This window comes from Solanum verrucosum, unplaced genomic scaffold, assembly GCF_900185275.1.
Source record: "Solanum verrucosum unplaced genomic scaffold, falcon-dt-bn FXZP01000051.1, whole genome shotgun sequence".
Classification (NCBI taxonomy): Eukaryota; Viridiplantae; Streptophyta; class Magnoliopsida; order Solanales; family Solanaceae; genus Solanum; species Solanum verrucosum.
In genome coordinates, this window is record NW_026020110.1 from 3006535 (window position 1) to 3150713 (window position 144179).

General features: G+C 36.3%; 1 protein-coding gene across 1 annotated transcript; it reads left to right on the plus strand.

Annotated features, from left to right (window-relative positions):
* Positions 1–139392: 139392 nt before the first annotated feature.
* Positions 139393–139752, plus strand: LOC125825394 (mini zinc finger protein 1-like). Its single transcript, XM_049504739.1, has one exon. It carries the CDS (start codon positions 139393–139395, stop codon positions 139750–139752), a length of 360 nt encoding a protein of 119 aa, XP_049360696.1.
* The last annotated feature ends 4427 nt before the right edge of the window (positions 139753–144179 follow it).

The window sequence follows — 144179 nt, forward strand, 5'->3', positions numbered from 1 at the left end:
TCACCCATTCTTGGGGTGTGATTTAGCAAATATGTGTTGATATTATTGTTTGGCCATGCTTGCTGATAGGTTAGATGTAGTTTAATGGTGATTTCACCTAGTGGTTGTGGTTTAATCTAAAGGGTTTGTAGTTTTAAATACAAAGCCACCCATGTGTTTTCGGCTTGCTTGAGAGGGAGGTCACGAAACCAAGACTACTAGACTGATGGCCTAAGGAGTGGGTCGACATGAGGTTCAACCCGAGAGGGTGTGCCCTAGTCTTATATCCTAACACTCAGCTCGAGAGAGTGAGTGGCGTAAGGCGTAGACTGGTCTTCATGCAACAAATGGGTGTCTGAGAGGAACGCATTTGAGATGGGGTAAGTTGCCCGAGAGGGAACTTATTTCCATTTAAAGCTTAGCCTAGTCACTATTATCTTACAAATTTCCTTTCAAAAACATGTACCCAACTACTTATCTCAATTTGTATTGCAGTCAAACCCAAGAACATTTCCCCATACTTGATTTTCTTGTTAATTTTTGCTATTTTTACTAATTGTGACAAAACCCTCAATTGATAGTTGACACTTTTGTGTCACCCCCTTTAATTTACCATTTTTTATTCGTTAATGTCTTTAGCTACGACTAGTTAGAGCTTAATTTTATTTTTTCTATCAATTCTCAAAACCACTACCTTGGGACATGACCCCAACCTTTAGTTGGGTTACTATACTATCGACGATCGTAGACACTCATAGCGTGGGTTAGTGTCGTTGGTCACGATAAGCATCAAAATGGTGCCGCTGCCGGGGTGTGGTGTTATTTGAAAATTTTTAGATTAGTAGAATTTTTGTTCTTCTTAGTTGTAATCTACTTACCTAATACTTAGTTTTGTCTAGCTGTTTGTTTGTTGAGACAGGATAATGAGTATACATGATGGGGATGGTGGACCAACGGAGCACCTCCCAGAAGAAGTGATGAGATTCAGGGATCACATCTTGAACTTTTGGAAGCAAGTCCACGACGCGGAGATGCATTTAATTAATTGGTTGCGAAATAACTTTTGAGGCAGAACGGTTCGTGACCGCTCCGCGATGCGAGGAAGATTTTTCCAATTCTGAGGAACATGTCTGCGACGTGGACCTGGTACCCAGATTTTGCCTACTTTTTCCTTCTTCGTTTTCTAACCCCAATTCCCCTAAACTCGGTTCTTTTTATCAAATTCTCTTTAGATTCAGATACCCAACAAATGTACCCAAGAACCTAACTTAAAACAACTCTAAAATCTACCTTAAACTCTCAAGAACTCCTCAATCTCATCCCAAATTCAAGAACGAAAGCAATTCAAAAATACAACTCAAGAATATCAAAGTCTCAATCTTTTAGGATGAAAATCATACTGAAATAAACATGTTTGGTGCATGGGTGAACAAACCCAACACTATGTGAACTCACATACCACCTAGGGATTACCCCTTGACGAAATCCATGATCAAACTTGAACGATCTTGATGAATCTTGCTTCTTCTCCTCTTTTCTCCTCTTCTTTTCTCTTCTCTCAAAATCTTAACTTTTTTTTGGAAAAGTGTAAACTGACCAAGTTCAGTTTAGACCCCAATTAAACTCCTAAAAATGAATTAAAATAATTTGGAAAGGAAAAGACTAAAATATCTTTCCAAAATTTGGATTAGATTTTCCTTATTTGGACAACTCAACTTCCAATGGGTATATCTTACTAATACGAACTTAGAATAGAGTAAACATGGTGGTGTTGGAAAGATTGTTTCAAGATATTTCCTACGATATCTGGAAACACACCTAACTCATCTTGATCTAGGAGTTATGGTCGTTTGAAGTTGACCAAAAATCCAACTTAACATACTTAAACAAATTTTCCAGTTTTTTATATTCTTTCCAAAAATGACTATTTCCATTTTTTAACTTCTTTCTAGTTACGGGGTGTTACAATATCTCCCCCTTGGGAACATTCGTCCTATAATGAGCTTACTCTTAGTAGGCTAATGGTGTAATAACTAACATTTAGTTCAAACACCCAACAAGCAATGCAATTACAACATGCTAACTTATACATATAATGCTAAGAAAAAGGATTTGTACCTTAATTTGGAACTTCTCCAGATTCGAATAGATGTGGATATCTCTTCTTCATATCCTCCTCAGCTTCCCAAGTGGCTTCCTCAACAAACTGATTCCTCCAAAGAACTTTGATTGATGCTACCTCCTTTGTTCTCAACTTGTGAACTTGGCGATCTAGAATCTGGACCGGAATCTCTTCATAAGATAAATTATCTTTGATCCCAATATCTTCGGTTGATATGATCAATGAAGGATAGCCCATGCACTTCTTCAACATGGAGATGTAAAAAAAAAACCTCGGATGAACCGCTGATAACTCTTGTGGTAGCTCTAACTCATAAGCTACACTGCCAATCCTCTTGGATATTCTGTAAGAACCAATATACTGGGGTCTAATCTTTCCATTCTCATAACACCCTTCATGGGTGAAACTATTAAGTAACCCAATCATCTACTTCGAACTCTAACTCCATTCTCCTAGCATTGAGTAGGATTTCTAACGACTCTGCGCTGTTTTCAACCTTTCTTGAATCACTTTCACTTTCTCCATAGCTTGATGAACTAAGTATGGTCCTATCAACCCAGCTTCACCAGCTTCAAACCATCCAATAGGAGATTTGTTTCTTCTCCTATAAAGAACTTCATAAGGAGCCATCTAGATGCTAGAGTGGTAACTATTGTTGTAAGCAAACTCAATGAGAGGTAGGTGATCATCCCATTTACCCTTGAAATCAATAACACAATATACCTTCATACCTCAAAACACCATCTCCCCCTTGTTCAAAAGCCATCACTTTTTGCTGATGAACACTTGCCTTTAATTCAAGCAATAAAGTATGTTGGTCTTACTTATCTTTTACTTCTGACACTAATGATGATTTAGACCCATTCATCACCACTACTCCTCCTTCTGTGGAATCCATTAGTCGAACTCCTAGTCGTGCAAGTCTATGAACCTCTTTTGCTAACTCTTTCTTTTCTTCCTCAACATGGGCGGTACTACCCATAGACAACCTGCTTAAAGTATTAGCAACAACATTAGCTTTACCTAGGTGATAAAGAATACTCATGTCATAATCCTTGAGTAATTTTAACCACCTCCTTTGTCTGAGATTAAACTCTTTTTGAGTAAACACATACTGAAGACTCTTGTGATCAGTGAATACATCCGCATGAACACCATAAAGATAAGGGCGCCATATTTTCAAAGCAAATACTATGAAAGCCAACTCTAGATCAAGGGTTGGGTAATTCTTCTCATGAACTTTCAATTGTCTCGAGGCATAAGCTATAACTTTGCCATTCTGCATTAACACACAACCCAAACAAACTCTAGACACATCACAATACACAACAAAGCCTTACATACCTTCTAGTAAGTTCAATACTGGGCAGTGGTCAACCTACTTTTCAATTCCTGAAAGCGTTTCTCACAAGCTTCAGATCATTGAAACTTCACTCTTTTCTGAGTCAACTTGGTCAAAGGGGATGAAATAGATGAGAACCTCTCTACGCACATTCTATAATATCCAGCCAAACCCAAGAAACTCCTAATATTAGTTGGAGATGTGGGTCTATGCCAATTCTGCACTGCCTCTATTTCCAGGGTATCAACTTTAATTCTCTCTCCAGACACAATGTGGCCTAAGAATGCCACAGACTCAAGCCAAAACTCACACTTAGAGAACTTGGCATACAACTTTCTATCTCTTAGAGTCTGGAGAACTATCCTGAGATGACTAGCGTGATCTTCTACATTCCTTGAATAGATTAGTATGTCATCAATGAAGACGATAACAAACATATCTTAATAAGGTTTGAATACTCTATTCATAAGGTCCATGAATGTTGCAGGCGCATTCGTCAAACCAAAGGACATAACCAGTAACTCATAATGACCATAACGGTTTTTGAAAGCTGTCTTTGGAATATCACATTACCTTACTCTTAACTGATGGTAGCCAGATCTGAGGTCTATCTTAGTGAAACAGGTGGCACCCTAAAGCTGATTGAAAAAATCATCAATTCTTGGAAGAGGATACTTATTCTTGATGGTAATCTTGTTCAACTAACGGTAATCTATACACTTCCGAAGGGAACCATCCTTCTTCCTCACAAACAAGACATGAGCGCCCCAAGGTGAGACACTTGGTCGAATAAAGCCCTTATGAAGGAGGTTTTTCAACTGTTCTTTAAGCTCTTTCAATTCTGCTGCAACCATTCTATATGGCGGAATAGATATAGGAAGAGTATCTGGAAGAAGGTCTATACCGAAGTCTATCTATCTCTTAGGAGGGACTCCGAGAAGATCATCTGATAAGACTTCTAGAAACTCTTTTACTACTGTAACTGACTGAATAAGAGGTATCTCAACACTAGAGTCATTAGTTCGGACTAAGTGATAGACACACCCCTTTGAAACTTACTTCCTTGCCTTAAGGTATGAAATGAAATGACCCTTAGGCACTGCTGAACTACTTTTCCACTCTAAGACTGACTCATTTGGAAACTGGAACTTGACAACTCGAGTTCTACAATCAACTGAGGAATAACATGCATGAAGCCAGTTCATACCAAGAATGATATCAAAATCTACCATGTCTAACTCAACTAAATCAGCCATGGTACTCTTGTGATTGACGAAAACAAGACAATCGCGATAGGCTCTCTCTTCTAGAATAGACTAACCAACAGGTGAAGAAACACTGAATGGTTCGCTAAGTTGCTCAGGAATAACATTAAAATTCATTGCAACATACGGAGTTACAAAGGATAAATTGACTCCTGGGTCTAGCAAAGCATAAACATTAAAGTTAAAGACTTGGATCATACCAGTAACAACATCTGGCGAATCCTCTTGCTCTTGGTGACTTGTGACAGCATATAGGCGGTTTGATCCTCCGCTAGTACCGGAAGTTGCCCCTCTAGGTGCTGCTTTGTCTGGTGGAGCAACTAAAGAAGACTGAGCTCTATTGCCCCCATTACCACTACCGTGCTTGTTCTTTGGACATTCTCGCATGAAATGACTATTCCGTCCATACTTGAAGCAACCAGTGGAGCCATCACGACACATCCCTGAGTTGTTCCTACCACACTCAGCATATGCAGGATTCTTAGTACCCCTTTGTGCCATACTACTTTGCGACTGTGCAGGTCTAGCTCTGAAATTCTAGGAATTTTGACTATTGTACTTGCATTTGTTTCTTGTTGCAGGAGCACCAACAAAATGATGGAGAGGGTCCTTTCTGCTTATGTTGGTTAGAAGACCGGTTTGCAATTCTCTTTTGCTGCCTAGATTCATCCCCCGATGCCTTAGCCCTCTTATTCTTAAAACCTTATCTATCCTTTATTTTGTCCTCCTCAACTTGTTGCACATGGATCAACAACCTTGCTATGCCCATGTCACCTATTAGCATGGCTGCTTTACTTTCCTTACCTGACAGACGAGGAAACCAAACAACGAATAAACTCATCCTGCTCGTCATGTCGGCAACCATCTCTTTGCTTCTCTTAGCTCACGGGGAAAGAAACTCCCCATGAAAGCACTCTCAAAATAGTCCAACTCATAATCGGTAACGTGAAAGAACGATTTAGAAAGAAACTTTTTTAGAGATAAAACTCTAATGCACGAAATGAGTCTGAAAGAAGTGAAGGAATTTCCTAAATATTGCAGCCTCCTAATTATAGATGTGGCATGCTTCACACTGATAACTAGGACACTACAGACACGACTTCATAGACTCACCAGGACTCTTGAATTTTGAGCTCTGATACCAAGTTTGTCAAGCCTTGAGCCTACACCCTGGGTGGGACTGGCACTCGAGAACCATTGCTGTCCCCAAGCGGATTCTTGGCTTAGCTTACTTACTTAACGGAAGACTTTAAACATTAAGAAAAGAACTCAAATGCGTGATAACTCAACTTTCTCAAACTAAACTCATAATGTTTTAGAAATCAACATTTAACTTAGCCAAAGTGGCAACTCAAATATGAACATAAGCCAATAACAAGGTAAAAACAAATGAACTAACTGATAGTCTATCTATGAAGCCTCTAAAAACTGAGATAGATGTTAAGACAAGACCCCCGATCATCCTAACAATTGAAAACTACTAAAGCAATATAAATAGGGATCGTTCGGAAAGCAATGAGGCTCACCACAAGACTATGAATGCTCAACTGGATCAATGATGCGCTGGATGCTGATCCTGGTTACCTATATCTGCATCATTAGAAGATGCTGGCCAAATGGGATCGGTACATTGAATGTACAAGTTTGCGAGGGGAATTCTAAAATAAGACATAAGCTTGAAAGGAACTGAAAAACTTACCTGGCTCAACTCAACTCAACATAACTGAACTCATTATAATATAAAGCAGTTTAAAACAAGTGCAATATAAAGAAAAGCTGTTTAAAACATGAAATCAACTCTATGTGTATTCAAAGATACATATAACTCTGAAATGTATGTAAAAATACAATAAACTGTGTATATAAGAATACAATTACTTCTGTGGGAGTTTCTCTAACCGACAGTAGTCACTTAAGAGCTATTGTGATGATACATCATTTTCCCTCACGCTGCCAGGGCAGTCCTATACCTTGCCGAGGGTATAGAACCTGAACTACTAGGTGGATCCACTAGTCTATGCTAAAAAGCACTAAGAAATCATCTAAAAAGTATGACCCTTTTCTACCCATGGTGGCTATATGGTTTGTGGGGGTTGTGAGTTGTCTGAACTCTCCCCCATATCGGTGCTCAATACTACTCCCAAAATATGTTACTAGCTCTTATGTTTAAAAACATACTTCTTTCTGTGATTTGAGATAATTGCTCAAAAACTTAGCTCAAAGGCTATCTTAGAAATCAAAGTTTCCTTTCTTGCTTAATCGTGAAAGCATTTACTCTTTAACTGAAAACTAACTCAAAGTCTCTTTGGAAATCTCAGTTTCCTTTCTTGTTTAAATGTGAAAACAATTAATCTTTACTGAAAAACTAGCTCAAATGCTCTTTTGGAAATCAAAGTTTCTTTTCTTCTTTAAGAGTGAAAACATTTTACTCTTTGGGAATACATAGTCCCGATATACTCTTTTGAAGAAGTGAACTTCAAACTTTACTCTTTACTCAACTCAAAACTCAAGTCTTAAAACAAAGTTAAAACATTTGTAAAAGACTTTTGGAAGACTCTATGAACTTCTCTTGACTTAACTCTTAACGTCTCTTGACTTGACTCTTAACTTTCCTTGAATTGAATTATGGATTCAAGGATTGTGATTTGTGATAGGAAAGATCTCATGATGTTTAGGAGTGTTTTTAGATAGTTAAACATGAGAAAAGATAAAAAAATCACTGTCCGAAAGCAAGTCCGCGACGCGGATATTCATTTAATTATTTGGTCGCAAAATAACTTTTGAGGCAGAACGGTCCTTGACCACTACGCGACGCGAGGAAGATTTTTCTAATCCTGAGGAACAGGTCCGCGACATGGACCTGGTACCCAGATTCTACCGACTTTTTCCTTCTTCGTTTTCTGACCCTAATTCATCTAAACTCAGTTTTTTTTTCTTAAATTTTCTTTAGATTCAGCTACCCAGCAAATGTACCCAAGAACCTAACTCAAAACAACTCTAAAAGTGACCTTAAACTCTCAAGAACTCCTCAATCTCATCCCAAATTCATGAACGAAATCAATTCAAGAATACAACCCAAGAACATCAAAGTCTCAATCTTTTAGGACAAAAATCATACTGAAATAAACATGTTTGGCACGTGGGTGAACAAACCCAACACTATGTGAACTCACATACCTCGTAGGGATCACCCCTTGACGAAATCCACGATCAAACTTTAACGATCTTGACGAATCTTGCTTCTTCTCCTCTTTTCTCCTCTTTTTTTCTCTTCTCTCAAAACCCTAACTTCTTTTTTGGAAAAGTGTAAACTGATCAAGTTCAGTTTAGACCCCAATTAAACTCCTAAAAATGAATTAAAATAATTGGGAAAGGAAAAGACTAAAATATCTTTCCAAAATCCGGATTAGATTTTCCTTATTTGAACAACCCAACTTCTAATGGGCATATCCTACTCATACAAACTCAGAATAGTGCAAACTTGGCGGCGTTGGAAATATTATTCCAAGATCTTTCCTACGATATCTGGAAACAGATCTACTTATCCTGAGCTAGGAGTACTGGTCGTTTGAAGTTGACCAAAAATCCAACTTAACATACGTAACAATTTTTCCAGATTTTTATACTGTCCAAAAATGACTATTTCCACTTTTTAACTTCTTTCTAGTTTCGGGGTGTTACATATGGTGGAAAACAGAAGGTAACCCTTGGTGTAAAGTAGTTTATCAAGTTGTTCCTATGATCATGATGTGGTCCATCTGGAAAAGGAGGAACACTATTTTGTATGGGGGCAAAGTGTCAATAAATAAGATTATAAGGGATATAGATGATTTGTTAAAGAAATTTATATGGAGTAGATTAAAACTAATTGCTAGGAATAGGGGGTGATATGATATCATTCAATTACTAGAAAACTGTCACTGCAAAATTAGCTACAAGATTGTAAGGTGGAGTGCCCCTCCCCCTAAATGTCTGAAGTCTAATACTGATGGGGCATCTAGGGGTAATACTGGACCCAACTCTGCTACATTTTGCATCAGAGATTCAGGAGGTAAAATTATAGTTGCTAAAGGATTTCTTTTACCTAACACAAATAGTATGGTGGCTGAAGCAATAGCCATAAAAGAAAGTCTGATGTATTGTAGAGATAACAAACTCATTTATATTGTTATAAAGACAAATTCACTAGCAATGGTCAAGATTCTAGAAGGCAAATGGGAAGCTCCATGGAATGTGTCAGTAGAGATAAACCTGATTAAGGGGTTGTTGACCTTAATTACAACAAGTGTACAACACTTTTTTAGAGAGAGAAATACACTAGCTGATTATTTCACTAACCTAGTTTTTGATTTTGCAGGTAACTATCAATTTAACGGTTTCAGGAGGTTCCAAATCAAGGAAAAAGATTAATAAACCTTGATAAACACAACATCCAAAATTTTAGAAGGTCATCAAAATAATTAAGCTAGCAACATTGAAATAAAGCAAACTGTGGATTGAAGTCAGTACGAAATAGGGCCATGTAAGAAGCTATTTCATTGGATTTAATGTTAGCACCTGGTGAGAGCTTGTAGGTTTCCAAATGACTTTAAATCACTACATGGTTGGTTGGTATTGAAGTCAATATCCATGAGTTTACTATTCTTGTTAAGCTAGATCAACAACATACAAATGCAACAATATGACAGATCATGTGCTTTCAGTGTCTTAGCTACTGGTGTTTCGCTGGATATTATGATACATCGAATGAGTAGAAGAATGGTAATGGAGGTTATCTTTTCTCAAGCTATGATCTTGAAGGCATGGATGGAGTTTTCAATGTCTCTGAATTTGATAGCTGCAGCAGCGTAGACACATCCTTCGCTACCTGCATAAAAAAGATGAGAAGCTTTCAACAACTAATAGCTTGGTTTACATAGATTTGATGGTGGTATCATCCTCAATCGAGGGTCAACCCATCAATCTATGGAAATGGGCTAGAGGTTGTTGAATTATCTACAGATGGGTCGGTGGGTATCAAAGACAGAGGACGAGATGAAGAAACGATAATGAAGGTTACTTATTATCATCAACTATCAAGATATGATCTTGAAGGCATGGTTGAAGATTTTTCTGTTTTGCTGATTTGTTTTGTTAGGGTAGTTTCCTATTCTGTAATTAGAAAGAATGATTTAGGGCTTTAGGCTCTGTTGTCCTTTATCAGACATGGGCTGATCTGGGCGTTTTTTTACCCCTTTTGTTTAATAAAATGGGCCTGGCCTATCTCTAACTTAATTTTTTTTTTACAATGGTTCAATATTATCTCGATAAGCAACTTAAGAAACTTAAGAACTGTTTGTTTCCTTTTTCCAGAGAATAATGAGCGTACAGTACTTCATACCCAATTATATATGAATATATGTAGATTGTAAGAACCTTTTTTCTCGAATCTTTGTTTCAAATTCATCAAAGGTAAATTTCATTTAATGATCTTGCTAGCGTATTGAAATCCATCGCTATGTGTTTGAGGTATTCTTGTTATTCATCACTGTATCATATCAATGTGCATTCATCTTATCAATTAGTCCTTGTCTACACTAAAAATCAAAAGCATCACCTAAGAACATTCATTTTCTTCATCTTAGTGTTTCTATTTTTAATCATTGTGTGTGTGACTCTTTTTTTTCCTAACTTTTAAATTACTACTGATTTGTCCCACTATTTGTGATTGATTGAATTTTGTCTCTGATAGGCCTCATTCAGATCTTGATTAATTTAGTCATCTTAGTTTGCTTATCTCAGTCTATGTCTAATTCTCTGTCTTTTCAAATATTTTTTTCAAGAAATCCCTCATCTTTGTTCTTCTCAATTTTTTATAGGTATTTATTGATTGCTATTTTCTGTTGGCTTCCATTTTCCTTTTCCATTTATCTTTTCTTCATTCTGGATTTGTACCAATTCCTATTAGTGCATGTATTCTTGTAATAACCAAAGAGGAAAAATAAGATAGAAAAATCATTTTGTTCAGTTATCAAGCTACGATGCCAACATTTCCTTTCTTCCCGTGATAGTATTTACACTTTAAACTTTACATCAAAATAATAATTTATATAAATAGTTCAAAATGATATTCATATTTATTTTTAGGTCTTGAGAAACAATGAAAATTTGATTATACAACAAATTCTAAAACCAATAAAGACAAGGAATGGAATAAATAGGGATTTGAGGATTTTGCTTATGAGAAGTTTTCTTAAGTTGATATAACCAGATGCATATGAGTATTTCTTAACCATTTTATTTTTCCTTTTTCATCTTCTTGGTAAAAACTTCTACATGTAGTTGGTCAACCACTGCCGATAACATAGTTTTATACTGTTGAATGAAGCTAGCATCTCACTATTTAGATTGCTTTGAATTAGGATATAGTATGATACTTTAGGCACATGGTACTTGCCTGTGTTTCTATTTTGCTTTTTGCCAGTTTTAGCTTCCGTTGTAGACGGTGACAATCACAAATATATATATATATATCTCATCATCATATCATATCATCATATCATATATTACTAAAAGCGAGAAACTCCAAAGATGAAAAGTTAGATTACCATTTATCCCTAGGCTAAATTAAACATCTAATTAATTAACTATTAAATAATAATATTTTAATTATTTTTTGAATTGTAAGCTATTTATTAGAAAGACAATGAAAAAATCATTAATAAATTGTAAGTTACAATGAATTGTTTGATATACTTATCATTTTACCCCTACACTAAATTAAAATTTTAATTAATTAATTAAATATTAAATAATAATATAATATATATACACTCCTAGGATAAACTAAATGTCAAATTAATTAATTATTAAATAATAATACTTTAACTATATTTTGAATTGTAGGTTATTTATTAGAAAGACAATGCAAGAATCATTAATTAAATTTTAAGTTACAATGATTTTTTTAATATACTTATCATTTTACTCATATATATATATATATATATATTGTTGGTCCCCAAGCGAACTCTCATCCTGGCTGACTACAAGCGGAAGACTAACTCAAACATACATAAGCATCAAACTGAAAGAAACGTTTAAAAACAGCTTACTAAATCTCAAAACTTTGCTGAATATACTGAGTATGAATCATAAGTTTTAAATAAAATATCTAAAACTGAAAAAACTTTCCAAAACAGTCTATCTATGAATTCTCTACTATACAAAGATAAGTGTCGGGACAAGACACACAACTCTTCAAGGGAACTACTACTAAAAACTAATAAAATTGGAGTCCTTCAAACGCAAGGAGGTATTACTCAAAAGCTGACGAACAGATGAAGTGATCTCAATAGACTCTTGTTGAGAATCCTAAGAACCTATATCAACATCATTAAAAGATGCAGGTCGAATGACATCAGTACATTGAATGTACGAGTATGTAATATAGCTGAATAACAAATAACTGAATTAAAGGACTACAATAGATATAGATATATATTCAACTGGATGTACAAAAATAAATGAGTGAAATCATTAAAACACTATAAAAATACTCACTCATCTGTAAACTCAACCTATTAAGTGATATAATAAAAATACACTTTTAACTCTATTTGGGAGATTCTCTAACTGACAATCATCACTATGAGCTATGTGATGATACAACGTCTAACCCACGCTGCCAGAACTGTCCTATACCTTGCCGGGGTAGAGATGTCACGACCCAAGGGCACACCCTAGATGGAACATGGCATATAGGACCCCAAGAGGCCCCATACAATCCACTTAGCATTCATAACATAATAAATAGAACATAGAGGGAAAGAACTACATTTCAAGTCTAAAGTTTTATAAAAGCAAAGCGGAAGTCTAAACACTTGTCTTATTAGTCATCTAGTACAATAGAATGAAATTGGGCGTATCCCATTCACCATGTCCAAAACTGAAAATAAGAAATAAAACTGAAACAATGAACATCCTTCCTCGAAGCATGAGGACTCACCAAAGCTCGGAAATCTCACAAATTAACCTCTAGCGACGAAATTGAGAATGTAGGCAAGAGTATACGTTAGTACAAAATATGTACCAAGTACGATAGCCATGCATAAACATTTAAATCATGCTAAAATAGGATATTTTAATGACATGCAATGACCAAGCTAAACATGATATAAAAGGGTTAGAAAGCATAAGTCATAAAACATGGTCAATGCAAGCTAACCTCTTTTAAACCTTTGAACACATATGAGATAGTTCTTGAAGTCACCTTAGTTCATTACTACTGTGGGAAGTAGCCTTAACCGATATAGAGACCATGTGAACTATAATATGATCCCCTAGTGTCTCCCACACCGAAAAGGGTTGTCCTACTTGTCAAGATAAGGACCATGAAATTCTACCTTAAGTGGATCCACTAGCTAATGTCTATCTAGAAAATCATCCTATGGGGGCACATAGGTAAAGGATAAGTAGATTTCTTCTAGAAACCTGACCTCTACTAACGGGAGAGCTTCCATCTCAATATCCTCTCGGTGCTAAGCATAAATCCTACAGAATAGTCATTTTCTTACTTGTTCTTATTATCCATGGAAGGGCACGTCATATTGCCAATCCAATCTAAGTCATAAGTCATCCATGGAAATGTATCATTCAATAACCAATCCAAGCTAGGTTTCATTAGGATAGCTCTTTATCTTTGATTCAATTAAGTGAGAAGAACTTTCAACCTTAGAATCCTTACTATGTGAGAAAACCTTTCACAATCATACTTTCATGTGTATATGAGAAATCCTTTCAACAACACAACAACAACATCATCATGGATACTTCACTCTCAAAGCATCCTTAAAACATTTACATAGTTTTCATAAGAACATGCATAATTCCATAATTCACCTTTCAAGGTTCAAAACCCATTTTCAATCATCAAAATTTATAAAACATGGGTTAGGCATGTGTTTCATCATAAATTCATGTAGTTCAATCAATTCATGCTTGATTTCATAAGACTCTTCCTTCATAATGCAGGACCCACATTAAATGCTCATAACTTGAAAATAACATGGGGATTTCTTGGGTTTATAGGGGAAACATCATAGAATCATAGTAGTTCATCAATTCATGCATAAGGGATCATAATTCAATCATTTAAATCAATAATCAAGAGAACCCATGGAAATTGAAGAAAACCCTAACTCAATTGGGGATTTCTAACTTTGAAAGTAGGAGAATTTGGGAACTCCATGAATGGAAGGAATCCATGGATGAAAACTATCATACCTTAATATCAAAACTCACAAGCAATTGAATAATGAAGGCTTGATCATGAACTCTAGCTTGAATCTTCTTCTTCAACCTTCTAGAGAGAGAAATATCTTTGCGAGAGAAAGACTCAACCTTTTGGTGAATTTGAAGAGAATGAAGTGAATGAATTTATTTGGGGTTAAAATAACTTATATATGGGTTTCAGTGAAGGATAAAATGACATAGTATTAGGCTAGAATAATTAGGAAAAGAATCAAGTGCCCATAGGAAATAATTGCCGACCCCACACAATACCTCAGACTGACGGACTGTGGTTTGACCGACGGTACGTCCTGCACGTCCGTCGTTGGGCGTTAGAAAGTGAAATTGAGGCCATGACCTACAGACCTCAATCCACGGACCGTGGACCCAACGACGGTCCATTGGTCCAGGCCATGGTTCATGGTCCTCTGGGCCTTTTTGGGTGGCCAATCCACGGACCAGACCCACGGTCCGTGGCTCAGTCCACGAACCATGGCTGGCCTCCGTCAGATGGCACCAGAAAATACTGAAAACTTGCTATTTAGCCCTTTTTTTAGTCCGAGGTGTTACAAGAGAACACCTCAACTAAGTGGATCCACTAAGCCCTGCCCGAAGGCATTTAGGATTCATCCAAAAAGTATCATCCTGTACTTATGTTGGTATTCATGGTTTATGAGGAATGTGAGTTGTCTGAACTCATCCCCATATCAGTGCTCAATACTACTCCCAATAATATATACTCATGCTAAATGTTTAAAAAACACACTCTTCCTCTAGTTTGAGATAATTTCTCAAACTATTCTCTTAAAAGAGGTGGCTGCTCTTGATATATCTTTGAACTCATAACTCATTTAGAAATCAAAGTTTCTCTTTTATCAATGTAAAAACTCATACCTTTGGGAATACTTAGTTCTCTTGTACTCTTACTCAATTCATATTTGAAAACTCTTTCTCAAAAATATATCAAAATCATATCATTATATGATTATTGATGACATGGGAAATCATACTACATAAACATTGATGGCATAACAATATACCACACTGCTTAAACATTGATGACATACTCGATTATCATACTAATCTTGTTTTAGAAACTCTTTCTCAAAATTCATCTTTACTTCCACAAAACTCAATTTAAAACTCAAGTGTTGGCTTTAAAAAGCTTCTCAAAATTTATAACTCAATTCATAGGGTTCATGTGGAATTATGGACTTGAACGACTCAACCAATGGATTTTAATAGCAATATGGAAACTTAGTACTCAAAACTCAGAACTCAGAACTCAACAACATTACTCACCTAAAAAATACTCAATTCATAGGGTTCATGCTGAAATATAAATATGAACGAATCAACTCAAGAATCTTAATGCATAACACATTGCAATTCAATAATCAGGAATAGAATTTAAAAAAGAATCTGAAACTCAAGAACTCAAAATCAACTCATCTCAAGAATACTCAAATCTAGGGATAAAATCCTAGATTACTCTTTTACTCATTTGAAAGTAGATGTAGGGCATGAGGACGAACTAGTCCAACACTATGATAGCCTTACATACCTAGAAGATCAAGGTTCTTGAAGAGTCTTGAATAAGAACTTGATTAGAAGCCTTAAAACCCTAGCTTTAAGGTAAACAATCAAGAAAACCTTTCTTGGGATTCTTGAATTAGTTTCTTGAAATCTCTATGGCCAAGAAAAATGATTTTCATTAGTGATTCATAATTGTATGGAGGAATTTCATTTGGAAAGAATATAATTCTTGGAGAAAAACTTACCTTGAAGAAGAATCTTGAAAAAGATTGAAATAATCTTGAATGGAGTCTTCTACTTTGATTTTTTCTTAGGGTTTTGCCTTAGTGTTTTGAGAGAGAAGAGAATGGGGATTTAGAGATGAAAATCTGATTGTTTTGAGCCTTTAATTAGTCAAAAAATTCATCTAGTGTTTTCTTAGAGGTAAAAAGATAAAAACGACCCTTTTTAATGTTTTCCCGTATGCTAATTCATCACTACACTGTATCATGTTACTAAAATGGTCATAACTTTTTACTCAAAACTCGGATTGACGCGAAATTGGTGGCGTTGGAAAGAAGGTTCAAATACCTTTAGTTTATAGTTGATGGGCAACATAAATTTATATATTCTAAGAGATATGGCCGTTTGAAGGTGACCTAAAGAGAATCTTACATCAAAACTTAATCGGTAAGGGAACTTTTAACTCTACTTTGTGCTAGGAGTTTCTAGTGACCTTCATTGATATCCAAAATCATTCTCACACTAAATAATTTACCTTTACACATATGAGCAATTTAATAATCACCCAACCCAACAAGTAAATGAAGAATGGTTCGAGTCTTAACTTATAATTTTTTGGGGTGTTACAAAGCTATCCAACCCTGAATCGTCCAACCCTAAAATTCAACCCTCCAACACTAAACTCCAACCCTAAATTGTCCAACCTTAAGCCTCTAACACTAAATCGTCCAAACTTAAACCACCAAACCCTAAAAATTCCAACCCTAAACTATCCAACCCTAAATCGTCTAACCTAAACCCTAAATTATCCAACCCTAAACCCTACAACCTTAAATTATCCAATCCTTGTAACACCTCGAACTTGGAGAAAGGGCTAAAAAAGGTAATAGGCAAGTCCACGAACCCAAAATGGACCATGGACCCTTCACAGCACCCTAGACGGGATGTGTATGGGTTCACCACCTGTTGAGGGCATCGTGAGACCATCTAGGACTGCCCCTAGGCATGAGTCACCTCGAAACTGACTTAAAAAGCCCGTGGTGACTTGGACAGCCTGTCTAGTGGTCCGTACAAGTCACCCAGACAGTGAGGTTGCACCCAGGTCACAGTGAAGTACCACAGACGCCTAGATGATCTGTGAAGCTTCACACGGATTGTGAAGTCGTCTATGAAAGAGACTTAGTAGAATTTGAATTTTGGGTCAACTTCAAATGATCATATATCTCATCACAAAATGAATTAAGTTGTCCATGACCTATCAAATTATAGGTCTTTGAGTCCTCTTTCCAACTACACCAAGTTTTCCTAATTCTGAGCCTGAAGTAAAAATTTATGCCCATTTTAGTGAAGCGTTAGATGCTTCGTGAAGCCTCTCTTGTGTTGCACCTCGTCAGTTTTTAAGTTAGGGTCATTGTGATCTTTTCCCAAAGTGTTTGGTACCTAAACTACGTTGTTTTAAACCATATTTCAAGACCTATATAAGTGAATTAAGCCCTAAAACTACCAATTTCAATTCATTCTCCTAAATTCCCTAAACTTGACCAAATTCATCCTCTCCAAAAATCTTCTCTCTAGATTAAAGAAGAAAAATAAGCTAGGGTTCTTCAAGTTCAAGTCTCATTTCTTCATCATTGTTTTGGGCTTAAATCAAGGTATGTAGGGAGTTAATCAATGGGTTCAATTCACCCATTGAGCCCATAAAGTTTCCTCAATTCTCCAATTCAATTACCCAAGATTTGATTAGATGTTCACTCAATTCCTCATGAGTTCTATTTGTATGGATTCAATTGATTTATTATGATCTTATTTTGATGATTTTTACTTAATTTCATGCTATTAAACCAATTCCATCTGAACCCATGCATTGATCTATGAACTTCGACTATGAACCCTAATTTACATGAACCTATGAAGAAGCTTGAATCTATGAATGCATTTGTATGAAATCATGCCTATTTTCATGAAATCACTATTTATGACTCAAGTAAAGATTATAGATGAATGCATCTATATGTTCTATGAAACTTGTCCACATGACATGAATGACATCTAGATTTTCCCTCAATATTTTTCAAGCTATTTTCCTAAATTAGGTCTTGATTAATATGGTATCCGGATATGCCATCAATGATTTAGATCATGCTTTCAAAACTATTTCCATTAGTAGTAAGGCATTTCTAGCATAAAGTGAATGACCATGGTCCTTAAAAGCTATTATGAAAAGATCATGGATGGTGAAAGTTTTTCTCACGCATGGTCTAAGGAGCTACTCTATGATGTTTCTAGATTGGATTGGTTGTTTAATTGTGCCTTTCCATCGATGATGAAAATAATATGATTAAAGACTATTCCATGGGGTTTTTGCTTAGCACCGAGTGGACAAGTGGAGATTACCCATGTTCCCATAAACTATGTGCCACCATAGGATGATTTTCTTAGATAGACATTAATTAGTGGATCCACTTTAGCTTAGATTTATGCTCCTTACCTTGGCAAGTAAGATACCCCTTTTCAGTGTAGGGCAAACACTAGATTCCATGTTATAGCTTGCATGGTCTATATTTCGGTTAATGATAAACTTCCCACAAAAATAACTAAGTTATTTACTAATGTTTTATGAATCTTCCTTTATGATTTGAAGATGCATGACCATGTTCATGATATATGAATCTTCTGAAATAATTTTACTATGTTTTAACTTGGTCATGTATTTGATGTTTTCAGTTATGTCCCTTATGATCATGTCTCGTGTTTTAGTGCATTACCCTCATACTTGGTACATTCTTTGTACTAATGCATACTCTTTTTTACATCGTTTCACTAATGTAGGGTCCGATGCTCCTATTCCGCATCCCTGTGGCTAGTGATCACATTAGTAGCTTTTGAAGACGGGTGAGTCCTCATGTTTCGAGGACCGAACCCTTTATTGCTTATTGTATTTACTTTTCCATATTGTATGTGATGTATGGGTTACGTCCCAATCACTCTTGATGTAATAGATAGATTTGAGATAAACTGTCTTCTGAACTCTTTAATTCTATCATCTTGTATGATGTATGCAAAGTGGCTTGTGTAGGGCCTCTCAGGGTCTTATACGCCTTGTCACGTCTAGGGTCTACTTGGGTCGTGAAAATCCTAGACCTCCAACCCTAAACCACCCAATTCCAAATCCTTCAACCCTAAACCTCCAACCCTAAATTATTCAATCCAAAATCCTCCAATCCTAAATCCCTAACCTTAAACTATTCAACCCTAAACCTCCAACCTTAAATCCCTTGTAAGATTGATAACACTCAACTACACTTCATCAGATTCTAAGTGTAGTCCGTCGCTAACAAGTATAAACCTAACTAAGAGTTGGGGTAGATCCCACAGGGAGTGATACGGTAAAGAATTAAATTACGAAGTAAATTGGTGTTCTAATCATTTTTATATGTAGACATTTTCGAAACAATAAAGTAAATGACTAGGTGTTGAATGTTAAATGGAGGAATTTGAGTGATTACAAGTAGAGGGGATTTCTTGGGAGTGTAATCAACTGAATGCCAATTTCGCAAAATGGGTGATTATTATTTACTAAAATTCGCTGAATCTTAGTGGGTAGGCTAGGTTTTAGGTGCAATAGCCATTTCTCAATCAACTATCACGAAACAAGCGAGTTCTTTCGAACATTGACAAGCACAACAAATATAAATAACCCAATACCTCAATCAATCTACTTTTTCAAGCTAGTTGGTTATCACACCCCTTTCGATCTTTTACCTCAAAAACAAACTCTTGGAATAACAACACCCACCGTATCAATCTTGATTTTGTATCTTTTTTGGCCATCAAATATCAAATTGCAGCATGATTTGTGCGCACCACCACTTTAGTTCCCAACAAATATTCTCTAAATTTCTCAAACGCATACACCACCGCTAGCAATTCTTGCTCCGTGATGGTATAATTCTTTTGAGATACCTTCAAGGTCTTACTTGCATAATAAACCGGATGAAATAGCTTGACTTTTCGTTAACCAAGCACAACTCCCAAAGAAACACCACTAGCATCACACATGAGTTCGAGCGGAATACTCCAATCGGGAGCAATAATAATTGGATCTGACACTAGTTTCTCTTTCAAGCACAAAAATGCTTTTAGGCAAGCTTCATCAAAGTTGAAGGTAGATTCCTTTTCTAGTAGATTACAAAGAGGGTGAGCTATTTTTAAAAAAAAATCCTTTATAAACTGCTTGTAGAAACCCGCATGGCCTAAAAAACTTCGGACACCTTTTACCGAAATAGGAGGAAGGAGTTTAGCAATGACTTCGACTTTAGCTTGATCCACTTGCATTCGTTCTCCTGTGATTTTATGCCCCAAAGCAATACCTTCTTTCACCATGAGATGACACTTCTCCCAATTTAGAACTATATTGGTTTCCACGCACCTTTGTAGGACCTGCCCAACGTGTTCAAGACATGCTTCAAATGAATCACCCACAAGTGAAAATCATCCATAAAGACCTCCATTGAATCTTCAACCATATCTGTGAATATAGAAAGCATACATCATTGGAATGTTGCCAGAGCATTGCACAACCCAAAAGGCATTCTCTTGAAAGCAAATGTTCCATAGGGACATGTAAAAATAGTTTTATCTTGATCTTCTGGTGCTATAGAAATCTGGTTGTATCAGGAATAACCATCTAAAAAGCAATACCATCCAGGCCCCTCAAGCCTATCAACCATTTGGTCCTTAAATAGCATAGAAAAATGGTCTTTCTCAGTCCATACATTCAATTTACGGTAGTTCATGCATACACGCCACCCTGTAATCGGTCTCATAGGCACACGTTCTCATTTCTCATTCGGGACTACCATAATTCCTCCTTTATTTGGTACACAATGCACAAGATCACCTATTTGCTATCCGCAATAGGGTATACAACACCCGCATCAAGCCACTTGATGGTTTCTTTCTTCACCACTTCTTGCATCGGTGGGTTTAGTCTTCTTTGATGCTCAACACATGGTTTACATTCACTATCCAATTGGATCTTGTGAGTGCAAATTCCCGAGGAATCCCCACAATATCAGCAATTGTCCAACCGATGTCTTTGATGTAATGCTTCAACACATCGAAAAGTAATCTCACTTTCTATTCAAGCAGGTCTGCAACAATAATGAGAGTCCCGTGCGTTGAAAGAACTTTCAATTCAAGCTTTGGTGGTTCTTCGATGGTTGGTTTAGCGAGGGGACTTTCTCGATTTTTAAAATCAATTTCGAGCTTCAATGGGCTCTTAGAGTAAGAATCTAAACCCGATAGAGCAACCACAAATTCATCATAACCTTGAACTTCCTCCTAATCATAATTTGAAAGGACGAAAGCTAGAGGTTCCCCACACAAAAAACCTCACTTACACTAGCCATTGCCTCATCAATTACATCAATGGATGAAACTACATGAATGTCACTCGGTTGCTTCATCGATTTGCACACATTGAAAGTAACCTCCTCATTATTTACCCAAAATTTCAATTCACCACTTTCAACATCCACAAGTGCTCTTTCGGTAGCCAAAAACGGCCTACCTAATATAATAGGTACCTCAGCCTCAATCTCACAATCCAAAATAACAAAGTCGGCTGGAAAAATGAATCTATACACTTTCACCAAGATATCATAAAGTATGCCAATAGGATGCTTAATAGATTGATCATCCATGAGAAGACATATTGTTGTGGATTTAGGTTCACCCAACCCAAGTTGTTTGAAAATGGCTACGACATCAAGTTAATACTTGCCCCCAAATCACACAACGCTTCGGCAAATTGCATCATCTAAATAGTGCATGGAATAGTAAATGTACCCAGATCAGTTTTCTTAATAACCACATTGCTTGTCATAATGACACTACAACTATGAGATACCTCAATCATCTCAAAATCCATACTCCTCTTCTGGGTGACTAATTCTTTCATGAATTTTGCATAGCCTAGCATTTCCAACAACGCTTCCACTAAAGGAAGATTGATACATAAAGTCTTAAACACAAATAGAAATTTTTGGAATTTTGAATCTTCATCCCGTTATTTGAGTCTTTGAGTATATAATGGGTTGACTTTTGGCAATGGTTTTGTAGGCTTTGAAGAAGAAGCAACCCCCTTATTAGATGTTTGCAATTTATCGGTAATGAGTTGTCTTGGAATTTCCTTAACCTCTTGGGATGTGTTATTTTCTGGTTCTTGGTCAGATCTCTCTACACCAATGGCAACATTTTCTTCTTCACTAATGTTTGCTTCACCATTCACTTTTACATCACCACCTACTGCTCTCCCACTCTGATTCAACACCGCCAAGCATTTATAATGATTAATCTTTGAAGTCACCATCATATCATTTGCAAACCTCTCATGTGGCTTGGACTCTAACTGGGCTGAAAGTTGACTCATTCGACATTCAAGTTTCTTGATAGAATCTGAGTGAGAGTTTACCTTATTATTCAAGGATGAGAAGTCAACCTTCATTTCTTTAAGCATTTCATTGGATCCTTCCACCTTATTTAGAATGCAGGACAACAAATCATCTACCTGAAAGCTTCTAGAATTGTCCCTAGATCTTGGGCTATCACCTATGTGCATATAACAAGCATCATAATTATCTTCTCTCCTCCAAAAGTTATCTTGGTCAGACCAATCTCAATTGTAACTTCTCCGTCCATCCTCACTAAATATGTTCCAACCTTGATTCGTGCTCTACTTAAAAAATCCCGAGCAAGAACCCTCCACTAGTTTAGACACCTTTAGGACCTCATTGTTTTCATAAATACCCCATATTATCTATTTTGTTAGTAATTCCATATGGGACATCATCTTGGCCATGTTGTCATCTCGCTCTTGTTTCTTCTCCACTTGTTCCATTATCATCCCAAAGTTTAAAGGAGACACTTCATCTTCTCTAGTGTACCAAGAACGGTTGATTTTCGTCATCTCATTAAGAATAGTAGATGCTATGTCAAACGGTTGTTGCATGATTCTCCCTCAAATGAGCTGGTCTACCACACCCTTGTTGATTGAATCTAGGCTCCGGTAGAAATATTGTAGCAACACATTGTTCGGGAGTCCATGAGTTGGACATTGGAGCAGCAGTTTCTAAAACCTCAACCATGTCTCATGAATAGGTTCACCATCCACTCGCTTAAAGTTCTGAATATTATCCCTCAACCTCGCCATCTTCGAGGGAGGGAAAAACCTTACATAAAATGCATCAGTGAGCTCCTCCCAAGAAGTAATTGATTCCCTTTGGTAAATCGGCCAACCATTTTATTGCCTCCCGCGTTAGAGAAAAGGGAAAGAAATGAAGTCAAACCGACTCCTGAGTGATGTTCTTGAAAGAACATGGCCCACACACATCCACAAAGTTTAGGATATGGTCACGAGGATCCTCATAAGCAAGACCTCAAAAGAGACCTTTCGTTTTCAATTTCTGCAACATAGTGCTAGTCACATGAAACACCGCATTGCCCACAGTTGGAGACAATCTAATAGAACCCGCACTTCCCAACTGATCTTCATTGACATTGTGCAAGTTACCAATGTCATCATTGTGGCCAAGTTGGATAGCATTGCTCTCGTTAACACTCATCTCTTCACCTGCTTAAGAGCAGCCAACAAAGAACAAAAAGAAGTTGATTCAACTACAACAAAATCAGTTCACAACTAAACTTTACTAAAAGAATTCTAAACACCACTCCCCGGCAGCAGCACCATTTTTTATAATGCTTAAGGACACTTCATCAAATTCTAAGTGTAGGCGGTCGATAACAAGTATAAACCCAACTAAAAGTTGGGGTTGATCCCACAAGGAGTGATATGGTAAAATTTCAATTACGAAGTAAAATGGTGTTCTAATCGTTTGTAGATATAGATATTTTTGAAACAATAAAGTAACTAACTAGGTGTTGACAATCAATGTGAAATGGAAAGATTTGAGTGAACACTTAACAACTACAAACAATCGGGAGTAAACAAGTAGAGAGGATTTCTTGGGAGTGTGATAAATTGAATGCCAATTTCTCAAAATAGGTGATTATCAATTACTAAAAGTCGTTGAATCTTAGTGGGTAGGCTAGGCTTTAGGTACAATAGTCATTTCTCAAAACACTATCACGGATCAAGCGAGTTCTTTTGAACCTCGATAAGCACAACACATATAAACAACCCAATACCTCAATCAATCTACTTTTTCAAGCTAGATTAGTAGGATTTCATTTAGACCCATTTTTTCAAGCTAATTCTACAATAACCCAATCACTACAATCATCAACTAATAGTTTTAACTCTAATACTTCTTTCTCAAGCAAGCTTAGAATAATAAACTGGAATTGCATGTGCAACTACAATTCATCAATTAAAACTCAAACTATTTATTGAACCACTTCAAATCAACAATAAAATCAGTAAATATTAACACCCATAAGCTAAGTGAAACATTCAATGGCATAATCATACCCCCAAGAATGGGGACTTTAGCCAAACATAATATAGAGACAAAAAATCGTTACCAACTATATTTTGCATCAGGTTGGGCAACAATCAACAAGTCTCCAAATGCTCAAATTTAAGTTCAAAATCAAGCAAACCCTAAATCTCTACTCAAAAAGTGCATAATCAATATTTAGAATGTTGTGGATAAAAAATCCAGAACTGGACAATGTGGGAACTCCTTTTATTCTTTTTAAAATTGCATTTATACGTTCCTAAAATTTTAGTTTCTAGGTCAACTCAATGAAATAAGTCAAGCTTCGACGACCTGGTCGGCGATGCGCTGATTGCCCCTTCCATCGCCTTCTTGGCTTGGATTTTTACCTTTCTTTGTAACTTTAGGAGATCAAGGTCGGGCTTGCCGACCTAGTATGCGACGCGCCAAGTATTCTTCTTTTCACCTGTTTGGCTTGCCCTTTTTTTAACCCATTCCTCTGTAACTTTTGGCAGGCTAAACTGTCATCACCGAACACTTCGACGATACGCCAAATATCCTTCCTATTGCCAAGTTGATCTTGTTTATGGGCTGGCCTGCTGGAACTTTTGGCGAGTTGAAGGTCCATTTGGTGACTAGCCGAGTGGCTTTGGTAAGTACAAGTCTTGCTTTTCTTCAGCTTTTTCACTCCTTTTTACCCCGTAATGTCCTTGTCTTGCTTTTTGCCGTAATCTCTATAAGTTAACATTTTAAAATTAGTTTAGAGCATAAAATAGGCATTGAAGACGCTAAAAATTTTAATATTAAGCCCTAAAAGAGTCGAAATCCCTGACTCATCAAAGATCCTGTAATTTTTTCTCAATTCTTGCATAATATATGTAGCGTACTATGGCGTGGTTATATGAGGTGTATATGAATTTGTATAGTACATTAGAAATTAAGATTGCAAATGGGTGGGAATATCAAGGAACTAAACTAAAGTTTAAGGTCAAAGGGGCCCTTCAAACAAAGTTCAAGATTAAAGAAATGGTTCGGGTAGCACTTCGCCCGTTTGAAAGATTTAAATCATCCCATACCTTAGGGATAATCCTATGAGTGTTTAACATGCTAAGAATACTGTGTTATGAGGTATTATAATAGAACAAGAGTCATATATTAAGTTTTGAAGTAAAGAAATTTAGCGAAACTAAGGTCGGCAAAAGTTATCGAAGTTTCTCTAATAATATATTCTTAACTTTGGGTCAAATGTCTTGGATGGTTTCTCCCAGTAGGCGTCATAGGCCGACTTAGAAAGAAAAGCAAAAGTAATATGAGATGCGAGAATCTAAAACACTACCAAAATAGGAACAAGAAATCTAATAGTTATGCACACGAGTGTACTAACACCCAAACAAAAGGAGAATAAATAACTAAATCTGATCGGGCTCCCGTAAACCTGATGTGGTACACTCATGCGCAAGCTTAAAGTAAAACACGAGCGGGTACAAGGAAAAGTTTAGAATGGAATAAGAGGATCCGATGAAGTTTCCAAGATTTCCACAACTTTCTGCGGACTCAAACTAAACCAATCCATATGCCTGAAGCTCATCCAGAATTGATAGGGGTTAAGGAATTGAACCAAATTGAAGATGGCGGATCAAGGACTTTAACCGAGATTTGGAGTAACCGAGGACTTGAACCAAGGCTAAGGATAATCTTGGACTTGACCCACGTATAAATATGACCAAGGACATGAAATGAGGTGAGAGTAGATATGGACTTGAGCCAAATTGTAAGGGGCGGTGGACTTGAACTATGACTGCAAATGGTGGTGGACTTGAACTACGACTGCAAATGGCGGTGGACTTGAAGCATGGCTGAACAAAGCCATGACCTAAACCAAGGCTATAATACCAAGGTGAGGACTTGAACAACGAATAGAGGCGAATCGACTAGAAATAAATAGGATCAGCGACCAACCGAGCAACACAGGGAGTACCCTAAATCTGAGTGCCATCAATAAATCACTCCAGCTGATACACTCAAATTACACCTCCCTAAAGAAGTATAAGCGATCGTTACCTAGTAAAGAACCCAACTTATAAGTTGGGTTTGATCCCACGAGGAATATGGTTTTGACTTAAACTTAACTTACGATTATATTCATTTAGTCAACGTATTTCCGAGACAAATAAGTAAAGGGGGGGGGGGATTTGTGAAACAAATGTTTGATTGTAGTTAAGTAACAAGTGAGCAGGATTCAAACTTTGTTGTTATTAATGAGAGAAAATAACTAGGGTGTACGTGTTCCCCATAAGCTCATAACACGGTAATCCTAGTAATATTAATCTTTTCCTGGTGTATTACATGCAAAGTGATAAGTTAGGTATCTCTAATTCCTTGGTCTGGCAACTAAAAAATTTCACCCTGCACCTTGGTCCGGCTACATGTGTACCCTTACCTCATATTAGACATCACATCAATGTATGGCTTAGTTTTCACCCTCACACCAATTGACATTAGACTATTAGATAGTATCATACTCAATCTATTTTGATAATCCTTTTCTTATTAACTACCTCCTTGGTCCAACAAGTAGCAACAAGGCGAGTTCTAATGTTGGCCACCGTTAAAAAGACTTCTAAGCAAAAGAATTATCAATGCATGTAATAACACTATTCAAGAATTACTTAGTTACTATTCATACGTTGTTAATCGCTCATGGTTCTCACTACCCTAGTATTGGATTTAGTTACTCATAGTAGAAAAAACACAATTCATATTTTTAGATGAAGAAATCATTAACTTACGTAATGGGAAGAAGAAACCCAAACTCTGAACTTGAATTTCAAAGTCGAAATCTTCAAAATGAACTTAGGAAACCAAGAATTGCTAAAATTGCAAGTTAATCTTCAAAGCCAAAAACTAGAACAAAAGTAATAAGGTCTAACCCCTAAAAACGAGGTTTGCATGCCATATATATAGGAAAACAAGTCCCAACTAAAAAGGAAATGAAATAAGGAAATAAAGTTTCAGGACGCGGTTTCGATAAATGACACTGACCTATGGACCGTGGATTGACCTACGGTTCGTAGGTCCCTTCCGTGGTTTAGGACTTGGGCAATTTTCTAACTTCAAAATCTTCAACTCTCAGTCACAATCGACGGATCAACAAGATGGACCGTGGTTCGATCCACGGTCCATGGATCCTCCTCCGTAGCTCCATACTTAGACTTTTCATAATCAGGTACTGGAACCCCCTCTCTGAATCATTCGACGGAACTGTAGGACGACCCGTAGGTCGACCTACGATCCGTCGTTTGTAACCTTGGTTGCACACTTAGTCAAGAATTCCCTGATCTTCCTTCAAGCTTTGCCCATCCATCTACGAACTGTGCCTGGACCTACGGTCCGTAGGTCACGTCCGTAGATGCCTTTTTCTGCACATTCTTCAGCTGTGTCTCTCAACTTCCAGGTTTGAACTTATATCCTGCAAACATGATAAAAACACATTAATACCACTACAAAATGGCCCTAGACACACACAACTCTTAAGTGAAATGTATTAAAAACACCGTAAACACGGTATATCAACACCCTCAACTTAAATTCATTGTTTGTCCTCAAGTGACGCACTAAGACTCTAAACGACACTTGCATAGAAGCAAACATTCAAGCACAAGCAATCACATGGCTTTCTATCCCGACTCCCTTTTCGAGTGCAAATCTCTTCTCTTAGACTCAACAAGCTAACTCATGTGGATCAAGATATGACAAAGATCGACCAATAGACACAACATACACCGTTTCAATATCACCAAGGTACCAACTCTCCGACAATGTAACTAGTTCCCTTATTTCAAACGAAATCCCTTTTTTACACAATGAATATGATTTTAACTACAAGGATTCATTCAACACTCACGCTCAGAAGTAACTTCAAGTACAATTAGTGCTTAATGCGAAAGACTTGCCCTTATTTTCACTGCTTAGACTCTCCAAACTAGTTGCTAGGATCACTATAGGACTTTCTTAGCTTGTAACGTAGGCTCAGGGTCAAGTGTGGTACATTTGGGTACTTTTTAGTGACTTTCTGCCCCCCTTGACATTACATTGGCAATTTACCTCTTCCTTGACCTATTTTTGGCAACTTTTCATCTCAATTTCTTTCCCTTAATTCTCTTCAACCAAGGATGTGACTTTTGACTTTTTACTCTTATTTATCACTTTATTCTTTTTCTTTCACTTTCTTTTTCTTTTATTTCTTTCAACACTTTTCTTTTGCTTCTTTTGCACAAAGTCACATCCTCTTTCATACCCTTTCTATTTTCAACACTAAACTCTTTTCATACCCTTTTTCCATTTGGTTTCCTTTTTCATAACCACCCTCAACTTATGTATTTTGCATTGTTGAGGTGAACAATGTCTGATGTCGAACTAGGGCCAAGATCAAGGTAACTTTTGGGCTTAGCCACCCTCAACTTAGCCTTTTGGCCTAAGTCAAGGTGCACATGTCCAAGGAGGGACCGAGGCCAAGACAATGTTTTTAAGGGAAAGTGAGTTAGGTGAATCAAAAGAATTGGTCAATTTTAGGCTCCAATAGTTGGATCAAAAGGGAATACTACTACCATTTGGTTAGATCATTTTAGGCTTAAGTGGACTAATTTGAACAATGGCCTATGATCACTTCCTAACTTCTAGCCTAAATTATCCTAGCAAGACCAACGGGGCAAGTTCTAGATTGGCTCAAAACTGTCTGAACAATCAACTGTTCTCACACACTCTTGGCACATTGTTTCATTATTAGATTATCATATACCCAGTTCAAGTTTTAGCATAAGTCATGTGGTCAAAATGGTTCATTATCATGTCATTTTAAGAGCCAACACATTCAAATCATTCTAGCCAACAAATTTTAGCATATATCACAATTTATTTTTTTGGATGGGTATCATTTTTCATTCATGACTATGCCATCATGCTTCATTCTTTCTCATTCTTCTACACATACAATCCTAACACATGCCGGTTCAATAAAAATTAAAACAGTCTCTTGGGGAAAAAGAACACAAGCAAGAAAACCCCAAGAGAGGATTATGAGTTGGGTTACATAGACTTCACCCTATCACTCACAATTCATTTACCCTACCTGTAAAGACCTGTAAAATGAATAAGTGAAACTAGAGCCTAACTAGTGATGTGTGAGTTTGTCATGAGGTTGGAGATGGTTTGATGTTGTCCCGAGCTTTGGGTGAGGGGTTTAGGGGTTAAACGTCAAGGTACAACTCCCCAAGGACCACCCTAGGGGTCCTTGAGGAGGACCCTTAGCCTATCTCCAAGGCTTCCCTAAGTGAAGAAGAGTTGCCAAAATGTGGTGACCTACGGAAGGGGTCCACCCCCGTAGGTCCATCCATGCATCGTGGATGGCCTCCGTAGGTCAAGGGCCCTTGAACCAAGCTGCAACCCCAGACCACGGACCAACAACATGGTTTGTGAATGGACTCACGATCCGTGGGTCTAGGGCGTGAGTCACTGCCTACAATCTACAGATTTGGTTCAGCCAAGTGATGGGTTATTTGGTAATTAGCTAATTAATTATTTTAAGTGGAGGGATGGTCATTTTAAGTTAATTAAGATATTTTAAGAGTATTAAACTCTATTTTAGACTTCATTAGTTTCAAAACCCCAAGTCAAACCTCCACTCCCCTCCAAAAGTTCTCTCTCTAGAAACCTCCATAGGAGGTGAAGATTTCAAGCTTCCAAGGTCAAATCTTCAAGTTTATCAAGGGATTTTCGTGGGATTCTTCTTACAAAGGTATGGTGGTCTTCATCCTTGACTTAGTTTCTTTCAAGGAGCCAATATCAAAAGTGATTTGAAGTCACTAATGTTTTCTCTAAAACCCTACTTTTCAATCTATGCATGGGTTCGATTCTAAATAATTTCTAAAGGCTTTATTGCATTGAATTATGAATGAATTATGGATTCAAAGATGAATTAAGATGATTTCTTCCTAAAACCCATGTTTTCCCCTAATTTCCTAAATTGTGATTTGTAATTGGGAGTTGATTGATTATGGAAGTATGTTGAATTATTGATGCTTATATTGAATTAAGTGATTAAATCATGTCAATTTCATTATCTATTGTAGTATCTTGGATTTATGGATTGATGTTGGTTCTTAGTCTTGAAAGGCAAGTTATGATCAAATTACATATTGAAGTAGACTTGTGCTTGATCTATTGATCCAGTTGAAAGGTGGAGGTGTTTACTTACTAGGTATATTGTGCTATTGAATTGATGTATACCTTCCATGTACCTCTATATATGAAGGATATATGTGTGATCATGATGTAAAGTATGTGTGTGTGATTTCAATGGATGTATAATGATCATGCTTAGAATGAAAGTTTGTTATGATAGAATGTTATTTCTCAATTAACACTTACGAATGATGAAGTTATATGTGAAAGGTTATTATCACATACACACACACTCATGAATGAATAATGAATGAAGTTTCAATGATAATGTTAATAATGATAGGTTGATTGAAAGGCTATTCTCAATTGTACTCTAATGAATGATAATGACTTGTTGTGAAAGGACTTTCTCACAATAAGGAGATTCTTAGGTGAAAGTTTATTCTCATCTTTGAATATATGAGCTTTCTAATGAATGAATGTTGGGATGGGATGGATGCTCATCCGGGAATTGAGGCGGAGTATATATTAACAATCCTTATATCCCATTTTAATGAATGTTGGGTTTGAGATGGATACTCATCCTTGACTTGACGCGGAGTGTATAGTAACAATCTCTTATCCCATAATGAACTAATATAATGAATGTCAAATACTCTGTGGGGAATAATATTAAGCACCGAGTGGATATAAATTGAGATGGATTCTCACCCAGGAGTTGAGGCCGGGTATCTAATAACAATCTCTTGAGATGGATGCTCATCCATGTGTTGAGGCGGGGTATGTAGTAACAATCTCCCTATCCCATAACTATGTGCCCACATAGGTCTAGCTAGTTGATCCACTTAAGGCTAAACAAACGATGGTCCTACCTTAGGCAAGTAGGTATACCTTATCTGATGAGGGTGACAACGGGATTCCATGAATTGCTCACATGGTCTATGTCGGTTAAGTCTTACCCCCATAATAATATTAATGAACTATGGCTTCTTAAGAATGCACTACTTAGTGTGGGTGGTGGTATTGGACGCCATCTATGCATTGCACAAGTAGGCTTTGAGAGAGGTTGTGGTGTTTTCCTTTATAATGTTAAGTGTAATAAATGTGCTCTTATGATGATGTTATGAGAATGTTTATCTAATGTCTAATGAATGAAGGTGCTCTTAATTTAATGAAGCTAATGGAGAATGTTGACTCTTATATGCTTAAATGTAAAGATGCATGCTTTACTTGGATTGTATTATGAGTTACTTCCTTGTCATGACATAATGAATATGAATGTGCCTTGTCTATGGTGGCTTCAAGGAGTAATTATTGTGAGTAGTAGTATGGGATGCTAATTGCGCATTGCACAAGTATGACTTAGAGTTGTCTTAGGTGATGGTCCATGTGTGTTGATATGACTTGTGTAATGTTTATGTCTCTTGTGTATTAGTATTGTGTAAGGATGGAAACGTTGAATTGTATGTTCACATTTGGTGACCTTGGGTTGGTACTTTGGTGTGGATGGTGATATGGTACGCTATCCATACATTGCACAAAGTATATTTTAAGGGTTAATTAAGGTGAAGGCTTAATGTGAAGGTGATGGTTTATATGTGATTATGTTCTAATGTGGTTAAAAGACTTGTATGTTGATTATGTCTTGTATTATGCCTCTTATGCTTATGTTCATGAAGTTTTATCAAAATGGCATATATCATGACTTTCATACAAAATGTCTGTTTTAAGCATGTTATTGCATGTCTATCATACTTAGTACTTAATTGTGTTAACCTCATTCCTCTTCATGTTTTTACTACAAATGTAGGGTCCGGTAAATGTTTCGTTTCCATCTAGATTGAAGTGCTTGGATTGCTATTCTTCCAAGATCAAGTGGTATGTTCTCATAAATCGTGACAAGTGTTTAGTAGTTTTTTTTATTTCATGTAATAGACAATGTTAGTCTTTCTGCTTGTAAATGGTTGTGACCCTATTTTGTTTCAAGTATTATTTAGATGGCCATGTGAGACGATAGATTTTCGCTTGCATTTAAATGTTTTTGATTGCGGGATTTATTAAGAAAAGTTTTAAATTCTGCACTATTTCTAAGTATCTTATGCAATGAATATACTATGAGGATTGTATAAGACCCCTTCAGGGTCGAGTATGCCGTGTCACTTCCGAGGTATAGACTCGGGTCGTGACAAACATGGTATCAGAGAACAAGGTTTTGGGAATGGTTTTTAGGGTTGATATCTCACAAGCCACGTCTAGTAGAGTCTTGTTCATCAGTGTGAGTCGCAACACATCTATGAGCAAGAGGCTATAGGACGTTAGGGAGTTACACTTCTTTGATATTCTTGAAGTCGTGCCTTAGAGTTTAGCTCTATAAGTGTTCCTTTTCCTAATCCTTCTCTTGTGTTTATAGGATATGAATACAAGAAGGACGTCTGCAAGGAGAGTGGAAGAGGAAGTTGTGAATAAGGTAGTTCTTCCCCAATATCCTCAAGGTGACCAAGTTCCTCAAGAGAATTAAGTTTCGTTTGATGCTTTGGCCATGACTAATGATGAAATTAAGTCGGTTTTTCTAACCTTAGCCCAAGCCATGACGACCCAAGTGACTAGAGATGTGGGTCTTATAGTGAATGCTATTGAAATTACTATGGCTTCTAGGTTCAGAGACTTTGTGAGGATGAATCCTCCGGTTTTCCTTGGTTCTAAAGTGGGAGAGGATCTCCAAGAATTCTTGGATGAAATGTATATGATAGTGAATGCTATGGGAGTAACTTCAAGGGAGAAAGCGGAGTTGGCTTCCTATTAATTGAAAGATGTGGCCCAAGGGTGGTTCATTCAATGGAAAAACAATAGGCCTATATAAGCGGGTCCTATAGAATGGGAGTAGTTTAAGAGAGCTTTCCTTGGTAGGCACTTTCCCCGTGAGAAGATGGAGGTTAAGGTGGAGGAGTTTATAAACCTTAGGCAAGGTAGCATGAGTGTGGAGGAGTATTCCTTGAAGTTTACCCTATTGTCTAAGTATGCTCCATCTTTGGTGTCCAACCCTAGAGATGAGATGAGCTGCTTTGTGACTGGTGTATCCGATCTAGTTAAGGAAGAGTGTCGTACGACGATGCTTCATGATGATATGAACATTTCTAGACTCATTGTGTATGCTCAATCTATTAAGGAGTCCAAACTTGAGAGGAAGAGTAGAGGGATGCAGAGGGGTAGATCCAATGAGCAAGGTCAACCTAGATCCAAAAAGGTTCTACAACCAAGATTCATCAATGGTGAACAAGGATAGGGTGTCTAACCCTAAATCTCAAGGAGAGAAAGGAAATAGGTCTTCTTTTGAGAGGCCTAGATGTGCCAAGTGTTAGAAGCAACATTTGGGTGAGTGCCTTGGCGGCACGGATGGATGCTTTGGGTGTGGAAAGACGAGTTATAAGATGAGAGATTTTCCAACACTCTTGGCAAAAGGGAGAGAGACCAAACAAGTTTCTCTTGATGGCCCGAATCCTAATGCTCCAAAGAGAAACCGTTTCTATGTGCTCCAAGCTAACAAGGACAAATGAGCTAATCCGGATGAAGGTACTGGTAAGTGATAGTTCCTTTTGGTTGTGAGTGTTGTATTGAGGTTCCTATGTTGTTTTCATGTTAGCCTTAGATGGATTTTCTCCTAAGTGGGGGATAGTATGTTGAATAGTAAGGTTGTTGAGAGTTTTGATAGCCTTATCTCTTTCCTTCTATTCTTATTCAAGCTTGAGACCAAGAGTTCCTTGTAGCTTGTTTCATGTTTTGGAGTCATGTGTGATTATGAGTTTCTATGGTCTCCTTATGTTGTGCATGTTCTAGTTGAATCCTTGTTTAAAGGAGAAATTGAGTTTCTATGAATTGTGTTCCTCATGTTAATGTGCATTTAGTATGAATTGTCTATATTCTTCATGAGGTTGCTTGTTCAACATGCCTAAATGTGTTTTTTTAAAGGTTGCATAATGTGCATAATGATGTTATGATGAGCATGATACGAGTTGGAGAAGGAAATTCCTCCAATGTAATGAGAAATGATGAAGTTTTGTTGCATAATAAGTTTGTAGAAGTTGTTCCCACTTTCTTGTTTTGCTTTGAGCTTTTTTATGTGGAGTTGATGTTTCCTCCTAGTTTTGTGCATTGTTTATAATGTTGCATGCATGATGGGCTTCTATTCTTAAGTCATTAACCCCTTAATGTGTTTTAAGTGTCATTCGAGGATGAATGTTTCTAAGTGGGGGATAATGTAACGACCCGTAAAACGAATAAGTGAAACTAGAGACTAACTAGTGAGTGTGTGAGTTTGTCATGAGGTTTGAGGTGGTTTGATGTTATCCCAAGCTTTGGGTGAGGGGTTAAACGTCAAGGTACGACTCCTCAAGGACCACCCTAGGGGTCCTTGAGGAGGACCCTTAGCCTAACCCCAAGGCTGCCCCAAATAAAGAAGAGTTGCCAAAATGTGGTGACCTACGGAAGGGCTCCACGCCCCGTAGGCCCATCTACGCCCCTTGGATGGCCTCCGTAGGTCAGGGGACCTTGAACCAAGCTGCAGCCCTAGACCACGGACCAACAACACGGTCTGTGAATGGACTCACGGTCCATGGGTCTAGGGCGTGAGTCACTGCCTGCAATCTGCAGATTTGGTTCGGCCAAGTGAGGGGTTATTTGGTAATTAGCTAATTAATTATTTTAAGTGGAGGGACGGTTATTTTAAGTTAATTAAGGTATTTTAGGAGTATTAAAAGTATTAAACTCGATTTTAGACTTCATAAGTTTCAAAACCCCAAATCAAACCTCCCCTCCCCTCCAAAAGTTCTCTCTCTAGAAACCTCTATTGGAGGTGAAGATTTCAAGCTTCCAAGGTCACATCTTCAAGTTTTTCAAGGGATTATCATGGGATACTTCTTGAAAAGGTATGGTGGTCTTCATCCTTGACTAGTTTCTTTCAAGGAGCCAATCTCAAAAGTGATTTCATGTCTCCCATGTTTTCTCTAAAACCTTAGTTTTCAGTCTATGCATGGGTTCGATTCTAAATGATTTATAAAGGCTTTATTAGATTGAATTATGAATGAATTGTGGATTTAAATATGAATTAAGATGATTTCTTCCTAGAACCCATGTTTTCCCCTAATTTCCTAAATTATAATTTATGATTGGGAGTTGATTGATTATGCAAGTATGTTGAATTGTTGATGCTTATATTGAATTAAGTGATTGAATCATGTCAATTTCATTATCTATTGTAGTATCTTGGATTTATGGATTGATGTTGGTTATTAGTCTTGAAAGGCAAGTTATAATCAAATTACAAATTGAAGTAGAATTGTGCTTGATCAATTGATCCACTTGAAAGGTGGACGTGTTTACTTACAAGGTATATTGTGGCATTGAATTGATGTATACCTTCCTTGTACGTCTATATATGAAGGATCTATGTGTGATCATGATGTAAAGTATGTGTGTGTTATTTCAATGAATGTATAATGATCATGTTTAGAATGGAACTGTGTTATGATAGAATGTTATTTCTCAACTAACACCTATGAATGATGAGGATAGATGTGAAAGGTTATTCTCACATACACACACTCATGAATGACTAATGAATGAAGTTTCTATGATAATGTTAATGATGATGGGTTGATTGAAAGGTAATTCTCAATTGTACTCTAATGAATGATAATGACTTGTTGTGAAAGGAATTTCTCACAATAAGGGGATTATTAGGTGAAAGACTATCCTAATCTTTGAATCTATGAGCTTTCAAATGAATGAATGTTGGGATGGGAAGGATGCTCATCCGGGAGTTGAGGCGGAGTATCTAGTAACAGTCCCTATATCCCGTTTTAATGAATGTTGGGTTTGAGAAGGATACTCATCCATATGTTGAGGCAGAGTGTCTATTAATAATCTCTTATCCCATAATGAACTAATGTAATGAATGTCAAAAACTCTATGGGGAATAATGCTAAGCACCGAGTGGATATGAATTGAGATGGATGCTCACTCGGGAGTTGAGGCGGGGTATCTAATAACAATCTCTTGAGATGGATGCTCATCTGTGAGTTGAGGAGGGGTATCTAGTAGCAATCTACCTATCCCATAACTATGTGCCCACATAGGTCTAGCTAGTGGATCTACTTAAGGCTAAACAAACGATGGTCCTACCTTAGGCAGGTAGAAATCCCTTACCCAGTGAGGGTGACACCGGGATTCCATGAATTGCTCACATGGTCTATGTCGGTTAAGTCTTTCTCCCACAATAATGTTAATGAACTATGGCTTCTTAAGAATTCACTACTTAATGTGGGTGGTGGTATGGAACGTCATCTATGCATTGCACAAGTAGGCTTTGAGAGAGGTTGTGGTGTGTTCCTTTATAATGTTAAGTGTAATGAATGTGCTCTTATGATTATGTTGTAAGAATGTTGATCTAATGTCTAATGAATTAAGGTGCACTTAATTTAATGAAGTTAATGGAGAATGTTGACTCTTATATGCTTAAATGTAAAGATGCATGCTATACTTGGATTGTATTATGAGTTACTTCCTTGTCATGATTTAATGAATATGAATGCGCCTTATCTATGGTGGCTTCAAGGAATACTTAGTGTGAGTAGTAATATGGGATGCTACTTGCACAAGTATAACTTAGAGTTGTCTTAGGTGATGGTCCATATGTGTTGATATGACTTGTTTAATGTTTATATCTCTTGTGTTTTAGTATTGTGTAAGGATGGAAATGTTGAATGATAAGTTCACTTTTGGTGACTTTGGGGTGGTACTTTGGTGTGGATGGTGGTATGATACGCTATCCATACATTGCACAAAGTATACCTTGAGGGTTACTTGAGGTGTAGGCTTAATGTGTAGGTAATGGTTTATATGTGATTATGTTCTAATGTGGTTAAAAGACTTGTATGTTGATTATGTCTTGTATTATGCCTCTTATGTTTATGTTCATGAAGTTTATCAAAATGGCATATATTATGACTTTCATACAAAATGTCCATTTTAAGCATGTTTTTGCATGGCTATCATACTTAGTACTTAATTGTGCTAACCCGTTTCTTCTACATGTTTTTACTACAAGTGTAGGTTCTATCAAGTGATTGCTTCCATCTAGATTGAAGTGTTTGGATTGATATTCTTCCAAGATCAAGTGGTATCACCTCATAGATCGAGGAAAAGTGTTTAGAAGTTTCTTTTATTTCATGTAATAGACAATGTTAGTCTTTCCGATTGTAAAGGGCCGTGACATTATTTTGTTTCAAGTATTGTTTAGATGGCCATGTGTGACAATAGACTTCTGCTTGCTTTTATATGTTTTTGATTGTGCGATTTATAAAGAAAAGTTTTAAATTCAGCACTATTTATAAGTATCTTATGCAATGAATATATTAAGAGGCTTGTATAAGACCCCTTCGGGGTCGAGTACACCGTGTCCCTTCCGGGGTGTAGACTCGGGTCGTGACAAACATGGTATCAGAGCATAAAGTTTTGGGAATGGATCTTAGGGTTGATGTCTCACAAGCCACGCCTAGTAGAGTCTTGTTCATCGGTGTGATTCGCGACACATCTACGAGCGAGAGGCTATAGGATGATAGGGAGTTACACTTCTTTGATATTCTTGAAGTCGTGCCTTAGAGTTTAGCTCTATAAATGTTCCTTTTCCTAATCCTTCTCTTGTGTTTATAGGATATGAATAGAAGAAGGACGCCCGCAAGGAAAGTGGAAAAGAAAGTTGTGAATGAGGGAGTTCTTCCCCAAGATCCTCAAGGTCCTCAAGGTGACCAAGTTCCTCAAGAGAATGAAGTTCCGGTTGATACTCCGGCCATGACTAATGATGAAATTAGATCGGTTTTTCTAACCTTAGCCCAAACCATGATGGCCTAAGTGACTAGAGATGTGGGGCCTAGAGTGAATGCTATTGAAAGTACTATGGCTTCTAGGTTGAGGGACTTTGTGAGGATGAATCCTCCGGTTTTCCTAGCTTCTAAACTGGTAGAGGATCCCCAAGAATTCTTGGATGAAGTGTATAAGATAGTCAATGCTATGGGAGTAACTTCTAGGGAGAAAGCGGAGTTGGCTTTCTATCAATTGAAAGATGTATAAGATAGTCAATGCTATGGGAGTAACTTCGAGTACGCCGTGTCGTTTTTGGGGTGTAGACTCTGGTCGTGACACTACCCCCAACAAAATAGAGTTCAATTACCCCCAAGGCAACAAAAGGTAAGAGTAAAAGATCGGGTGAAGCAAATTTGTGGCGCATAGCGCGAAAGACCTATCAACAAGTGGGTGGGTACGTTTTCCAGGGGCCCGCTGGATCAACACTTGGGTCACCCTCAGTAGTGCCCATATCGTCTAACACAACACCCTCAGTAGTGCTATCAATCACTCTCAATGCACCATCAGTGGTGCTCACACTGCTCGAGGCGCCAGTACCAATCTCTCTAAGCCTCTACTGTCTCAACTCCTTATCAACGATCGATTCTCGCCAAGCCACCTCACTCTCTTGGTGCTCCCTCTTGTTAGCCCTCTCGGACTCACAACCATTAGAAGCTCGACTGGAATGGGGGAGCTTCCCAGCATGATGGGAAGAAGTAGGTGGAGGCGGCATCTCATCCCCAAATAGAGCATCAAACACTATATCATCAGCCGATGCAGTGGGGGCTGACTCGGGCTCAGTCTCAGGAGGGTGTCAATATCAGCCCGGAAACTAGCCAACTCAATCCGAAAGGCAGAGACATTGGTGGTGGGGTCTGGTCGATCTAAAACCCGTAGCTCGAAAGAATCAAGACGTTGGTGTACCACCTGAACCTTTCGGTCCATCATCTGCTCTATCCGCTGCTCCACCCTAGTCGTGGACTCCTCTATCACGCGCCGCATCCAACGCCTAATGTGCCCAAGCCGGGTGGCCATCAGGGCCTCCAATTTCTAAACTCGAGCTAGAGGGAGGACCACAGACCCTGAAGAGGGGGTGGATCTGGAGGAGCTAGGGGCCTGACTGGCGGCCGGCGAATAGGAAGTCAGAGCATCCTCAGTGGGGGCTGGAGGTGCAAGTTCATCAACATGTATCTACTCCACATCAATCACTAAGTTCTCTCCCAGTGGAGGCACCTCAGCCTGCAACTCTCTGCGTTGTGCAGCCACATTGGCCTCATCTCTAATCAAGCCGATGTCCACGGTCTTGGTCTCCTGGATCAACTTATCATAGTTCCAGAACGGAACGCCAGAATTCTTGCACAACTGAAATATGAGGCAAAGAAATAGGTAAGTGGTGGAGGCCTTGAAGGGCCTCTCGTGAATCTCCACAATGAGCATGCGGGTAAAATTGATCTCGAACCCGGCCACTAAGGCTACCACCATGACTACTCGGTCCCAAGTGAGTGCATTATCTGCCTGCGTGGGCGAAACCTGATTCCGTACCAACAGCTAGAAGAACTTGGCCACAAAATTTAGAGTAACCTTCTTGATTCTCAATCTCGGGGTGGTGACCCATTCGGGGCGCTCTCCGTCTATAGCAATGTAACGGGCTAACCAGCGCAACACGTACTCCCTCTGCTCAGCATCCCTTTGAAATGCCCCGCACCTCATGATATCCCATCTGTAGTCAAACTCAACCGTGTTGAGTGCCCAAGTGCGGCCTGGACCGTATAGGAACCGGTGGATGGTGTTGTCCGATATATCCACGGAGAATCCACGTACTAGTGTAGAAGTGATTAGAGGCTCGGTGGTGGGCTTGACGCATCTATCAATAGACCCTTAGAGGGTGGCTGTATAGGAAACGTACAACTCCCTCACAATCTTCTCACTATAAGACCTCGGCCTCTGGGCCATCCACTCACATCGGTATTTCTTGAAAAGCTCCTGAATAGCAGGCACAATGTGCAAGCTTCTCGTAAAAACCCGGCGCTCCTCAGAGACTGGACGAGCTGGCATCTATTTCTCAGTAATCATCCTGGCATCTCGGTATAACTGCCACTAATAGGAGACGCGCCACCTGTTTGGCTCATTTGTAACTGGAGTCAGATCTGTGCTTGGCGGCACTGGAAAGCTCCCCTCCCTAGTGGCCTCATCAAAAGAGGCCGCCCTACCATGTGAACTCGACCCAGATGCGGAGCCTAAAGAAGACCCAAAAGCAAAACTGGAGGCCGAGGCACACTCCGAATCGGAAGCAGAACCAGCCGGTGATGTGATCAGTGTATCTTCCTTATCAGACTGGGAGGCAATGAGTTCATCGGAAACAACTTTCTTGGACTGATTTCGAGTAGTGCGGGGTGTTGTAGGGGATGTCTTGGTGGCAGGCGGGATATAGGTGGGATCCTTCTCCGCATGAATATCTTCGTTGATTAGCTGAAACATCGGCGCCACAGATTTGGTCTTACCCCTTTTAGTGTAGGTCAGTTGTTTCTTAGGAGCCATAGTACCTGTGGAGGCTTAATTAGTACCAAAATAACCCAATAACACACTCGAAATTTTTTTAGAACAAAGAACGAACCAAACAGAAAACCAAAATATATTATGTACAGTAGCATCAGTGGTCATCTACTCTGGGTACCTACGGTTTGTGGGTCCCCTCCGTAGGTCAGAAGTCCCAAATAATTGGGCTCTAATGGGAACCACGGATGTGCAGAATGATCTGTAGATCGAACTACGGACTGTAGTCCACCTCTGTGGTTCCACATTTAGCGTGGTTTGGTTTTGTGCAGACTTACGGCCCCGACCTACGGTGTGTAGGTTGACCTACGATCCGTGGACGGGGTCTTGTAGTTCGGATTTGTGCCAGGTTTAGGACCTTTTTACAATTGTAACATCAAGTTCATTCATCAATTCATTTCAATCCTAGGTCTATTCATGCATTTCAACATAAAACAAGATAGTTCATCATCCCTAGGGTTTCGAATACATCCAGTTTAACTCATTATTCAACTGACACAGGAAACCCTAAGTCAAAGCATTTACGTTAGACCAATTAACATGCTTTGTTCATCAATTAACATTAACACACATTCACAACCTATCAACCGACACAGGAAACCCTAAGTCAGAACATTTACTTTAGACTAATTAACATGCTTTGCTTATCAATTAACATTCACAACCTATCGTCCCAAGGGTGTTTTTAACATACAATTCATGAGAAACACATACAATATCACACGCAAGGTCAAGATCCACTTCCTGACTTTCAACAACAATGAACAGAAATTCAAGGTGAAAGGGAAATCAATTACCTAATAAGCAAAGGAAGTGGGTGATGGTGTGATGACTTTAGACTTCCAACAACTTCTTACTAGCCTTTTCACCAAACCCAGACACCGAAAACTTTGGAAAATGGGGAATGAGGGAACTTGGGAGAGAGAAAAGTGAATTGGGAATATGAGGAAATGTAAGGGGAGTGGTTTATAGGATATGGGAGTAATTTGGAGGGATTTTAGGAGAGGAAACGTTTAAAAATGGTTTGGGGGGATTTTAGTATTAGGGGAGATGTTTTAAAAATGAGTGGTTTTATTAAAAGGGGTCCGGGTCGGGTCAGGCAGAAACTAGGGTTTGGACCCACGAGACCCCGTCTATGGTATGTGGGTCAACCTACGGACCATAGATGAGGTCGATAGGTCACTTTCTCACTTAGAAAATTAGAGATCCTACCTGGGCTCTACGGACACCATTCACGACCCGTAGTTTGACCTACGGCCCGTCGATGGGGTCCGTAGACCTCTGCAACAGATATTTTTTGCACATTTTGTTTTTCGTCCCTGCATATGTAGCAACCATTAGGCCTTTCTTTTTACATTTTCTGGACAATTTTTAGACACGGACCCTATGCTATATCTAGCCAACACTAAAACAAAAATAAAACACCTATCTGAAGGAATACATAAAAGAAAATAAGCACAAGGAACTACTAGACCGAAAAGAAAAAGCTATAGTTGGCTAGATTGTACATCTTGGGTTACCTCTCAAGCAACACTTGATTTAACATCGCAGCACGATGCAGGCCTCTTGATTACTCATACTTTATCAAGATAGTAGGCCTCAACAACTTATTGCACTCTTTCCGCATTTCTCAGATAGACCTTGATCCTTTACCCGTTTACTTTTAACCTTGTTCCTTCTCTGTTTTCGATCTCGACCGCTCCATGTGGGAGCACTTGCGTGACTAAGAATGGCCCGGTCCACTTGGACTTCACCTTGCTTGGAAACAAGCGCAACCTAGAGTTGAATAGAAGCACAAGGTCACCAAACAACAAATTCTCGCTTTTCAATCCTTCGATCATGATACTTCTTCATCTTCTCCTTGTACAAGGCTGAACTTTCATAAGCTCTTAGGCAAAACTCATCAAGAACATTCAAGTCACTCATTCTCTGATTCGATGCGGCACCCCAATCCAAATTTAGCTTCTTTAGCGCCCACATAGCCCTATGCTCTAGCTCTACCGACAAATGGCAAGGCTTCCCATAAACAAGTTGGTAGGGGGACATAATTATGGGAGTCTTGAATGCGGTGCGATAGGCCCATAGAGCATCATCAAGCTTCCTTGACCAATCAGTTTTATTAGCATTCATAGTCTTAGCCAAAATCTACTTGATCTCTCTGTTGGACACTTCAACTTGCCCACTAGACTGCAGATGGTAAGTAGTGGCCAGATTGTGGTGGACGCCATACTTCTCAAGTAGCACCTTGAACAACTTATTGCAAAAGTGGGAACCTCCATCGCTGATAATCGCCCTAGGTATACCAAATATGGAGAAGATATTTTTTTTTAGGAATGCGGTGACACTTTTACCTTTAATGTTGGAAAGCGCAATTACTTCCATCCATTTCGACACATATTCAACCGCAACAAGAATATACTTCATCCCATGTGAACTCACAAATGGACCCATAAAATCAATGCCCCATACATCAAGCAACTCTATCACCAATATCGGATTCATAGGAAGCTCTTGCCTCTTTGAATTCCTCCTTCTCTTTGGCAACGGTCACACGACTTGGAAAAATCATGAGCATCTTGGTAGATGGTAGGCCAATAATACCCACACTGCAAAATTTTATACGCAGTCCGAATACCACTATGATGCCCACCAACAGGTGATGAGTGACACGCCTCTAGTATACTCAACATCTCGACCTCGAGCACACAGCGACGAATAATCCCATCAGCACAACTACGATACAAGTAAGGCTCATTCCAAAAGAACTTCTCCACATCATGCATAAACTTTTTCCTTTGGTGAAAAGACAAATCCAATGGCACCATATCACTTGCCAAGTAGTTAGCAAAGTCTGTGAACTAAGGAACCAGATCATGAGAAGCAGCCAATACCTTTTTATTGGTATCCGAGCCATGTTGGCAGTATACGTACTTAGCATAAGCATCTAAGCACATATACTGTCTAAGGCATGGCAAAATTATTTTAAAAAGTATTTCTATAATTTTCTTTAAGATGTTCGTATGTATAAGATTATTATTTCATCTATCTTTTTCCTATATTCTGTTTCTATACTAGGTGTGAGGTGTTCATTCTTTCCTAAGTGTGTGAGGTAACCGAATAATACCCGGCGCATACGTTGGCTAGCTCGATTGTAAGGTCGGTGACTGATGTAAAACCAACAGACCCTCCCTTAGAAACAGTATTTTGGTTCTTTGATATATGTTTTAATACTCCGTACATGGTTACATACTTATTGTATTATTATTGTTATACTTGTTGAAATATTTTTGCACTGTAAGCCCTTAAGACAGTATTCTCATTTTATGGAAAATAATCAACATATTTTAAATAGTGTTAATTTATCTTCTCAAGCAACTAAGATTGATAAACTTGAAAATGATCTTCAAAAATGAAATATACCAGAAGAACCTTTTTAAAAAGATTTACCATTTAGGTAATTTCAGTTTAATTACTAGACATAATATTAAGACCTATTAAGCTACCATTGCTATTAATAATTCTTTAGAAATTATTCGTCTGCTTAAAGATAGTGATATTAATCATTATAGGACTGATTTTAACTATCTGCATATTGATTTGGTGGAAGTGGCTATTAAGCCCCTTTTTTGTAAAGGCCTTGATATTCCTGTTTGTGTCCTCCTTCGAGATGACCGTTTTCTTAATTTTGATGATTCTTTGTTAGGAGTCCTCCAAAGTAACCTCGATGATGGTCCGATATACTTCAATTGTTATCCTAACTTTTCAGTTGACATTAATGATCCTAATGTCATAGACTCCTTGACATGCAATGTCAAAACTAAGAACTTGAATAGTAAAGCCAATACTCGAGTGTAGCGATTATCTATCGAGTGTATTATAGGCTTTTAAAAACCACTCTTGCACCAAAGGCTCGTACTGAGAGCCAGAAATGTGTAACTACGCTTATGGAAGCCAACCATGAACATAGTACTATCTTTGTCCCTCGACTTCTCAATTGGAAGGATGTTCTTTCCAGCAATGATTGGCATTTTGAATCCATAACCCAACCTTTCTCATCTCACTCTGAGAGATCTCAAATTGAAAGAGTCATTCAGTTCCCAGATGATCTTCTTCAAAAACCCGGAGGAAGCGGAAACTGAAGCTACTGAAGCTATTTCTATTGATAACAACAAAGGAAAAGTTACCCGAGTAGACTTTTCGGGAGATATCCCTAAAGTCTTTTATGAAGATCTCCTACCAACCCGACTACAAGTGAGATGGACCCACTCAGGTGAAAAAACCATGATGGATCACGATGCTCAAGACAGGTAATCTATTCAGTCCTGATCAAGGTATCCTTCACACACTTTGGACTCATCCAGATAACCAAACAAAGAGAAAATGGTATGTTGCTACCTATACTCTTCAACAAAGAGAAGCCTTCAGAGATTTATGGATGGCTGACATGAGAAAATCATCTATGAGATCGAATTCTTCAAATAGTTTGAGATGACAGGGAAGATCGAAAATCAAATCAAATCCCTTCAAATGATCATCAACAAATGGTATACGAGGTCTAACAAGGTTGTTGAATCTATCACTCATCCCCTTGAAGGAATCAATATCCCTGTAGCAGGAACCATCATCAAAGCTTCTCCTTTCAAAGAAAAGTGTGATAAGCCTTCATTTTTCGTCATCCCAGCTGACATAGATCGAGTAGTAGAACAAAACAACTACTCTAACCAAATTCTTCATGTCATTTCCAGACAAATAGAAGATCCTAAACCATTCATTAGTAGGAGACCTACTCCATCTTCTACTTCATCCAATTAGAATATTGAACCAAACCCTGGATTCAAACTTACTGAGTTCTCCAGGGAAAAATTCCCTAAATTCTAGGATACATTTGAAATCTCTGGAAATGTCATTGACAAGATCAATGAACAACTTTCAAACTTCAATAATTCCACCAAAGATGGGAAAAACCAGAAGATTGTCTCTACCTTTCAGGAAAAAGACTCTCATTCATAAACTCTCAAATGATAGTTTTCATAACATGAAAAAAAAATTAACCGTCCTTCTTTCCCAAACCTTTAGTATGACAAAAATTCTTTTCTATCCACTTCTTCTCACGAAGGAAGAGGAATCACTGAATGGAATATGGATGGCCTAGTTGAGCATCAAATCTATAACAAGCTCCATGAAATAGGAGTTGCTATTACAACATACATGATTAGGAGCTCTACTGACAAAGAAGTTGCTATCATGATTGCTGCAGGTTTCACTGGCATGTTAAAACATTGGTGGAATAACTACTGCAAAGATGAAACCAAGCACCTCATTTACAATACTACTGCGACAGAGACCGTAGTCAAAACTGAAGGAACCACAGAGACCACTTCTCAAGTTACTAGAGAAGATGCTTGTGCCACACTTCTCTATCATATCGCTAAGCATTTTATTGGCGAGCCCAAACTCTTTCACGATAGGAGTCTCCAAATCCTTAACAACCTTAGTTGTCCTTCCCTAGACAACTTCATTAGATACAAACATGCTTTCCTCAGTAAGGTTATGATCCGTCCAAACTGTCATTTGGATTTCTGGAAAGAATGTTTCATAAAGCAGTCTTCCCTCTCTTTTTGCTGAACAAAGTCAGAACCAAAATCTAGGATCGCAACGATGGTCGTATCCCTTACCGTCAATTGACCTATAGAGACCTCGTCAGCACCATCAACATTGTAGGGCTTGAACTATGCACAGATATCAAACTCAAGCATCAGCTTAAGAAAGAACAATCTTCTTCTAGAAGAGAATTGTGAAGTTTTTGTCAAGACTTCGTCTTTATTACTCCTCCTGATCGAGTAAAAAAAAGACAAGAAGCCTCACCGATCCAGTTCTCAAAGAAGAGACTCTACAAAACCTAGGAAAAAGAAATCCAGGTCCAAGAGGCCCAGAGATTCCAAGCAAGATGTTTGTTGGACATGCAGCAAGACAGGCCACAAATCTAGCGAATGTCGATCCAATACTAAGAAGAAGAAGATCAGCCTCATTGGAATTGATGAAGACACCAAGGATAAACTCATTTCTATTCTTGATGAACCTTTTTCTGACTCTTCACACTCTTCTGGTGAATACAGTGATGATGAAGATATCAACCTTGATTATGAATCAAATAACAACCAATCCGGTAGAGATTGCAATTTCACTGAAGCTTTTTGTACCTACGATAGTACTCCACAAAAAATCAGAGTCCTCTCTATTGACTCTAAAGAAGCCCTCTTCGATGTCATCTAACACATCAATGATGAAGAAACCAATAAACGTTTTCTTCTTGAACTTAAACATCTTATTCTCAACATTGACAAGCCTAAACCCCGGCAAGTTGTTGAACCTTTCAGCATGAGGCAAATCATGAATCACGTAGACAATCAGTCTAAACCTTTTATTTCAGATCTCTGACATGAGCTTTCTAGTCTCGAGGAAGAAATTTGAAATATCAAATCTCGACTCGTAAAGGTCAAAACTGATATCTTCACTAACCAGGTCCTCAAAAAGTTTTCGTTACAGGAACCTGATTTTGATCATGAATCCTCTCAAGATAATGAAGATGAGTCTATTAACAACGATCATTTGGCTGAACCTTTCTTCACCAAGACTGGTAATAACCCCTCTACTTCTGATGCTCCAGGAGTAATTGTTGTTTCTTCAGTCAGACCTCAGGGTCACCTTATTCCTGTTAGAATTGTAGTTAATAAACATTTTGTTATTAACAAAATTGCTTTGCTTGACAGTGGTGCAGATAGTAACTACATAATTAAAGGTATCATTCCTACTCAATATTTGCAAAAAAGTACTTCAAAATTATATTCCGCTACAGGAGAACTTTTGAAAATTAATTATAAGCTTTCTAAAGCTCATACTTGCAATAATGGTATTTGCTTGACAAATGACTTTGTGATTACTGAAGATATCAATGAAGATATCATACTTGGCATTCCTTTTATCACGCAGATAAAACCTTATATTACTGATTTGAATGGTATTAAAACCATTATTCTTGGAAAAGATTTACATTTTCCTTTCGTCAAAATACTTTCACAAGATTAAAGTAATTTTATCAGGGAAAATACAGTTTTCTGAATCAATAACCTTTATCAACATATCACCTTTTTAAAGGATGAAATTAGAGTAAAGAAAATTGAGCAGATTTTAAAAACCCCGGAGATGGTTACTAAGATAGCCAATCTTCAATAATAATTTGAACAAGAAATATGCTCGAAATTTTCAAATGCTTTTTGGGAAAGAAAAAGACATATTGTTGAACTCCCATACATTGAAGGATTCAATGAACATTCCATTACTACTAAAGCAAGGCCCATTCAAATGAATCACGAAATGATGGAATTTTTTAAAAAAGATATTAACATTCTTTTGCAAAACAAAATCATTAGAGTTTCTAAATCTCCTTGGAGTTGCTCTGCTTTTATGTTAATGAAAATGTTGAGAAAGAAAGAGGACCACCCATGTTAGTTATAAACTACAAACCCCTTACTTCTGTTTTAAAATGGATTAGGCACCCAATACCTAACAAAAGAGATCTTTCAAAAAGAACTTTCAAAGCTAATATTTATAGCAAATTTGATATGAAATCAGGTTTTTGGCAAATCCAAATTTCTGAACAAGATAAACATAAAAATCCTTTCAATGTCCCTTTTGGACAATATGAATGGAATGTTATGCCATTTGGGCTCAAGAATGCTCCTTCAGAATTCCAAAATATCATGAATTCAATATTCAATGATTATTCTTATATGACTATTGTTTATATAGATGATGTGTTGATTTTCTCTAAAAACATTGATTCTCATTTTAAACATCTCAATACTTTTTTTAAGATTGTTAAGAATAATGGGTTAGTTGTTAGCGCTAAGAAAATTATGCTCTTTCAAACTACCATCAGATTTTTGGGTCATAACCTCTACCAATGAGCTTACAAACCTATTTGCAGAGCCATAGAGTTCTCTTCCAAATTTCCCAATGAAATTACTGATAAAACAGAACTTCAGAGATTCTTAAGAAGTCTCAATTATGTGGCTGATTTTATTCCCAAGGTCAGGTAGGTTTGTGAACCTTTGTACAAAAGGCTTAGAAAAACCCCTGTCTCTTGGAGTTCTGAACAAACCCAATCTGTCATTTGTGTCAAAACTTTAGTCCAAAGTATCCCTTGTTTAGGAATCCCTAACCCCGATGCTTTTATGATTGTAGAAATCGATGCTTCTGATTTCGGTTATGGAGGAATTTTAAAACAACTAGTAGATCCTAAATCTACTGAACAGCTTGTTCATTTTACTTTCGGAATCTGGAATTCCGCCCAAAAGAATTATTCTACTGTCAAAAAAGAAGTCTTATCTATAGTGCTATGTATCACTAAATTTCAAGATGATCTTGTAAACAAAGAATTTTTACTTGGAGTAGATTGTAAATCTGCTAAAGAGATTTTACAAAAGGATGCAAAAAACCTCGTTTCAAAATAGATTTTTGCTAGATGGCAAACTCTACTATATAGCTTTGATTTTGAAATTAATTTTATTAAAGAAGAAAACAATTCCCTCCCAAATTTCTTGACAAGAGAATTTTTACAGGGAAACAATGAGGCCCAGCATGAGGCCCCTGAAACCAGATTCACCCCAGAAGACCCAACAAATGGCTAGACCATTTGAAATTCCTGCCACAGGATTGTTTCCACAAAGACCAACTACTCCACAAAGGACAAAGGGTTCCAGAACAAGTACACTGCTTTGGCAAATTACCCAAAGTTACAGGTAAATACCCCTACCAAATTGATCAGTCAGAAAATAGAACAAGGATCAACATCCTCTTCAGTTCAAACCAAAGAGAGTTATACTATGAAGGCCCCTGAGACCTTTGCACAGGCGGGAAAACCTTTGACAGGGAAGAACCTTATACATCTCCAGCAAAAGAAGAATTTGAATTCTTAACTAAGCAAGCTTTGCCAATCATGGCTATAGACAAACAATACGAGAGAGCTCATATTGCTAGTCTTATCAAGCCAGTTTTTTTACAAAACAATTTCGTGGATACAAATAATCCACTTAAGACTCAAAGATACTTTGAAGCTATTCTAGTAGACACATAGTCTACTATTATTGAGCACACTATGAGTGACAAGAATCTGGAATATATCAACTATTCCAGATTTACCATCAAGAGGGTCTTGTCTCCAACAGAATGGTATGCAGATCACCTCCTTACTCCCATTGCACTATCAATGCCTCATAAGCCTCAGACTTATAATTGGTATGATTATAAAAATGCATGGTTCAATTTGATGTATATTAGACCAGGACGCACCTGGTTCATCAAATATTGTCCAGACATGGCCAAGACAGTTATTCACAGATGGTTCTACGAATGGTGGAGCTATTTTGGAGGAAATAGGAGAATCCTTCCCCAGCTATTTCTCAACAGATTTGAAGATTTTCAAATCAAGGAAGAATTCTCTACATTACCAGAACACATTAAAATATGTAAATACTTTATTAAGAAGAGAATTTCTTATATTTTATCTTGGAACTTTGCTAAGACAGAGAAATAGAATCAAGTATCTCTCCAAAGAGATCAAAATTTGAGGATGGACCCCCAAGTTATTGTCCAAACCTCCAGTCAAGGTATCGCCCAGAGCAGCCTCAACATCACCATCAAAGAATGCACTCAAAAAGAGATTAAAGAAAGCTCTCAAAGAAATGGGTGATGATCAGTCCAATGAAGAAGATATTATGCTTCCCCTAGAAGAAGTCACATCTGAAAACGACAATGGAGACATGCTAGACCCCACAGGGATAGCTGCAGCTTATCTCGAATCCTATTAAGAACATGAGAATGACCTTTGAGAAAAGCAGAGGTTCAAAGAACTGGAATTGCTTTTCCCACGAGGCAACTTACTGTTCCAAAAACGAATCTTGAAAAGAAGTCTCTTATCGAAAGAAGACAAAAGCCACAAACCTTATTTTAAAAAGAAGACCACTATTTCACCCACTAATCTACTTTATTAAAGGAAAGCCTCCCCACTATCAATGTCGGGAAAATCTTAGCCATACACTTGTATGCCTAAGATATAAAGGCATTCTCTTCGTCTTCTATATAAGAAGACATCCTCATAACGTTTAAGGCATCATAAAATATCCCAGATATTCTGAAAAACCTTTTGTAACCTCTTTCCCTCTTTTCAAGTTATGGAATAAATCTTGATTTTGTAAGAAACTTCCTTTTATTATCCGCATTATTTTATGTTTTAAATATAAAACCTTCGATCCTTTTTATTGGTATCAGGAATAACTTCAATACCCTTAATACTTGACAACTTTTGGGATCTTTGGCTGGCCAACCACGGAGCTAAACTGCGATTCGTGTGTTAGTCCACATGCCATAGGTGGCTTCGTCGAAAAATTACACCAGATTTTCAAAAACTAAATTTTTCTCAACTTTTTGAATCCGGGGTGTTACACCTAAATATCCAAAATATATGCAAAAATGGTGAGGCTTCATGTAATGCTCCACCAACTTTCAACTGAGGGTTCCGTAAAGGTTTTGAAAAATTTGCTTTCAAGCCATGTCACCAAAATAAGCATGCGCTAACACACAACAAAAACTAAGAAAACAATTCCTATAAAATGGTTCCTAAATGCCTAAAATATGTGTAAAAACTGGTGAGACTTCACGTACTTCTCCCCCAGCTTTCTATGGAGGATTCCATAAAAGTTTTACAAAAAAATAATCTAGAAGCCATATCACTAAAAAATTCATAAGACAACAGACAAAAAAACTAGAAAATCGCCTAATTCTTGTAAAAGGGGCTTCTAAATTCCCAAATGTGTGTAAAAATGGTGAGATTTCATGTACTGCTCCCCCAACTCCCTACGGAGGATGCCTTATTGCAAAAAACTCATGGGCTAATACACAAAACACTGAGAAAATTTCCTAATTCTAGTAAAATGGCTTCTTTATGTAAAAAATATGTACAAAAATGGTGAAGCTTAGTAACTAGCCAAACCCAAGGAACTCCTCATATCAGTTGGGGATGTGGGATTGGGCCAATTCTGCACTGTGTCAATAATCTGAGTATCAACTCGAATTCCTTCGCCAAACATGATGTGGCCTAAGAATGTCACAAATTCAAGACAGAACTCACACTTATACAACTTGGCATATAACTCTCGATCTTTGAGAGTTTGGAGAACTATTCTGAGATGATTGGCATGATCCTTCTCATTCCTCGAGTAGATCAGGATGTCATTGATGAACACAATAACAAATATTTTCAAATACTACTTAAATACTCTATTCATGAGATCCATGAATGATGTAGGAGTGTTAGTCAAACTAAAGGATAGAACAAGGAACTGATAATGACCATAGCGGGTCTTGAATGTTGTCTTCGAGATGTCACTTTCTCTCACTTTCAACTGATGATAGCCAGATTTGAGGTCTATCTTAGAGAAGCAAGTGGCACCGTGAAGTTGGTCGAAATGGTCATCAATTCTCGAAAGGGGATACTTATTATTAATAGTGACCTTTTTTAATTGGTGGTAATCAATACACATCCTAAGGAAACCATATTTCTTTCTCACGAATAAGACCGGAGCACCCCAAGGGGAGACACTTGGTCGGATAAAACCTTTATCAGGAAGATCTCCCAATTGCTCTTTTAACTCAGTTGGAGTCATTTTGTGTGGTAGAATAGAAATGGGTTGAGTATCGAGAATAATATCTATTCTGAAGTCTATTTCTCTCTCGGGGGGACTTCAAGAAGATTGTATGGAAAGACCTCTGGAAAACTCACTTACAACTGGAACTGACTGAATAGTCAGTGTCTCAATACTAGAGTCATTAACTAGGACTAAGTGATAGATGCATCCCTTAAAAACTAACTTTTTGTCCTTAAGGTATGAAATGTAACGACCCTTAGGCATCGCTGAACTTCTCTTCCAGTCTAAAACTGACTCATTAGTAAACTGAAACTTGACTACTCGAGTTGTACAATCAACTGAGGCATAATAAGCATAAAGTCGGTCCATACCTAGAATAACATCAATATTTACATGTCTAGCTCAAATAAGTCAGTCATGGTGTCTTTGTGATAGACAGAGATGCTACAATCACGATAGACTCTTTCTGCTAGAATAAAGCTCAAGAAGTTGTTCGGGGTAAATAAGCACAAAATTGAACACCAAAGCACATCACTTTGTAAGTTAAAAATGTTCCAACATCTATCACTTATGATTAATGAAGCCACTACACAATAAATTTAGCATGTGTGCTAATGCCATCAGTGCATAGATTTAATTAACTAAAATACATGTTACATTATATGTGAATTTAAGCAGCAACTGAACATAGAAAATTTCAATAGTCTTGTATTTAAAATCGATTAATTTCGAATGGATATCAAAATAAGTGAAGAAAACCAAATAAATCATTAAAAAATTTAAATCAAAGGACATTTTTTAGAAAATTATTATTGTAACACTAACAGGGCCCAATCTGCAGCTTCGGAAACACTAGCAGGTCGCCCAAATCAGTAGGGTACTTTATCTGGTACAGGTGGCGATCAGTGCCAGAACAGGTTGTATGCTCTCCAGGCTCGCCAAGATCAGAAAGATTCTCCTAATATGGTCACTGGTACATTGCGAGTCTTTAATTTAGATGTTTATGCCTTGTTAGATCCAGGGTCCACTCTCTCCTTTGTAACTCTATATATAGCGGTAAACTTTGGTGTCAGTCCAGAAACTCTCTCAGAACCCTTTTTAGTCTCTACTCTAGTCGGTGACCCAGTTATAGCTAGACGGGTATACAAAAATTACCCTGTCACAGTCTCCCAGAAAGTCACCTTAGCAAATCTTGTAGAGTTAGATATGGTAGACTTTGATATCATTCTAGGAATGGATTTGTTACATTCATGTTATGCCTCAGTCGATTGTAGAACCAGGATCGTTCGATTTCAGTTTCCAGACGAGCCAGTCTTAGAATGGAATGGTAGTAGCTCAATGCCTATGGGTCGATTTATCTCTTACCTTAAGGCCAAAAATATGATCTCTAAGGGGTATCTCTATCATCTAATTCAGGTTAAGGATTCTAGCTCCGAAACCCCAAATCTTGAGTCAATTCTAGTAGTAAATGAGTCCCCAGATGTGTTTCTAGGAGATCTTCTTGGAGTTCCTCCCGAAAGGGAAATCGACTTCCAAATAGATCTCCTTCCAGATACCCATCCTATCTTTATTCCTCCTTACAGAATGGCTCCAACTGAGCTTAAGGAATTGAAAGAGCAGTTGAAATACCTTCTTGATAAGGGCTTCATCAGACCTAGTATTTCCCCATGGGATGCACCAGTGTTGTTCGTGAAAAAGAAAGATGGTTCTCTCAGGAGGTGCATTGACTATCGGCAGTTGAACAAAGTCACAATCAAGAATAAGTACCTTATCCCCAGGATTGATGACTTGTTAGATCAACTTCAGGGTGCTAGTCATTTTTTGAAGATAGTCTGGTTATCATCAGCTTAGAGTTAAAGATAGTGACATCCTGAAAACAACCTTCAGAACTCAGTATGGTCATTATGAATTTTTAGTTATGTCATTTGAACTAACCAATGCTCCTGCAGCTTTCAAGGATTTGATGAACAAGGCGTTCAAGCAGTATTTGGACTTGTTCGTTATCGTCTTTATTAATGATATCCTCATTTACTCTAGGTGTGAGGAAGAACATGCGACTCATTTGAGGTTTGTCCTGCAAACTCTCAAAGATCGCCAGTTATTCACTAAGTTCAGCAAATGTGAGTTTTGGTTACAATCAGTTGCTTTCATTGGCCATGTAGTGTCTAGCGGAGGAATCCGAGCGGATTCTCAGAAAATAGAGGCAGTGAAACAATGGCCCAGACCCATTTCTCCAACAGATATTAGAAGTTTCTTGGATTTAGCCGATTATTACAGAAGGTTCATGGAAGTATTTTCATCCATAGCTCTTCCATTGACTAAGTTGACTCAGAAAAAGGTCAAGTTTCAGTGGTTAGATGAGCATAAGGAGAGCTTCTCAGAACTGAATACTAGGTTGACTACAACTCCTACTTTAACTCTACCAGAGGGTTCAGACGGTTATGTGATATATTGTGATGCATCCAGAGTCGGCCTAGGTTGTGTGTTGATGCAACGAGGTAAGGTTATAGCTTATGCTTCTAGACAACTTAAGGTGCATGAGAAGAACTATTCGACTCATGAACTCGACCTTGCAGCATTAATATTTTCCCGAAGGATTTGGAGACATTACTTGTATGGTGTTCACGTAGATGTGTTCACAGACCATAAGAGCCTCCACTATCTATTTACCTAGAAAGAGTTGAATCTTCGCCAGAGGATATGGCTTGAATTCCTCAAGGACTATGATATGAATGTGCTTTACCATCTTTGTAAGGCCAATGTAGTAGTTGATTCTCTTAGCAGACTATCTATGGGTAGTGTAGCGCATGTTGAGGAACAAAGGAAGGAATTAGCAAAAGATGTTCACCGGCTTTCTCGCTTAAAAGATTGCCTTATGAACATATAATATGATGGTATGATAGTTCAAAATGGGTCAGAATCTTCATTGGTAGCGAAGGTTAAGGAAAAACAAGACAGTGATCCTATATTGCTTCAACTGAAGGGTGTAGTCCATCAGTAGAAAGTTGAGGTTTTCTCCCAAGGGGAAAATAATGTGCTTCGCTACCAAGGTCGTCTATGTATTTGTAAGGTGGGTGAGTTAAGACAACAGATCGTTACAGAAGCCCAAAACTCTAGGTATTCTATTCATCCAGGCGCTACTAAGATGTACCGTGATCTGTGGGAAGTCTTTTGGTGGAATGGCATGAAAAAGGATATAGCAGATTTTGTGGTTAAGTGCCCTAATTGTCAGCAGCTGAAGGTAGAACATCAGAAACCAGGAGGTATGACTCAAGAGATCAACATTCCTACATGGAAGTGGGAAGTGATAAACATGGACTTGATTACAGGCTTACCTCGTACTCGCAGACAGCATGACTCCATTTTGGTGATAGTGGACAGAGTTACTAAGTCCGCTCACTTTTGGCTGTTAAGACTACAGATTCGGCGGAAGACTACGTCTAGCTTTACATTAATAAGATAGTCAGGTTGCATGGGGTTCCTCTGTCTATAATATCAAATAGAGGTCCTTGGTTTACCTCTCATTTTTGGAAGTCATTTCAAAAAGGTCTTAGTACTCAGGTTAATCTCCGCACAACATTTCACCAACAGAGGGATGGTCAGGCAGAGCGTACCATTCAGACCTTAGAGGACATGTTAAGAGTTTGTGTGATCGACTTCAAGGGCAGTTGGGATGATCACCTTCCTCTTATAGAGTTCGCCTACAATAATAGCTATCATTCCAGCATTGAGATGGTTCTTATGAGGCATTATATGGACATAGATGCAGATCTCCAGTTGATTGATTTGAAATAGGTGAAGCAGCTTTGATTGGGACAGATTCGGTTCATGATGCTATGGAAAAGGTTCAGCTCATCAGGGATAGACTTAATACAGCCTAGAGTCGTCAGAAGTCCTATGCAGATGTAAGGTTAAGGGACTTGGAGTTCCAAATTGATGATTGCATTTTCCTAAAGGTGTCATCTATGAAGGAGGTGATGAGATTTGGCAAGAAAGGGAAGCTCAGACCCAAATATGTAGGTCCTTACAGAATCTTGAAGAGGGTTGGTAAAGTGGCTTATGAGTTAAAGTTACCAGCAGAACTAGCAGCGGTACATCCAATCTTTCACATTTTGTTGTTGAAGAAGTGTGTAGGTGATCCAACATCCATAGTACTATTGGAAAGTGTAGCTTTCAAGGATAGCCTCACTTATGAAGATATGCCAATTGAAATCCTTGATCGTCAGGTTCATAGGTTTAGAAACAAAGAAGTCGTTTCAGTTAAGGTTTTGTGGAGGAGTCAATCTGTAGAAGGAACTACTTGGGAAGCAGAAGCAGCCATGAGGGCAGAGTGTCCGCATCTCTTTCCTTCCGATTCCATTCCAGCTTAAGTTAATAGTTCCTCTCCAGTCTTTTAGTTACTCTTGTGTAAATTCAGTTTTAGTATCATGTTACTTCTGTTATACTTGCATTTTCAGCGTATTTGCATGTTCTTGGAATATAGTTCAATCATATTTTAGTTTCCAGTACTTAGTGGTAGGGTTTGCAGCTCTTTCCCTCCATACCCAACTAGTTAGTCTTTATTCGAGGATGAATGTTACCAAGGAGGAGATAATGTAACACCCCGTATGCTAGGAAGACCAAAATACAGAATTCTAGAAGTTGTAGGTGACACCAATTGGGCCACCTACGGACCGTAGGTTGACCCACGGACCGTAGGTGGGTTCCGTGGTTGGTCACTTGCATCCCCCTCCGTAGAAACCTAGAAAATCCAGCTAAGTCTGGACCTACGCTAGGACCTACAGACCGTAGGTCAGACCACGGTCTGTGGTCTAGGTCCGTGGTTCAGACCCCTCAAGAACCATTTGTGAAGTCGAACGACGGTTGACCAGGACGGACCATAGGTCCATCCACGGTCCATCGGTCAGGCACATCTGTGGCTTTGACAGATTGTTAGTCAAAGGTCTTTTGGTTTTTCCACTCTGTGTTGGACACCTAAACTACGTCGTTTAACCCCCAAACAACGTTGTTTGGATCAGTCTTAGCCTAATAACTTAATCAGACTTTACCCTAAGCGACTCATTCACTTAATTTCATCAAAACTAGAGCAAAAAGAAGAGAATTCAGGCGTTAGCTTCCTCAAGAATAGTAGTAAGGTTTTCTTCAGTTCCAGCCTTAAAATCGAAAGATTTCTCCATGAAATTCGTCACCAGGTATATGGGATTCCACTAGTGGGTTCCTTTCACCCATTAGCTCCCTAGAATTCAGTCAAATACTTGATTCCCTTCATACTATTTAGACTTAGGGTTTCTAGAACATCAGATAATTTTTGTGATTTAGCTGTTAGAGAAATCCTAATTAGAATATTATGTTTACGCAACCATCTTGCTTAATTCTTGCATGAAATTCATAACCCTAGTTGTGTAGATTCATTTAGTTCATGAATTACACTTGCTAGGTCAGTTTATATAGATATACATGCATCAATTGTCAAATGTTTCATTATCAGTACTTAATGTTGCATTTTTAGTTAGCATGTCAGAATCTTGAGCTATCCAGTTTATTTCAGTTGTGTTGTATTGTACACATTCTAGTTGGGAGTAGGCTTAATATCGGGTTGGAATAGGTTCAGTCACCCTCATAGTCCCAGAACTACGTGCCCCCGTAGGTTAAGTCCTCTCTGTGGGCATCATATTTGGTTATCATACCAGTGATGCCTTTATACCCCTGGCAAGGTATATTGGGTCCTCTCGATGAGGCGTATACATCGGACTTCACGTTTAGGTAACGTGGTTTTATGTCGGTTATTAGTAGCTCCCACTGTCAGATTCTAGTGCATTGACCAGATTACCAATTATATTTCAGTATTCACTTTCAACATGTTATGTCCTTAGTCATTGCATTCACTTTAGTTCATTTTCAGTATCTTTATCATGTTCATATTGTATCATTGCTCAATATGTTTTGTTCAGTTATGTATGTTTGTTCAGCATTATCCTATCATGTATGCTCAGTACCTTTCATGTACTGACGCATACTCTACGCTACATCTTCTCGTGATGTAGTTTCAGGTCCCATCATTCAGATCACGTGTAGATCGGTTCCCGATCCATAATTTGTAGCATCAATGGTGAGTCCTCATTCTTCGAGGATTATTGACATATTTTCTATTCAGTCTTTCCTTTTTAGTTTCAGTTTTGCTAGAGTTAGCTGAGGGCATGTCCCAGCATCTTTAGTCAATTAGAGGCTTATTTCAGACATAGTTAGAATTAGTTCTAGTATTTTGAGTTATAATCCAGTATTTTAAACTCTTATTCAGTATGTTATTTAGACCAGTATTGGGTATTTCCCCATCTCAGTTTATCTTATTATTTAAGCTTCATCATAGTATCCCTTAATTCAGTAATTTGTTTTTATGCTTATGATATGCCAGTTGAGGATTTGCTTGGGGTCACTCGTGATCCTAAGTCCCGTGTGTACATCAAGGGGGTAGCCTCTGACAATCTAGAGCTATGATTGTTAAGGAAAAAAAGTTTAGAGTATGAGTAAATAGAGGAAGAGGGGATATCAACATGATAGTGGGAATTTCTTTTTGGGATCGTCGAAGAAAATGAAGCAGTCTCAGAAAACCTCCTTCCGGCCACCGTTGTTGTCAGTGAATCTTCAAGAATATTTGGAACATAAAGACACATATTTAAATTCAATGCAAGCTTTTGTTTCCTCCATTTATTCTTAATTTTGAATCTTTATTTTCTTCAAAAATCAGAAAGAAGAAGAAGAAGAAATCTAGCTAAAATTAATTAAGAATTGAACTTTAATTCAATGGGCTTGATGAGAAAATCAAGATTCTTATGTAAACAATAATATTCTAGTGCTTTGTATTTGGGTTTTAAGTTGATTTATTTTTTTATTGTAGCATTTTTTTATCTTTAAACACGATAACCAATTCAATATGATATAACTTTTTACAATTTGGACAAAATTGTTTTGACTTTTGAAAAATTGTTAAAGGAATTTTGATAGTTGATTAATTTTTGTGTTTGAAGGTGTTGGAAACTTTATGGATTTTGTGGTGTTGGGTGATGGGTAAAAGAGAAAATTGTAGGTGGTAAAGAAGAAAATATTGATATTGATAATGGTGGATTGGTGATGTATGTGTTTTGTACAAATGCAATCAACTTTTCTAGTTGAAAGTGTCACGGCAGAACAAAATGTGCACGAGAAAACCAATGTGTTTAGTCACATTAATTTCATTATTTATTTAACACATGTGTGCTTCTATGTATATAAGATGTGACTTTGGACTTTTTTTTTGTTCCTAATTTTGTGCGGCTAGTGCATCAATTGACGACATCTCTCCAATTTCTCTCTCAATCGCTCTAATCCACTCTTGTTAGGTTAGTCAATCTTTAGTCTTTCTCGTTAAATTTCCAAAAGGGAAAATTGTTAAAGTTTGGATGGTCTTTGAACATTTTTTTGATAAAAAACAATTAGATTTCCTTTTGAAGTGCAAAATATACATCCCTAGCTTCAATATTCAATTTTGAAAAAAATAAGTTTTGAATGTTGTGGGATTAAATTAAAGATGTTTTTATTAATTTAATTTCTTGAGGTCTTAGATTTGTTATGTAGAATTTCATAATTGAAAAATTTTTACTAAATGTAAAAAGAGACATTCTTGGACAGACCAAAAAAGAAAAAGTAAGACCACTTAAATTGGGATGGATACAGAGTATTGATTTAAATTTTTGAGGTCTAATTATCTCACACAAAGTTTTTGTAAAATGATGCTAGTTTTGTAAAGGTTGAGTCTTTTTATGTTAGACCATCATATACAACTACAATATTAAGTGCAATTCTACCAGTGAGGTTTGGAGAGGATAGATTGTATGCAAATGTTATCTTTATCTTAAGAGGTAGAGAGGTTTTTTAACAAACCATTGGAAGAAGAAGAAGAGGAGGAGGAGGAGGAGGAGGAGGAGAAGAAGAAGTAGTGAGACGAATAAGTGTGAAGAAGTCGTAGAAGAATACTATAGAGAGAATGACAAAGCATATTGAAAAATAAAGATAATTATAACAAATATAATATGATAATTGAAGTGCAATAAAATAATAGACATCGAAGGACAAGAAACTCCCTTAGTAATACTATGATTACTAGTATGAAAAAATAAGTGAGAGAAAGCTCTACTATCTACTCATCTTCCACCCTAATCTGTGTCGGTGTGTCCTCCACAACATCCTATCTAATGGCATGTCCTCGGTAAGCTAAAATTGTGTCATATTTTGTCTAATCATGTCTCCACATACCCGAACCACATGTCTTGTTTCCTCTATCTCCTCCACCGAGACCACTCTCAAATTCTCCCAAATATCTTCGTTTCTAATACTAGCATTCCTAGTATGGCCACACATTCAACGGGACATCCTCATCTTCACAACTTTCATCTTCGGAATATGATATAATTCCTTGACTGACCAACACTCTACCTCATACATTATAGTAGTTCTAACCACCACTTTGTAGAACTTGTCTTTAAGTTTAGGTTGCACCATCCTATCACACAAGACTCTATATGCAAGCTTCGATCTCATCCAACTAGCACCAATATAATGTGTAACATTGTTGTCAATCTCCCCATCTTCTTGAATAATAGATCTAAGATATATACTTGAAAATTTCCCTATCTATGGTTGCTTGTGTATTAAGATATACTTCCACACTAGTCTCATGTGCTATGTTATTGAACTTGTGATTGGTTCTGTTCAACTTGAAGCCTTTAGATTCTAAGGTCTGTCTCCACATCTCTGTAGCTTAACGTTAACTCTTACCCAAGTCACATCATTGAGAACTATATTATCCACAAATAGTATATTCATTGCCACCTTAGCATGAACTCCTATAAAGATACCTTTAGATGTGTTGCTCCCAATTGCACACGCAAGTGTACGCGGTCGCGCAAGTAATATAGTGGCTCTTAAAAGAACCAGATTATCGAACCCAAAGGACTTGTCAATTAACTATTTTTACTAAATTATACTTATCTAATTATTTATTTAAGAGAGCTAAAAGAGAAGAATGCAAGAACAAAATAATAAAATTACTTACAATAATTGGAAAATTCCAGGGTTGCAACATGTATTGGATTTCATGTATCATATTTTTGGCTTAGAACTAATTTCAGTTGTCAAGTTATTGGTTTATAAGGTTAATTGTATGAGTCGGGCTACACACCTCTAGTCACCTACTCTAGTTAGCTATCTAACTACATCGTTGAGCGAGGATAAATAGACTAACTAGCGAGCATTTATATTTCATCCTATTTCGTAACCAAGCAAGTTGTTCGTCCGGGAGTCACTACTAAACACAAATCACCTCAATCAAATGGGTCGATCGAGCTCTCTATATTCTTTGGTCTATCTAATCCCTCCTCTCTGGATTTCAAGATTAGACAATATATTTATCTCATGGTGATCAAGCACAAAATACTAAAACAAGAATATAGAACTAACTTATAATGACAACCAAGAATTAATTCAAAAACCTTAAATAATCAACATTGAATCCGTAGCTATAGACCCAGAACAAGAGTTTTAGCTACTAATGTCTAAGAAAACAAGAAGAAGAAAAGAACCCTAAAAAGTATTGATGACTTTCGCTTCAAAAGTGCCTCCTCCTTATTCTATATTGGTTGATCTCAAATAATTATTTCTATGGACTAATTATAGTTATAGAAAACCCTAAATAAAATAATTGAGTCCAAAACAAATTAGGAATTCAAAACCATAAAGGAGTTGAATTCCTTTTTATTTTCGGCGTGAACCAGTGCTCCACCGCCTTCAACATGCTGTTGCGGCTCTTCAGTGACTGTCACGTGGAATTGGAAAATTCCAATTCCAATTATACTTCAACCTAACATATATATTATTTTATAAAGTTTAATCAATTAAGTTGCTTGCTTGATTTTCTTCTTCAACTTTCCATATTTAATTCGTTTTAGCTTCAAACTTTTTTAACTTTACACCAATTTACTCCTACAAATAAAATACACTATTTAGCACAATTCATAAAATCCATGCTCAAAAAGAACAAATATAAATAATAACTGTGAGGCAAATAATGATTAAAAATATGTATTTTGGCCTCACATCAAGATGCATACTACAATAGATTGTACTCATAGCAAGGGGTTTTGGATTTCGAAATTAGGGGTGCTTAGTTATTTTTAATGAGGAGAATTTTTATGGATACTAAGTGCTTAGTTAATATATTTGTATGACTGACTAAATTTTTTATATAAGTAAAACAGTGTCTGAATTCAAAATTAATGTGTGATTGACTTCTAAAAAGCACATGTGTCATTTCTTGTTCTTAGCCTAAAATCCCAATTACAATTGTGTGCTATTGCACTAAGTGCTTAGTTTACAATGAGATTGTGTTAATGAAGGCACACCTTATGTATTCTTGTATAATTCCCTCTCAGAAGTTGAGTTAGGCTCAAATGTCATATCGTCATAATTATAATTGTGTGTTTGACTTCGAAAAAGAACATGCGTCCTTTTTCATCTTAAGAAAATTGGTTTACGATGATCAACAAACATGAACATAAATGATTACTTGATTACCATTTATTAGAGACGACTATTTAAGGTACCTTGGCAAGATTTGAAAAGATAGAATATTAGTGGAAAAATTGTAGCATCAAATAACCAGCTCTTTTCCATCAGCTCGTTCTTTCTTAGGCATCTAGGCAAACTCGCCGAGTTAATTAACTCAACACAAAGAAGGCTTATTAAGTCAAAACTAGGGGATCTGAAAAAATAAAGTGGCTTTACTCATTATTCTAAATTATAGAAGTAAATTTGGAAATTAGTGATGAAATATGACATTGGAATGGAAAAAATGTTTTATTGCTTGTAACTCAAGAGTAAGGTCACTAAAACATCTACTTTAAGCCCCCAAAAGTTAAAGATCCCCAAAAATTTTGAGTTTATTATATATATGACTAGTCATTCGTGAGTACGTGTTTATAGTTTATAACTCTCAGTACAATACAATACATTGGGTTTTAATATTAAAGATCTTATATATAATAATTGCTAAATAGTTTAATTCAAGATAAACTCTACTTTTAATAACCATGAAAAAAATAAGAGCTAAAGAGAATTATATTTTATATGACCATCATAGATGGTACTACATACGAGGATGCTTAAGTAATGCAAATTTATAAAGCAAAAGAAGAAAGTTGAGCAATCAACCTCAAACTTCCTTGTACAAATGAATGAACTAAAAAAGATAGATTGTTTTTTAAAGTAACACCTGTGGTATTTTTTTTTAATCTTCTTCTTCAAATCTGTCCAATAGCTCTTGATAGTTCATCACTTTTGCTTTCGCTAATTGGATCTTGTTGAAATTGTTGACATTGTCATGTGATTTTTTTTTTTGCCAAACACATCGATTATTCCTCAGTCGTCTTACCATTACAACTAGCCTTTGTTTCATGTTTTTTTTGTTATTGCGTTGTTGCCTAAGAAAAATATCTGCATTCCTCTCTGTATTTGCAAAACAATGATCCAATACATCCTCTTCTTCACCTTCCTCAAAGATGTTCTCATCCTCATTTCCACAACTTTCATCTTCTGAACGTGAGATTTCTTGACTAGCCATCATTCTGCCCCATTCATCATAGTAGGTCTAACCACTACTCTGTAGAATTTGTCGTTTAAGTTTAGGTGGCACCTTCTTATCACACAAGACTCCATTCCATATGCAAGCCTCCATCTCATTCAACTAGCACCAATATAATGTTTAACATATCATTGTCAATCTCCCTATCTTCTTGGATAAAAAATCTAAGATATATACTTGAAACTTTCCCTCTTTGGGGTTGTTTGTGTATTAAGTTATACTTCCACTAGTATCGGGTGTTATGTAATTGAAGTTGCGATTGGTTTTGTTTAACATGGACCCTTTAGATTCTAAGGTTTGTCTCCACATCTCTAGCTTAGGGTTAACTCTTGCGCAAGTCACTTAGAATTATATCATCTGAAAATACATATTCCTTGACACCTTATCTCCTATATATAGACCTTTAGATGCATATACTACAACAGATTGCACTCATAGCAAAGAGTATTGAAATTCGAAATAGTGGGCGCTTAGTTATTTTTAATCTTGAAAAAATTTATGGAGACTAAGTGCTTAGTTAATATATTTGTATGAATTACTAGTTTTTCTATATAAGTAAAAAATAAAAATGTCTTTGAATTCAAAATTAATGTATGGTGACTTCAAAAAAGCACATGTATGATTTCTTGCTCTTAGCCTAAAACCCCAATTACAATTGTGTGCTATTGCAACTAAGTGCTTAGTTAACAATGAGATTGTGTTAATGAAGGCACACCTTATGTATTCTTGGATAATATCCTCTCAAAAGTTGAGTTACGCTCAAATATCATATCGTCATAATTATAATTGTGTTTGACTTGATTGCCTCATTTATTAGAGACGACTATTTAAGGTATCTTGGCAAGATATGAAAAGATGGAATATTAGTGAAAAAATTGTGGCATCAAATTAGATGAAAAAATAAAGTAGCTTTACTTAATAGTCTAAATTATAGAAGTAAAATTGGAAATTAGTGATGGAATATAAGGACATTGGAATTGAAAAAATGTTTTATTGCTTGTAACTCAAGAGTAAGGTCACTAAAGCTTATACTTTATGCCCACAAAAATTAAAACACCTCTAAAAAATTTGTGTTTATTATATAACTTGCTATTCGTGAGTACATGTTTATAGTTTATAACCCGGAATACAATACATTGGGTTTTATTATAAAAATTCTTATTAGTATATATAGATAATAACTGCTAAATATTTTAATTTACAGTTCTAAAATATCAAACAAAGTTTTGCTAATTAACTAAAAACTTATAAATATGGAAAAAAATTTACTACATTTCTAGTGTCGTGTCTTTATTAGGAAACAATTAATATATTTAATTATTAATTGTATTATACATATAGTGATAATTTTCTAGTGATTATAAGAAGACTTTCGCTGAAAATTGTAATTAGGTTAGGCTAGCAACATCTACTTTTAATAACGAGGAAGAAACTAAGAGCTAGAAAGAATTAGATATTCTATGACCATCATAGATAAACTCTACGATGACACTATATATAAGGATGCTTAAGTAATGCAAAGTTATAAAGTTAAAGAAGAAAGTTGAGTTATCAACCTCAAACCTCCTTGTACAAATGGATGAAATAAAAAAATTGAATTGCTCTTCTAAAGTAACCTGGAGTTTATCACTTTTGCTTGCGTTTATTGGATCTTGTTGAAGTTGTTGACACTGTCATGTGATTCTGTTTTGTCAGTCGCATTGATAGGTGAATTGGAAAAAATTCCTCAGTCATCTTACCATTAGAACTAGTCTGCATTTTTAGCTACATTTGCAAAGCAATGATGTTCTCATCTTGTAGGTTATCAAATCTATCAATGGGTAGATTGTTCATTGGAATGGAATTAACAATAGTAGCAAATTGATTTTCCTTTAATGTGTTAATTATTTCTTGATTAGCGATAACCATTTTAGAAGTAGTTAGATTGATCTCATACAAAATATTATCCAAAAGAGCATCAAAAGTGTTAAGACATGGAACATCCTTTGGAACAATTGCTCGAGCACTTGAGTTTGTAGTTTGACTGCATATAATTTGCTGCATTGTGTTAAGAATTCGTGAACCAAATCACACTATCTAGTTGTTGTTGAGGATTTTTTTATTGCATTCTTTATCAATAGAAATCGACATTCACTTTTTGTTATGGCCTTGGTGCTTACAAAAGGCACAATAACATGGAAGACTATACTTCGCCACTCAAGTTGTCTTAGTAACAGAGAAGGGGGCAGGGATTTATTTTGTCAAACCAATTAGTGAAAGAGCCTTTAAAGGATAACTTATAGCTTTGAGTCTAAAAAACTTAAAAGAGTAAATTGTACTAAAACTATTTATGATTCCTTACTAAGCTTTTCGCTTTAAGCCACTGATTGTATTGAGTCCCCTGCTGGTAACATTGTGTTTGTTTAGCTTATGAAGCTAACGTAGTAGCAGCTGTTGCATTGATCTTTTTTATCTTGCTTTTAATTTAAATCATTTACGCTGATGCAGGTTTCCACCTTTGCTTCTCACCACCACTATGGAGAAAATAATAAAGGAGTTTGATAGTGACATTCTAGTTCCTGAGGTTTTTGTTCCGTAGTCTAAAAGTTCTTTGAAGTTTATGCTAGGCTCGTGCTTCAAGGATGGATTTCCTTTGGAGATTGAGCCATTTTATCCCCTAGCAGAAGGGGAGAAGCTACTTTTACACACATTGCAACCTCGTTGGCACAAAAATAACACGTGGAGGTCATGGCCAACTGCAATGGAAGGTTGGACCGCTTGGGTTGATCGGATGGAGAAGGTAAAATGGGAGACATGGAGCACTGCAGATATATATGATGCCATTACAGCTATCTAAAGTCAACATACCAGGTGACCCCCATTTGTTGTATGCTGCATTGTTCTTTTGGTCTACCTCAGGTAACTCATTCCACTTCAACTTTGGGATGATGAGTCCAACGGTGTTCGACATATCTTCTTTGACAGGAATTAGACCTCATGGTGAGGCAATTAGTTTAGTCCTTGACATCCAGAATTCGACCTTCTCTATGCCAAAGAGTGAGAAGAATAAGAAAATATACTATGAGGATTTCATCAAAGTGAACATGCAAAGAGAGGATATAACTGAGGAGGAACATTTTGCGTTCCTCAATATGTTGCTCTACAAATTGGTATTTTGCAATGGTTCATCAAGGGTAACGATGGAGTATAATAAACTAGCCATAGTTCTTGCTTCGGGCAGAAAGGTTGCTTTGGCTCCTTTTATACTATCTCATCTATACCGAGGCTGTAGAAGCTTAGTTACCCAAGGATTTGGTACTGCAGGGGGTCCTTTCTGGCAGTGGCGTAGCCACATGGTGGTTAGGGTGTCCAATTGGATACCCTTCGTCCGAAAAAAATGTCGTATATACAAATAAAATGATACACGAAATGATTAAATAACATATTTTGGGCATCCTTAACACAACAAACTATTGTAGCCTAGTGGTTTCACAGCCTTTTTAGAATGAGGTAGTGCTCGCCTTACGATTCACCGAACTGTACGACTTTTGGGATTTCCTTGGATCAAGGGAAGTTAAAATAGAACAACTTTCGAGAATGTTTTAAGTTCTTCTACTCATGCTCCTCCATATCTCCTAGTCAGTTCACTCCATATTTGCCTGGATAGCTGAGATTGGCGGTGCATATTCCATCTAGTAAGCAAGCTCTAGACGATATCTGTTCCAGCTTCCTTATTCCTCGAGGCCTCTAATATGGCCTTGCATTAGGCAAATCAAGTGTTGGAAAAGCTTGAGTGGAGTATTACTCTCCAAATCAGTTTGCACGAAAGTCCGGCTTGACATAGACAGTCCGTTTACCTCCTCATCAATGAGTCAATGCTTCACCACTCGAAAGGATAATTTTCGATTCAGAAAGTGGCATTAGAGAAATGGATTCAAGGTTTGATCAACTGAAGAGAGATTTTTCAGTTGTCGAATTTCATCCTAATCCAAAATGTACACCATCATTTGAGTCGTGGTGGTCTACTTACATATGTAAAACACGGACTGAATCAGCTGAGGAGATCCTAGATACGATTATCGCTGGAGAAGCAATCAAGAAGAGAAGGAACAAAGGTATTGTATATGAAACTTTTCCCCTTCATGTATAATACAGTCAAAGCTCGTTATAGTGCATAAAATTTACTATGTAACATGACACTTACTCATCAATCAATCTTTTTTGTACTCTATTTCACAACAAGAAAAAGATGGTAGGTTTACGAAAAGTGCAAAGAGGGAACTGGTCCTTCTTGTAAGTTAAATCCTTGAAGCCAAATTGTTGGTTTAGAAATACAATTTTTGCCGATTAATATTAATCTCCTCTCTTTCTTGTTTCAAGATATCGAACATTCTCCTTATGTTCTTGGCTCAAGTCACTCGTCTGTTAATCGTCATGATAAGTTTGTCGCTTATGAAGTAAGTACATATTCTTATGAAAATACATTCTTGTAGAGGATATCTTTGTTTATTCATAGAAATGACCTTATGTTTTAAATCTTTTGCTAGAATGTTGCACCTTTATCGTCCGATGTCAAGTCACCTATAGCACAATACTCAGCAGAAGTACTTGACAAAGATAAAGCTGAAGTTCAGAAGCTACTAATGATGCCTTTTCAACAAGTTCTTCTCTCGGAAAACTACTCATATTTAGAGGTTGCTCTTCCTATATATGCTGAATCACCTGATCTCTCGGTTGAAATATCCCGTGATTTGGAGGAACTCAGAAAATATCTTCCATCTCTACTTGCAAATTTTCAGGAGGCAAAGAAGCAGAAGGACGAGTATTACAAAGAGACTGCCAAGAAGGTAATGTTGGTCAATAATCTTATTAAAAAACAGGAGCTTCACCATGAACTCAAAGACCTTCTCGTTGGAATCGATGCTTCCATCTCAAATTTGAAGGAGATGAAGCACAAGAAATGAATTTAACAATGGAGATTTCTCACTTGGAGGCTACATTAGAAGAACTAATGAGAGATGAATTTCCAGCATCAAAGAAAGACGCGGCTGATTCTCTCGCGACACAAGCAGAGCTAAGTTGGGCAGACTACAAACAAAAAATATGTCTTTATTAATCCATGTAAATGTGTTTTTTTATCTACTCAAACTTTCTATTATGGATGCTTTGAACATGAATTTGTTGCATTGGCAACTATTGAGACATCACAATTGGTTCTTCGACATCTGCAACTGCTATATTCACTATAACAAAAATAACTTTTAGAGGCAATAAGTATGCGTATTAACAAAGAGTTATGAAGTCTTTATTGGCATTAGTTAATTATCATTAGATCGAATGTTGGTATAGGTTTTAGTTGCATTCATAAAGAGTGTTAAAATGTATTTGTAACTAGTAATTGTCTTTATATATTCAGCGGTAATTAAGCTATTATAATTATTAATTGCTGCTAAAAATCAATTTTGATGTAGTGATTCAATGTACGTCAGGGTGTATCTGATAATATATCATAGGAGCCCATTTGAAAATAACTAGGTTGGGCTCAGACAATCAATTGAATTTGAGCCCATTAAGTCCTTTGGTGCCAAATGCTAATGACTTATTTTATTTTATTTTGTCCAAAAGATATACTATAATATTAATAGTAAAAGTTAAGCATACAGGAAGAATTGCGGCTTAAAGTAGCCGCTAAGAACTAACTTTCAAAAGCATCTGAACTAAAGGGACGCCCTCCAAAGAAGACGTTACAAAAGGTGAAAACATTTAGGGAACTAGAAGATTAGAACTACTAACTAGTAAATTAACGTCGGTTTGATGAACAAAACGAACAATTTGCTCGCCAATAATGACAAACCATACAAATAAACTACAGTAGTTTTATTTATAACACAGATAATCTCTAATTTAGATATATTGTAATTAGTGGACAAAGATGGCCATTCATGAACTCAAGGGTCAAATTTATTTATTTTCATTTTGGTTGATGTAAAATTGACTAGTTATGATGTTTAATATAAGAAACTAGTGAAATTATCCGCGCTTCGTGCGGCTATATGAATTATTTATAAGATAATAATATGCAATATTTATATTTAGGTTAGTATTTAATATATAAGATAATATTGATATTTCTCTTCATCTGCGATAGCATACGTTTTTTCATTTTTTTTAAACATATAAAATAGAATTATTATTTTTTTGCATTTTTTAAAGTGAAAACTATTCATATATATATAGTAGAACAAAATATTCACCGTGGTTGAATAAATGGAATAAGAGGTAATATGTTGAAATAAAAATATATTGTATTACGTTGAAAATATTTTATATGTTTTAATTTCATCTATCTTTTGTAGGAGTACTAATTTTCTATAAAAACTCTTTAATTTTGTAATTTTTTTTATTATGTGTTTATATTACATTTGTTTATTATAATTTTTAAACATTAATTAAATATTTATAAGAATTATGAAAATTGAAACATACAAAAGTTATGAATAATATTTAATATTAGAAGTTACAAGTAAGATGAAGAGACATGAGTTGTAAATAATTCAAATGTATAATTTTATTGGGCCTTAAATGCATTAAAAATTATGCATTGATTTTATTTGTAAAATAAATAAATGAAAATAATGGGTAAAAATACAAAAAATGAACAAAATAATAATAATAATAATAATAATAATAATAATTGGTGACTGCATATAAATTATAAATACATTTCGAACAAAAAAGAACGGTGACAGTAGATCTAGCAAAATAACTAAGTTACTAATACAAGTCAAAGTAAGAAAAAAATCTAGCAAAAATAATCTCTAATTATGCTTCATTTTTTTTTCCTTCTATCATCTTCCTTTGCAAGTAGATCCGCCACCATATTTTGTTCCATATGTCAAACTCTTCATCATATGCACCCAATTGAATAAAAAAATGAATAAATAAAATGTCAGATACTAATTAAAAATAATTATACCAAAAGAAAGAAATTTAAACTATATGTAATATATTTGTATATTATTTTTTTAATAGTACTAACAATACTAAATAATAATAATTTCTTGAAATCTATCAAATATTATTATCGAACTATATTATATCCGGAAAACTGACTATTAGAAAGAATAACCGTATATAGACAACACATTGTTAAGAATTACGAAGATATTTTTTCTAATCATACTTGCTTGATGAATGATAATACAAACATAAATAATTAAGAAAGCATGTCTAAGTACATAAAAATAAAAAGAAAGACTTGAGAATGAAATATATCTTACCTTCATGTACTTTTTTTTGTTACATGTTAGTTAATTCACAAACAAATATGATGAAGAAGAGAAATGATAATTTTGTATGTGAATCTTCATGAAAGTAAATATGAATTTATATAGACAAAACAGAGGAAATGAAAAAATAAGGACTTGAGAATGAAATATTTATTAACTTCATGTACTTTTTTTTTTGTTACATGTTAGTTTCATTGACAAACCAAATATGAATTTATATAGACAATATAGGGGAAATGAAAAAATAAAGACTTGAGAATGAGATATTTCTTACCTTCATGTACTTCTTTTTTGTTACAAACCAAACCAATATGATGAAGAAGAGAAAGGATAATTTTTAATGTGAATCTTCATGATCTAATATGAATTTATAGGTAAAATAGAGGAATATCATAAGACATCATAAACTTACAAATTTAAGTTTGGAGGTTATGGACATAAAAATTATGAAAGTTATGAATATTATTAAAAGTAATACTTAAAGAGGGGTAAGTCATGGGTAATAACTCCTTGTGAATAAATTTAAAAATATAGAGAAAAATACTTAAAATATAATTTTTTTTGGCTTAAGTCATCCACGTCCCCTTAAAGTTATCCGTATATTTCATTTAGACACCTTAACTAGGACTATTACCTATTGAGCAATTAAATTGTTCAAAAAATGCACCTATTAAACACAAAATGTTGATATGGCAAAAGAAGTGTTTTTCACTTCCTATGGGTGCGTGAAAGTTTTTGAAATACTATTTTAATTTTATTTTTTTCCAAAAAAACTTACACTTTTTCTTCTTTAATTGACACTTGGCATTTAAATAAATTTAAATAATTTTTTAATATTTAAAAAAAATAATAATTCTTAATTCAAAAAAGAAAGAGCACCCCTACCCCCTCTTCAAGTCATCTTCTTTCCCAAATTTAAATTTTCAAAGACAACTAAAGAATCTCCATTTTTTTTGTTTTTTTTTATTTCTTTTCAATATTCATTAAAAAAAACTGAATCAAGTAATTGAATTTGCAAGAAAAATAACGAAAGTAGAATTTTGAACATTGGGATAAAAAAAGTAAGTCGGCGTTCCATCTGCATTTTCGGTCACCTCCGAATAAATATTACCATTCAAATAAAATTGTAAACTCACTAAACTTATCAAAAACAATATCAAATAATTCGCTAAATTAATTTAGGTCCTCTTGATTTCTCCTTACAATCGATTTCAAGATGATTAACCATTGACAAACTTCCTTTATTCATCACTCTTGTAGTACCAACTCTTTGAATATCTTTCTCTATCACGTATTAGGAATGAAAAATAATTTTCGATAAAATTAATTTGGATCTCTTTGAATATCTTTCTCTCTCACATATTAGGAATACAAAGTATTTTAAAAAAATCGAATCTACAAGTGAAGGTTTTTGTGGTTTGAGAAAAAAAATTGATGAGAAGAAGATGAAGAAGAAAGGGGGTTGGTAGGGTGGAGTTGAGTAAAATGGGTTTCATTTATTTATTTTATTAATAAATAAATATAAAATTTCTTTGAAATAATTTTCTTTTTTTTTAACATAAAAATAAATAAATCTATAGATGTTGGGGTCAAGTGACACATGTCATCTTTTAATTAGTCATTTTTGCCACGTCATAGCAAGTGTATCACATACACTTTACCTTTGTTACTGATTATCGAAAAAGGTTTAATAGGAACAGGTTTTAGGTAGATAAAAGTGTTCAATAGGTACTAGTCCTAGTTGAGGTGTCTAAGTGAATTATGCAGACAACTTTAAGAGGCCATAGATGACTTAAGCCAAAAATTTATTATCATTTCATGATTAGAAGTGAGACAAAGAAATAAAAAAAGAATGTGGAGAGTTTTTGTTGTAAATGTTCTTCAATTAATAAAATATTTATTTAAATAAATTAAGTAATTTACTTTTACAATACAATAATTAATTTTATTTTAAAAAAAGCCAAAATAGGAGAAAAAGGATAAATTATGTTTCTCCTTTATTATAAGTGAGACAAACAAATAAAAAAAAGAATGTGAAGAGTTTTTGTTATAAATTTTTTCTCTAATAATAAATATTTATTTGTAATAAATTTAGTAATTTATTTTTACAATGCAATAATTAATTTAATTTTTTTTAAAAAGCCAAAAAAGGGGGGAAAAAGAAGATAAATGTAAATGGAGGTCATAGAGAAGTGTCACAACACATTGTCTATGTTTCTCCTTTATTATATATATAGATTGCTTCTTACTAGTAATAATAACAAAACAAATGGACCCCCTAATCCCTATCACTAACATTATCTGTCATCTCTGTACTTTTTTCTCTCTATAAGGTTATCGATAAGAAAAAATATATTAAATTCGTTAATATAATTACTTGGGGGGTCGGTGTTAGGATATACTATTAACCATGTGGTTTAGTTATAGTGTTATGTTTTTATCATTATGTAAAGACTGATTATTTTATTTATTCAATTTTATAAAATTCCTATTAAATAAATCATTGTGTCTACATGTGTGTCCTTTACTTATATAGTAGATCATATAGTGTATGGAGTCTCTTGGCTCATACACGGAAGATTGAAATTGTCAGTCCTTATAAGTTATAAATATAAGTTCACAATCGAAGATGAAGTTAGACAAACATCTTGATGATTGTAACACAATATTAGATATAATTTGATCTTGATTATGGGAGTGGTTCCATTCCAATGTCTTGTGCTAGTACGCTTTTTGTGTGTATTGAATAGACCAAGTAGAGAAGCTTGTTATGTTCTAAGTATTTATATAACATCTTCTCTAGAATCATTAAATGCACCTATACTCTTAATCTTGATATAATTATTATGATCAATATAATTTATTTGTCATCTTGATCTGTCAAAAGGTGAAACCTACCGCGGGTCAACATATTCCTAATAAATTGGATGATAATAAATTATATTTGTGAAATATTAATTAGTTGATAGAATCTATGTCTCGGCCTTGAGATTGATGATACCCCTTTATAATTGCTAAGTTTTCATGTGAAAACCCTACAGGTGGTTTTATTTATATATATATATATATATATATATATATATATATCCATCACATGAAATAAATTAAGCATAGTAATAAAGGATTAAATTAATCAATGAATTAAATTATCAGAGATTTAATTTAATTGATTGGTATCGGTAATTCTAACATGAGGAGTTAAATATGATTTAATGTTGGATTTTGAAATTAAACCAAGGAGTGAAATTACAGATTTTTGGTGGAATAATCTGTAATTTATTATGGTATGATTAGTTTAATCATTTTTGAATTGATACCATAATTGGAAGCCTCTACTATTAAATATGTGGTCCCTACTATACTAGATTAAATATATATATTTTGAGAAAATAAAATAGAGGATTCTAGAAGCAGTTAAAACTATTTTTTTACTGTGCTTCTAAACACGTTTCAAAATTTGAAACGTGCAGAATCTTTTTGGTGAGAGAAAGACTCCCTCACGTTTCCAACTATCAGTTGGAGAAACATGGATAAAAGGAGCAGTCTCTCACAAATTGTTTTCATCTGTTTTTACACATCACAAAATATATTGTGCCCATTGAAGCATAATCTAGATTTAGTAGAAGGCCACAGACCTGGAGACTACTGTTCTTGACGAGCTTTGTGAAATCTTCAACATGTTAGTGAATCTTATTCACAATTTTTATATATCATCTAGATTAATTGTAGGTTTTGTGATCCTGTGTATGCTTCCGCTGTCATATCTTCTATCAGTCGGGAAAGGGGATTACAAATGTGAATCAAACTTTCACTAGACAAACAACTAATTGAGCTACTAAGATTTCTCATTATTTCTTTTTGCGTGTTAAAAGTGTGTCAGAGAGGATTAATTTGACAACACTGCCAATTATATTGTAACATAGCGCCTTAGAAAGAGTTAAATTAAGAAAGCTAATTTGGAAAGAACTAATTTGAGATTTGTTCAAATTAAACTTAAGTTGTGAGTTTTGGGTCAACTTCAAACGACCATAACTTTCAGTAAAGGATAAGTTAGGTGGCCCATAAGATATTAAATGAAAGGAATTCGAATCCTCTTTCCAATGCCACCGAGTTTGCTAAGTTTGGAGTTCAGATGAGGGATATATGCTCATTTGAAGTCAGCATGTCCAATTAAAGAAAATTTACGAGAATTAATGAGGGGTATTTTGGTCTTTTCCTTACCCCGTCAGCTTTAAACATTTTTAGTAATATTTTAGGGGTCAAAACTAATTTGGGTCAGTTTTCACAATCCTAAATACACTTAGGGTTTTGAGAAGAGTTTAAGAGGAGCAAAGAGGAAAGGTTCAAGGCGTTCGTCAAGGTTCTTGAAATTTGTCTAGGAATTTCGTCTAGGGTTGATCTCTAAGAGGTATGTAAGCTCTCATAGTGTTGGGTTCGTTCATCCACACGCCAATCATGTGGTTTTAAATCCGTAATTTCGTTCTTGAGGTTGAATGACTTGAGTTCTTGAAGATTCTCTTGAAGTTTCGCTCTTAAATCGTTAATGATGAGTTTGATAAGTTCTTGCGATGAATGTTAGGAGTTTGAGGTTTGTTTTTGAGTAGATTTTGTGTACTTATGTTGGGTATTCAAATCTAAGTTAGTTGGGAAGAAACCATACTATTCTAGGTGAATTAGGGCAAAAAATCGAAGAAGGAAATTTGTTGGAATGTTCTGGGGAGGGGTTGGGGCGGCGCGCCCCCAATGCGCCAAGGGTGCTGGGGTGGCGCGCCAGCAGTGCGCCACATTTGAGTTTCTAAAGTTTAGGGGCTGGCGTCCCGCGCCAGTAGTGCGCCAAGGTCGCCTGCCCCCACCTTTGTTCCGTCGTTTGCTCTGTCTAAGTTCTTTTAAAGTGTACCTTTACTCCCTTATGATCTAACTACTCTAAACTACATATAAACATCGAGATATCCTTCATAACATGAATCAAAACCCTTGAATTCATAATTCAAATTCAAGGTAGTGTTAAGAGTAAAGTCTTGAAAATTCTTTCGAGTCATTCAGAGAAGTCCTTTACAATCTTTTAAAACTTGTTTTAAGACTTGAGTTTGAGGATGAGAAGAGTTGAGTTTCATTTTTTCAAAATGAATATATGGGAACTAAGTATTCCCAAGAGTAAATGTTTATACATTTAAAATGAGAGGAAACATCGATTTCCAAATGAGTTCATGAGGAATTTTTTAGTATAATTTCTTTTAAGAGAACCTTTTGAGTAATAATCTCAAAGCTTGAGGCTAAGGAAATGTTTTTTTAAATATATGAGCTGAGTTATATTATTGGGAGTAGTATTGAACACCGATACGGGGACAAGTTCATACAACTTAAAGTCCTTATAAACCATGTAGCCAGCGTAGGTAGAAAGGGTCAAACTTTTTGGATGATTCCTTATTATTCTTTAAGCATATCTTAGTGGATCCACTTAGTTGAGGATGTCTTATACTCCGGCAAGGTATAAGATAGTTCTGGCAGCGTGGGCGAGACGTTGTATCATCACATAGCTCATAGTGATGGTTGTCGGTTAGAGAATCTCCCAAATTGAGTTATTTTGTATCTTTACATACAAACTGAGTTATTATTTTATTTTAAAATACATTGAGTTGTTATCTACTATTTTAAATGTTTTATATAAACTGCATCTTTATTGTTGTTTTTATACTGTATTGAGTTGAGTATCCATGAGTTGAGGTTGAGTTGAGTAGAGCTGAGGTGAGTATGTTTCCTTCCTTCCAAGTTCAAGCTTTTATGTTATGTTCAGTATTCCCCTTACATGATCGTACATTCAATGTACTAATGCCATTTGACCTGCATCGTTTCATAATGCAGATACAAGAGATCAGGTTCATCAATAGGTGATTCGTTGAAACCGTTTGCAGTTCTAGAGTTGTTTGGTGAACCTCCTTGATTTTAGAGGATCCCTTATTTATTTTCATCTATTTCAGTTATGTTAGGATGATTGGAGTCTTGTCCCGACATCCCTCATAGTATTAAAGGCTTCATGAATAGATAGATAGTAGCAGTTGAGAAGTCTGTTTCATTTTCTATTGTTAATGTTCTAGACTTGAGTTACATTTGTGGCCAGTTTGAATATTTTTAAATGTTCTAAGTATTTGATACATTTGAGTTAAAACTTTATATATGAGTTATCTTATGTTGAGTAAATGTTCCGCTGAGAGTTGAGCAAGACCAAAGGTTTGCTTGGGGCCAACAATGGTTCTCGAGTGCCGGTCACGTCCAAGGTGTAGTGTCACGACCTAGACCGCCGTGATTAGCACCCACACTAACCCTTTGGTGGGAGAACCATTACTACAACCCGACTAGGCAACTTAACGAAAAACTAAGTATTTAAAAATACGGAAGCAGTTTTAAATGATGGATAAAAATGGAGTTCCCATAAACTCCAACGATTTTAAATAAACAATTAGACAAACTATTGCGGAAGTTCAACCCTTAGAACCTGAAAGTCATTGTACCAAAACTCTACTAATCAACAAGTTTAAGACAGAGGGGTACAACCCTGAAACTAAACATAGGAATAAGCCTAACTATATAGTAAGAGTCCGAAAGGAATGAACTAAACAAATAGAGGATCCATGGCAGCCTTAAAGAACTGGCTCACCCTCGAATCCGGTCTTGATCAATGATCCCCTAGCTGAGGTCTATCAGTAGCCGCCTGAAGATGACTTGTACTCAACAAAGAACGAGTAAGTGCAGTATCAGTACACAAACCACAGTGTACTGGTAGGATCACGCGGCTACTCTAGTAAGCAGAACATAAGCCAGTAATTACAACACAGTAAACAGACATATACAGAACACACAATTCAGTTACCATTTTAGGAGCAACATACAATTTCCCAATATCAATGACAAATAAATATGAATATAATAATAATAAGTGGTCCTCTCATGGAACCCACACCCAAACTTTTAGTGTGTCGGAACGTGACACCCGATCCAATATACATATGTCGGAATGTGACACTCAGTCCAATATATGTGTCGGGACGTGACACCCGATCCAATATATGTGTCAAAACGTAATACCCGATCCAATATTTGTGTCGGAGCATGAAACTCGGTCCAGTCAGCACAACCACAATCACACTCAAACCCATAATGAGAAGTACCCATAGTAACACAGTCAAGTAACAGGTTCATGGCATGTAATCGTGCACACATAATCATTACATTAGGTTTTATTCATGTTTCCCTATTCACATACACACATGCATAGAATGAAGCAATTAACACACATATAATACACAATAGGAAGTTGAACCATCACCTACCTCGAAACCAAGCCTGAATACTCCTACGACACTTGAGCATTCCCTTTCCAGATTCTTTCATCTTGTTCTTTGTCTAGAACAGTTAAGTAATCCAAAGATCAATAAACAAGGCCTAATTTACCCGGATTATAACAACAATATCAACCTAAGATCTTAATGTTCAATTAGGGTTTTTCCTTCCATTAACTTTAGGCCAAAACCCTCCCCCGACTATAATTACCCAAAATTCTAAGTTCTAAGAATCAAAATACGGATTAGGGAAGTTATTCTCATACCTTTAGTGCTAGATATCATGGAAAACTATCAAGAAACTGCACTGGGTCGTTCCTTAGCTCTTAAGAATGAAGTTTTACAGAAAATATCATTTTTGGGGTTTTTCCCCGATTTAAGTCGCGACTGTCCCGCCACAGCGGGACCCAACCCATAATAGCGGCCCTGTCTTGGCAGGATTAATCCCGCCCCTGCAGCTTGCACAGAGGTAGAAACTCGGAGTTTGAATTCCAAGCTCCCATTTCGCAACACGCCTACAAACATTGACGTTCTAAAACTACCGTTTCACACTGAGATCAATTTCGGGAGTTCTACTCTCCCGAATTTGATTACGTAAAGCCGTACATGATCTTTAACGTCTAGGTTATCCACTAATGTGATCAAATTCATAATTAAATCCCCTATTCATTTCCATATTTCCCTAGACCTCACCTGACTCATATTTTATCCAAGTCTGGACTAGGCTAGAAATTTCTGAGTCACTACTCAAAAGTTTTCTGGCCCAAATTCTTTCCCCATTGGCTTTTCCAATAACGATGGAGACCGGTCGTTACAGTAGATTCCAATTTACCTATCACTCATCCCCGAGTGATAAACTAGGAAACACTGGCTAAGGTAAGAGTACAGTAGTATCTGAATTGTCGAATAACTGGGGATACTTGTCTCGCATGTCCTTCTTGGTTTCCCAAGTAGCTTCCTCAACCGGACGATGGTTTCGTTGAACTTTCACAAAACTTTATCTCCTTGGTCCTCAGCTTCCAGACATCGGGATCAAGAATTGCAACCAGTTCTTTTCCTTATACTAAAGGTCTCTATTTAACAAAACTGAGTCCCACTTTAAGACGTAATCTTCATCCCCATGATACTTCTTCAACATGTACACATAGAACACTGGATGGACTCCAGATAGGCTAGGCTGTAAAGCCAACCTATAAGTCACTGGCCCTGCACAGTCAAAAATCTCAAATGGCCTGATGTATCGAGGACTAAACTTGCCCTTCTTACCGAACCTCATCACACCATTTATGGGTGACACTTTTTAGAAGAACTTGCTCACCAACCTGAAATATCATGTCCCTTACCTTATGGTCTGCATACTTTTTCTGTCGACTCTGGACCGCAAGAAGCTTAGCTTGGATGCTTCTCACCTTATCCTGAGCATCTTTCACCAAATCAACCTCCAATGGTTTCACATTTCCAGCCTCAAACCAACCAATTGAATACCTACACATCCTCCTATACAATGCCTCAATGAAGTCATCTCAATAGTCAAGTGATTAATATTGTTGTATGTAAACTTAACTAACAACAAAATCGATTCCCAATAACCACCAAAGTTGATCGTACACACGTCTGCAACATGTTATCAAGGACCTTGACATAATCATCAGGATAAATCCTTTCTCACATAAGCATGATAAGATTCTAAATCAATACTCGCTACAGTTAGAAGGGAACCTGAACCAACCGACACACACTTGTAATACCCAAAAAATCATAGTTCTTATCAATATCTCCATATCACAACATGAATTCCTATGAGCTTAAGTTATAAAAATTTGATCTTTAGACATCAGATACTTATCGAGAGATATGTCCAAGCATACAAACCCCCTAACAACACTATCAAAATGCTAGATTTAGTAGATTACCCTTAAGAATAGTAGAATTAGACCCAGTGATCCCCACATTCAACCACACATAATCGATACATGACCTCGAGGACTAGATGAATATTAAGATTGTCGGACAACCATAAATACGCATGGTAGCTCTTCTATAAATTCTCATAAGCAAGGTGGTACATGTATAACTAGTGGAATACTTTAGCAACTCCAAGACAACACCAAATATGTCATCTGAAATAACCAGGTCTTCCTAATCATCCCACTCAACCAAGAGAACATCGCAGGATTGGTACACCTGATCCACCACTAGGGATCCACCCACAAAAGTGAAAACAAACGTGACCATATTTAATCATACTCACAACCATGTGCAAAATGAAATCGATGGTCACATAAGAATTTACGGAATAAATATTGAATAACACTAAAGGTTTTTCCTAAGAAGAGACGATACCAACCATTTCCATTCACTTGACTCCACATACTCTTCACATGATTCCACTGAAGCCCACACTCTCAATAATAACAACCATCATAAACAATCCAACCATTTACCTTACTCTAAACCAACACATTTAAATGAAAATCTTTCTTAGGTACTTAACAATCAACAGTTTTAAACTTTACCACTCAACCCAGGTGTAAGTCCTTTCAAATGCTCAATACCTGGTACAATTGACCATTTCTCACCTTGAAAATTCAAACCTTGAAAAAATATATCACCACGAATGTAGACTTACAATGAAAAAATCTGAATTGTAAATTCAACGGTATAACTCAATCCCCTTATCTATCAACATTAGCTTGTACCTTGAAGATTTTTATGAATTCATGGATCTTCTTTTATCATTGATCTCATCTCCATCGATCTTACAATATCTTTCGCTAAATATTCAATCGTACTCATTACTAAACTGAAAAAAAACAAAGCACTTATCATCACACTCGAGCTAATGTCTGTACACTCATTTCTCAAGTCTTTTCAAATAGTTTTTAACCAATCTAATGGACCCATGACACTATTACCATAGCCACAGCAAAACGAATGAAATCACGCGTCTTTGAACCCAATTATCTACCCCTCTGAAGATACCTCTTTAGCCTTTGCAATCAAATAAAATATTCATGCTCTCACCTCTCTCTAAAGGTTGTACTACATCCCACTATTTTTTTTCTTCATTATGACTCTAGCTCTTTTAAATTCTATTTGAGTAGTGTCCCACTATCTCTTAAAACTTTCCATACAACCACGTTACTCACCAAATATTAGAAAACCACAACCTTAGGTACTCGCAAGTCGTAATTACTATATAAAATTTTCTTAACCAACAATCTTATTATATGGTTACATCCCATCACAATCCAAAGGACTAATCCAATTTCACACACTCTTTCTTACTAAAATCTTCAATTGCCTTCACCCAAGTATACTCAGTAGGACTTTCTTTATACATAAGCTTGTCATTCCGGTATCAATCCACTCTTTTATGGCTTAAGATAAAATCACTAGTCCTCATACTACTATCCTTCTTCTTAACAAACAAGACAGGAGCACCCCACGGGGAAGCACTAGGATGGATGAAACCTTTATCAAGAAGCTCCTGGATTTGAGCTTTAAGCTCTCTCAATGTGCTGGAGTCATGCGATAAGGAGGAATGGAGATGGGGGCGAGTGTCAGTTCCCAAGTCAATGCAGAAATCAATATCTCTATTTGGAGGGATACTAGGTGAATCGGTAGGAAATACTTCTTTGAATTCAGACACTACAGGAATAGACTTAATAGAGGGAGAATCAACATCAACATCTCGAATATAAGCCAAATATCCTCAACAATCTTGCTCATCAGATTCCTAGACCAAATGAAAGATATGACCTTAGATGGTTCAAGCTAGTTCACCCATTCCCACTCTACCTTTTCCCTACCTGGGATTTCTAGAGTCACAGACTTAGTATTGCAATTAAGCACAACATAATAGGGGGAAAACTAAGTCATGCCTAAGATTATATCAAAGTCAGTCATATCCAAAATAACCAACTCAGCACAAGTCTGAAAACCCATAAACATAACAGGACAAACACGATATACATGGGTGACTATGACAAACTCTCCAACTGGGGTAGAAAGACGGTTGGGGGATATCAAGTATATCACAAACCGTATAAAATCCCAAGGAAAACTGAACTGACACATATGAATAAGTAGAACCCGGATCAAACAAAATAGTAGGCATCCAATCACAAACAATAATAGTATTTCTGATCACTACATCAGATGCCTCAACCTCAGCCTCAGTCTTGCCCGAAAAGGCATAAAACTGAGTCGTATCATCTTGACGGGCAACCTCCTTGCCTAGCTGCACTACTCCCTTACCTGCATTACCATTTCCTCGGCCTCTACGGCGCACTGATTTCCTCCTCGCCCACCTTGTGGACATCCTCTGCCATTACTACCACTGACCGCTTGTACCACTGTTCTAGTCTACTGCGGCACAAGGTCAGACATGCGCGGATGGGGACAATCTCTCCTCATATGTCTAGGTTCTCTACAATTGTAACACACTCAATCTAATAAAAAATCGTAGTAGAGATTCTAAACTCAATTGTCACAACATAACTTCATCATTTACTAAGAAACTCATACATGTTATGATGATATTACTAAATGCATTTTCCAAAGTAAGGGTGTTCATTATCTAGTTGTCCTTTACAAAACTTCTTGAATGTTGTCACCTTGACAAAGTCTTCAGACTTCACCCCTTTCTAGCTCCGTCACAAAATCAACTACTTCCTGAGAAAATTTTGCTGAAGCAGCCACCTATAAGCTTGAATATGCAAATGTGACCTTAATCCCTTCATAATGCGACGAATTTTCTCTTTTTGACTGAGCAAAGTGGAGTACCATATTTGGATGAAACACAAAATTTGGCCTTATAGGCTGCAACAAATATATTATATTGCTCTATATTCAGGAACTCATTTCTCCTCCTTTCCCTCAAAGTCCAGGGTATATACTTCTCCATAAAGAAAGCTATAAAATGTTTCCCAAGTCATGAGTAGTCCATTTACTAGTCGGTACTCAACATGAGACAACCACCACATTTCGACGTCACCCTTGAACTGGTATATCATAAACTCAATACCAAATCACTCTACCTTATCCATCTTATGAAGCAGCTCATGACAATCAACAAGAAAATCAAAAGAATCTTCAGATTCAGTACCCATGAAGAATGAAGGTTTAGACCTTAAGAACATAATAAAAATCTCATGTTTGTAACTAGTCATTACATGTCCACATTGAATCGGGGAAACATGACAACCCGACTAGGCGACTTAAAGAAAAACTAATTATTTAAGATGTGGAATCGGGTTTAAATGATTGATAAAAACAGACATCCCATAAATTCCAAAGGTTTCAAATAAACAATTAGACAAACTATTGCGGAAGTTCAATCCCTATAACCTGAAAGTCAATGTGCTAAAACTCTACTAATCAACAAGTTTTAAAAAAAAGGGAACAACCCCGAAACTAGACATACGAATAAGCCTAACTAATAGTATGAGTCCGAAAGGAATGGACCAAACAAATAAAGGATCCATGGTAGCCTGAAAGAACTAGCTCACCCTCGAATCCAGTCTCGATCAGTGATCCCTTAGTTGAGGTCTATCAGTAGCCGCCTGAAGCTACCATGAACTCAACAAAGAATGAGCAAGTGCATTATCAGTACACAAACCATAGTGTAGTGGTAGGATCACGCGCTACTCCAGCAAGTAAATACAATAGAGTAAACACACATATAAAAAAATCCACAATTCAATTACCATTTTAGGACCAACATAAAATTTCCCTATATAAATGACAGACATATAGAAATGTAATAATCACGAGTGGTCCTCTCATGGAATCCACACCCAAACTGTTAGTGTGTCATAATGTGACACCCGATCCAATATACATTTGTCGGAACATTACATCCGGTCCAATATATGTGTCAAAATGTGACACCCGATCTAATATATGTGTTAGAACGTAATACCCGATCCAATATTTGTGTTGAAACATGAAACTAGGTCCAGTCAGCACAAGCGCAATCACACTTACACACATAATCATTACATTAGGTTTTATTCATGTTTCCCTATTCACATACACACATGCATAGAATGAAGCAATTAACACGCATATAACACACAATAGGAAGTTGAACCATCACCTACCTCAAAACCAAGCCTGAATACTCCTAAGACACTTGAGCCTCCCCTTTCTGAATTCTTTCAGCTTGTTCTTGGTCTAAAACAGTTAAGTAATGCAAGGATCAATAAACAAGGCCTAATTTACCGGAATTATAACAACAATATCAACCCAAGGCCAAACCCTATATCCCAATGTTCAATTAGGGCTTTTCCCACCATTAAATTTAGGCAAAATCCCTCCCCCAATGATAATTACCCAAGATTCTAAGTTCTAAGAATCAAAATACGGATTATGAAAGTAATTCTCTTACCTTTAGAGCTAGAAATCATGGAAAACTGTCAAGAAACTGCCTTGGGTAGTTCCTTAACTGTAAAGAATGAAGTTTTACATAAAATAACATTTTTAGGGTTTTTCCCTCATTTAAGTCGCGACTATCCCGCCACAGCGGCCCCGCCCTAGAGAAATTAATTCCACCCCATAGGCTTGCACAGAGACAGAAACTCAAAATTTGAGTTTCAAGCTCCCATTTCGCAACACACCTACAAACATTCACTTTCTAAAACTACCCTTTCATGCCAAATCAGTTTCGGGAGCTTTACTAGCCCGAATTCGATTTCGTAAAACTGTACAGGCTCCTTAACCTCTTGGCTATCCACTTATAAGATCAAATTCATAATTAAATCCCCCATTCATTTCCATATTTCCCTAGAACTTACTTGACTCAGATTTCATCCAAGTTTGGACCAGGCTAGAAATTTCCAAGTCAATACTCAAAAGTTTTCTGGCCCAAATTCTTTATCCAATGGCTTTTACATAACAACGGAGACCGATCGTTACATGTAGGCTCGGGGAGTGACACATATCATAGTCTAAACCTTAGGCGCGTATCCATATGTCTAAAGTTTAAACTTTTAATTTACGAGTTATGATTTGCAATTGAATTATCATGAGTTTAAATTTATTTGGAGATGATCAAAATTTAGGAAATTTATAAATTTTGACTATTTTAAAATAGACATATTAACTAATTACGTATTATTTGTGTACTAATCCCAAGTCTCCAACACATAGAAGGTTGGACTAAAACCAACATTGGATCCAACAACACCTTAGATTGCCCATTTGTCATTTGCATTTATAATAAATACTAGACACAAGTGCCTGTGCTAGAACGGGCCCAATATCTGTTACTTATTTTTTTGTCTCACTTTATATGACATAGATAATATTTATAGAGTCAATTAAATTTTAATATGAGTCAGGTGAGGTCTAGGGAATCTAGTGATAAATGGGGGCTTTAATTATAAATCTTATCACACGAGTGGATAACCAAGACGTTAGGGAGCCCATACAACTTTACAGAATCGAATTCAGGCGAGTAGAACTCTCAAAACTGATCTTAGCGTGAATGGGTAGTTTTTGAACGTCAAGGATGGAAAGTGTGTTGTGAAATAGGAGATTGAAATTGAAATTCCAACTTTTTGTCTCTGTGCAATTCGTCAGGGCGGGGCCGCTCTGGCGAGTTGGGTCCTGCTGTGGTGGGCTAGTCGTGAATTAAGTCAGGGAAAAACCTTAAAATCATTATTTTATGAAAAACCTCGTTCTTGAGAGCAAAGAGATGACCCAGAGAAGTTCTTGATAATTTTCCACATTTTCTAGCGCTAAAGATAAGATTATTACTCCCCTAATCCATTTTTCAATCCGTAGAACTTAGAATATTGGGTGATTATCATTGGGAGAGGGTTTTGGCATGTAACTAATGGTGAGAAAAGCCCTAAATGAACATTAGGATCTTGGGTTTCGCCATGAATAGATAGATTGATTATTATCCGGGTAAATTAGGCCTTGTTTATTGATCCCTACGTTAATTGATTGTTTTAGACCAAGAACAGGCTGAAAGAGTCAAGAAAGGGAATGATCAAGTATCTTAGGAGGATTCAAGTTTGGTTTCTGTAATGACCTGTTCTCGTCATTCTAGAAAAGTCAACGGGAAATTTTCCAACCTAGTCCAAATATGGATGAAATCAGAGTCATGTGAGTTTAGGGGAATCTGGTAATGGTTGGGTGGTTTAATAAGGAATTTGATCACATGAGTAGATAACTAAGACGTTAAGAAACCCGTACGACTTTACGGAATTGAATTCAGGTGAGTAGAACTCCCGTAATTGATCTTAGCGTGAACGGGTATTTTCTGAGTGTCATGGGATGAACGTGTGTTGTGAAATCGGGGTTTGGAGCTCTTAATTTGACATTCTATTTTCGTGCAAGCCGCTAGTGCGGGATGATTCCCACCAGGGCAGGGCCTTTGTGGCAGGCTGGGGGCGGCCATAGCGGGACAGTCGCGATTTAAGTCGAAAATAAACCCCAAAAACATTTTATTCTGCACTTTTTGACCTTGAGAGCTAGAAGATGACCCAAGGTGTTTTATTGATAGTTTTCCACCATTCTTGAGGCTAAAGGTAAGGTTGTCACTCCCCGAATCCATTTTCGATCCGTAGAATGTAAATTCATGGGTAATTATTGTTGGGGAAGGGTTTTGGGACTGTTTGGATAGTGGGAAAATCCCTTATTTGGATATTGGGTTCATAGGTTTGATCTATGGTTGATAGTGTTGACTTTAAGCCGGGTAATTAGACATAAATTATTGATCCTCGTATTATTATTATTATTATTATTATTTGTAGACCAAGAACACACAAATTTTTTTTGGAAAAAATCAAGTTTCCTAGGGAATTCAAGCTTTGTTCGACGTATGTGATGGTTGTGATTCATGTTGTGTGATATACGTTTGTTCTTGCTCCATTATGATGCATGTATGTATGCGAATGTTGCATTATTTATCACACAAATCGTAAATGAGGATAGTTGAATGATTGAATGTCATTAATCATGACTTGATTGTGTGATTATAAGAATATGCTTGTGATTCTGATTCTGATTCTGATTGTGGCTTATTGAATGGATCGGGTGTTGCGTTTCGACACACTAATTGGGATCGGTTGCCACGTACCGGCATAAATATTGGAACATGTGTCATGATCCGACACACCTACTTGTAATGGATACCACGTACCGGTACACTAACAGTTTGGGTGTGGGTTCCATGAGAGGACCATTGACTTGACATAACTGTGTAATTTGAGAATTGTGAACTTGATCATTATTCATATATGATATTGATATTGTATATGTTTAATGTATGCATGTTATTATTATGTTGTAATGGCTTATGCATGTTGCACTTAGTGGGATAACCGCGTGATCCTACCAGTACACTGTGGTTGTGTACTGATACTGCACTTGCTCTTTCTTTGTTGAGTACATGGCATCTTCAAGAGGCTATTGACAAACCTCGTTTAGAAGATTAGTGGTTATCATCAAATTCAAGGGTGAACCAGTTTTTCTGGGCCGCCGTGAGTTCTCTTTTCGTTTATGTCCCTATTCCGGACTTAAACTAGTACATTAGGATTTCTTATGTTTAATTGGGATGTACCCATTTCTTAGACTTGTTGAACTTTAGATGTTTTGGTACATTGAATTTTAGGTTCTAGGTATTATTCTGCATTTTTTTTTATTAGACTTTTGTTTGGAGTTTATGGGAACTCCTATTTCTTTTCCTTAGAAATTAAACCTGCTTCTGTAACTTTAAATGCCTTAGTTTTGGGGTTGTAGTAAAGGCTCTCCCATTGGAGGGTTAGTGTGGGTGCCGCTCACGACGATCTGGGTCATGACAAAGTTGGTATCAGAGCCTAGGTTCGTTCATCTCGATGTACCAAAATGAGGCTAGTAGAGTCTTGCGGAATGTTACAGAGATATCTGTACTTTTCTTCGAGAAGCTATAGGACTTTAGGAAATCTCTCTGTTTTCTCTTTTCTTCCTTCGTGCTATAACTTGATTCCAATTGGTATCTGATGATTCGAATTGGTATATAATCTCTTTCACTCTTCTGTCTGCACATTGTTAACACTAGGTTCAAGGGTGTCAGGACCGTAGCTTCCGTCAATGCTCCTGCTGAGGAATCTACAGCAAAAGGTCACGATTGACGTAAGGGTAGAGGAAGAGCTAGGGGTAAAGGTCGAGGGAAGGTGACGCCTAATAGGGATGGAGCACCAGTTGGAGATGCTCCCAGAAATGAGGCCCCTCCTGCGCACCATTAGGAGGTAGAGGAGAATGTAAAAGTTGAGGAGGAGGAGGAGAATGTTGGACAAGAGGAAGAGGTACAGGCTGAAACTACATGTATTCCTCCCTTAGATCCAATGTTAGCTCAACAGATCATGTCGTTCTTGAAAGGATTGGTTGGTCCGGAGTGCTTCCCTTTTTTCAAACAACTCAAACTCCTGTCAATCCCCCTATTGATATCACTGTCCCCAAGGTGGGTGGAACTATAACTAATGATGCTTTCTTCCATCATTTGTTGGGTCCTGTTATGATTCGTAATGAGCACGAGATGTTGACTAAGTTCTTGAAGTTGAAACCGCCTATGTTTCAAGGTTTTGAAAGTGATGACGCATATGAGTTCATTTTAGATTGCTATGAGAGGCTTCATAAGTTGGGAATTGTCCATCAACATGGAGTTGAGTTTGTGACTTTTCAGCTTCAAGGTGATGCTAAGCAGTGGTGGAGAGCTTATGTGGAATGCAGATCTTCAGCTTTACCCCCACTTACTTGGACCCAGTTTTATGCTTTGTTTTTGGAGAAATATGTGCCTCGAACCTTGAGGGATCGTAAGAAGGATGAGTTCATGGCTTTGGAGCAAGGTGGTATGTGTGTGGCTGCTTATGAGGCCAAGTTCCGTGCTTTGTCTAAATATGCTACACAATTGGTGACTACTGAGGAATAGAAGATCTGCATATTTGTTAAGGGACTAAACTCTGAGTTACAAGTATTGTCTGTTCATATGACCTTTATAGGAAAAAGCTTCAATGAGGTAACAAATTTTGTGAAAAAATTAGAGGGGTGAGATGAGACGGTCAGGCTAAGACATTGGTTAAGAGAGCCAAGAATTTAGGCAACTTTCAGGGATGTTACTCTAGAGATTCGAGAAGGCCGACTCTTGCAGCCCGACCAATTCAGTCCGCTATGCCCATTTCTACAAGTAGTTACTCTGAAACTCCACCTCAGAATTCGATTCAGGATAGCCAGGGAGCCGCACCTTTGGCGGGCAGCAGACCGTCTTTTGATCGTACTTTTTACAACTATGGAGAACCTGGGTATATGAGAAGAGATTATCCCCACCCCCGCATGTTGGATTCCGTACAGCAACAGTCTATAGTAGTGGTACCCACGGGAAATGGTAATAATGGTCGAGGGAATCCATAAGATGGGTGAGGAGGAAATCAGCGAGGCCGCAGAGGTAGGGAAATTGGTAACGCAAGCAGAGGTGCAGTGCAACTAGGCAGGGAAGTCGCCCGTCAAGATGACAGGGCTCAGTGTTATGCCTTTTTGGGCAAGAACGAGGCGGAGGTGTCTGATGCATTGATCACATGAACTATTCTTGTATGTGACCGGACTAATGTGTTATTTGATTCGAGTTCTACTTATTCTTATATGTGTGTGCGATTTGCCTCATAATTTGCTATGATATGTGATATACTTAATGCCCCCATCCATGTTTCTACTCAGTTGAAGAGTCTGTCATAGTCACCAATGTCTATCATTCTTGTCCTATTTTGTTTATGGGTTTCCAGACTTTGGTTGATTTGGTTAATTTTGATATGACTGACTTTGCTATAATTTTAGGCATGACTTGGTTGTCCCCCTATTATGTTGTGCTTAATTGTAATACTAAGTCTCTGGCTCTAGAAATTCCGGGAAGGGAAAAGTTAGAGTGGGAAAGGGTGTACAAGCCTAAGCAAGCTAAGATCATATCCTTAATTCGGGCTAGGAAACTGGTGGGACAGGGTTGTTTGGCTTATTTGGCCATATTCGAGATGTTAAGGTTGAGTCTCCATCTATTGAGTCCATCCCTGTGGTGTCAGAATTTAGACAAGTGTTTCCTACTGATTTTCCTGGTATGCCTCTGGATAGGGATATAGAAATCTGTATTGATTTGGAACCTGGTACCCGCCCCATTTCTATCCCTCAATATCACATGGCTCCGACAGAATTAAGAGAGCTTAAGTCTCAAATCCAAAAACTTCTTGATAAATGATTCATTCTTCCTAGTGCTTCCCTATGGGGTTCTCCTGTATTTTTTGTTAAGAAAAAAAATGGTTGTATGAGGATGTGTATAGACTACTGACAATTGAATACGGTCACCATTCGAAACAAGTACCCATTGCCGAGGATAGATGATATTTTGACCAATTGCAAGGTACATCAGTTTTCTCTAAGATTGATCTAAGGTTTGGTGACCATCAGTTAAAGATTAGGCCTGAGGATATGCCCAAGACGACATTTAGAACCCGCTATGGGCACTATGAGTTTCTAGTTATGTCGTTTGGGTTGACAAATACGCCTACAACTTTTATGAGTTTGATGAATGGTGTGTTCAAACCATTTCTAGATTCGTTTTTTATAGTCTTTATTGATGATATTTTGGTGTATTCAAAAAGTGAGGAAGAGCATGCTGACCATCTTCGTATTGTTTTGGGTGTTCTTGGGAAATAAAAGTTGTATGCAAAATTTTCTATGTGTGAATTTTGGTTGACGACGGTTGCCTTTTTGGGGTATGTGGTTTCAAAAGAAGGGTAATGGTAGATCCCCAAAAGATTGAAGCGGTTAAGAATTGGGTTCAGCCTAGCTCTGTGATGGAAGTTAGGAGTTTTGTGGGACTCGCTAGCTACTGTTGTCGATTTGTGAAGAACTTTGCTTCTATTGCCACTCACTTGACAAATTTGACCAAAAAGGAGATACCATTTGAATGGACTGAAAAATGCAAGGAGAGCTTTCAAAAGCTCAAGATTCTCTTGACCACAGTAATTATTCTAGCACTATCGATTGAAGGTAAATATTTTATTATTTATTGTGATGCCTCATATTTGGGTTTGGGTGCGGTGTGGATGCAGGATAAGAATGTCATAGATTATGCATCGCGGAAGTTGAAGGTGCATGAGAAGAATTATCCAACACATGATTTGGAGTTGGCAGCGGTAGTGTTTGCTCTTAAGATCTGGCGGCATTATCTTTATGGTGTTAAGTGCGAGGTGTTTACTGATCATCACAGTCTACAACATGTATTCACTCGAAAGGATTTGAATTTGAGACACAGAAGGTGGATGGAGCTACTTAAAGAGTATAATGTCATCATTCAATACCATTCGGTTAAGGCTAATGTAGTGGCATACGCTTTTAATCGAAAGGTGGTGAGTATGGCTAGTTTAGCTTGATTGAGTGTATTCAAGCGACCCTTGGATAAGGAAATTCAAACCTTGGAATCTAAGTTCATGTAGTTGGGCATCTCAGAGAAAGGTGGGGTGTTAGCTAGCATTGAAGTAAGGGCCACGTTCATTGAGGAGTTCAAGGCAAAACAATTTGAAGATGAAAATTTGAATGAGCTTAGAAAGAAGACTGTGATTGGTAAGACACAAGAGACCACTCTTTTCTCTGCTTTAGTCCTAAAGTCCATTAGGTCATGACATTTGTTTGATTAGACGATTATCAGGTGATCCAGAAGACCTAATCAATGAGATTTGGGGCGGTAAGACGCGGAAGGTATGCTTAGTTTTAAAGGAAGGATTTGTGTTCCTTGAGTCGATGGCTTGATTCAGAAATTGTTGACAGAATACCATGGTTCGCGATATTTCATTCATCCGGGTGTGACCAAGAGTACCTAGATTTGAAGCCAATTTATTGGTGGCCTGGCATGAAGAAAGACATAGCGGAGTTTGTGGCTAAATGTCAAAATTTCCAACAAGTAAAGTATGAACATCAAAGGCCTGCAGGTTTGCTTCAAAGAATACCAATTCTGGAATGGAAGTGGGAAATGATAGATATGGATTTTATGGTTGGTCTCCCCAACACTTTGGGGAAGTTTGATTCTATTTGGGTAGTGGTTGACAGATTGACTAAGTCAGCCCATTTTATTTCGGTTAGAATAGATTATTATGCTGAACAATTAGCTAAGTTTTATGTGAAAGAGATAGTGAGGTTGCATGGGGTGCCCCTTTCTATCACCTTAGACCGTGGTACAAAATTCACATCTACGTTTTGGAGGAAGTTACATGATGAATTGGGCACACAATTTACTTTTAGTACAACTTTCCATCCACAGACGAACGGGCAGTCAGAGAGGACTATTCAAGTGTTAGAATACATGTTGAGGGCATGTGTGATTGACTTTGGGGGGCATTGGGATAAGTTCCTACCTTTGTGTGAGTTATCCTATAATAATAATTATCACTCCAACATAGATATTGCACCGTTTGAGGCACTATAGGAGGGGATGTAGATCACCCATAAGATGGTTCGAGGCTGGAGATGTGAAACCTTTGAGGGTTGATTTAGTGAAGGATGCTTAAGATAATGTGAGAAGTATTTAAGCTAAGCTTTTAGCAGCCCAGAGTAGACAGAAGAAGTAACAGACCACAAGGTAAGAGACATGAAATTTTAGACGGGTGAGAATGTTCTTCTTAAAGTATCACTCGTGAAAGGGGTGATGCGATTTGACAAGAAGGGAAAGATTAGTCCTCGAAACATTATTTCCTTTAAGGTTCTAGAATGTGTAGGGCCAGTGGCTTATATATTGGCCTTACCTCCTAACCTATCGAGAGTTCATTCGATATTTCATGTATCCATGTTGAAGAGATATCATGGTGACGGAGATTACATCATAAAATGGGACTCAGTTGTGTTAGACAAGGACCTTCAGTATGAGGAGAAATCGATTGCAATTCTTGATCGTGATGTCTGGAAGCTGAGAACCAAGGAAATTAAGTCCGTGAAAGTTCAATGAAAGCATCGTCCAATTGAGGAAGCTACTTGGGAAACTGAGAAGGACATGCGAGACAAGTATCCCTAGTTGTTCGTCGATTCAAGTACTACTCTACTTTAACTTTAGCCCATTTTTCCTAGTTTGTCACTCAGGGATGAGTGATGGGTATATTGGTATCTATTGTAACGACCTATTCCCGTCGTTATAGAAAAGTCAATGGGGAAATTTTTTGGGCCAGAAAACTTTTTCGTAGTAACTTAAAATTTCCCAACCTAGTCCAGATATCGATGAAATTGGAGTCATGTGAGTCTAGGGAAATATGGTAATTAGTGGGTGATTTAATAAGGAATTTGATCACATGAGTAGATAGCTAAGATGTTAAGGAACCCGTACGACTTTACAAAATTGAATTCGGGAGAGTAGAACTCCCATAATTGATCTTAGCGTGAACAAGTATCTGAGTGTCATAGGATGAAAGTGTGTTGTGAAATGGGAGTTTGGAGCTCTTAATTCGACATTATGTTTTCATGCAAGCCACTAGGGCGGGATTATTCCCACCAGGCGGGACCGCTGTGGGGGGCTGGGGGCCGCCAAAGCAAGAGAGTTACGATTTAAGTCGGATATAAACCCCATAAACATTTTATTCTGCCCTTTTCAACCTTGAGAGCTAAAAGATGACCCAAGTGTTTTCTTGACAATTTTCCACCATTCTTGAGGCTAAAGGTAAGGTTTTCACTCCCCAAATCTATTTTTCTATCCGTAGAATGTAAATTCGTGGATAATTATTATTGGAGAAGGGTTTTGGAACTATTTGAATAGTGGGAAAAACCCTAATTTGTATATTGGGATTATGGGTTTGATCTAGGGTTGATAGTTGTGACTGTAATCCGGGTAATTAGACATCATTTATTGATCCTCGTATTATTATGATTATTTGTAGACCAAGAACAAGCAGAAATAATCGAGAAGGGGAAGAATCAAGTTTCTTAGGGGATTCAAGCTTTGTTCGAGGTAGGTGATGGTTGTGATTTCATGTTGTGTGATATATGTTTGTTCTTGCTTCATTATGATGCATGTATGTATGTGAATGTTGCATTATTGATCACACAAATCGTAAATGAGGATAGTTGAAAGATTGAATGCCATGAATCATGACTTGAGTGTATGATTATGAGAATATGCTTGTGATTGTGATTGTGGCTTGTTGAATGGATCGAGTGTTGCGTTCCGACACACTAACTGGAATCGGTTACCACGTACCGGCATAAATATTGGAACGGGTGTCACGATCCGACATGGTAACTTGGAACGGGTGCCACGTACTTGTACACTAACAGTTTGGGAGTGGTTTCCATGAGAGGGCCATTGACTTGACATAACTGTGTAATTTGAGAATTGTGAACTTGATTGTTATTCGTAAATGATATTGATATTGTATATGTTCGGTGTATGCATGTTATTATTATGTTGTAATGGCTTATGCATGTTGCACATAGTGGGATAGCCGTGTGATCCAACCAGTACACTGTGATTGTGTACTGATACTGCACTTGCTCTTCTTTGTTGAGTACAGGGCATCTTCAAGCGGCTATAGACATACCTCGTTTAGAAGATTAGTGATCTTCATTGAATTCAAGGGTGAGCCAGTTCTTCCGGGCTGCCATGAGTTCTCTTTTTGTTTATGTCTCCATTCCGGACTTAAACTAGTACATTAGGATTTCTTATGTTTAATTGGGGTGTACCCATTTTCTTAGATTTGTTGAACTTTAGATGCTTTGGTACATTGACTATTAGGTTCTAGGTATTATTCCGCATTTGTTTTGATTAGACTTTTGTTTGGAGTTTGCGGGAACTCCCTATTTCTTTTCCCTAGCATTTAAACCTGCTTCCGTAACTTTAAATGCCTTAGTTTTGCTTGAGTTTTTTAGTTTAGGGTTGTAGTAATGGTTCTCCCATTGGAGGGTTAGAGTGGGTGCCACTCACGACAGTCTGGGTCGTGACATTTTCGAGTTAGGTGATGGTTTGATTTCCTGTTTGTGTAATGTGTGCCGGTTAATTGCTTCATTGTATGCATGCATGTATGTGAATAGGGAAATGCGAATCAAATCCAATGAAATTGAGTATGTGCGAACGATTGCATGCCATGCTTGATTGTATAATTATGAGTAATGTTCATTATGGGTGTGATTCTGATTGTGGTTGTGCTGATTTGATTGGGTGTCACGTTTCGGCACATATATTGGATCGGGTGTCATGTTCCGACACATATATTAGATCGGGTACCACATTCCGACACATATATTGGATCGGGTGTCACATTTCGACACACGAACAGTTTGAGTGTGGGTTACATGGGAGGACCATTGTAATTATTACATTCATGTCTATTGTCATTGATATTGGGAAATGTATGTTGCTCTTGAAATTATAACTAATATATGTATTCTTTATATGTGTGTTTACGGTTTTGTGATTGCTTGCCTATGTTTCACTTACTGGAATAGCCGTGTGATCCTACTAGTACACTGTGTTTGTGTACTGATACTGCACTTGCTCGTTATTTGTTGAATACAGGACATCTTCAGGCGGCTACTGATAGACCTCAGGAGATCAGTGATCGACACCGGATTCAAGGGTGACACAGTTCTTTCAGGCTGCCATGGTTCCTTTGATTAGTCCATTCTTTTTGGACTCAGACCGTTTAGTTAGAATTTTGCTTATGTTAGTTTTAGGGTTGTATGCCTTTTCTTAGACTTGTTGGTTAACAGAGTTTTGTTACAATGAGTTTCAGTTCTAGGGACTAACTTTCGCAATAGTTTGTTAGTTGTTTGTTGAACTTCCGGAGTTTATGGGAACTCTATATTTCTTTAGTCATTTAAACTTGCTTCTATATCTTTAAATGCATATTTTTTAGTTAAATTGCTTAGTTGGGGTGTAGTAATGATTCTCCCACCGGAGGGTTAGTGTGGGTATCAATCACGACGGTCTGGGTCGTGATAGTTAATACTCTTGATAGTTGTCATGCTTTTACTCATGGCGGTCCTGCCGGTAGATATTAAGGCTATTTATAAGCTTATAGGTCCAACCGTTTATGGTGAGTGCATTTATTGTCTCTTAACAAGTGTTAATACCATTGATAATTGTCAGACTTTTGCTCCTGGCGATCCTGCCGATAGCATAGAATCTTTTCTATGTCAATTTGGTCGCTACGACCATAATGTCCATCGTAGGTTGGATGTTGACAACCATCAGCCTCCACTAGCACTAACAAAAAAACAGGTTAATTTTGTTAGAATTTTATTAAATTATAAATTGTCATACTTTGTTAAATAAAACATTGAATTGTTCTTTGATTTGCGAAAAAAGTAAATAAAATAGTACACTCTTTCATGCTAAGATTTTTTCTTTTCAAACTATGAATTGTTGTTTGCTTTGCAAATAAAATAAATAACCCCCTTCTAATTTTTCATCTATTATCAAAATATTACAACTTCTCCTGATCTATTTCGACTAACATTTTTTAATTTTTATCTAATCTATTTCAACTAATATTTTTAACTTGTATTTTTTGATATGTTTGAAAATAATATTATCACTTTTTATATCTAGATACCGATTAAAGGATTTTTTTTAAATATAAATAAATGATTTAAGATGATAAGATTTGAAAATTTTATTTACCTTCATAAATTATGAATTAAGTCTAAGTAAGCCACAAGAATGAAGTAATTTTATTTTATTCTTAAAAAATGTTGTTTTTTTAAAATAATAATAATAATTATTATTATATTAGAGTAATAGAAGGAAAAATGGAGAGGGAATTAAGAGGTGAAAAATCAAAATCTTACCAAGGTGAAAATTTACATAATCAACCAACAGATCTATTAAGATTTAAAAAGAAAAATTAACCTTTTCATCTCTAACTAGGAGTTTTACAACTTGAACGTTGAAAAAAATAATATCTAACTTTGTACTTATCTAGTTAATATTTCTTCTCGATATACTTGGTGTAAGTTATGATTTTAGAAGATTTGACATATCCAATAAACATATACTTGCATTACATAAAAATATCTAATTAATCATTTGACAATAGGTTTATTCTACACACATTCTTGATCACCCAGCAACCCCAGGTGATGCGATGATGGAAGAATCATCAAACACCAAAAATGTTATTCATCTCGGTCAATTCAATGCATAAATATTTCATTCTCCAGGAATTTGAATTGCACTAGTGGAATCTGTTATGGCTAGAGCTACTCAAAAGTGGGTGCTTACTAACAAAAAAGATTGTGAGAATAAGATGAAAAAGTCATGGGATGAACATGTTGCTGAAGATTATGAGAAAGAACAATCACAAATACTAGCTTATCAGCTAGAATGGACTTTAAACATGAGATCAGAAAATGGAAAGAAAAAGAAGATCAAGAAGAATAAAGATGAGAAACCGAATAATTTTGAGATGTATATCAAAACCAAAGCTATTAGAAATTTATAGCTTGCGGGTCCAGAGAATCAACATCTTCTGACAATCATAATTGTCTTAATTACAAAGTGTCATTATTGTTGTTATTATTGTTGTAGCTTTAGGTGTGTTTGGTATGGAGGAAAACATTTTTCATTTTTTCCATGTTTGGTTGGCTTAAATCTCTGGAAAATGTTTTTCAAATCAACTCATTTTCCTCAAATTTAAGAAAAATGACTTCCCTTCAAAGGTTGAGGAAAACATATTCCAAAACTCTACTTTATCCTTTAATTTTTTTTCTTACCCTACCCATACATTGTACCCGACCCTCCCCATTCAAACAAAAAATTAAAATTTTTAAATTTTTATTTTTTAAATTTCAAATATATTTTTATCCCTACCACCAAACCAGCCCCCCATCCCCCCTCAAACAAAAAATATAAAATTTAAAAATTATTTTTGAAAAATATTTCAAATATTAAGATTTTCTTTACCCCCACCCAATCCTTATAACCCCTACTCCCTACCCCCCCCCCCCCCCCAAAAAAAAAAACAAATTGAAAAATATTTCAAATTTAATTGTTTTTTAATTTTTTTTATTGTTTTTGAGAAATATTTCAAATTTAATTTTTTTTATTTTTTACGCCAAACCCCATCCAAGCCATTCGCGTAAAAAAAACTTAAAGAAAAAAATGTTTTTGGGAAATTTTTCAAATTTTTTTATGCTAACCCCACCCCCTACCCCAACCTCCCCCGGCCATTCTTGGGGTCGGGTTCTAGATCTATTATTGGAGTTGATTTTCTATCGGAAATTTTTTCCTAAAGAATATTGTTTTAGACTCAAGCCAAAAATAAAACATATTTTTCTAAAAAGATATTTTTCATTCACCAACCAAACATTAAATAATAATTTCCATAAAATATTTTCTACACCCCAACCAAACATGAGAAAATAAGTTAGAAATCCAATTGTTTTCCAAGAAAGCATTTTTTAGGAAAACATTTTCCTTCATACCAAACACACCCCTAGTCTTAATTTCTTTCTGTCTTGCTATTTGGGTGGGGTATTTAGCTAGGGAAAGAAACATTATGTCCTCCTACAAGTATATATAGGCTAGGGCTAACTAGCTATCTGTCCGACCCATTTTCATTTATACTTTCTTCTTATTCAAATATCGATCGATCCATTGTTTTGTGTTTAAAGATTTTGTTTTGTTGTTTGAATTTATTGATTTTAATGGATTCTCTACAAAAGGATTTCTTCCATTGTTGGTCTATCACGCCCTGAGCCTACACCCTGGGCGAGACTGGTACTCGAGAACTATTGCTGGCCCCAAGCGAACCCTTGGCCTGGCTTACTACTCAGCGAAAGACTTACTCATGATAAAAATACTTTAAAAGTAAACTGAAATCTCAATAAATAACTTAGAATGTATAAAGAAACATTCCCTGGCCAAAATGGCACTCAAATCTCAAACATCAAAACAGGAATGGAAAGACTCAAGAACTAACATCAACTAACTATCTATGAAGCCTCTAACAACTGAGATGGGTGTCGGGACAAGACCCACGACATCCTAATGAACTAAAATGATAAAGTAATGAAAAATGGGTTCTCCGCAAGCAAGGAGGCCCACCAACAACTCTGAAGCTCAACTACAATCAACGATGTGCTGGATGTTGATCCTGGTTACCATCATAAAGCGATGTAGGCCAACTGGCATCAGTACATTGAATTTACGAGCATGCGAAGGGAATACTAAAACAAGATATAAACTTGAAATGAACTGAAGGAACATATATGGTCTCAACTCAACTTAACTCATTTCAATAGAAAAAATAACGTAAATGCAATATAAAGAAAATCTTTTAAAACATGGATAACAACTCTGTGTATTTAGAAATACAATGGTAACTCAGTTTGTATGCAAGGATACAATATAACTCTGTTTGTATGTGAAAATACAAGTAATCTCTGTGTATATAAGAATACAAAATATAATTGTGGGAGTTTCTCTAATCAAAAACCATCACTTAAGAGCTATTTGATGATACAACGTTTTGCCTCACGCGGCCAGGGTCGTCCTATACCTTGCCAGGGGCATTGAACCTAACTACTAAGTGGATCCACTAGTCTATGCTAAAAAGCACTAAGGAATCATCTAAAAAGTATGACCCTTTTATATCCATGATGGCTACATGGTTTATGGGGGCTGAGAGTTGTCTGAACTCTCCCCCACATCGGTGCTTAATACCACTCCCAAAATATAATACTAGCTCATATGTTTAAAAATGTAACTCTTTCTGTCGTTTGAGATAATTACTCAAAAACTTGCACAAAGGCTCTCTAGGAAATCAGTGTTTCCTCTCTTTCTTAATTGTGAAAGCATTTGCTCTTTACTGAAAATTAGCTCAAAGGCTTTTTTGGAAATCGGTGTTTCCTTTTTTGTTTAAATGTGAAAACATTTACTCTTTGGGAATACGTAGTCCCGATATACTCTTTTGAAGAAATGAACTTCACTCTTTACTCTTTATTCAACTAAAAACTCAAGACTTAAAACAAGTTTAAAGCATTTGCAAAAGACTTTTGAAAGGACTCTAAGAACTCTCTAGACTTGGCTCTTAACTTTCTTTGAATTTGTAATTTATGGATTCAAGGTTGTGATTTGTGATAGGAAAGATCTCGTGATGTTTAGGAGTATTTTATAGATAGTTAAACCTGAGAAAAGATAAAAAAAATCTCTGTCTGGAAGCAAGTCTGGAGATGCATTTTAATATTTGGTCGCGAAATAAATTTTAAGGCAGAAGGGTCCATGACCGATCCGTGACGCGAAGAGAAAATTTCCCATCCTGAGGAACAGGTTCGTGACGTGGACCTGGTACCCAGATTTGCCTGACTTTTTCCTTCTTCATTTTCTAACCCCAATTTGCCTAAATTCGATTCTTTTTCTCAAATTCTCTTACGTAGTATATGTACACAAGAATTTTTTTATAAACGACACTAAAATCGACACGATTTCCTTACGAACTCAATAATACCAACTTAACTAAAAAATGAAAGTCAATATTCAAGAACACAAGTCAAAATATCAACTTTCAACTTACTAGAACAAATTTCGCTGAACTAAACATGATTGACACGTGGGTGAACAAACCCAGCGCTATGAAATTCTCACATACCTCTTTAGGGCTCAACCCTTGGTGAAACGACTTCGATTCTGCAAGAAATCTCCAGGAACGCCTTAACTTTTGTCTTCTTTTCTCCTCTTTACTCTTCTCTCAAAAACCCTAGTGTAATTCTTAATAGTGTAAACTGAACTAACTCAGTTTAGACCCCAAATAATTTACTAAAAATGGACTTAATTAATTGGGTAATGAAAATACCAAAATACCCTTCCAAATTTTGGATAACTTTCCTTATTAAGATAGCTTGACTTCAAACGGGCATATCCACCTCATACAAATTCGAAATCTAGCAAACTTGATGGCGTTGAAAAGATAATTCAAAGACCTTTCATTTGATATCTTGTATCCCACTTAACTCATCATGTACAACGATTTATGGTCGTTTGAAGTTGACCCAAAACTCATACTTAACATAACTTGCCAAATTTCAGATTTTCATTCTTTCCAAAATGGTTTCTTTCTAATTCTAGTTCTTTCAAATAAAGGGGTGTGACAATATCTCCCCCTTGGGAACATTAGTCCTCTAATGAGATTACTCTTAGTACGCTAAGGGTGTAACATCTAACATTCAGCTCAAACACCCAACAAGAAAATCTAACACATTCAACATATCAATTAAAGAGTACTATGAAGAGAATTAGTACCTTGATCCAGAATTTCTCTAGGCTCAAAGAGATTCGGATATATCTTCTTCATATCCTCCTCATTTTTCCAAGTAGCTTCCTTAACAAATTGATTCCTCCACAGAACTTTGACTGATGCTACTTCCTTGGTTCTCAATTTGTGAACCAGGCGGTCTAGAATCTGAACAAGAATCTCCTCATAAGACAAGCTATCCTTAATACCAATATCTTCAGTTGTTATAATCAACGAAGGATCGCCCATATACTTTTTCAACAAAGAAATGTGAAACACTGGACGAACTGCTACTAACTCTTGTGGTAGCTCCAACTCATAAGCTACATTACCAATCCTTTTGGATATTCTGTAAGGACCAATATACCGGGGACTAAGCTTCCCTTTCTTACCAAATCTCATAACACCCTTCATGGGTGAAACTTTCAAGTATACCCAATCATCTACTTCAAATTCTAAGTCCCTTCTCCTAACATCAGTGTAGGATTTCTGACGACTCTGTGTTGTTTTCAACCTTTCTTGGATAATCTTAACTTTCTTCATAGCTTGATGAACTATGTCTAGTCCTATCAACCTAGCTTCACCAACCTCAAACCATCAAATATGAGATCTGCATCTTCTCCCAAAAAGAGCTTCATAAGGAGCCATTTGGATGCTAGAGTGGTAACTATTGTTATAAGCAAACTCTAGGAGAGGTAGTTGATCATCTCAATTACCTTTTAAATCAATCACACAGGCCCTCAACATATCTTCTAAAGTCTGAATAGTGCGCTCTGCTTGACCATCTATCTGAGGATGAAAAGCAGTACTCAAGTTCACCTTTGAACCCAAGCCTTTCTGGAATGACTTCCAAAACTGTGTAGTGAATTGTGCACCTCTATCTGATATAATCAAAACTGGAACTCCATGAAGTCTTACTACCTCTTGAATATATAACTTGGCATAATCCTTTGTTGAATGGGTAGTCTTTACCGGCAAAAAGTGGGTTGATTTTGTCATTCTATCTACAATCACCCAAATAAAATAATACTATCTGCGAGACCGCGGTAAACGTGTAATAAAGTCCATATTAATTATCTCCCACTTCCATTCCAGAAGATCCATATTCTGAGCCATACCAACGGGCCTCTAGTGCTCTACTTTAACTTGTTGGCAATTCGGAAACTTAGCAACAAACTCTGCAATGCCCTTATTCATACTACTCCACCAATAAACCTCTCTCAGATCACGATACATCTTTGTGGAACCCAGATGGATAGAATATCTAGAGCTATGAACTTTCTCAATGATCATCTTTTGGAGTTCATCCACCCTCGGCACACACAATCTACCTTGATATCTCAATACACCATCTCCCCCTTGTTCAAAAGCCATCACTTTTTGCTTATGAACATTTGCCTTCAATTCAAGCAAAATAGGATCTTGGTCTTGTTTTTCTTTCACTTCAAACATTAATGATGATTCAGCCCCATTCATCACCACTACTCCTTCAGTGGAATCCATTAGTCGAACTCCTAATTGTGCAAATCTGTGCACAACTTTTGCTAACTCTCTCTTCTCTTCTTCAACATGGGCGGTACTACCCATAGACAACCTACTCAAAGCATCAGCAACCACATTAGCCTTACTTGGGTGATATAGAATACTCATGTCATAATCCTTGAGTAACTCTAACCGCCTCCTATATTTGAGATTAAGTTATTTCTGACTAAACACATACTAGAGACTCTTGTGATTGGTGAACACATCCACGTGAACTCCATAAAGATAGTGACACCATATTTTCAAAGAAAATACTACGGAAGCCAACTCTAGATTATGGGTTGGATAATTCTTCTCGGGAACTTTTAGCTGCCTGGAGGCATAAGCTATAGCCTTACCATTCTGCATTAACACACGACCCAATCCAACTCTGGACGTATCACAATACACAACAAAACCTTGCGTACCTTCTGGTAAGGTCAATAATGGGGCAGTAGTCAACCTAGTTTTCAGTTCCTGAAAGATTTTCTCACAAGCTTCAGACCATTGAAACTTCACTATTTTTTGAGTCAACTTGGTCAAAGGGGATGAAATAGATGAGAACCTCTCTATGAACCTTCTATAATATCCAGCCAACCCTAAGAAACTCCTAATATTAGTTGGAGATGTGGGCCGTTGCCAATTATGCACTGCCTCTATTTTCTGAGTATCAACTCTAATTTCCTCACCGGGAACAATGTGGCGTAGGAATGCCACGGACTTAAGCAAGAACTCACACTTAGAGAACTTAGCATACAACTGTCTATCATTTAGAGTTTGAAGAACTACTCTGAGATGACTAGCATGATCTTCCTCATTCTTCGAATAGATTAGTATGTCATCAATGAATATGATAACAAACATATATAAATAAGGCTTGAATACTCTATTCATAAGGTCCATGAACGCTGCAAGCACATTAGTTAAACCGAACGACATGACCATAAAATCATAATGACCATAGCGGGTCCTGAATGTTGTCTTTGGAATATCACATTCCCTTACTTTTAATATATGGTAGCCTAATCTGAGGTCTATTTTCAAAAAATAAGTGGCACCCTGAAGCTTATCAAAGAGATCATTAATTCTCGGAAGAGGATACTTATTCTTGATAGTAACCTTGTTCAACTAACCATAATTTATACACATTCTAGGGGAGCCATCCTTCTTCCTCACAAATAATACCGGAGCGCCCCAAGGCGAGACACTTGGTCGAATAAAATCCTTCTCAAGGAGATCTTTCAACTCTGTTGGTTCCATTCTATATGGCGGAATAGATATCGAATGAGTATCAAGAAGAATATCTATACCGAAGTCTATTTCTCTCTCAGGAGGGACTCTGGGAAGATCATCTGGAAAGACTTCTAGAAACTCTTTTAATATTGGAACTGATTGAATATGAGGTATCTCAACACTAGAGTCATCAACTTGGACTAAGTGATAGACACACCCCTTGGAAACTAACTTTCTCACCTTACGGTACGAAATAGAACGACCCTTAGGCATTGCTGAACTACTCTTCCACTCTATAAATCGTTCATTAGGAAATTGGAACTTAACAACTTGAGTTCTACAATCAATTGAGGCATAACAGGCATGAAGCCAGTCCATACCTAGAATGACATCAAAATCTACCATGTCTAACTCAACTAAATTAGCCATGATACTCTTGTTATTGACAGAAATGGTACAATCACGATAGACTCTCCCTACTAGAATAGTCTCACTAACACTATGGAAACACTGAAGGGCTCAAGAAGTTTCTTAGGAAGAACATCAAAATTTATCGCAACATAAGGGGTCACAAAAGATAAACTCGCTCCTGGATCTAGCAAAGCATAAACATCAAAGTTAAAGACTTGGATCATACCAGTTTCAACATCTGGCGAATCCTCTTGCTCTTGGCGACTAGTAATAGCATACAGAAGGTTTCCTTCTCCTCCTTCCCCTGAAGTAGCTCCTCTTGATGCATCTTTGTCTGGTGGAGGAACTGAAAAAAACTGGGCTCTATTACCCCCATTACCATTACCCTACCTGTTCTTAGGACACTCTCTCATAAAATGACCGTTCTGACCACACTTGAAACAACCAGTGGAGCCATTACGACACACCACTTACTGGCTCCTACCACAATTAGCACATGTCGGAGTCTTATTACCCCCTTGTGCCACACTACCTTGAGAATGCGCAGGTTTAGCTCTAAAATTTTGTGAATTCTGATTATTAAACTCAACTAAGTTCCTCGGTACATGTGCACTATCAGATGATGGAGCAGGTCCCTTTTGTTTATGTTGGAAAGATGACCGGTTAGCATTACTCTTCTACTATCTGGACTCATTCCCTGTCTTAGCTCTCTTATTTTGAAACTCTCTATCTTTTAGCTTCTCTTCCTCAACCTGTTGTACATGGATCATCAGCCTTGCTATGTCCATATCTCCTATCAGCATAATTGTCTTGCCTTCCTTACTTGATAGATGAGACAATCCAGCAACAAACAAACTCACCCTACTTCTCATGTCAACAACCATCTCTGGAGCATAACGGGAAAATTGGGTGAACTTCAAACTGTACTCATGAACACTCATTGATTCTTGCTTAAGAGTAAGGAATTCTCATACCTTGGCTTCTCTCAGTTCACGGGGAAAGAAACGCCCCAACAAGGCCTCCTCAAACATAGTCCAACTCACATTCGGTGCACCTTCGTCTCTATTCTTTTTCCACATATCAAACCAGATTCTAGTGACACCTTCAGTTGGTATGCAGTTAGTTCTACCCTCTTAGCATCAACAACATGCATAATCTCAAAAACCTTCTGAAGCTCTTTAACAAAGTTTTTTGGATCCTCACTAACACTTGAACCAGTGAAGCTTGAAGGATTCATCCTTAAAAACTCATGGATCCTTGAAGTATCAGCCACTTCCTGTCGATTTTCTCTTTATCCAACTTGATTGGTCACAGCTTGGCTCAACATCCGGATAGCTTCCCAGAACTCAACATTGGTGACCTCTCCTTGGGGTTGCACTTCAGATGCATTAGGTACCCCTTGTTCCTCGACATTCCTCTTAGCAGGACAACCTCTGACAGCTCTTCAATGAGGCATGATCTTAAAGACACAAGTAAGAATGAATTAGAAGAAATTTTTTAGAGATAAACTTTATCGCAGGAAATGAGTATGAAAGAAGTGAGATAGATCGTAAGTGTCGCAGCCTCCTAATTATAGATGTGGTGTGCTTCACACAGATAACTAGGACTCTACAGACATGGCTTCATAGACTCCCTGGGACTCTTGAAATCTGTTCTCTGATACAAAGTTTGTCACGCCCCGAGCCTACACCCTGGGCGGGACTGGCACTTGGGAACCATTGATTGCCCCAAGCGAACCCATGGCCTGTCTTACTGCTCAGCGGAAGACTTACTCATGATAAAAATACTTTAAAAGTAAACTGAAACCTCAATAAATAACTTAGAATGTATAAAGAAACATTCACTGGCCAAAATTACACTAAAGTCTAAAACATCAAAATAGGAATGGAAAGACTTAAGAACTAACATCAACTAATTGTCTATGAAGCCTCTAACAACTGAGATGGACTTCGGGACAAGACCCACCATATCCTAATGAAATAAAATGATAAAATAATACAAAAAGGGTCCTCTGAAAGCAAGGAGGCTCACCAATAACTCTGAAGCTCAACTAGAATCAACGATGCGCTGGATGCTGATCCAGATTACCTGTATCTGCATCATAAAATGATGTTGGCCAACTAACATTAGTACATTGAATGTACGAGCATGCAAGGGGAATACTAAAACAAGACATAAGCTTGAAATAAACTGAAGGAACATACGTGGTCTCAACTCAACTCAACTAATTTCAATATAAAGCAATAATGTAAATGCAATCTAAAGAAAAGCTTTTAAAACATGGATAACAACTCTGTGTATTTAGAAATACAATGGTAACTCAGTTTTTATGCAAGGATGCAATATAACTCTGTTTGTATGTGAAAATACAAGTAATCTTTGTGTATACAAGAATACAAAATATAACTGTGGGAGTTTCTCAACCCAACAACCATCACTTAAGAGTTATGTGATGATACAACGTTTTTTCTCACGCTGTCAGGGCCGTCCTATACCTTGACAGGGGCATTGAACCTAACTACTAAGTGGATCCACTAGTCTATGCTAAAAAACACTAAGGAATCATCTGAAATGTATGACCTTATTCTACCCATGATGGCTATATGGTTTATGGGGGCTGGAAGTTGTCTGAACTCTCCCATATATGTGCTCAATACTACTCCCAAAATATAATACTAGATCATATGTTTAAAAACATAACTCTTTATCTGGTTTGTGATGTTTAGGAGTGTTTTTAGATAATTAAGCCTGAGAAATGATCAAGAAATCACTGTCAAGAAGCAAGTCCGCGACTATTACGACCCAGGGGTGCCCCCTAGATGAAACACGGCGTAAAGACTCCGAAGAGCCTCATATAAGCCTCATAGCATTCATAAAATTTGATTCAAGGAAAATGGTTTGGAATTAAAACTTTTCTTTAAATTCATACAATAGAAAAACATCATTTAAAATAGCGGAAGTCTACTAGTCTCACGTGGCCATTTAAAAACAATCTTTGAATCAAAAGTAGGGTCACGACCCTTTACAATAGAAAGTCTAAAAAGATGTCTATTACAATAAAAGACATGAAACATCAAAAGTACTTGTCCTCGAATCCATGAGGACATACCACAAGTTTTGGAAGAACTCAATCCAAGCTTCAACTAGAAGAACTCAACTCACTTGCCGGAACCTACACTTTGTAGAATATTTGAAGAAATATGGATTAGCATATTTAATGTATTAGGTATGATAGCCATGCAAAAACCATGCTTAAAACGGACATTTTATTTGAAAGTCATGCTTTATGCCAATTTTGAGAAAACTTCATGAACATATGTACAAGAGGCATCAAATACAAGTATAATCAACATACAATCCATTTCATCAATTTAGAACATAATAAACATGTAAGCCATTTTATCACATTAAAGCCTTCACCTTAAGTAACCCCAACCTATACTTTGTGCAATGTATGAATAGTGTCTCATACCACTATCCACACTAAGTACCACATTAAGGCCACCAAAAGTGAACTTACCAATCTTCCTTTTCATTTTTAGACCATACTCATGCATAAGGAACATAAACATTTCATAAGTCATGACAAGGATAGTAACTCATAATACAATCCAAGTAAAGCATGCATCATCACATTAAGCATTTAAGTCAACATTCTTCATTAGCTTCATTAAGAGCACATTCATTGATTAGTCATTAAGACATCAGGGAACTCACTATAGCCCTCTGAAAGCCTACTCATGCAATGCATGGATAGCATCCCATACTACCACCCACACTTCATAGAACCTCTCAAGTAACCATAGTGCACACCTCACATGATGGGAATAAGCATTAACCGACATAGACCATGAGAGAAAACATGGAATCCGGTGTCATATAGCCCCACATCGTAAAAAGGTGGTCTACTTGTCTAGGGTAGAATCGGTAACGTTTTAGCATAAGTGGATCCAATAGTTAATATCCTATGTGGGCACATAGTTATGGGATAGGAAGATGTTCATTGGAACCCTAACCTAACGTTGGGAGAGTTTCCATCTTACCATATCCACTCGGTGCTTAGCCTACATTCCCATAGAGTAGTTAATTTTCATTAACATTAATTTACTTGAGAGAGCCACCAACATTAGGCCTACCAACCCAAAGTACATTACACATGAAAGGGCCACCACCATTAGGTCTACCGAATAAAGGTACATTACATGGATAACTCATTGAATCCTAAAGAAGGGTCACCGCTATTAGGTCTACTGATTCAAGGTTCATCATTTCACACATGAAAGGGCCACCAACATTTAGTCTACCGATTCAAGGTTTATCATCACATTAGTTTCTAGACTAATCATGAAGGGCTACCAACATTAGGTCTACCGGTTCAAGATATAGCCTAGAATACTTCATCATTCATTTAGGAAAGGGCTACCAACATTAGGTCTAATGATTCGAGGCAAAGCCTCACAATACTTCATTAGTCATTTATGAAAGGAATGTCATAGGCCTATCGATTCATATTCATTAAGTCGAGACACATTCATTAGTCATTTATGAAAGGCATGCCATAGTCCTATCGATTTATATTCATTAGGTCAAGACACATTTGTTACACAAGAAGAGGAAGTATAAGCCTACCAATTCAAGATACAACATTCACATCACATTCATTTATACAAGAAAAAGATGTCAAGCCTACCAATTCAAGATACAACAATGCACTATAGACCCTTCACATTCTATCATCATCATTCATGAGTGCTAATTGAGAATATTCTTTCAATCATAACAGAATTACATTCTAAACATGATCATAATACTTCCATTGAGATCACATACATATACTTCACATCATAAACATACATAAATCCTTCATGAAATTGCCCTTCAAAGCTATGAATCAATCTTAACCCAAACATCTAGAATACTACATTAGATAAGGGAATTAACATGATTCAATAACTAATTCAATATAAGCATAAACAATTCAACATACTTTCATGATCAATCAATTCCCAATCACAATTCACAACTTAGGATTTTGGGGGAAACATGGGTTCATAGGAGAAATTCACCATAATTTATCATTAATTCAACAATCCATTCATAATTCATCATATATAAACCTTTGAAAACGTTTTGGAATTGAACACATGCATAGACTGAAAGCCCTAGGTTTTGGGGGGATTTTGGAAACTTAAAATCATCTTTTGATAGGGCTCCTTGAATGAAACTTAATCAAGGATGAAGACTACCATACCTTTAGGGAATAAATCCACGAAAATTGAGTGAGAATGGTGAGATCTTGAGCTTCAAATCGTGATTCCTTTTTCTCCAATGGTGGTTTCTAGAGAGAGAATATTTGGAGAGGGTTGGAGGTTTCTATTTTGTGATTTGAAGTAATGAGTTGTAAAAAGGAGTTTAATACCTTTAAAAACCTTAAAATACTATAATAAATCAATAATAACCGTCCCCAACTGCTAACTAATTAATTAGGAAATTACTAAGTTGCCCCTCCACTTTGCCGAAACTTGGTAAAAAATAGTGATGACCCCATGACCTACGGATCGTAGGTGGGCTCACGCCCCATCCTGTAGGTTCGTGGTTTGGGGCTGGGACTTGAAACTTTGGACCTTGACCCACGTAGGTCCCATCTGTAGCTCACATGATTTTTGACAGCTTTTTGTTTCTAGGCAACTTTTGGGGTTAGGCTTTAGGGTCCCCCTTAAGGATCCTTGGTTGGTCTTTGGGGGGTCGTACCTTGACGTTTAACCCCTAAACTCCTCAAACTAAGCTCGGGAAGACATTCTACAACTTCAAACCTCACAACAAACTCAAAAACAAACTCATTAGGTTCTAGTTTTACTTACTAGTTTTTCGAGTCGTTACAACGACGCGGAGATGCTTTTTAGTATTTGGTCGATAAATAAATTTTGAGGCAGAAGGGTCCGTGACCGTTGCGCGATGCGGAGAGAAAATTTCCCATCCTGAAGAACAGGTCCCTGGACCTGGTACCCAAATTTTCCCAAACTTTTTCCTTTTTCATTTTCTAACCCCAATTCTTCTAAATATGATTCTTTTTCTCAAATTCTGTTTAGATTTAGATACCCAGTATATGTACACAAGATTCTATTCATAAATGACACTAAAATCAACACTATTTCCTCAAGAACTCAACAATCCCAACTTAACTCAAGAACGAAAGTCAATATTCAAGAACAGAATTCAAAATCATCAACTTTCAACTTTCTAAAATGAATTTCGCTGAACTAAACATGTTTGGTGTGTGGGTGAACAAACCCAACGCTATGAAAGTCTCACATACCTCTTTGAGATTAACCCTTGGCAAAACCACTTTGATTCCGCAAGAAATCTCCATGAATGCCTTGACCTTTCTTCTCTTTTCTCCTCTTTTCTATTCTCTCAAAAACCCTAGCTAGCGTAATTCTTAATTGCGTAAACTGAACCAACTCAGTTTAGAACCCAAATAATTTACTAAAAATGGACTTAATTTGTTGGGTAATGAAAAGACCAAAATACCTCAAACGAGCATATCTCCCTCACACGAACTCGAAAACTAGCAAACTTGGTGGAGTTGGAAAGATAATTCAAAGACCTTTCATTTGATATCTTGTAACCCACCTAACTCATCCTGTACAAGGAGTTATGGTCGTTTGAAGTTGACCTAAAAGTCATACTTAACATAACTTGCCAAATTTCAGATTTTCATTCTTTCCAAAAATTGTTTCTTTCTAATTCTAATTCTTTCAAATAGTGGGGTGTTACATGGTCATATGTGAGTTTACATATATACATATTAATCTTTCAAGATTAAAAAATAAAATATTACTTATTATTCTTAGATAAAGAAGATAAAAGGATAAAGTTTACCACTAGGATGGTGGTCATCCAACTTCAAGGCTTATCACATTAAAATTACTTCTTCATTTAACATGTAAAGTAATTTGACTTTAGAGTTTATTACACAAAATTCATTTTTTAATTACTATTTTATCACATAAGAGTCAGTTCCCAAGCTAATTTAAAATCAATTTCACTAGAATTTTTATATATATATAGCAGTTCGAAATATTGCACTATTCGGGAATCTCCGGATCTATGCTTATTTTCAACTCCCCAAAGCATTTCGTCGATTACTACGCTCTTTCTCGTCTTTGGTGCCTCAGTATCCACCATAAGTCTTTCCTTGTTTGAACCTTGCCCTTCAATTTTAGGGCTATGCCATCCTAATGTCCTTCTAAATGGATGGATATTATCAACATCCATAAATGATAAATCATAGATCGAACCGACTGGGCAGTACGCATCTCTGGTGTACCAGTTATCGTGCCCACGGTAAATGCTAGGTAGCCAAGTGCGGAGCGAATAATTGCTAAAAGAATCTAAGTAGTAAGCCCACCCCAAGATGACTACTCTTCTATTACGACTTCCCCAGAGCTTCTGATAGAACAACCAAGACAACGACAGATTTCTTCCCCTGTAGGGATGGAGTGACAGAAGTGTTTTTGAGAATTCAAGAGAAGTTCACGGTGAGACGAGCCGTTTATCATTACGATAGGTGTCAAGTTGAAGTGTAGTGATATATGCAACTGAGGTATCCTAACACACCTGTAGACTTGAACCTTGTTCTTGCATGACCTGATCAATTCGATCAGGCACTCACCATCTATTTTCATTGTTCAAATCTCTGATTCCACATAGTGGAGAATTAAACCAATAGAGAAAGAAACCCCAGTATGATAGATCTTTTGAAGAACTGATTAATAGGATGACAATAAAGATAGAGTCCCGTTCTACATGTCAAAGCCTATCGAATCAACTTTTGGGAATGGTAGGGGAAGGGGAATATGCCAATGAACTTGTTGCAGGGTTACCACAAATATGATGTGAAACTCCAAATTGACGTTGTAACGACCTGTTTTCGTCGTTATGGAAAAGCCAATGGGGAAAGAATTGGGTCCAGAAAACTTTTGAGTAGTGACTTGAAAATTTCTAACTTTGTCCAGATTTGGACGAAATCTAAGTCAGGTGAGGTCTAGGGAAATCTGGTAAGGAATAGGGGGATCTAATTATGAATTTTATCACATGAGTAGATATCCGAAACGTTAATGAGCCCATATGGCTTTACGGAATCGAATTCGGGTGAGTAAAACTTCTGAAACTGATCTTAGCGTGAATAGGTAGTTTTAAAACGTCAAGATTTGAAGGTGTATTGTGAAATAGGGGTTTGGAACTCAAATTCCGACTCTTTGTCACTGTGAAAACCGCCAGGGCGGGGCCATTGTGGCGGGTTGGGTCCGTTGTGCAAGGACAGTAACGGCTTAAATTAGGGAAAAACCCCAAATTCATTATTTTCTGCAAACCTTCATTCTTAAGAGCTAAGATGCGACCCAGGGCTATTTCTTGACAGATTCCCATGACTTCTAGCACAAAAGTTAAGATTATTACACCCCTAATCCATTTTTTGATCCGTAGAACTTAGATTCTTGGGTAATTATCATTGGGGGAGGGTTTTGGCCTAAAGTTAATGGTGGGAAAATCCCTAATTGAATAATAGGGTCTTGGGTTTGGCCATGGATTATATTTTGTTATTATCTGGGTAAATTATGCCTTGATTATTGATCCTTGTATTAAATTACTTGTTTTACACCAAGAGCAAGCGGAAAGAATCTGAAAAGAGAAGGCTCAAGTGCCTTAGGAGGATTCAAGTTGGTTTGAGGTAGGTAATGGTTTGATTTTCTATTTGTGTGATATATGGCAGTTAATTGCTTCATTGTATACATGTGTATGTGAATATAAAAATGCCAACCAAATCCAATGAAAATGAGTATTTGTGAACGATTGCATGCCATGAACCTATTACTTGATTGTATGATTACGAGTAATGTTCATTATGGATTTGATTGTGATTGTGGTTGTGTTGATGGGATCGGGTGTCACGTTCCGACACATATATTGGATTGGGTGTCATGTTTCAACACATATATTGGATCAGGTGTCACATTCCAACACACATATTGGATCGAGTGTCACATTCCGACACACTGACAGTTTAGGTGTGGGTTCCATGAGAGGACCAATGTGGTTATTGCATTCATGTCTATTGTAATTGATATTGGAAAATGTATGTTGCTCTTGAAATGATAACTGATCTATGTATTATGTATATGCTGGTTTACTATGTTGTGATTGCTTGCCTATGTTTCGCTTACCGGAATAGCCGCGTGATCCTACCAGTACACTGTGGTTGTGTACTGATACTGCACATGCTCATTCTTTGTTGAGAATAGGGCATATTCAGGCGGCTATTGATAGACCTCAGCTAGGAGATTAGTGATCAAGACCGGATTGAAGGGTGAACCAGTTCTTTCAAGCTACCATGGGTCCTCTGTTGTTTAGTCCATTCTTTTCGGACTCAAACTTTCCAATTAGATTTACTATTATGTTTAGTTTTGGGTTTGTACCCATTCTCTTAGACTTATTGGTTAGTAGTTTTGGTACAATGACTTTTAGTTTTAGGGGTTAACTTCTGCAATAGTTTGTGAGTTGTTTGCTGTACTTCTGAAGTTTATGGGAACTCCGTATTTCTTTAGTCATTTAAACTAGCTTCTGTATCTTTAAATGCATAATTTTTCGTTAAATTTCTTAGTTGGGGTGTAGTAATGGTTCTCCAACTGGAGGGTTAGTATGGTGTCAATCACGACGGTCTGGGTCGTGACAAAGTTGGTATCAGAGCCATAGGTTTGTTGATCTCAGTATACCAAAACGAGTCTAGTAGAGTCTTTCAGAATGGTATGAAGACGTTTGTACTTTTCTTCGGGAGGCTACAAAAGACTTTAGGAAATCTCTTTGTTTTTACTCCTTTTGTGTTATGACTAGATTCCATTTGGTATCTAGCGATCCAAATTGGTATCTAATCTTCTTCCCTCTTTGTCAGTAGATGGTTAATACATATTTCAACGGCGTCAGGCCCATAGCTCCCGTCAATGAGCCAGCCTAGGAGTCTGCAGCAAGAGGCCACGGTCGAGGCAGGGGTAGAGAAAGAGGAAGGGGAACAGGCCGAGGAAGGGTAGCACCTGCCAGGGGCGAAGCTCTAGTTAAGAATTCTCCCAGAGAAGAAGCCCCTCCTGTACATCACGAAGAGGTAGAAGAGAATGTGGAAATCAAGGACGGGGAGGATATTGGACTAGAGGGGGATGCATAGGCAAATGCTACAAGCGTTCCTCTCTTAGACCCAGTGTTAGCTCAGCAAATCATGACGTTTCTGAAAGGATTAGTCAGCCCTAGAGTCCTTCCTACAGTGCCAGCGGCTCATCCCCCAGCCAATTCTCCCATTGTTGTTACTATTCCCAAGGTGGGTGGAGTTGTAGGCATTGATGCCTTTTTTTGTCCCCTATTAGGTCTTGTGATGACTATTAATGAGCATGAGATGCTGCCTAATTTTCTGAAACTAAAGCCGCCTATGTTCCATGATTTTGAAAGTGAGGACGCCTATGAGTTTATTTTAGATGTCTGTGAGAGGCTTCACAAGTTAGATATTGTACACCAGCATGGGGAAGAGTTTGTGAACTTCCAACTTCAGGGTGAGGCTAAACAGTGGTGGAGGGCCTATGTGGAATGTAGATTGTCAGTTTTACCCCCACTCACTTGGACGTAGTTTCATGCTTTGTTTCTGGAAAAGTATGTGCCCCGGACTTTGAGAGATCGCAAGAAGGATGAGTTCATGGCCTTGGAGTAGGGTGGTATATCTGTACCTGCGTATGAGGCTAAATTCCAGGTACTCTGTTGTTTAGTCCATTCTTTTCGGACTGAGACTTTCTAATTAGATTTACTCTTATGTTTAGTTTTGGGTTTGTACCCATTCCCTTAGACTTGTTGGTTTGTAGTTTTGGTACAATGACTTTCAGTTCTAGGGGTTAACTTCCGCAATAATTTGTTAGTTGTTTGTTGAACTTCCGGAGTTTATGGGAACTCCATATTTCTTTAGTCATTTAAACCTGCTTCTGTATCTTTAAATGCATAGTTTTTCATTAATTTGGTTAGTTGGGGTGTAGTAATGGTTCTCCCACCGGAGAGTTAGTATGGGTGTCAATCACGACGGTCTGGATCGTGACAGACATATAACAATAATTAACTCTAAATTGATATTGATAACCTCAAAATATTCGATAATTTGTGATAATCTGCTAAGTTTTTTATTTATGAAATTGCCATCATCAAGGTTCATCACCCTGAAATCAGAGGGATTGTTTGGATCATATTATGCTCATTCAATCGATGCAAAATATAGTTGATAGAGGGTGACAAAGATAATATTGTAATTTGCAATTCACAAAAATTGGAAGATAAATTATATAACTTTCATATATTTTGATACGAAAAAGTTAGCTCATAAAAAAATTGTTCTTATTATGTTTCCTTTTAATATTTAGGAGTTGACATTTGTCAAGTTGAATTATACCCTTTTTCTCATACTATGATGTCTCTTATTAACTCTATGGCTATTTGTAATTTCTCAATTGCTTCATTTATATAAATTTGTGTGCCTTCAAATCTAACAAATTATCGACCCAATATAGTATTATATTGAGAAAAGGGTCTGAAAAATATTTTAACTTTGGCCGAAATTGTTGTTACGATATCAAATTTTATGGAGGACCTTTTACCCCTGAACTATTGAATAGTGTATTTTAAAGGTATATATGTGCTCACGTGGACACATTACAATTTAAAATGATGCAATATTTATGATATCCACGTAGGCACATATATATACGTTTAAAATACACTATTAAATAGTACAAGGGGTAAAAGGTCATTTCCAAAGTTTGGTATCGAACAACAATTTCGACCAAAATTGAAGTATTTTTCAGAAACTTTGCCCTATTATATTCATGACGGAAATTTATCAATTATTATTATAATTTTAAAATGTCGCTTTGGTTGTCAAGATATATGGAGAAACTGATAATGTATAAGGTATTTAATCTTTGACGATTTTTTTTTAAAAATGTGTTAGTAAAATATTTATATGTTATGATTGTAATTTAACTATTTATAATGTGTTTATCTAGGTCTCCTAAGTTACCGAAGAAGATCAAACATACTTCAAAAAGTTACTTTTTATCGAAGATCAACTTGATATGATGGCGTAACAAAAATCATACGCTAACAATTAAATAAAAAATATTTTAGTATCATTTCAATATCACTCTACATGTATACACGTAAAACATATTTGCTATTATTTCAATCATACGTTGCATGTATGTGCATGTAATATATGAGGGTTCCTAAAAAATACAATAAACATGTGTTACAAACGCGTCTGAAATCTAGTTCTAATTTAAAATTTTCTTTTAATGTAAATCCAATGAACTATATATACTTCAATTAATATTTGATCAAATTTTTTTTTTTCTAAAAATTGAATAAATGCGTAACATTATTAAGAGCTTGATTAGATTAATTAAAAAAATAGTAATCAAGCAATAGCTAACATGATAACCAATGATACATACTTCTAGAAAATATGATACAGAATAGACACCAGGTCTCGTGTAACAACTCAAAGTTATACTAGAACCATTTATTCAGTTGCAAAAAACATAAACTTTGAAAAGTTTATTCAACTTTTTCATTATAATTTTACTATGAGAGAGTTTGATTACAGTAATGCAAAAGATGCAAACAATGTTTTTCTACTAGTTAGTTTGGTATATATATATATATAAGAAGAGGGAATAGCAACCTCCTCTCCGTCAACATGCTTGCTTGTTGACGGAGGGTATTTCAGAAATTTTATGATTCTCTTTCTTTAGCTCCAATGTACCTCCTGATTTAGATTGTGTACCATTCTTTGATTAGACAAAATAGTCCAGATGTAACGACTTGTTCCGGTTGTTATAGAAAAGCCAATGGGGAAAAAATTTGGGCTGGAATTTTTTTTCGTAGTAACTTGGAATTTCCCAACCTAGTCCAGATTTGGACGAAATCGGAGTCATTAAATTCTAGGGAAATGAGGTAACGATTGAGTGATCTAATTATGAATTGATCACATTAGTAGATAGCTAAGACGTTAAGAAACCCGTACGACTTTACAGAATTGAATTCGGGTGAGTAGAACTCCCGAAATTGATCTCAGCGTGAACGGGTACTCTCAGAGTGTCATGGGATGAAGGTGTGTTGTGAAATGGGAGTTTGGAATTCTTAAATCGACTCACTGGTTTCGTGCAAGTCTCTAAGGTGGGATTATTTCCGCCAGGGCGGGGCAGCTGTAGCGGGGTGAGTACCGTTGTAGCGGGACAGTCACGATTTAAGTCAGAAATAAACCCCAAAACGTCATTATTCTTTAATTTTCGTTCTTGAGAGTAAGGAGAAGAACACCAGGCGATTCTTGACAGTTTTCCACCATTCTTAAGGCTAAAGGTAAGGTTTTAACTCCCTAAATCCATTTTTTGATCCGTAGATTGTAATCTAATGGGTAATTATTGTTGGGGGAGGGTTTTGATCTAGGAATTAGGATGGAAAAATCCCTAATCTGGGTATAGGGATCAAGGATTTAACCTAGGGTTGATCTTATTGATTATGATCTGGGTAATTAAGTTTTGTATAATGATCCTAGTGTTACATTGATTGTTTGAAGACCAAGAACAAGCTGAAAGAATTCAGAAAGGGAAGGAGCAAGTTTCTTAAGGGATTCAAGCTTTGTTCGAGGTAGGAAGTGGTTGTGATTTCATGATTGTGTGATATATGATTGTTCTTGCTTTATGATAATACGTGTATGCATGCAAATGTTCCACTATTGATCACACTAATTGTACATGAGGCTATATGAATGATGAATGTGATGAATTATGACTTGATTGTATGATTATGAGAATGTACTTTGTGATTGTGGCTTGTTGAATGGATCAAGTGTTGCATTTCAACACACTAACTTGGTTTGGTTGCCACGTTCCGGCATACATATAGGATTGGTTGCCACGTTTCGACATAAACATTGGATGGGATACCACGGACAAGTATGCTAACAATTTGGGTTTGGGTTCCATGAGAGGACCATTGAATTGACATAACTGTGTAATTGTGAATTGTGAACTTGATCGTTATTATTAAATGATATTGATATTGTACGTGTTCGGTGTATGCATGTTATTATTATGTTGTAATGGATTATGTATGTTGCACTTAGTGGGATAGCCATGTGATCCTACGAGTACATTATGGTTGTGTACTGATACTGCCCTTGCTTTTTCTTTATTGAGTACAGGGCATCTTGAGGCGGCTATTGACAGACCTCGCTTAGAAGATTAATGACCGTTTTCGAACTCAAGGGTGAGCTAGTTTTTTCAGGCTGCCATGATTTCTCTTTCTGCCTTATGTCCACATTTCGGACTTAGACTTTCTAGTTAGTTATTCCTATGTTAGTTTGGGATTGTACCCCTTCTTGTTTAGACTTATGGATCTTGTTAGAGTTTTGGTACATTGACTTTCAGGTTCTAGGTATTACTTCCGCAATGTTAGTTTTTGTTGTTAGACTTTTATTGGAGTTTATGGGAACTCTCTATCTTTTCTTTAGCATTTAAACTTGCTTCTATAACCTTAAATGCTTTAGTATTTTGATTAAGTTAGTTAGCTAATTAGTATGAATGTTTTTCCCACCGGAGGTGTCACGACCCGGGAGCACCCCCAAGTCGTAACAAGGCGTACTCGATCCCGAAGGGGTCTTATACGAGCCACATAGTCATTCATTGCATTCAATAATGAAAATAGTGCGGAAATAAAAAAAAACTTATTTACATCCACACATTTAAACTTCTTAAAACAACTTTAAAAACACACAGCGGAAGTCTAAGTCTCACATGGTCATCTTAGACACAGTCGCAAAACATAAGTAGGGACACGGCCCTTTACAATCAAAAGAAGTCTATTACATGAACAAAGAACTTAAAAGTCTTATCCTCGAATCCATGAGGACATACCAAGTCTTGGAGGAAAGCAATCCAACACTTCAAACTAGCTAGGAGGGATCACTTGCCGGAACCTACACTTATAGTAAAAATATGACGAATATGGGTTAGTACACAAAATGTACTAAGTATGATGACCATGCAAAACATGCTTAAAAAGGGACATTTTAGTTAGAAACCATGCATTATGCCACCTTTTTGAAATATCATGAACAATAGCATAAAAGACATACAAGACAAGCATAACATCAAGTAAGTCATAATATCACCTTTAAACAATATCAACATGAAAACCTTTACCTTGGACTTTCACCTCAAGAAACCCTTATGCTATACCTCGTGCAATGTATGGATGGCATCCCATACCACCATCCATACTAAGGCACCACATTTAGGTCACTTAAAGTAACTTATCATTCCTTTCTTTCACCTTTGCACAATATTCATACATAAGAGGTATATCATTAATTAAGACATGACAAGGGAAAATAACTCGTAATATAACCCAAGTATAACATGCATAACATATTAAGCATTTAAGAGCCAACATTCTTTAATAACCTCATTTAGGGTACATTCATGTCACAGTCATTAGGATTTAGAGAAACTCACTATGACCCTCTCCAAGCCTACTCGTGCAATGTATAGGTAGCATCCCATACTACTACCTACACTTTGTAGAACCTGTCAAGAAACCATAATGAAATCTCACACGATGGGAAGTAAGCGTTTAACCGACATAGACCATGAGAGCTTGTCATGGAATCCGGTGTCATGAGTCCCCACACCGAAAAGAGGTGGTCTACTTGCCTAAGGAAGACCGGTATATATAGCTTAATGGATCCACTAGCTTCCTATGCGGGCACATAGTTTATGGGATAAGGTAGACGATCATTGAAACTCATGCCTAACTGTCGGGGGAGTTTCCATCTAACCAAATCCGCTCGGTGCTTAGCCTACATTCCCATAGAATAGTTCATTACTTTGACATCATTACACATGAAAGGGTGCCATAAGCCTACCGATTCAAGGTACATTATTTAACACATGAAAGGGTGCCATAAGCCTACCGATTCAAGGTACATTTAGGAAAGCTCATTAACTCCTCTTGAAAGGGTGCCATGGGCCTACCGATTCAAGTCTCATCATTAACCTTTATGGAAAAGTGCCATAGGCCTACCGAATCCAAGGTTCATTACTTATCATTAATGGAAGGGTGCCATTAGCCTACCGATCCAAGGTTCATTATAAGCATGTGTGGAAGGGTGCCATAAGCCTACCGATCCAAGGATTCAACAATCAACAATATAATCATTTATACAAGAAAATGATGCATAAGCCCTACCAATTCAAGGTATACTTTATATTGAAGAATCCTTCATATTATATCATCAACATTCATGAGTGTCATCAACACATCTCTGGATTTCCATACATCTCATAACTCAAACTTTAAAGCATCGATTCATCAATTCTCCATAGTTGGACATTTTGTCAAACACCTTGAAGGCATGTAATGGAATCAAAGAGCATGGAAAATAGGGTAGTAATTATGCAACCAAACCAGTGAACAACCTACCACAACACCTTTACATTCATAACATGATCACATTATCTTCATTGAATTCTCATTCGTATAATGTCATGGTAACACTCCAATTTCTCATACTATGCCTTTAAGGCCATAAGCCTCACATACCAATACACCAACAATACACCATAAAATAAGCATGGGTAATGACATACTTCAACAATCTAAAGACCTTTAAACAAGTTTGATTCATATACATTCATTATCTAGCAACCCACTTCATAAAGGCATAAACTAGGAATAGAGAGAAATCATGGGTTCATGGAGTATTTTCATCTTAAATCGTCAATACAACAACAACATAACCATAAAGTGCCATTAGAAACCTTTTAAAACCATTTGGTGGAAGAACCCATGAGATTGAGTGAAAACCTAGATTTTTCATACTTTGAAATAACTTTGGATTTGGCTCCTTGAATGGAAAATTAGACAAGGATCAAGACCACCATACCTTTGCTATGATCTCCCACGAAATTTGATGAAGAAAGCCTTGAATCCAAAGCCCTAGCTCCCACTTCTTCTTCTTCTTAAATGGAGGATTGTAGAGAGGGAAATGTTTTTAGGGATGGGAATGAACTAATGGTATATAGGAAATAACATAAGTCTTTTAAAAAAAATGGTCCAACACTTAGAAAAAAATCAGGCGGGTGAACAGTAAATGAACAGTAAAATTAGCTACTGGAATTTGCATTTTCTGCCGGATAGACTTTACGAAAATGGGCATAACTTCTTCGTCCGAACTCCGAATGAGGTGAAACGAAGTGAGTTAGGTAGCTAACTCAAAGGGATTTCCATGGATATATTATTGGCCACCCAAATAATTTGTGTGCTAGGAGATATGACCCTCCAAAGTAGACCCTAGAAAAAGGCTTCACTTGGAAATTTCGGATGTTGATACGGTTGCTCTAAAATTTGGGTTAGACCCATTTCCCACTCAATTTGACCCCCTAAACAAGAATATGAAGTCGTATTTTCGAAAAACGAAACGGATCTTTTAATATACAGCTAAACAAGTTTCCGGTAACTTCCGAAGCACATTTTTAAGAACTTTTGGGTCAAATACAAATATAATCATTTCATTAAGTTCTCGACTCCAAACTCACATGTGAGGCTCTAGTTTCACTCTATCATTTTCCGAGTCGTTACAGGAGGGTTAGTGTGAGTGCAAATCACAACGGCTTGGAGATCGTGACAAAATTAGTATCATAGCCTAGGTTTGTTAATCTCAATGTACAAAAATGAGTCTAGTAGAATCTTGCGGAACAGTATGAAGACGTTTGTACTTTTCTTCGACAGACTATAGGACTTTAGGAAATCTCTCAGTTTTCTCTTGTCTCCTTTTGTGCTCTAACTTGATTCCAATTGGTATCTGGCAATTCAAATTGGTATCTAACCTCATTTACTCTTCTGTCTGCAGATGGTTAACACTAGATTCAACGGCATCAGACCCGTAGCTCCCGTCAATGCTCCAGCTTAGGAATCTGCAGTGAGAGGTCGCGGTCAAGGTAGGGGTAGAGGAAGAGCTAGAGATAGAGGCCAAGGAATGGTGGCGCCTACTATGGATAGAGCACCGGTTGAAAATGCTCCTAGGAATGAGGCCCCTCTTGCGCATCATAAAGAGGTAGAGGAGAACACGAGGTGGAGAATGAGGAGAATGTTGGATAAGAGGAAGAGGTGCAGGCTGAGACTACATGTATTACTCCCATAGACCCAGTGTTAGCTCAACATATCATGTCATTCTTGAAAGGATTAGTTGGTCCTGGAGTGCTTCCCTCTGTTCAAGCAACTCAAGCCCCTGTCAATCCCCCTATTATAATCATTATCCCCAAGGTGGGTGGAACTATATGTAATGATGCTTTCTTCCGTCCTCTATTGGGTCCAGTTATGACTGGTAATGAGCATGAGATATTGACTAAGTTCTTGAAGTTGAAACCGCTTGTGTTCCATGGTTCTGAGAGTGAGGATGCATATGAGTTATTGCTATGAGAGGCTTCATATGTTGGGAATTGTCCATCAGCATGGGGTTGGAAATTTCCAACCTAGTCCAGATTTGGATGAAATCGGAGTCATTAAAGTCTAGGGAAATTTGGTAATAATTGGGTGATCTAATTATGAATTTGATCACATGAGTAGATACCTAAGATGTTAAGGAACTTGTACGACTTTACGGAATTGAATTCCAGTGAGTAGAACTCCCGAAATTGATCTTAGTGTGAACGGATATTTTCGGAGTGTCATGGAATGAAGGTGTATTGTGAAACGGGAGTTTGGAATTCTTAAATTGACTCACTGGTTCCGTGCAAGCCGCTAAGGCAGGATTATTCCCTCCAGGGCGGGGCCGTTGTAGCGGGGTGAGGACCGCTGTGGCGGGACAGTCGCGATTCATCTATCCTAATTCTACATGAGGATAGATGAATGATGAATGCCATGAATCATAACTTGATTGTATGATTATGAGAATGTACTTTGTGAATGTGAATGTGGCTTGTTGAATGGATCGGGTGTTGTGTTCCGACACACAAACTTCGATCAGTTACCACGTTCCAGCATAAATATGGGATCGGTTGCCACGTTCCGGCATAAACATTGGATCGGATACCACGTACGTGTATGCTAACAGTTTGGATTTGGGTTCCATTAGAGGACCATTGACTTGATATAACTGTGTAATTGAGAATTGTGAACTTGATCGTTATTATTAAATGTTATTGATATTGTATGTATTCGGTGTATGCATGTTATTATTATTATGTTGTAATGGCTTATATATCTTGCACTTAGTGGGATAGCCCCGTGATCTTACTAGTACATCGTGGTTGTGTATTGATACTGAACTTGCACTTTCTTTGTTGAGTACAGGGCATCTTCAGGTGGCTATTGACAGACCTCGCTTAGAAGATCAGTGACCGTTTTTGAACTCAAGGGTGAGCTAGTTCTTTCGGGCTGCCATGAGTTTTTTTTTCTGTCTATGTCCACATTTCAGACTTAGACTTTCTAGCTAGTTATTCCTATGTTAGTTCGGGGTTGTACCCCTTCTTGTTTAGACTTATGGATCTTGTTAGTTTTTTGGTACATTGACTTTCAGGTTTAAGGTATTACTTCCGCAATGTTAGTTTTGGTTGTCTGAGTCGTGACACCAGATCACCAGTGCACTTGTGGGGTCTACTTGACGTCTACACTCCACGTGCTTTAAGTCATTTTAAGGAGTTTCATTGCTTTGGTCATGTGGGCCACATACAAACTTCATTTTACATCTACCTTTTCCTTCATTTTGACTTCCAACTCCTAACTGTTTCCTATGATCCTCCTAGATTTAGATGCCCCTTAATCCAAACAATTATGAAATTACGAATGAATTAAACACGAAAATTACAAACTTAGTGATGATAAATGATAATTTGGTACAAATAAATGCATAGCTGATGCATTTACCATAATGGCTCCATGTAGAAAAACAAACAAATACTCTTTCAATTTCATATTAATTGAATTTGTGAGATAATGCACATATATTAAGAAAAATAATTAAGGACATAATTCAAACCATATTTTCTACTATTACCCTTTTCTAAATCATATTTAAATATAACTTTGTAAGTAGTGTAATTTATCTCCCAGAAAATATAAAACTTCAATAAATTAAAAGGCAAATATGGAAAAAGTTTCAAATATCCATGTTGAACTTTGAACAATTCAATTATTTTGAATAATGAAATAAACCTAATAAAAATAAGTTATTATTGAATAGAGGGAGTATCATTGTATTTAAAAAATTTAAAGTACCACAAATAAATATGGACAAATTACTTAACTACACTCCTTTACTTACCTTTATATCAATTTATCCCTACTTATTTCAAAAATTTCAAAAATCCCTTATTGACCTATGTATCCCGCATGTATCCCGTGCACAACGCTATGTATCCCGCTATGTGGAATGTATCAAACGTTATGTATCCCGCTTGTATCTCATGCACAACGCTATATATCCCGCATGTATCCCGTGCACAACGCTATGTATCCCGCTATGTGGAATGTATCAAACCTAATGTATCCCGTGCACAACGCCATGTATCCCGCTATGTGGAATATATCAAACCTAATGTATCCCGTGCACAACGCTATGTATCCCTCAAACATCATTTTTAAGGGATTTTTTATTAAATAGAAAACTAGAAGGAATAGGATGTTATTTAATACTTATAATATGTGGTTCCTATAATTTATACAAATAAATATTACAAATTTCAAAGAATGATGATTGGGCCCGTGCATAGGCACGGAATAGTATCATCGATGCATAAAATTTTAAATTCATATTATATTATATCATGAGAAAATAGAATTAAGAAAAAAAAATGATAATTTTTATGTAATGATCTAATTATTAGGTGTGATTTTAGGCAACAATTGAACATAAAAAATTGTTTCTTTACAAGAGATTGATCTACCCAAATATTTAAACTTAAAATCACCTAGTACATACATGAGAAGAATAATTTTACGTTAACCATTATATCACATATGAGATATATAGGATACACAATACACTTATTCAAAGAATGCACAAGGCCTAAAGAAATTGAAATAAACAATTAAAATTTTGTAATATATATATATATAACACACATACATACATATGATATAACAAATAAATGATTGTGAGATAATTATTTAACGGTAATAATATAATTATCATCATATTATATTTTTAACGGATAATAATAAATATGAGTATTTATAACCAACAATCTATTTATATATTGCTAAAGACTTTAGCTACACTGAATGCAATAACATTAACTCAATTATCACTAAATATTTATGTGCTTGTAAATCTTACCGCACAAAAAATCTATTGCCACTAGATATCTATTTTCTTAAAGTGCTTCTATATATGGAAATCCACAAATTCAATTTCTAACTCATAAATATTTATTTTTTTAAAATAAAATCATCTTTGAAGATAGAAGTAAATTCCAATTTTGTTCTATATTTTGAAAATATGTACGATGACCTATTACATTTAAGTCTTTTTGTCTTATTTCCTAATAGGTGAATGGTTTTCATAATATTAGTTTAAAAAATAATGACAAAACAGTAGTCAAATGTATCTTTAATTATTTTATTTTCAAGTTTAGTTTAGTAAAGAATTAGATTTGCTTGTAGCAGTACATGATAGTACGATTAAATAAAAAAATATTATTTCTTTAATAATTTAAACTTTTAAATAAGATATTCACTCAGTTCAATATTGTATCAGAGTAAGTAAAAAGTCATCTATAAAAAACTAAAAAAATAAAGCTTAAATTTTTTTTAAAAAAAAACTTGTAATTCCAATATATATTTGCATCAAATCACTAAATGTAATAACCATGCATGATCAATTAGTGTAGACTCAACCTCTAATTTGTTACTTTTAAATTTAGATATTAAAAATCGATATGAATACCATATTGAAATAAATATTTTCTTAGGGTCTGTTTGGACATACGATGTGAAATCATGATTTGATATCAAAATATTCTAAGGTGGCACATCGTTAAATCACATTTCTCCATATATATTTTTTTATAAGTAAATGTTTTGTGATTATAAACTTTCAAATATACATAATTTTATAAAGATTCACTGGTCATTAGTACTATTAGTTAGTTATTCTTTAATTTAATTCTTTCATATGGTTGAATAATCTCTTTACGCCGAGCATGAGTCTCTTTTTACAAAATTCAAAATGATGGTTTTTGAATATAAACTTATAGGTCAAGTGGTGCATTAAAAAAATGAAATTAGGGTTTGAAATTTAATATCATACTTTTTTTGGAGAAGTTAGTCTCAAATCGCATGTCCAAATATTAATTTGAAAGCAAGATATCATAGCGTATGTCCAAATACAAGCTTAGAATAAAAAGAGTTGTATGAGAAATATAATTTCACATCTATTTTGACTACTTAATTAGAAGATCTATGAGTAGAAATAGGGGATTATATCTTCTAATTAAAATTTTGGACATGCAATTTCATAACGCAGTATGAAATCATGAGATGAAATCAGCGTTTGAACATGTGATTTTACTCTGATTTCATATAATGAGATGAAATCTCAAATTCTCCAAAAATAATGATTTGGAAATTTTCAACTTCAAAAATTGACCCAGAAGTTTAGATTTTGTAAAAAAAACCCACATTTATATCTACTAACCATTTATTTCATATGTATATAAAATATATAATTTATATCATTACTTTTAAAACCATTTATATCTAATATAACAATTATTTTTACCAACATAAAATTTATTATTACTTTAAATCAATTCATACTCTACCATTTATATCAACCAAATTGATTATTTTTTATCAAATTTATTTACAAATCAAATTGACTAACAAATGACTCAAAGTAACAATGTTAGTTCATATTCTCGGTGATATAATTGAAAAAGGCAAGTTCAATGTGAGAAGATTATCCATAGTATGTGGGATAATTATATTAAATACTAGACACTACAACTTATGTTTAGTTTTTTTTTTAATTGAAATAAAGTTTGGTCAATAAATGTTCTAATATTTTAGAATAGCCTTGTGATAGTATATTATACGATTTTATAAGCTTTTGCTAATTTGTTAAGATTGTATAAAGAAGTGAGACAAGTTTAATAGTTTTACAAGTTATAGGGTTTTATGATTATGAGAAAACAAACAACACAAAATGTCCAAATAAAACTTCAACTTCATCTCATATATAATTTCAAATCATGATTTCATATTGCATGGCCAAACGAACCCTAAATATATACATCAAATTAATAGATGTATAACATGTCGTTATACATAAATATTTTTCTCATCTAATCATATGACTATATATATATATATAAACTTACTTAAATCATTATTATCTATATATATCTTTTCAAACATTTTGTACGGATAATATTAATGCAAAATTACTAAAATAAATTCACCTCTACTATAGATAATATCATGATTATATTTATGTCAAACAAGCAATTAATGAAGTTTGCTACACATATTATTTAAGAGAGGTTAAACGTAAAACAAAAAAAGGCAAAACAAAATTTTCATTCTTAAGTCTTTAGCAAAAAAATAATATTCAAGCAAATGCCAAACAATTCAAGCTCAAATCCAAGTGGTGATATGCTGATAAAATATAGTATATGCTTAAAAAATCATCCTACTAATTTTGGTGACTATTCGATTGATGGATGTCGTGAATTTATGAAGAAGGGTGATGATGGAACTAAAGAAGAATATATTTGTCCTAATTGTGGATGTTTTAGGAATTTTAATCGAATGAATAGTTAGTTATTGTATCACCCTCCAATACTTCGATCTCACTTCTTTCACCCACAAGTTAATCCACATGGTGATAGAAATGCGCCGATTATTTTTCATCCTTTCATGAATTGATTTGTGCTAGTTCAGTACATTAGAAGGCCCGTTTTCTACTATTATCCATGACCTGATAAAATATCCAGTCCATGAGAATGTTCAGTGTTACCCTTGTTGGTGTTATTACTAAGGATGAATATTAGCTAAGAAGCAATCTTTATTTTATTAGCATAAAGTTATGTTAAATAGGCTCTAGTATATTTTCTTACATTAGTACAGAGAAGGAAGAATTAAAGTTGAATTTCCAAACCTTTTTATTTTGATGAATTGTGTCAGTTTTATTTTCATCTGGTTATCTAGTTACTTGATGAGTAAAATTGTGACTTGCTTGATTAATTGCTTTATGCAATATTAGAAAGAAGGAAAAGTGGGTAAATTTGTATATTGACTATGAAATGAATATATCATAATATTTTCTAGCTTTGTCTTCTATTCATTAAATTATTTTTTTTGCAAAAGATACCTTATAATTTAAGTATTTAACAAAGTATAATTTTTTTGTTATATTCTTATGAGTTTGTTGTTTAATTATTTAACTATTTTTATTTTTAAAAAATGTATTTGTTTCAAATTGAAAACATCCTTTTGTTTCTTCATCTGAAAATAAATTGTTAATAAAATAGCATGTTCATTTTTTTGTCAACTTAATTAGATTTTTATTTAAAAACAAACAAAATATTATCAACTTTTAAAAAAGAATTTAATTCCAAGTAAATTAAATACTAAAAAACTTAATAGGTGTGAATTTTCAAATTATTTTTGCACAACATTCATTAATTTACTAAAGAAAAAATCACATACATAATGTATTTCAGAACTTAAAATACAATACATAAATAAAGTTTTCTTTTATTTACAACACATTTTTTAATTTATAAAACATAAGATTTTAAATATTCAGATTTTTTTGTACTAAAGGATGAGTATTTTATTTCGATTGATACGTCACATCTTCCACCATGTTGAATCAAGATTGAATTGTTACCACTATATTTTTAAAAGATATACGATGACCTATTGCATTTAAGTCTATTTGTCCTATATCCTAATAGGTGAATGTTTTTCATGATATTAATATCACAAATAAGGACAAAGGAGTAGTCAAATGTATCATTAATTATTTTATTTTCAAGTTGTAACGATCCGAACCATCGTTATTTGGAAAAACTAAAAAATTTGGCAAATTCTATGCCACTATCCCACCAGGGCGGGCCAGATGCCAGTAGGGCGGCAGCACCATAGTGGGGCAAGTAGTCACCGGGGGGATAGGCGAGACAGAATGTAAATAACACGAATTTTTATTTTCTCCTTCTTCCTAAAATACCTAAATTAGTCGTAAAACACCCTAGAAACCCCCAAAAAGCTGCTCCAAGCTTGGAAAATATGGAAAGAGAGATTTCTAGCGTAAGGATGTCAATGGATTGCGGATTTTCAGTCAAGACCACCGTCACGAGTCCCGAAAACAAGAATCGAAGACCAAAACTCTGTGCAGCTGCTTGGTTCCTAGGTAGGCTAGGTTTTATTAATTGAGTAGTTATAAATATGTGCCCACTGCATAGTATGATGATGATCAATGGTAGGATTCATGCATAGGCCTTCGGGCACCGAACAAAAGATGATTAAATCATAGGAAGAAGCCTTAGATACTGAACTAGGGCTGGGAATGGTTGAGTTAATGTTTATACGATATACATTAATGAATAGTTTTGTTTGTTCTTGCTTCAATATGATACATGTATGTATGTGAATGTTACATTACTGATCACATTAATTGTAAATGAGGATATATGAATGATGAATATCATGAATCATGACATGTTGTATGATTATGAGAACGTACTTTGTGATTGTGATTATGGCTTGTTGAATGGATAGGGTGTTGCGTTCCGACACACTAACTTTGATCGGTTGGCACGTTCTGGCATAATAATAGGATCCGTTACCATGTTTTGGCATAAACATTGGATTGGGTACCACGTTCTGGTATGCTAATAGTTTGGGTTTGGGTTCCATGAGAGAACCAATGACTTAACATAATTGTATACGTTCAAATAGTGAAGTTATACATAGTTCTTAATGGTATTGACATTGCATTGATCATGAAGGCTAAATGATTATGATGACCTATATATGTTTGTTCTATTATTTTGATTTAACCTGTTATGTATCTCGTTGTTTAATGAAACGGGAAGGGCCAAGGGATCAAGGGTTGTTAAGGTTTGAGAGACAAGGGTTGTCTGTATATTTCAAGGGTGAGAAGTGGAGATAGTGTGCATGTTGTAAATACTTAATTGAATTTCACCTTGGGAAAAGGGGTTCGTAGTTAGTAGTTAGAAGGCTTTATATAATGTACCATGTGGCAAGGACTGGCAATATAAAAAAGAAAGTAAGGGTATGTCGTGGGTGGTTAGTGCAGATGCTTGTAGTTGTATCCGTGGACTTTTCTATGTGTTAAAATGGTTAGGCTATGATCAAAAACCTAATAAGTAGGTTGAATGGGAAGGTGGTTAGTAGTAAGGGTACTAGTGTAATGTTGAAGTATTCAAAAGAGGGTGAAGGGGGAAAAGCGAGTGGTTTAGTGTATGTTCGTGCTAGTTGATTTCCTATGTTATGCAGTGGGCGTCGGGTTGACCGATGATTCCTACCAGTATGTGTGGTTTGTACTGATACTACTTCTGCTATGTCTTTTTGGCATAGTCTGGATGCAGGTTGGTGATGTTTCATTAGATGAAGACGAAGAATTCTCTAGCAGCTTCTACTTTTCCTTCCGCATAGTGGGAGCTGTGTCTTTTATTTATTATGTCTAGTTTGTACTCTTAGTAGCTCTTGTACCTGTTTAGACTAGAATCTTGGGGGTGTAAGTTACTTTACAAACTTTACCCCGAAATTGTTTAGAGGTTTTATTTATGAAAACCCTGTGATTTCTTTTATCTCCGTTTTGGGTTAATCTTCTGTATGTTTTAACTATTGGGATATGAGGGTTCTCCTACTTAGGTGTTAGTGTGTAGGTGCCCGCACGGCTCGGTGGATTGGGTCGTGACAAATTGGTATCAGTGCCCAGGTTACCAGTCTTCCAGTACAAAAGCAAAATGAGGACTAGACTTCTGTGGCTTGGTGTGTTGACGTCCACATCCTCATGAAGCTATGAAGCATTCTAGGAAGTTGTCTCATCTCTTCTCTCCATTCGTTCAAGTGTCGCTTGTGGTATGAGTTGGGTCCGATTGGTATCTCCCGATTCCAATTGGTATCTCAACCAAGTGAATCAGAAGTCGTGGTCACGACCAAAAGGATACAAATAAAGCAAATTGGAATTAAGAAGGTTCCAATTGGCATCTGGCCCTAGGAACGGTGTAAATGCATGGATGATCAGTAATGGTCATCCATGGAGCAAAGTATCTAATTAAGAATTTGGACTTGTCTGTGAGTATAACTTGAAACAGTGAATGTGTGTTTCTTGTTTCTGAATTAACCGTGAATGTGAAATTTTTCTTGTTGGAATATGATTAAATGACTGGATGCACGGTAAATGCGTGTCTGAACTTTGTTATGTGAATATTTGGGTGTATCTTGGAAACAAGTGTGTTGTAGTGCTGAAGTAACGTGAAGGAATTTTGGAGCGTGCATCGTTGGGTTGACTCGGGATAGGCAACGATTATCCTAGCTAAGGGGATTGAGTACTCTAATAATGCCAGTGCTATAGCTGGGAACCTTTGGGGGAAATTGGGAAAGAAAAGAACTCTAGAAAAATTGTTGGTATGGGTTATGTTTCCGTTATGGCCGCTACAGCGGGATTTTCCCACCAAGGCGAGGCCGCCAGTGCGGGATTTTTCCCGCTAGAGCAAGACAGGACAAGACAGAATCTCAAACCTATCTCCCATGTTTTCCCTAGTCACAATTATGGACCCCGAATCATATCCGAGCTAATCCCTGCATTTCAATCAGTTCTCAGCAATAGGACAGTAAGTCGTAACCTTAGTAATTAAATATCGGTTGTGTCAGACAACAAAAAAAAACTAGCATCCTTGTGCTTACAAAAAGAAAACATAAGGAAAAACAAAAGAAAATTAGTTTTGTACAAATTACAAACCGAAGGCGGGTGAAAAACCAAATCAAGGACTAAGTGATTGGAGGTGTCCACATCAGAGTCTAGATACTCCGGGGGTACAAGGCCATTCACGGCCTCATCCATGAAAGTGAAATGCTGGAAATCTCCCTTTTTGACTCGAGGAACCTCCTATCCTCGAGTGACGCGGGTGAACATGATCCTCACAGTCTTCCATATATGGACCATCAGACGATCCCTCTCCAGACCATTCATCCTCTCCTGGCGTAGCTTACGGCGGAGCATCTCGACCTCTAGGACAGTGCTGGGTGGAACCGAAGTGAGGTAAGCAAAGGCACTCCCTAACCTCATTCGGACGGCCGCCAGATCCTCCTTTACCCGTGCACTTGAGAGTGGGGGCTCGGACAGGGTGGAACGAGTGTCGTCACCTCCCTCTTCGTCCGACCCCGCCACCGCCTGACTGCTGCTAGCCCTGCCCGTTCTCCTCCTCTTGCTCCTGGAAGTAGAACCTGACCTAACCAAAAGAGGGTGAAGGGGGGGGATCCATATCAGCATCAAGAAGTGGCACCTCCACCCATTTGCATAGTGTGGTGATGAGTCTTGGTAGGAAGAAGGCATTTTTGCTGCCGCGGTAGAATATCTTCCACTCTGAAATGACCTGCGCTCCCACATTTAACTCTATACCCTGTATAGTGCACGCCATCACCAAAGTCCGAGGAAATTTCACATTGGTACGGTTGCCCGACGGGCGGATCCTCCTAGTAACCAAGTGTAGCCACCTTTTAGCTTTCGATAACTAGTATGTGCTAGTAATGCCCTCCGCAGTGGCCCAGTAGACCTGGTCTCGGTGCGCAGGCTCGATTAGGGTGTCCCTCAACCATCCCAGATCCATCTCTCTCAGCTTGGCCTCGTACTTCACATTCGAGACCTCGGGCACCTCTAGCGCCTCGTTGATGGCTGTGGCATTAAGGGGAATGTCAACTCCCCGGATACGGATGATGAGGTGAGGATCGTCCCATCACACATTAGGAAGGATGGCGTAAAGCTCCCTTACCCAAGTGGAACGTGCATCCCGGGGAGCCTTAGTCAATGGAGTCTATCCGAACTCCATCAAGCGAGCATAAAAGGTATGTCTTCTCCTCCAGCTTGAGTAAAACGAAGCCTCTCTCACAGTAGAATCCTGTATTTCTATTGTCATGATGCATTTCCCGACTCGCAGCATCGGGTAACCGAAGTTTTCCTCATTTAGACCTGCCATTTAAAGAGCCTGCAAGAAGTTAAATATACGTTAGAACATCAAGGGATTAAGCAAAATCTGGTTAAAATGAGAAAGGATAAATTTCTGAATTAAGGGATGCCACTGGTCTGGCATATCCCGCAACAACGGTCAAAACCCGCTAGATCGGGATGATGGAGGCCTCCACAATCAGAATGAAGATCGCCAGAGTGACCTTCATCTGGGAAAAACACCAGGCGCGATCATGGCGCCTTTTCACCCCAAAATCCCTATTTCGATAGAATTTCAGCAGATCAGAGTATAATAACTACCCTAGAACTTAAATATGCAATTATTTCAGCAAAATAACCCCTAAGTAGTGCCAAAATTCGAGTTTTGTATCAAGAGACCCTTCAACTTCCCCCACTCGTATTGGTACTGATTCGATCATTTTTTTTACGAAATCTTTATGCCCAGGACGTTGTGGAGGCGTTGGGGACGTAAGGAAAGGATTTATGCTACATTATTTTAACCAAACTATCAACGTAAGTTCAATTTTTGAATAACCACCCGACAACCATTTCTAACCAATTAAATAGCAACAGGAAATTGATGTTACTCAAGTATCGAAGTAAATAGCGTAAGGAATGCGTAAATTACCTAAATTTCGACGTTCAGAAGGGAGTGGCTGAGAGATTTCTGGGTGTTATGGGAGTGAGGAGGAAGAAAGGGGGAAACAATTCCCCTTTCCCCCCTTTCCTGTTTTCGATCTCCTGCTACAACAGGAGATTTGTCACCACAGCGGCCCCACCTTAGCGAAAGGGTTGCCTCCCGGGCGGGGTCAGTCTATAAAATTTGGACGTGTTCTTTCGTTGTATGTTGCCTCTAATTTCTTCTAATCCTTTTGGGTATAGTACCTTTCGTGTGTCAAAATTTGAAAAGTCACCATCCGTCGTGGTTTCCGTAATGGACCAATTCGATAGTTAGATGAGTTCTGAATTTAGAGTGTGTGATGTTCGTGAACTAGTCATTCGGGGACGAACAAGGGGTAAATTGGTATCTATTGTAGCGACCCGAACCGTCGTTACTTGGAAAACGCAAAAATTTGGGAAATTCTAGGCCATTGCCCCGCCAGGGCAAGCCAGATGCCACTAGTGCGGCAGCACCACAGTGGGGCAAGTAGTCTCTAGGGCGGGATAGGTGAGACATAATGTAAATAACGTGAATTCTTATTTCCTCCTTCTTCCTAAAATACCTAAATTAGTCGTAAAACACCCTAGAAACCCCCAAAAAGCTACTCCAAGCTTGGGAAAAATGGGGAGAGAGATTTCTAGGGTAAAGATATCGATAGATTGCGGATTTCCGATCAAGACCACCTCATGAGTCCCGAAAACAAGAATCGAAGACCAAAACTCCGTGCAACTACTTGGCGCCCAGGTAGGCTAGGTTTTTTAATTGAGTAGTTATAAATTTGTGCCCCACTGAGTAGTATGATGATGATCAATGGTAGGATTCATGCGTAGGCCTTCGTGCACCGAACAAAAGATGATTAAATCATAGGAAGAAGCCTTAGATGCTGAACTAGGGCTGGGTATGGTCGAGTTAATGTTTATATGATATACATCAATGAATAGTTTGTACGTGATGGTTGTAATTGTTTGTTCTTGCTTCATTATGATACATGTATGTATGTAAATGTTGTATTATTAATCACATTAATTGTAAATGAGGATATATGAATGATGAATTCCATGAATCATGACTTGATTATATGATTATGAGAATCTACTTTGTAAATGTGATTGTGGCTTATTGAATGGATCGGGTGTTACGTTCCGACACATTAACTTGGATCGGTTGCCACGCTTTGGCATAATTATGGGATCGATTGCCACGTTTCGGTATAAACATTGGATCGGGTACCACGTTTCGGTATGCTAACAGTTTGAGTTTGGGTTCCATGAGAGAACCAATGACTTGGCATAATTGTATACCTTGAAATTGTGAAGTTGTACGTAGTTCTTAATGGTATTGACATTGCATTGACCCTGAAGGTTAAATGATTATGATGACCTATATATGTTTGTTCTATTATGTTGATTTAACCCGTTATGTATCTCGTTGTTGAATGAAACGGGAAGGGCCAAGAGCTCAAGGATTGTTAAGGTTTGAGAGACAAGGGTTGTCTGTATGTTGCAAGGGTGAGAAGTGGAGGAAGTGTGCATGTTGTAAATACTTAATTGAATTTCACCTTGGGGAAAGGGGTTCATAGTTAGTAGTTAAAAGGCTTGATATGATATGCCATGTGGCAAGGACTGAGCAATATAAAAGAGAAAGTAAGAGTATGTCGTGGGTGGTTAGTCGAGATGCTTGTAGTTGTATCCGTGAACTTTTCTATGCATTAGAATGGTTAGGCTATGATAAAAAACCTACTAAGTAGGTTGAATGGGAAGGTGGTTAGTAGTAAGGGTACTAGTGTAATGCTGAATTATTCAAAAGAGGGTAAAGGTGGAGAAGTGAGTGATTTAGTGCATGTTCATGCTAGTTGATTTCTTATGTTATGTGGTGAGCGTTACGTTGACCGATGTTTCCTACCAGTACGTGTGGTTTGTACTAATACAACTCTTGATATGTCTTTTTGGCATAGTTTGGATGCAGGTTGGTGATGTTTCATTAGATGAAGACGAAGAATTCTCCAGCAGGTTCTACTTTTCCTTCCGCATGGTGGGAGCGGTGTCTTTTATTTATTATGTCCAGTTTGTACTCTTAGTAGCTCTTGTACCTGTTTAGACTAGAATCTTGGAGGTGTTAGTTACTTTACAAATTTTAACCTGAAATTGTTTAAAAGCTTTAATTATGAAAACCCTATGATTTCTTTTATCTCTGTTTTTCGTTAATCTTCCGCATGTTTTAACTATTGGGATATGCGGTTCTCCTACTTAGGTGTTAGTGTGTAGGTTCCCGCACTGCGCTGTAGGTTGGGTCGTGACAAAAGCTTAGTTTAGTAAAAAATTAGATTTTCTTGTAGCAGTACCTGATAGTACAATTAAATAAATAAATAAAATATGCTTTCTTTAATAATTTAAACTTTTAAATAAGATATTCACTCAGTTGAATATTGTATCAAAGCAAGTAAAAAGTCATCTATAAAAAAACTAAATAAGTAATGCCTAAATTAAAAAAATAGTAAACTTGTAATTCCAATATATATTTGCATCAAATCACTAAATGCAATAACCATGTCATGCATGATCATTTAGTGTAGACTCAACCTCTAATTTGTTACTTTTAAATTAAGTTATTAAAAATCGATATGAATACCATATTGAAGTAAATGTTTTCTTAGGATCGGTTTGGGCATGCGATGTGAAATCATGATTTGATATCGAAATATTCTAAGTGTCGCATCATTAAATCACATTTCTCCATATATTTTTCTATAAATAATTATTTTGTGATTACAAACTTTCAAATATACATAATTTTATAAAGTTTCACAGGTCATTAGTAGTAGTAGTTAGTTATTCTTTAATTTATTCTTTCACATGGTAGAATAATCTTTTCACGCCGAGTATGAATCCATTTTTATAAAATTTAAAATGATGCTTTATGAATATAAACAAATAGGTCAAGTTTTGCATTAAAAAAATGAAATTAGGGTTTGAAATTTAAAATCATACTTTTTTTGGAGAAGTTAGTCTCAAATCGCATGTCCAAATATTAATTTTAAATAAAGATATCATAGAGTATGTCCAAATACAAGCTTAGAATAAAAGAGTTGTATGAGAAATATAATATCACCTCTATTTTGACTACTCAATTAGAAGATATATCAGTAGAAATAGGGGATTATGTCTTCTAAGAAGTAAAATTTGGACATGCAATTTCATATCCCAATAAGTTGATTTCATATAATGAGATGAAATCTCAAATTATTCAAAAATCATGATTTGAAAATTTTCAAATTCAAAAATTGACCCAGAAGTTTAAGTTTTGTAAAAACTACCCACATTTATATCTACTAATCATTTTATTTCATATGTACATAAAATATATAATTCACATCATTACTTTTAAAACCATTTGTATCTCATATAACAATTATTGTTACCAACATAAAATTTATTATTACTTTAAATCAATTCATACTCTACCATTTATATTACCAAATTCATTATTTTTTATCAAATTTATTTACAAACCAAATTGACCAAAAAATGACTCAAAGTAACAATGTTATTTCATATTCTCTGTCATATAATTAAAAAAAGCAAGTTCAATGTGAGAAGATTTTCTGTAGTATGTGGGATAATTATAATAAATACTAGACACTACAACTTATATTTAGTTTTTTTTTTAATTGAAATAAAGTTTGGTCAATAAATGTTTTAATATTTTAGAATAGCTTTGTGATAGTGTATTATGCAATTTAATAAACTTTTGCTAATTTTTTAAGATTGTATAAAGAAGTGAGACTTTACAAGTTATAGGGTTTTATGATTATGAGAAAACAAACAACATTAAATGTCCAAAGAAAACTTCAACTTCATCTCATAATTTCAAATCATGATTTCATATCACATATCCAAACGGACCCTAAATATATACATCAAATTAATAGATGTATAATATGTCATGTATATATATATATATATATATATATCAACTTACTTAAATATTTCTTACCTGTATATATCTTTTCAAACATTTTGTACACATAGTATTAATGCAAATATACTAAAATAAATTCATTTCTACTATAGATAATATCATGATTATATTTATGTCAAACAAGCAATTAATGAAGCCTGTTACACACATTATTTAAGAGAGTTTAAACACAACACAAAAAAGAAAAACAAAATTTTCATTCTTAAGTCTTTAGCAAAAATAAAAAATCAAGCAAATGGCAAACAATTCAAGCTCAAATCCAAGTGGTGATATGATGATAAAATATGGTTTATACCTAAAAATCCATGCTGCTAATTTTGGTGACTATTCAGTTGATGGATGTCGTGAATTTGTGAAGAAGGGTGATGATGGAACTAAAGAAGAATATATTTGTGCTAATTGTGGATGTTTTAGGAGTTTTCATCGAATGAATAGTCAATCATTGTATCTTCCTCCAATACTTCGATCTCGCTTCTTTCACCCACATGTTAATCCACATGGTGGTGGAAATGCACCAGTTATTTTTCATCCTTTCAATAATCGATTTGTGCCAGTTCAGTACATCAGAAGGCCCGTTTTCTACTATTATCCTTGACCTGATAATATCTATAGTCCATGAGACTATTCTGTGTGACTCATGTTGGTGTTATTACTAAGGATGAATATTAGCTAAGAAGCAATCTTTATTTTATTAGCATAAAGTTATGTTAATTAATCTCTAGTATGTTTTTTTTACATTAGTAAAAAGAAGGAAGAATTAAAGCTGAATTTTAAAGATTTTTATTTTAATGAATTGTGTCAGTTTTATTTTCATCTGGTTATCTAGTTACTTGATGAGTAACACTGTGACTTGTTTGATTAATTGCTTTATGCAATATTAGAACGAAGAAAAAGTGGGTAAATTTGTATATTGACTATGAAATGAATATATCATAATGTTTTCTAGCTTTGTCTTCTATTCATTCAATTTTATTTTTTTCTAAAAAATACTTTATAATTTAAGTATTTAACAAAGTATAAATTTTTTGTTATATTCTTATGAGTTTGTTGTTTAATTTTTAAAATTTTTTATTTAGAAAAAAATGTATTTGTTTCGCATTGAAAACACGCTTTTGTTTCTTCATCTGAAAAAAAAAATTGATAATAAAATAGCATGTTCATTTTTTTGTCAACTTAATTAGATTTTTATTTATAAACAAACAAATTATTATCAAATTTTAAAAAATAATTTAATTCCAAGTAAATTAAATACTAAAAAACATAATAGGTGTGAATTTTTTATTTTTTCTACACAACATTCATTAATTTATTAAAGAAAAAATCACATACATAATGTTTTTCAGAACGTAAAATACAATACATAAATAAAGTTTTCTTTTTTTCACAAAATATTTTTTAAATTTATAAAACATAAGAATTTAAGTATTCTGATTTTTTTGTACTAAAGGATGAGTATTTTATTTAGATTTATACGTCACATCTTCCACCATGTTGAATCGAGATTGAATTTTTGCCACTATATTTTTAAAAGATATATGATGACCTAGTACATTTAAGTATTTTTGTCCTATGTCCTAATAGGTGAATGTTTTTCATAATATTAGTTTAACAAATAAGGACAAAGGAGTATGTATTTTTAATTATTTTATTTTCACTCTTAGTTTAGTAAAGAATTAGATTTTCTTGTAGCAGTACCTGATAAAATGACTAAATAAATAAAAAAATATTTTTTCTTTAATAATTTAAACTTTTAAATAAGATATTGACTCAGTTGAATATGGTATCAAAGCAAGTAAAAATTCATCTATAAAAAAAAATGCCTAAATAAAAAAATAACAAACTTGTAATTCTAATATATATTTGCATCAAATCACTAAATGCAATAACCATACCATGCATGATCAGTTAGTGTAGACTCAATCTCTAATTTGTTACTTTTAAATTATGTTATTAAAAATCGATATGAATACTATATTGAAGTAAATGTTTTCTTAGGATCGGTTTGGGCATGCAATGTGAAATCATGATTTGATATCGAAATATTCTAAGTGCCGCGTCGTTAAATAACATTTCTCCATATATTTTTCTATAAATAAATATTTTGTGATTAAAAACTTTCAAATATACATAATTTTATAAAGATTCACTGGTCATTAGTAGTGGTAGTTAGTTATTCTTCAATTTAATTCTTTCACATGGTAGAATAATCTTTTCACGCAGAGCATGAATCCCTTTTTACAAAATTTAAAATGATGGTTTATGAATATAAACTTGTAGGTCAAGTTTTGCATTAAGAAAATGAAATTAGGGTTTGAAATTTAAAATCATACTTTTTTTTGGAGAAGTTAGTCTCAAATCGCTTGTCCAAATATTAATTTGAAATCAAGATATCATAGCGTATGTCCAAATACAAGCTTAGAATAAAAGAGTTGTATGAGAAAGATAATTTCACCTCTATTTTGACTACTCAATTAGAAGATATATGAGAAGAAATAGGGGATTATGTCTTCTAGGAAGTAAAATTTTGGACATGCAATTGCATATCGCAATATGAAATTGTCACGATCCGAGTCTACAACCTGGATGTGGCCGGCACTCAAGAACTATTGTTGGTTCCCAAGCGAACTCTCATTCTAGATGACTACAAGCGAAAGACTAACTTAAGCATGCAAAAGCCTAAAACTGAATAAAATTCAACTAAACTCAACTTTTCTTAAACTTTAACTCAAATGAACTTAGAATAAAAATAATATATTCAACCCGCCATAAAATAGGCAACTTAAGTCTTTAAAACATTTAGTAAGATAAATGAATAAACATTTTGAAACTCTACTGTCTATCTATGAAGATTCTAATTGACAAAGATGGAAGTCGGGACAAGACCCACGACATCCTAACAATTGATATAACTGAAAGGTAAATGAAATCCTCCGGAAGCAAGGAGGCTCACCATAGCTAACTCGAACTCTCGGATGTATCAACAAAGCTCCTTTTGATGATCCTGAATACATGTGTCTACATCATGAGAAGATGCAGGCCAAATGGCTCAGTACGTGGAATGTACGAGCATGTAAGAGAAATTCTAAAGCATAAACATAAGCTTGAAACTTGATAAAAAGGAAACATACTTACCTCTTGTCAAACTTACTTAACTCAAGGAATACTCAAGGATACTCAAAACTACTCAACTTACTTAACTCGAAAGTACTCAAGGATAAGATACTCAACTCAGAGATAAGATACTTAAGTCAAAGATATGATATTCGACTCTGGGAACTCAACTATGGATACTCAACTCAATATGACTGAACACATTTCAATATAAAGCAATTTAAAACAAGTGCAATATAAGGAAACAAACTGTTTAAAAACATGCTGTCAACTCTGTGTGTATGCAAGAATACAACATAGCTCTGAAATGTATGTAAAAATACAAATAACTGTCTATATAAGAATACAATAACTTTTGTGGGAGTTTCTCTAACCAACAACCATCACATAAGAGGTATAATGATTATACAGCGATCTACCTCATGCTGCCAGCACATCATATACCCGGCCAAAGGTATAGGACCTGAACTGCATAATGGATCCACTAGTCTATTTTGAAAATGATTCATCTAAAAAATATGAACCTTTTCTACCCATGGTGGCTACATGGTTTTATGGTGACGTAAGTTATCTGAACTCATGCTCATCCCCAATTCGGTGCTCAATACTACTTCCAAAATATACTAGCTCTTATGTTTTAAAAACATACTTCTTCTCTGATTTGAGATTAGTGCTCAAAAACTTAGCTCAAAGGCTATCTTGGAAATAAAAGTTTCCCTTCTTGCTTCATTTAGAAAGCGATTACTCTTTTCTGAAAACTAGCTCGAAGGCACCTTGGAAATCTCAGTTTCCGTTCTTATTTAAATGTGAAAACATTTTAAATCTCTTTGGGAATACTTAGTCCCCATATACTTTTGAAGAAATGAACTTCAAACTTTACGCTTTACTCTTTACTCAACTCAAAACTTAAGTCTTAAAACAAAGTTAAAACATTTGTAAAAAACTTCTTAAAATATGGTTCATGCCGAATTATGGACATGAACGACTCAAGGCAAGGTTTTTCAATAATCATAGATAGACCTCAAATACTTGGAACTCAAGAACTTCAATGATACTACTCATTTCAAGAATGCTCAACTTAGAATTCATGTGGATTTATGAGCATGGACTACTCAACTCAAGGACTCAAAGATACTTCTCATTTCAAGACTGTTCGACTTATAATGTTCATTAGAAATTATGAGCATGAAATATTCAACTCAAGGACTCAAAGATATTTCTCAAAAGGTATTAGGAACTCAACTATTAAAGGCTTAGAACTTGGAGATATTACTCCTTTCATAGATACTCAACCTCTGGAGTTCATGTTGAATCTAATAACATAAACGACTTGACTAACATATCTACATAACATCAAGGAACTCATGATACAACTCTTCTCATTCTCATACTTACTTCCTAAAAACTTAGTTCAAATCAATAGTTGATCTCAAAGGATTCACAATTGAACTCAAAGACTTTTTTGAACTCTACTCTTAACTCTCTCTTGAATGTGAATTATGAATTGAAGAGTTATGATTCATGATATGAAAGATCTCATAACGACCAAGTAGATTCATGAGTACATTCTCCTCATCCTCACACTCCCTTGCTCGAGTCTTGAAATAAGTTACTAGAAGTTTTAGAAGACTCAACAAAAGGACTCAAAGGGACTTTCTTAGAATGTTCGAAAGAATTATCAAAACTTAACTCTCAACTCTACCTTGAATTGGAATTATGAATTCAAGGTTATGATCATGTTAGGAATGATTTTAGGTGTTTAGAAGTAGGTTAGATTAGTTAGAATCGAAAAGAAATAAAGGTGCACTTTAAACGAACTCAAACGGTGCAACCGATGATAAACTGGATGGGGCAGGCGACCCTAGTGCTATGGGTGGCGCGAGGCGCCAGGCCCCAACCCATAAAATCCGA

Coding starts and splice junctions, on each gene's coding strand:
- LOC125825394 (XM_049504739.1), top strand. CDS start 139,393: ATGGCAAACAATTCAAGCTCAAATCCAAGTGGTGATATGATGATAAAA.